At 34.6% G+C, this 143,713-nt stretch overlaps 11 protein-coding genes, 2 long non-coding RNA genes, 3 other non-coding genes and 1 pseudogene across 22 annotated transcripts; 8 read left to right on the top strand and 9 right to left on the bottom strand.

The window, feature by feature from the left end:
- The first annotated feature begins 8,922 nt into the window (after positions 1-8,922).
- LOC132308178 (short-chain dehydrogenase TIC 32 A, chloroplastic) lies at positions 8,923-11,286 on the top strand. Its single transcript, XM_059806198.1, has 8 exons — positions 8,923-9,315; positions 9,450-9,681; positions 9,753-9,832; positions 9,931-10,087; positions 10,208-10,289; positions 10,395-10,482; positions 10,602-10,648; positions 10,796-11,286. The coding sequence occupies exons 1-8, from the start codon at positions 9,192-9,194 to the stop codon at positions 10,994-10,996; spliced, it is 1,011 nt and encodes a 336-aa protein (XP_059662181.1). The 5' UTR covers positions 8,923-9,191; the 3' UTR covers positions 10,997-11,286.
- Positions 11,287-21,126: 9,840 nt separating this feature from the next.
- LOC132308177 (uncharacterized) lies at positions 21,127-33,359 on the top strand. The gene is made up of 12 exons (XM_059806197.1): positions 21,127-21,695; positions 21,818-22,083; positions 22,188-22,261; positions 22,374-22,468; positions 23,885-23,982; positions 26,731-26,814; positions 29,325-29,405; positions 29,553-29,666; positions 29,772-29,867; positions 31,052-31,131; positions 32,588-32,676; positions 32,845-33,359. Exons 1-12 carry the CDS (start codon positions 21,566-21,568, stop codon positions 33,177-33,179), a joined length of 1,542 nt encoding a protein of 513 aa, XP_059662180.1. The 5' UTR covers positions 21,127-21,565; the 3' UTR covers positions 33,180-33,359.
- Positions 33,360-34,605: 1,246 nt separating this feature from the next.
- LOC132308176 (uncharacterized) lies at positions 34,606-39,634 on the bottom strand. Its single transcript, XM_059806196.1, has 8 exons — positions 39,290-39,634; positions 37,693-38,898; positions 37,386-37,476; positions 37,076-37,233; positions 36,926-36,977; positions 35,936-36,015; positions 35,712-35,805; positions 34,606-35,517 (listed from the first exon to the last, which is right to left on the bottom strand). Exons 2-8 carry the CDS (start codon positions 38,872-38,874, stop codon positions 34,940-34,942), a joined length of 2,235 nt encoding a protein of 744 aa, XP_059662179.1. The 5' UTR covers positions 38,875-38,898; positions 39,290-39,634; the 3' UTR covers positions 34,606-34,939.
- An 11,148-nt stretch (positions 39,635-50,782) lies between these two features.
- LOC132308175 (dof zinc finger protein DOF4.6-like) lies at positions 50,783-52,984 on the top strand. The gene is made up of 3 exons (XM_059806195.1): positions 50,783-50,999; positions 51,531-52,420; positions 52,618-52,984. Exons 1-3 carry the CDS (start codon positions 50,976-50,978, stop codon positions 52,646-52,648), a joined length of 945 nt encoding a protein of 314 aa, XP_059662178.1. The 5' UTR covers positions 50,783-50,975; the 3' UTR covers positions 52,649-52,984.
- Positions 52,985-69,978: 16,994 nt separating this feature from the next.
- On the top strand, positions 69,979-76,008 carry LOC132308174 (transcription factor bHLH157). Its single transcript, XM_059806194.1, has 10 exons — positions 69,979-70,618; positions 71,416-71,505; positions 71,643-71,751; positions 72,018-72,059; positions 72,256-72,315; positions 72,792-74,435; positions 74,640-74,741; positions 74,857-75,003; positions 75,165-75,296; positions 75,473-76,008. The coding sequence occupies exons 1-10, from the start codon at positions 70,509-70,511 to the stop codon at positions 75,659-75,661; spliced, it is 2,625 nt and encodes an 874-aa protein (XP_059662177.1). The 5' UTR covers positions 69,979-70,508; the 3' UTR covers positions 75,662-76,008.
- Positions 76,009-77,448: 1,440 nt separating this feature from the next.
- LOC132308173 (uncharacterized) lies at positions 77,449-90,637 on the bottom strand. Its single transcript, XR_009482393.1, has 4 exons — positions 90,374-90,637; positions 78,116-79,245; positions 77,607-77,974; positions 77,449-77,513 (listed from the first exon to the last, which is right to left on the bottom strand). It is a non-coding gene; the product is annotated as an uncharacterized LOC132308173 (long non-coding RNA).
- Positions 90,638-91,208: 571 nt separating this feature from the next.
- Positions 91,209-95,985, bottom strand: LOC132308172 (thioredoxin-like protein YLS8). 2 transcript variants are annotated; one of them, XM_059806191.1, is made up of 3 exons: positions 95,879-95,985; positions 94,537-94,670; positions 91,209-91,678 (listed from the first exon to the last, which is right to left on the bottom strand). In XM_059806191.1, the coding sequence occupies exons 2-3, from the start codon at positions 94,654-94,656 to the stop codon at positions 91,370-91,372; spliced, it is 429 nt and encodes a 142-aa protein (XP_059662174.1). In that variant the 5' UTR covers positions 94,657-94,670; positions 95,879-95,985; the 3' UTR covers positions 91,209-91,369. The 2 variants fall into 2 exon arrangements, with proteins under 2 accessions (XP_059662174.1, XP_059662175.1); XM_059806192.1 differs by having other exon boundaries at positions 95,801-95,945.
- Positions 94,959-95,077, bottom strand: LOC132310940 (U6atac minor spliceosomal RNA). Its single transcript, XR_009482770.1, has one exon. It is a non-coding gene; the product is annotated as a U6atac minor spliceosomal RNA (small nuclear RNA).
- A 135-nt stretch (positions 95,986-96,120) lies between the features above and the next one.
- Positions 96,121-99,450, top strand: LOC132308171 (uncharacterized). 2 transcript variants are annotated; one of them, XM_059806189.1, is made up of 5 exons: positions 96,121-96,277; positions 96,871-96,943; positions 97,179-97,332; positions 98,219-98,260; positions 98,389-99,450. In XM_059806189.1, the coding sequence occupies exons 1-5, from the start codon at positions 96,192-96,194 to the stop codon at positions 99,261-99,263; spliced, it is 1,230 nt and encodes a 409-aa protein (XP_059662172.1). In that variant the 5' UTR covers positions 96,121-96,191; the 3' UTR covers positions 99,264-99,450. The 2 variants fall into 2 exon arrangements, with proteins under 2 accessions (XP_059662172.1, XP_059662173.1); XM_059806190.1 differs by lacking the exon at positions 98,219-98,260.
- A 150-nt stretch (positions 99,451-99,600) lies between these two features.
- Positions 99,601-100,577, bottom strand: LOC132309890 (protein LEAD-SENSITIVE 1-like; annotated as a pseudogene).
- A 2,262-nt stretch (positions 100,578-102,839) lies between these two features.
- Positions 102,840-102,913, bottom strand: TRNAV-AAC (transfer RNA valine (anticodon AAC)). Its single transcript has one exon. It is a non-coding gene; the product is annotated as a tRNA-Val (tRNA).
- Positions 102,914-104,125: 1,212 nt separating this feature from the next.
- On the bottom strand, positions 104,126-109,076 carry LOC132308170 (protein LEAD-SENSITIVE 1-like). Of its 2 annotated transcripts, XM_059806188.1 has the most exons (3): positions 109,025-109,076; positions 108,779-108,910; positions 104,126-105,087 (listed from the first exon to the last, which is right to left on the bottom strand). In XM_059806188.1, exons 2-3 carry the CDS (start codon positions 108,870-108,872, stop codon positions 104,324-104,326), a joined length of 858 nt encoding a protein of 285 aa, XP_059662171.1. In that variant the 5' UTR covers positions 108,873-108,910; positions 109,025-109,076; the 3' UTR covers positions 104,126-104,323. The 2 variants fall into 2 exon arrangements, with proteins under 2 accessions (XP_059662171.1, XP_059662170.1); XM_059806187.1 differs by lacking the exon at positions 109,025-109,076 and having other exon boundaries at positions 108,779-109,004.
- TRNAV-AAC (transfer RNA valine (anticodon AAC)) lies at positions 108,997-109,070 on the bottom strand. The gene has a single exon. It is a non-coding gene; the product is annotated as a tRNA-Val (tRNA).
- Positions 109,077-111,983: 2,907 nt separating the features above from the next.
- Positions 111,984-115,473, top strand: LOC132308168 (serine/threonine-protein kinase WNK8). Its single transcript, XM_059806182.1, has 7 exons — positions 111,984-112,687; positions 112,986-113,023; positions 113,164-113,391; positions 113,483-113,703; positions 113,790-113,947; positions 114,037-114,439; positions 114,528-115,473. Exons 1-7 carry the CDS (start codon positions 112,571-112,573, stop codon positions 115,289-115,291), a joined length of 1,929 nt encoding a protein of 642 aa, XP_059662165.1. The 5' UTR covers positions 111,984-112,570; the 3' UTR covers positions 115,292-115,473.
- A 648-nt stretch (positions 115,474-116,121) lies between these two features.
- LOC132308169 (protein yippee-like At4g27745) lies at positions 116,122-120,311 on the bottom strand. 4 transcript variants are annotated; one of them, XR_009482392.1, is made up of 6 exons: positions 120,137-120,310; positions 119,698-119,760; positions 119,426-119,548; positions 118,345-118,618; positions 118,093-118,153; positions 116,122-116,819 (listed from the first exon to the last, which is right to left on the bottom strand). XR_009482392.1 is itself a non-coding variant. In XM_059806186.1 (5 exons), exons 3-4 carry the CDS (start codon positions 119,516-119,518, stop codon positions 118,391-118,393), a joined length of 321 nt encoding a protein of 106 aa, XP_059662169.1. In that variant the 5' UTR covers positions 119,519-119,548; positions 119,698-119,760; positions 120,137-120,311; the 3' UTR covers positions 116,128-116,819; positions 118,345-118,390. The 4 variants fall into 4 exon arrangements, 3 of the variants coding, with proteins under 3 accessions (XP_059662169.1, XP_059662168.1, XP_059662166.1); XM_059806186.1 differs by lacking the exon at positions 118,093-118,153 and having other exon boundaries at positions 116,128-116,819; positions 120,137-120,311; XM_059806185.1 differs by lacking the exon at positions 116,122-116,819 and having other exon boundaries at positions 118,016-118,153.
- A 2,226-nt stretch (positions 120,312-122,537) lies between these two features.
- On the top strand, positions 122,538-124,632 carry LOC132310441 (uncharacterized). The gene is made up of 2 exons (XR_009482607.1): positions 122,538-124,346; positions 124,444-124,632. It is a non-coding gene; the product is annotated as an uncharacterized LOC132310441 (long non-coding RNA).
- Positions 124,633-128,470: 3,838 nt separating this feature from the next.
- Positions 128,471-129,262, top strand: LOC132309889 (uncharacterized). Its single transcript, XM_059808150.1, has one exon. It carries the CDS (start codon positions 128,471-128,473, stop codon positions 129,260-129,262), a length of 792 nt encoding a protein of 263 aa, XP_059664133.1.
- Positions 129,263-143,713: the final 14,451 nt, after the last annotated feature.

Raw genomic sequence — 143,713 nt, 5'->3', positions numbered from 1 at the left:
AAATCCTTTAAAATGAAATCATTTAACTCCTCTAATATCTATACACACACACACACACACACACACACACACACACACATATATATAACTCCTCCATGATATGTAATTACTACTAATAATAATATCATATATATACCATATATATATATAATGACTTATGTTGATGCCAAAAATCTACACGCTCCGGAGTCTGTGATAATTCCTGCAAGACAAGAGAAGTGATGACCGGCGTGGTGCCGGTCGGGTGCACTCCGACGGTCAAGTTAGTACTCGACGATTCAACATCCGATAAGGATTCAATATGAAATTTATGGCGTACCTTTTTAGGTTGACTGATCCTTTCTTTTTTAGAAACATTAATGGTAGTAGTTTTTCAAGCGAGATTCTCTCTAATCCAAGATGATATCGTTCCCTTCTTATAGGAATGGTAACTCTGGTTACATATGGTATTATGATTCCATGGAGATTTTGGGTAAGATATATCCCTTACCCTTATCTTATTTCTCTTTTGACTTTGAGCTGCCTATTATTTTTATCCTTATCAGTTGCCCCCCATTCTCGTGCTTGCCTGTCAAGTATCGAGAATGTCAAAAGTGTTTTTTTGAGTGACGTCTCTTTGACATAAATCAATCTCTTTTTTAGGTTAACCCTTGTTGGGCAACCTTTTTTGGTTGATCTCTTAAGATTTGTTCGAACTTCATGAGTTGAGGGAGTAGGCTTTCTTTAAGCTGAATGAGCTTACCTTTAAAAAAAAAGAAGTATATTTACGAGCTTTACTCAGCTCGTCGTCCTTTAAAAAGGAAAATATATTTTACGAGCTTCACTCAGCTCGCCCTTTAAAAAGGGAAATATTTTTACAAGTTGATTTCAACCCCTTTTAATACGGAGGACAACAATTACGAGCTTTATTCAGCTCGGACCCTTATAGTACGGGGCACTTTTATATCAATCCCTTATAATACGGGGATGGTAATTACGAGTTTCATTCAACTCGCCTTTTAAAAAGGAAAATATATTTTACAAGCTTCACTCAGCTCGCCCTTTAAAAAGGGAAGTATATTTTACAAGTTGATTTCGACCTCTTTTAATACGGAGGACAACAATTACGAGCTTCATTCAGTTCGAGCCCTTATAGTACGGGGCGCTTTTATATGAATCCCTTATAATACGGGGAATGGCAATTACGAGTTTCATGAACTTATCATTTTAATGTGGGAGGTTCATCCTCATGAATAACTGATTTTTCAGAGTTTCGTGAGCTCGTATCTTTAATAAGAGAGGTTAACTTTCTGCCCCCATTCCCAAGCTTGCCTCTCGCGTACAAGGAACACTAATGTTCTCTTTCTATTTGCAAAGTTAGCAAAGCAAAAATAAAAGAACAGATGTCCAGTTTGAACGGATAATATATATACATATTTATATATATCAGAATAGGTACAATTAAGACAAAAACTTATCATTGAGCATCATAGGACCAAAATCATCAATGGAGCTAACGATTGTTCTCTAGAATAAGAACCTTTTTTTATTTTATTTTATTTTTTTTTTAAACCCTGTGAACAGTACCCGTGGGTACTATTCCCGCAGGTACTATTCATGTGAATAGTACTTACAAAATAATTTTTTTTTCTACACCCTGTGAACAGTACCCGCGGGTACTATTCATGTGAATAGTACTCACAAAATAATTTTTTTTTTTCTACACCCTGTGAACAGTACCCACAAATTTTTTATTTTATTTATTTATTTTATTTTTTGTGAACAATACCCTCAAAGCGTAGTATTTTATCGGAGGGTCTCCAGGTGAACTACATGATTATGTAGGTGAACAATATTTTGCAGACAATTGGAAACACATAAAAAATTGTTTCTCCTTAAATCATGTGAGGAAGTGTGCACATATATTTTGATATACGCGTAATGCATGAAACTTACCCGGTTAACAGCGATGATGAAACAACTGCTAGCGGTCGGGCGGGACTTTCTAGCAATTTTACCGGATTGAGCAACTGTACCCTTACTTTTGGCCATGCAATCCATGAACTGTTCTCTTTCTTTTAGAGAAAGCCAGATTGTAAAGGGACTGAATTACTTTTAAGTTTTGTCGTAGATTTCCCTTGTACGAACCATAATTTGTTGGGACTAATATACGTTCCCACAGACGGCGCCAACTGTTGATGCCAAAAATCTACACGCTCCGGAGTCTGTGACAATTCCTGCAAGACAAGAGAAGTGATGACCGGCGTGGTGCCGGTCGGGTGCACTCCGACGGTCAAGTTAGTACTCGACGATTCAATATCCGATAAGGATTCAATATGAAATTTATGGCGTACCTTTTTAGGTTGACTGATCCTTTCTTTTATAGAAACATTAATGGTAGTAGTTTTTCAAGCAAGATTCTCCCTAATCCAAGATGATATCGTTCCCTTCTTATAGGAATGGTAACTCTGGTTACATATGGTATTATGATTCCATGGAGATTTTGGGTAAGATATATCCCTTACCCTTATCTTATTTCTCTTTTGACTTTGAGCTGCCTATTATTTTTATCCTTATCAACTTATATATACATATCTAATAAAAGCTATCATATATTATTAATAACAATAAATACTAATAATACATACTATAGTAATATACGTATATACATATACATATATACCCATTACTGTATATATATAACCATTCCTTCCATTATTATTAATAATTATTATTATTATACTAATAATAATATTCACATATATATATATATATATATAACCAATGCCCATAAGTCATAATCTTACCCATTTAGGTTCCTATCCAAGCAGTCTATGTAACCCATTTGATTGGTCCATTACTACTATCCAAAACCATTCCTTTTAAAAATAAAATAAAACAAAACAAAATTAGATAATTAAACATTTAACAAATACGTAATGACAAACAAGAACATAATCAAATCACATAGATCACATCACAAAAATACGCATAATAAAATACACAATACACATCAACAATTAAATCATTTAAGCACATAACACATAACACATAGCCACAAAATGAAATTAAAATGCAAATAAAATAAATTAATTAAATCCCAATTATATTCTTTTTAAAATTAGGGATATTATAATTTATAATAGGGTAAAGAACAGAAAACCTTCTTCGACTTGTAACATTTTTCAGTAAATTCTTTGTCTATTTTTTTACCAAAGAACCCCATCCACTTGTAGCATTTTTCCAATGAATCCCCTTATCTACTATTTTACCAAAGAATCCCCTCAACTATCTGAATGGGATAAAATAGTCGATATTTTGACCAAAATGTCATTTTATTTAAATTTTAATTCTCCCGAACTTCAAAATTTCATATCTCACAAGCCGTACATTTTAAAATTGTAAATAATATATGCACGGAAAACTTATGAAATAAGGATTTCAGAAATATAAGATTTGTACAACAAACCTTCATAACCAAAGAAAAATAGGTAATCTAAAAATCTACTCCAACAATCTTATTTTATTTTTAAAAAATAAAATACTCGAGATATATGCAAGAAAATTTTCATAATTATTCATTTACATATAGAGCCAAATATATAAAAAATTTAGCCCTAACAAAGATTGATTTAATGAGATATCATATTTTGCGTCAAAATATTTTCATTCTTTTATAGACTCACTGTTTAAAAAATAAATAAAAATGAATATTCAGTCTCTATTGGGGCTAATTTTTTATATTTATGCTCCATATAAAAATGAATAATTTTGAAAATTTGCTAGCAAATAACCCGAGTATTTTATAAAAAATAAAATAAAATAAGATTGTTGCAGTATATTTTTAGATTGTCTATTTCTCTCTGGTTATGAAGTTTTGTTAAACAAATCTTAAATTTATGGAATTCTTGTTTTATAAGCTTTCCGTGCATATATTATTTGTAATATTTGGATGTACGGTTTGTAAGATATGAATTTTTGAAGTTCGAAAAAATTAAGATTTAAATAAAAGAGCATTTTGGTCCAAATATCAACTCTTTTACCCCTTTAGATAGTTAATGGAGGTTCTTTGGTTAAAAATTAGGCAAGAGATATTTATTGGAAAAGGCTACATGTCGAGGGAAGTTCTTTAGTAAAAATTAGACGTGGTGGTTTACTGGAAATGTTACAAGTCGAGGGGGTTTTCTGTATTTTACCCTTTATAAGATTGTAATTTATAGAGGATATTATTGTAATTTAAAGTGTTCATAATAGCTGTACTTGTCTTCGCTCCTTTTTTCCGCTCATATTTAAAGGAATAAAAATTTGAAAAGAATAAAGGATGACGCATTCCTCCTATTATATTTTCTCTCATTGTCTCCCTTTCGAACGAAAGAAATTTATTCTTTCATTTCTATTTTCCCTTACCCTTTTTCATTCCTTCCTTCCTACCAAACAAAATATTTGTGTTATATTGGTAGTGAATGAATTACCAATCCCCACAGTGGGTCCAGAGTGATATGATATCATTTACTTTTTATAAATTCAATGCAAAAAGGTTAATTAAATTGGTAATGCTACAGAAATAATAATAAAAATAGTACATTGATTGCTCAATTGGCCGGGGTAATTATTTTGGGAGGACTAAAAATGAAAATGTAAACACTTTTTGTGGGATGAAAGGAGTATAATATATGGACAATACTTAGGTTCTCACCAGTAAAGATATACACCGTCTTCATCTTTGATGTGGACTAATAATAAATGAATATGTCTTCTTTAATTACCAAATCAAAGATGGTGGGGTACATACTCACTTACCAAATAAAATATGATGGATACATATACCATCTCTAGTTTGGTAATGAAAGAAGTCATGTTCATTTATTATTATCTACATTAACGATGTACATCCTCACTAGTGAGGACCTAAATATTATTCTATATATAATACGTAACCTCCTAATATTATATATTACTGATCAAATTGCATAAACCTTATTGATTTGGTGGAGGTATTTTAGTAAAAGTAACCCAATTAGTTGGAAGGATTTTTTTGACAAAAAATTAAAAAATAAAAATTATTTTTAAAAAGGTAACTATTGAAAATTGGTATAAAAATTGACATAAGTGGCAATTAATGACTGGTATAAAAAAACTGACTACAATTATTGAGATAATGATGAATATAAACAATGAATTTATGTTACTGAGATAACACCTAAAAAATAATAAGGGATTATTACATATAAATGGTATTAATAATCCATATTTATTATTTAATGGAGTCAAAGTCTCATAGTTTAAAAAAAATAAAGTTGACTAAAATGCTGACGTGGACATTGAAAAATATTGTTTATCCTCACTGAGGTAACACTTTTAGGCACATAGGTACCACTTTTTATATACGGAGGTACCATTTTTGTTTTGGGTGTAGAGGTACCATTTTTGTTTTGGGTGTAGAGGTACTACTTTTATTCACATAATTAGTACCACTTTTTGTTCACATAGGAACTACTTTTTGTGCATCATGCACAAAAAGTGGTAACTCAATGAAGGTAAATAGTATTGTTTCATGTCTTCATTTTTTCAAAATTATGAAACTTTTACTCCATCAAATGGTAAATATGGGTCATTAGCACTATTTATATGTAATAATCCCAAATAATAATAATAATTGGTGTAAAAATTTGACTTATTTAACAATTATGTTATGTTTGGTTGAAAGAAGGATCGAGGAGAGATGGATGAGAGGGGAAACAAATAATTTTTCGTATTTGGTTAGAGGGATGAGAAAATAGGGAGAAAGTAAGGAGGGATGAAACATCCCTATTTACTTTGTATTTGTCTATTTGGCCAAAATTGGGGGAAGAAGAGAGAAAGAAGGGATAATTACCACAAATACTTTATTTTATTTTAACCTTTTCCCAAAAAAAAAAAAAAAATTTAAATGAATATCTATTTTTTATAATTTTATATAATGAGTGAATATTTGTAAAAAGAATATAAAAAAATATTCTTTCTATTCTTTCCATTATAAAAAAAAAAAAATTGTCTCCACATCCATCATTTATGCTATTGATTTCATCCAACCAAACAAAAAGTGAAGAAACACATTTTCTTCACTATGATGCTTCATCCATCCCTTTTCCTCTCACTCTCATCAAATTTTCCATCCCTCGAACCAAATTAAGCATTAATAATTGGTATAAAAAATTCACGAATGGGACTAATTAATGATTGAGATAAACATATAAAGATATGTTTGGTACAATGGAAAAGAAAAAAAAAAAATGATAACATTAGTTAAGAGGAAAAAAGATCGAAAAGAAAGGAAATAAGAGGATACTGTTAATTGCTAGTCGTGTTTGGTTGATTAATAAAGTAAAAAAAAAATATGATAGTAATCATATTTGGGAAAGAAAGTGAAAGAAATTATTGTAATAAATTTACAACCATACCCTTTGTCATAGCCTTTCTTTTATAAAAATAAGGACAAATTTGGTATTAACAAAGTTTAATTAAAAATATTAGCTTTTCATTCCCTTTTTTCCGTTTCCTCCCATTTTTTTTAGGAGAATAACAAAAGTTACTATTCAAGTTTTATTCATTCCTCCAAATCCTTCTTTTTCCCTTCCTTTCCATCTAACATTTCTTACCAAACACACTTTTTTTATTTCTTTCCATTATCATTCTTTTCTTTTCATTTCCATTTTATAAGAGAGATATAATGGATTGGTATAAGAAATTGACTTATGTGACAATTAATGATTGAGATAAACAACTAAAAAAGTAGGGGTGCACAAAAATCCAGTAAAGAAAATTCAAATCGGACCGGACAGTTTGGTTCGATCATGATTCCAAATTTGTGAAACCTTAAAAAAATGGTTTGGTCATGGTTTGAGGTTCTTTACGACCAAATCGAACCATTAAGTTATAAATATATATATAATTCTATAGTGACTTAATGTTGTTGGTTTTATGAATTGTAGTGTTTGTTGTTGAATTGGTAGTTCTATATATGTTAGACTATTAGCAGTTCTTAAAGTATTCACTAATTTCCTTCAGTTTCAGAAGTCACAGAAAATAAAAAATATATTAGTAATTTTGAATGTATTGTCTTATGTTCTAGAAGTCCATGTATTAACATATTCTGAATGTATTGGTTAATTTTGTTTATTGTTGCGTATTTAGATTTTAAAATAAGAATAATTTTTATAATAGTAAAAAATAAAAAAAGAGGAACCGTGAAACCGAACCGGTATTTTACGATTTGGTTTGGTTCTATTTAATTGGTCAAATGGTTCGATTTGGTTTTAGATTTTCTAAAACCATTAAAAATAGTTTGATTCCAAAAAAATATCAGACCAGTCCAAACCGAATCGTGTACACGCTTAACTACAAAAACTATTTAATAGTAGAAGTTTTTAAACGAACATACAATTAATGCATTATTTTTTAAAGAAATTATCAAATTATATTTTTAAATTAAGTTTTTAATAAAGAACTTAGAGTCAATGTAGGAAATCTAAAACCATTAAAAATAGTTCGATTCCAAAAAAATATCGGACCAGTCCAAACCAAATCATGTACAGGCTTAGCTACAAAAACTATTTAATAGTAGAAGTTTTTAAATGAACATACAATTAATGCATTATTTTTAAAAGAAATTATCAAATTATATTTTTAAATTAATTTTTTAATAAAGAACTTAGAGTCAATGAAGGAAAAGATTTTATTGGAGAAATAATTTGACTTAAAAAGAAAAAATTAACTACTACTAACTACGTATTAAATTGGTGGACATTAGAGGGACCTAACCCATACAATGAAAAGAGAGTGAGGGGGGTTTAACGGGGAATGATTGACCAGTAACTTTTTTTTGTGACGGATTCGAGGCCGCAGGATTTTGACCAATTCTCTGCAAGTTTGGAACCCTCACGTGCGATTCCCTTTGACGATGGAACTCTCCGCCTCAACACCTGTGCCTTTTTTACTTTAATTAATTGCCGACTTTCTCCCAACAAACCACACTTCGCCGAGTAAACCAGCACAGAGCAATTTTTATTTTATTTTTTCTTTTCTCCGGTTAAATTACTATTTTATCATTGTCCCTCGGTAAAGTTAGTCATGTTTGTGTATATATATAATATATATTTCATTTTTCTATTATAATCCATTACAATTGAGTTTATCTATTATTTATACTTTTCTTATTTAATCACTAATAGGTGTTAATTTTTTTTTGTTACATTTTAATTAGTAATTTTATATTTTTTTAGTCAATCTTATCAATTGTGATCTATCTCACAATTCTGCTGTATTATTAATATAAGATACAAAAATGGTTACCTAAATTTTTTTTTGTATTGAAGTGTAATCACTATTTTAACTGAATTTTAATTATTATTCTAATAAAAAAGAAAAAGAGTATTTTAAAAATAAATTAATTGCACGAATTATAATGATGACATCCATAAGACTATCACTACCTTATTAAATGCTAGTTAGAATTTATTAAAATAAAATATTTTTATTTATATAATATAATATAATTAATTGATGGAACACAATAAAGGTGGTAAAAGAATTCTTTCTTCGTATTTAGGCACATCAAGAATCCGTTCCAAGGATAAAAAGTAAGGCCGATTAATTCCCGATCTTTGCTATCTTCCCTCGCATGTGCAAATCTTACGTCATTGCTCAGTGCTAACAAAGGTAATTAATCCTCAATTAGAATCGGTAGATTTCTGTTTAAAAATTTAATGTTAATTAAACCGTATAAATAAACAATAATAAACGCAATCATTCAATATTTTTTATCCAATCAATCAATGACAAAGATGTAATCCTATCCTCTTAACATAATTGATTCCCCTCCATTATAAAAATCTCTTTCTTTCCTTTCTTTTCCGTTACATCCTAACCACACCACCAATACACCCCATCACATCTTCCCCAACATTTCTCTCCCCCCCCCCCCCCCCTCTCTCTCTCTCTCTAAAACACCACAGACAGACACACACTCTCTCTCTCTCTAAAACTAAATGCAGTGCGGCCTAAACATCTGCAAACCTGACAAAGGCCACACCTATCTCTAATTCTGCTAGTCTGTGTTACTGAAAAGTGGTTTGGGATATACGTACTTTGCTCCCTATCAACAGTCCACGCAGTCAAGTAAAAGTTCTGAGACACAAAGAACACGAAAGCAGCGGCAAATCAGCAATAGAAAAATGCTTGAAACTGTAAAATACCTGATCGGGGCAATCGGCCCGAGTGGCTATGGCTCCAGGTCCACGGCCGACGATGTCACCCAGAACTGCCCTGATCTGCGCGACATCACCGCCATCATCACAGGTAATTGCACATTCACGAATCACCTCTTCCACCACCACCACCGTTGAAGTAGGGCCACAAGTTTGTTATGTACTGAGTCTACTGACACAGTGATTTGCTTCTCACGTTGTTTCTTCGATCGTGTGGTTCATCAGGCGCCACGTCAGGGATCGGAGCTGAGACGGCTCGTGTGTTGGCTAAGCGCGGCGCCAGGCTCGTCCTCCCGGCTCGGAACCTCAAGGCCGCCGAGGACGCTAAAGCTCGTATCGTATCGGAGTTTCCTGATTCAGAGATTGTCGTCATGCCTCTTGACCTTAGCTCTCTCACCTCCGTTCGAAGCTTCGTTGATGAGTTCGAGTTTCTCAATTTGCCTCTTAATCTCCTCATGTAACTCCAAAATCCTATCCTTTCACATTTACAGACGCACATAAATACACTGACATACATATTTATGACAGAAACAACGCCGGAAAGTTCTCGTACGAGCACGCCATCTCCGAAGATGGAATAGAGATGACTTTTGCAACTAACTATTTGGGTAATTTTGTAATATGACAGCAATATTCATAAATAGATAGAAATATGGATGTATAGTAAGGTGAATTAGGGCTAAGGTTTTTGCGTTTGAAAATTTAGGTCACTTTCTCTTGACGAAGTTGTTGATGAAGAAGATGATCGAGACAGCAAAGATGACCGGAGTTCAAGGACGTATAGTGAATGTGTCTTCGGGCATTCACGGCTGGTTTTCCGGCGATCTAATTCTGTATCTCGGTCAGATAACCAGAAGCAAAAGGTAAGCTTTGAAATTGAAAATTGGAGAACTGTCAAGCGCAGGACTCACTGAGTCACTGTTTCGCAATAAATGAAAGAGTGTTTGACCTTGTTTATGCTATTTTGTCTTGGTCCTCGACAGTCAATACGATGCGACACGTGCTTATGCTCTGTCGAAGCTGGCCAACGTTTTGCATACCAAGGAGCTTGCTCGGAGACTGAAGGTAAATTATTTTAAAAAATGAATGAAAGGCGAAATTTGTTGTGTTCTCGGAAATTTTCTTTTACTTTCTTTCGAACCAAACGTCTTGTTTGTTGTTTAATCGCAGCAAATGGAGGCGAACGTAACTGTGAATTGCGTTCATCCAGGGGTCGTGAGAACTAAACTTACCAGAGACCGGGAAGGTCTCATGACAGGTCACGACGATACTCCACAGTCTCCACCCCCATACATATCACATACACTGTGTGTAACTCTTGTTGAATCTTGATCTCCTTCTACGTTCTAAACTTAATTCAAGTGTTAAAATTTGCAGACCTGGTATTCTTCTTGACTTCGAAGCTTTTGAAAACGATTCCTCAGGTAACCCAACTCATTGTTTAATCGATCTATATATTATATATATATATATATATATATATATATATATATGTATCTGCATATACAAGTGTATATATATGCTATTTGTTTATATATGTATATATATTATGAATGAGATTTGTTATTCAGGCATCGGCAACGACTTGCTACGTGGCTACTCATCCAAGACTGGCAAACGTGTCCGGGAAGTACTTTGCAGACTGCAATGAAGCTTCGACATCGAAAATGGGGTCCAGCACAAGCGAAGCTGCACAGTTATGGTCTTTCTCTGAGATAATGGTTTCCAGAGATTCAAAGGCAGTTTTTGATCCATTCAACGGCTTAGATTAAAACTAGCAGATACAAGTTAAATTAAATTAAAGTAGCAAGAAGAAGAAGAAGATATATAAAGGAATATTTATATTTATATATATAAAAAAAAAGGTGAGATATGTAGTTTTTAGTTCATAAAGTTTGTCTTGGTGGAGAAAGAGGATGGAGGAGAGAGACAGGTAGCGGGAAGAGAGAGAAGGAGAGATGAATAGATATATGGTGGTGTATACAACTTGTTAGTACAGTGTAGTACATAAACAATGCTAGTCTATTTATGTATAATATTATATTTGACTTTCTTTACTTCGGACCTTTGATCGCCCACTTCCCTGTATATTTTTTTGAATAGGTTGGTATGTGCAGAGCCAATTGGTTTTATTGGAATTGCCATATAGATTATACAGTAGTTGTGTTGTGCTATTTGAATGCCGGTGAACTTAATTGGTTAGATACCCCATTTAAAAATTAATAATGATAATTGTTTGCTTGCTAATATATAAGTATATGTTTGTGAATTAATATTGTATTTTTCTCTTGAGAAGGAAAAAAAAACACAGTGGGAATTAAGAACATGGGGTGGCTCACTACCATGTGGTTGATGAATCGTTGGATATTGTTATGGTATGGGGCCTACCAACGTGCGCCAAGTGAGGCCAAGCACGCCGATGAAGCAAACGAAAATCAAGACCAATTTCCTTTCATTCACCACAAAAAATGGTCGTCTACACTAAAATTAGTCTAAAGGATATGATCTTTGTTTGAGTTCTATTCTACACAATATATAAGACAATATCGTCCGTGTATACATTTGATGGAAGTTTCTTTGGTAAATACATGTCCATGATGTGTGTGATATATTGATCTATCATGTATGAAGATGAAAAAGTTAAATTATGTTGTTACATGATTTCAAGTGAGTTCAATTCTTTGTCCAAATCTAGTTGATGACATCATCATCCTCTCAGAATGCCCTACCTATGTTAACAGGCTTGGTGAACATTTCCTTGTGACTGATTGATAGTAAAAGAGGGAAATTAAAAATTACAGTACTGGCTAGAAAGAAAGGGCCCTGTTTTGAGAGATTTGCTTTTAGTAGGCAGAGACATGGCAGACCACAATACCATCCATAGGACCAACAATACGACAACCACTCAAACCCTTGATGGGGAAATAACAATGAGTACAACCCAAAGTGCAGGGCCTTCAAATTGTTTGCCCCATGCACCATCATCTCTATCTCTTTATAGTTGTTCCACCAATGTCTGTCTACCGCATTGGATAATAATAGTTTTGAGGTGGGTTTGGTTCCTCTCAAGTGGATTGCTCTGGCTATCCTTTCTCATACCCACAATAATCCTCCATGTCACCATGCAAATAGCTTATCTACATCAAAAATCAGTGTCGGTATGATGCATTTTTCCAAATATTCGAGAATATCTCAGCCTATCTTATGGAATGAAAACTTATTCAACATATTAAATGGTATTCAATTGAAAATAATCAACTTATTTTTTGGTTTGAGTTATAGTGATATCCCTTATCAAAAAATTCTGTCAATTTTATTCCCAGAAAGCTTGAAAATGCATTTTTTTTCATATATTAGTATGGTAAATAATACTAATAAAGGGACAATGAATATAATTGTCATCTTACACTTTCGGGTTAAAGTCAATACTAACATAAGCATGATAGCGTATTTTTTAAATCATAAAGGAGTTCGTGTTATTTAGACGTTGTACTCTTATACTTTAGACGAAGCTAGAGTATCTGAGGGGGAGCCCAACACAGCTCTCCCCCCAGTAAGGCCCAATTGATATCACCAAAGTCCATTCAAGGGGAAGCCATGTTGGACTCCGCTTTGGATACTCTAGCTCCGGCATCAATTTCCAATACATTAATCTCATGAATTTGATCATTAGGCCCCTAGTATAAATAACTTGGATCCAATGGAGCCCGGTATACATAGGTGGTGATGTCCAATTGTTCAGGTATCAATATGGGCTTCTAAGATATTGGGCTATGTCTTCTTTTGAAAGTTGACTCTCTATCTCAGCCTGGTCCTTAGAAACTCATCAGAGTTTTTGTTTGAATAGAAAATCACCTTCTTAATAAATTTTTTTATTTTTCATTTTTAATACATCGGCATGTCTAAAATTTTATTTTATTTTAATTTTATTTACTATAATGGATGTTACATTATGAGTCTAAATTATAATTAATTTAAATCAAATTTAACTTAGAAAATCTTGGCTTGTATTAGATTCCTTACTTTTCCAAGATTTACCCAAAAAAAAAAAAAAAATTAAAGTCAATAAAGTAAAATATTATTATTTTATAAATAATTAAATAACTATTATACTTTTAAGAAAATAGACCGATTATTTGACAGTTTATTTAAAACATAACATTAAAAAGGGAGCCACGCTCCTATTAGCTTAAGACGCCCTACCTTCTTTCTCTCTTCAAATAAAATTAAAAAAGAGTTCCTACACTACACAATGTTTATTTTTACAATTTTTGATACTAAAATTGTCCTTTGTTAATGTGAAGATTCTTGGTGCTAAAATAAAAATTCCTTCAACGTCTCTTTCACGTTCCCTCCCTCTCCCTTTATCTATATACCCAAATCTAATGGTGATTTAATTTTTTTTGTTTCTACTTTATTCTTCCGAATATATTTTTTGAGTTGGTTTTAAAAATATTAATTTGTTTATTTTTGCCGAACCAATCTATAAATATTATTTTAGCACTAGATTTTTTCCATTGAGGGTTGAGAATAATAGATACAATTCATGTTTAGATAAAAGAGGAGAATTTTTTTTTTCCTTCAAATATAAGTGGAAAAATTTAGGATTCGATATCATCACTTGAGAAAGTAATCGATTAGGATAATAAAATGTTTGTGATTAGAATAGAAAGTATTTGAGATGAAAACAAAGAGAAAAACTTGCCTCTCTGAAATTCCTTTTTAATTGTAAATTGTCATATAAACAGATGAAACTCTACAACAAACACCTAAATTTTAAGTTTTGATGTTAAATTTTAATATTTGAGAGAAAACGTTGATAAATTGAAATTCTAACAAAGGTAAAAAGGAAGTGGAAGCATGGTATTCCTTCCTTCAAAAATTTTTGGAATGTTTGTAGAACCGAGGGTGATCCTATCTGATGCTTCTCTCTTGTTTGGAATTAAAATAGACCAATAATTTTAGTTCAATCAGTTCTCGTCATGCAGAATTCATTCCCTTCATATTAGAATCTCAGAAAGAGAGGTTTCAGTGGTCCTTCCATGTCATAATTGCTTTGGTGCCACTGATACAAGAGATCACATGTTTTGGACTTGTCCATTTGCTAAGCAAGTGTGGTACTGGTTTTCTGATTTCTGTTTCTGGCTTAATCTGCTGGAGATCCCTCAGTTCTCTGATGCCTTGTCTTGGTTCATTGATCACACCTATGAAATCCAAGCTTATAAGATGCAGGTTCACTGCCATTCTTTGGAGAATATGGGCCCAAAGAAACAATAGATGCCATGATGGAAATGCATCGTCTCCACTTCAGATTGCTATGGACTCTTGCCATGAAGGTTTTTCTGTAGGGATGAAAAATCAAGAGAGATATAGAGTACTGCTATGTTATGGGAAATAACAGAGAGTATGAAATAAAAATATACGAAGGACTTAGCTGAGTTGTGTGAATACACTGCCCTTAAAGAGTAAATCCACCCCTCTGAGATGATATCTCGGTGTAGTAGGTTACGGCGTTCCACTCTCCAGTATACAACAGCAAAAGATCCACCGCAAACGTACACTGATAAGGCAAAACAATGATAGGCAAATAATATGAAGCCAGAAATAAAATCAGAGAAGAAAATAGTGAACTATATAACTCTCTGAATATATATATTGTACAAGGCCAAGATGGTTTTGAGTGTTAAAACCTTGAGACTTCTCGACCTATTTATAACCAGATAGTACAATGGTTATCTACACGTTACACGATATAATAGCACAATATCAGCAATGGCAGGATATTACGATGACACGTTAATGTGACGTTGCAGATATTAGGGTAAGTTAATATATGTAGTGACATAATAATAGGCTGACATGGATATAGGAACGTTAGAAAATATATACGTATTTTGAAATACATTAGTATACAACAATCCCCCACATATTTCAAAATACAAAAATAACCAAAAGAGAAACTAGAGGAGTAACCAAAGGACCATGAGAACCCAATACGTCGGAACTGGTGTCTTTTGGACTATGAGCCAGCCCTAAGGAAGTAAGCCATGATTTACAGAAAAATTGGTGAACTATGTTTCTATGAACCAAGATTTATTATTGTATACCAAACAACTAACCCCCCACATTGTTATCTTTATACTGAAGCTATTCATAACGGGTTGGTGCGAATAGGGCTTGCGCCCTACCTGGATTTCATAAGTGCTCTAGAGAGCCTGCCTAAGCTCTCATAGAAGGTGGCCCCACCTCCACACTCATATACGTGAATCTATCAAGTGTGTACTGTAACTACACATACCACCCATAAGGGATATGGAATTCATTAAGAATTTTTAATTCAACTTCTTACGTTACATTTTTGCACTATCTATACCATAGGGAGGGATTCTCAAAAATAAAGTTGATAGTGCACTCTGCCTGATCAACCAGTAACTTGTTTTTACCCATATGAACCTACTTCTTGGGATCTCCATTCGCATAGCTTGGGTTACCATCACTGTTAATCTTTGTCTCAGGCATAAGTCCCATCCCCCTCGATGTATCACTCACTAGTTTTCTGCCTAGTGGTTTTGTCAGAGGATCTGCCAAATTCATCTCTGACCTTACAAAATCCAGGGATATCACCCCAGTCTCAAGTAGCTGCCTCACAATTTTATGTCTTAGGCGTATATGCCTGTTTTTCCCATTATATATTTTATTCTTTACTCTAGCTATTGCAGCCTGGCAAGCACAATGCATAGACACAGATGAAGCCATTCTCATCCATACAGGGATATCTGCTAAGAGATTTATAAGCCACTCAGCCTCAGATTTAGCCTTTTCCAAGGCTATAAACTCAGATTCCATAGTAGACCGAGCTATGCATGTCTGTTTGGAAGATTTCCAAGACACTGCACCCCCACCAAGAATAAATACATATCCACTTGTAGATTTCATCTCATCTGAATTAGAGATCCAGTTAGCATCATTATACCCCTCTAGTACCGCGGGAAATCCACTATACATTAACCCATAGTCATGAGTACCTCTCAAAAATCTTAGTACTCGAATTAGAGCTGTCCAGTGATCCTTGTTAGGATTTTGAGTGTACCTACTCAATCTACAAACTACATATGAAATATCAGGTCTAGAACAATTCATTAAATACATCAAGCTACCAATAATTTGAGCATACTCGGTTTGTGATACACCTTGTCCTTTATTTTTCCTTAATTGGGAATTAGCATCATAAGGTGTGGAAACAGGTTTACAATCAAAGTGACCAAATTTTTATAATATCTTTTCAACAAAGTGCTCTTGAGAGAGCATGATACCATCACATGTTCTAGTTATTTTTATTCCTAAAATTACATCTGCTTCTTCCATATCTTTCATCTCAAAGTGAGAGGCCAAAAACATTTTAGTCTCATTGACTATCTTAATATTAGTTCCCATAATAAGCGTGTCATCCACATATAAACATATAATCACACGTGTTATTCACATATTTATAATATATACATTTATCTGCCTCATTAATCAAAAAATCATTTGATAATAACATGCTATCAAATTTTTCATGCCATTGTTTGGGAGCTTGTTTTAGACCATATAGTGACTTAACTAATTTACATACTTTATGCTCATTACTTAAAACTATATAACCTTTAGGTTGATCCATATAAATTTCTTCTTCTAACTCACCATTTAAAAATGCAGTTTTAACATCCATTTGGTGAATAATAAGGTTATTAATGGCAGTTAGAGCAATCAAAACTCTAATAGAAGAAATTCTAGTTGCAGGAGCAAAAGTGTCAAAAAAATCTATATCTTTTCTTTCTTTATAACATTTAGCAACCAATCGTGCCTTATATTTATCTAACGACCCATCAGATTTTAACTTCCTTTTAAAAATTCATTTACAACCAATGGTTTAGCACTAGGTGGTAAGTCAACTAATTCCCATGTATGGTTAGAAATTATTGACTCCAATTCAATATGAATTGCTTCTTTCCAGAAAGGTGCATCAGGTGAATTTACTGCCTCATTATAAGTTTGAGGGTCATTATCAACTAGGAATGTATAGAAATCATCTCCAAAATTTTTTTTTTTTTTCCTTCCTCTTTTACTTCTTCTGGGTTCTCTGTCAGAGTGCTTAATGATTTCTTTTCCAGTTACGTCATGAGGCACGTTGTCATGTTTTTCCATGTTATGTTTCATTGGAAAAACATTTTAAAAGAAATCAGCATTTTTGGTTTCAACTATTGTATTAACCTCCATTAGGTTACTATCACATTTAGTTACCAAAAATCTATAGGCTGCACTATTTTGAGCATAACCAATAAACACACTATCAAATGTCTTAGGTCCTAATTTTTTTTTTTTAAGTTCTGGTAGTAAAACCTTAGCAAGACACCCCACACTTTTAGGTATGACAAGTTAGGTGCAAAACCTTTCCATAACTTGTATGGTGTTTTACCAGTTTTTTTATACGGTATCCTATTTTGTATATGACAAGCTGAGAGAATGGATTTCCCCCATAAGTTAAAGGGTGCCCCATAACTAACTAACATAGCATTCATCATTTCTTTTAATATTCTATTTTTTCTCTCTGCTATTCTATTAGACTCTAGTGAATAAGGCGGAGTTACCTCATGAATTATGCTGTGTCGTTCACAATATTCACTAAAATGATTTGAATCATATTCACCCCCTCTATTAGTTCTAAGTTTCTTAATTTTTCTATTTAACTGGTTTTCAACCTCTACTTTATATTTTAAAAACATCTCTTTTACTTCATCTTTATGTCTAAGCAAATAAACAGTTGTGAATCTCGAAAAAATCGTCTATAAAGGTTAAACAATTCTTTTTACCGCCTCTAGTCATTGTTGTTTTAAGTCGCCTATGTCACTATGAATGAGGCTTAATAAATCAGATTCTCTTTCTACAAACTTACAGGTTTTTTTGGTTAACTTGGTTTCAACATAGACATCACATTTACTAGAGCGTGTGAAAGAACTACTAGAAATTAAACCAATATCTTTCATTTTCTTAATATATGAAAAATTCACATGACCTAATCTACTATGCCACATGTCAAGAGAATCAATTAAGTAAGCAGAATTAGAAGCATTTTCATTCATGATCTCAAGAACATTCAAAATAAATAGCCCCTGATTACAATACCCTTTCCCACCAAATACTCCATTTTTAGTTGGAACAATTTTGTCAGATTCAAATACAACCTTTACCCCAACCTTACCCAACAGAGAAACAGACACAAGGTTCCAATGGATATCTGAAACATGAAACACATCATTAAGTGATAGGATCTTTTCTAAAGTTAACTTAAGAAGAACTTTCCCTTTCTTTATGACAGGAGAAGGCTTGGAATCACCCATAAACACATGTTCTTCTTCTTTCCCTACTGGAGTGTAGGAGGTAAAAGCACTTCTATTTCCACATATGTGCTTGGTAGCCCCAGAGTCTACCACCCAATCCTTCGCATTAGCAACTCTGTTTACCTCAGAGATAACCGCAACAATAACTTCCGCCTCAGCCAGATTGACTTTGGCAAGTTGATCATTTCTCTTCCTATGCCTGCATTGGCCAGCATGGTGTCCAGGTTTCCCACAAACATAACAGCTCCCTATCCTCTTGAAAGTTGGGTTACTAGACTTGTGAGTTGGGTTATTAGACTTATACTTATTTTTGGAGTTATTCCTAGTACGATTTATTTTGACTATTTTGGTGGTTGATGGATTTAATTATGGTCTCAACCAAGTTGGCCTTGGAAACAATTTCCTTAGCTTTGTTTGCTTTGTCTCTTAAACGGTTGTTTTCTTCTATTTGGATGTGCACAATCACATCTTCTTGGCTTAACTGTTTTCTTTTATGTTTCATACTATTCTTATAGTCCTTCCAAGACCCGGGCAATTTTTTAATTAGGCATCCAGAAATAAATAACTCAGGTACGTCAATATTTTCATTTTTTAGGTCACTGACTAGTTTGTGGTAGTCATGGAATTAAGATAAAACATCTTTATCATCGGTCATTACAAAACTTAAGAAATTGACTATTGCATATTTTTGGGTTCCAGCATCTTCAACAACATATTTTTTATTTAGGTTTACCCAAATTTCACATGCTGTTTTATAAGAATAATAACTATCAAAAAGTTCATTAGACATGGTACTTAATAAAGTATGCCTGCAAATTTTATTTCCCTTTTCCCATTCATCTACATTTTTTTTTTTTTTTTAATCAGTACCCACAACAAGTTTGGGTTTGGTTAAAAATTCAGCAACATTAATTATGTCCAAAGCAGAATAAACTCTTTCTGCCCAACGTTTATAGAAATACCCATTGAAAGAGTCGATCTTAGTAGTGTCTAGGATAAGTTTGGTGGTGGTTAACACAATACTCATTTTTAATATTTACTCTTTAAATTGTAGGATATAAAGGGATGAAAAATCAAGAGAAATATAGAGTACTGCTATGTTATGGGAAATAACAGAGAGTATGAAATAAAAATATACGAAGGACTTAACTGAGGCATGTGAATACACTGCCCTTAAGAGTAAATCCACCCCTCTGAGATGATATTTTGGTGTAACAGGTTACGACATTCCACTTTGCAGGATACAACAACAAAAGATCCACCGCAAACGTACACTCGTAATGTAGTGGAAGTTGAATAGCTTTAATATGGTCCTTTGGTCAGTGGGATTGCAGAACATGAACAACACAGCGAACGTGCATTTAGCAAAACAATGATAGCCAAATAATATGAAGCCAGAAATAAAATCAGAGAAGAAAATAGTGAACTATATAACTCTCTAGATATAATAACCAGAAAGTACAATGATTATCTACACGTTACACGATATAATAGCACAACATCAACAATGGCGGGATATTACAATGACACGTTAATGTGACGTTGCAGATATTAGGGTAAGTTAATATATGTAGTGACATAATAATAGGTTGACGTGGATGTAGGAACATTAGAAAATATATACGTATTTTGAAATACATTAATATACAACATTATGTGCTCTAGGACTGTCCTTATCTAACTTAGTCACCTTATTTTGATCTTAGATTTTTCTTTTATCTATTCTGTGTTCTTGTTGTAGTTTGGGGCATGCCTAGATGTACTCTTCCTTAAGTTCTTGTTTCTTTTGACGATAATCTATCATATTGTTCATATTTATAAAAATTTCCACATTAAAGAAAAAAAAAAAAATGGTTGCAATTGTAAAAGAGATTGAGAAAGGGAATAAAAGTTGAGATAATAATAAGATTAGGAAGAATTGGAAGAATTAATGAGGGCTATTATGATATTGAAAATATAAAAATTAAAGATGGTGTAATATAATGACTCTTTTGTAATTTTATTTTGGGGAGAAAGAGAGTGAAATTACCCTTAAAAAAAATCAGAAAATGTGCAAATTTGTATTTGAACAATGTTTACACTATCTCACTGTTGATGTGAATCAATAATAAATCAATAATTAACAAATTCAATATGGTAGATAAATACAATATGGTAGATAAATACTTACTTACCAAATTAAAAATGATGATTTGATTACCATAATTTGGTAATTAACAAATTCAATATGTTAGATAAATACAATATGGTAGATAAATACTTACTTACCAAATTAAAAATGATGATTTGATTACCATAATATGGTAATTAATGATGAAATGTTACTAAGAAAGATTTAAGTATTGTTGACGTTGTAATTATAAAATTTAACTTTTAATATCGATATAAACAAAAGATTAGTGTTTTACTTGCTGAATTTACTCACCAAATATATATGTTTTTTAAAAAAATAATTTTTTATTTCCATTTTCTGTTAAAGATTTAAAAATATCCACCATTAATAACCACCAACTCTCCCAAAACCCTTCCAAATGCACTGTTGCGAAATTCCCAAAATTGACCTAAAATCCTCCACCAGGGAACTGCATATTTGCGCCCAGCCACAAAAAGCTACTCGTCCTTGGCCTTTTGAGAAGAGGGATCTTTTCCGGCAGCGTGTTTAGGGCTGCACCTTAACCGACTTCTGTCGCTCAGACCTATTATTCTTTTCATTATGTTTTCATAGAAAAGAAAGATCAACCAATATAGGATAGCGGCTCGGAACATAGGGTAACACCGGTGACAAAAGAATCTTCAGAGGGGATATTCGCAAGATTACAACATTACAAAGAGAGCCGAAAGCAAACAAGCTTATCTGAGTCAGACGATTCATATTCAATAACATAGCGTCCACTCTTTGGTCAGTGGCGACCATACCACCACCAACACCAGTTGGTCGGTCTCCAATCAATCCAACCAAAAATGGCGTCCGTAGTATCCGAAACAGTCCCAAAGTTCACCGCCGAAACCCTCCGTTACGCAGCATGGCAATCGGAACGATGCCACCTCATCCCCCTCCGTCTACGTAGAGCCATCAAGAAATACCTTCGAGGTCGGTCGGTCCCCTTCTCTCTCTCACTACATCTACATATGTGTGTATATATGTGTCTTCTCTCTCTTTATATATATATATATGTATATATATTTCATTGTGGTTTAAATTGTGAAGTACAGAGCAAGAGGAACCGCACATGAAGAGGAAGGTGTTGAGTCTGTCTCAATCGTTTAACCAAATCAAGGATATAAATCTCCAGCTCACCTCCTCTACTTCCAAGGAGCTCTTTGAAGATCCTCTAAAGTCAATGGAGTGTTCGAAGCGCTGGAAGATCACCACCTCTTATGGCGACACAGGTCTCAAGTACAGAGACGAGCAGACAACCGCTTACATTGCTTCTCGAATGCCTGCCGTATACTCTGCTTGTTATAGAGTTCTCAGCGAGGTTACACTATACATACACATATAAATACACACACATATGTATTGCTTTGATTAGGGTTTGAAATGTGATGGCTGTGTTTTCAGTTTTTGAAGTTTTCCTTTTAGGTTCGTAGAAGGCTACCTGGTTTTGCTCCAACTAGGGTGTTGGATTTTGGTGCTGGCACTGGTTCCGCAATGTGGTGAGAATCTAATTCAATTGGTTAATTGAATGTTGAGATGCTTATTAGATTATTATTTTGAGTAATTTGTTGATTGTGGTCAATTATATTTGCATTTGAATGGAACATATAGGGCACTGCGAGAAGTCTGGCCCCATGCGATGGAGAGAATAAGGTTGGTAGAGCCATCCCAGTCAATGCAACGTGCAGGGCAGAGACTTATAAAAGGTGATTTTTTATTTTTATTTTTATTCATAGCCAACACGTTTGAGACATAGAGAGGTTGGTATTTCAAGATTCAGTTGTTAGTCTTGGAAACTAAGTTGTCATTGATCAACTAGGTAACCTTTTTGCTCATTCTAGCAGTGGCATTGATAAATTATATTTACCAATTGTGTCCTTGTTAAAGGCCATTACTGCTGTTGGCCTTGGCCACAAGTTCCACTAGGAGGGGACTTCCTATAAACCTAACCATTTCCAATATTTTGTACAAAGTAGCTGCTCTCAGAGTAGAATGTGTGAACTCGCAGTTGCTTGCCATTTCGGGTTCTTACCATTGCACCAAGAAATGCCCCTTGATTGTGTTCTTGTTATAAATAAATCACTGTTAGATCAATTTGATGGTTTTTGCCCTTCTTGTGCTTGTGAATCATTTTGTGATCAATTTGATGGTTTTTGCCCTTCTTGTGCTTGTGAATCATTTTGTGAAGTACAATATACATAAATGTGAAAAATATGAAAAATTCTTTGTATGTAAGTATCTAAAGTCGTTACGCTGGTTAGATGTTGAACTTAACCACTTAATTCCCATGCAATTTAGATTGCTACAATGAATTTATAAGTGGATGTTGACGACGTGCTACTCAGCTCAATTGAATGGGTATTAATTCCATGTGGTTTAGGTTGGCAACACAAATTCATCTCAACATTCTACTTTATCGAGGACACCATATATTTAGTTTAATGATGGGCTGCCATGATATTCAACACAGCCTAGAGTGTTGCTCTATATGGCCGTTGTTGTTTACTTGGAAGAATTTCAACTTAATATAGTTACTTCTTTTTGGTCAGTTAGTATTGCAGTTTCAAATCAGTGTATTTTTAACTCACTACCCAATTTCTTGTCTATAATCAATAAGTATGTGAAAGAAAAAAAATTATATTGAAAAAAAGAAAAGAAAGAATACATCCTTCATTATATTGAAAAGAATATACACGGGGATTTAGTTGGGATAATGGTACTAGTAGGTACGAACAAGAGTCACAATACAAAATTCTTTCATTTAAAGGTCCCCATGCGACACTAACCTGACTGATCTCGTCATTAATTTTCTTACTTTAGGTCAAACATTTCAATATTGGTCTATGTTTTAAATCGGTAATGTAACAGAAGAAAAATAATTATCATTTTTTTTTATTACGAATATTAAAACAATATATGTAAATAATAAATAACTAAAGCATGTTTCTGGACCTAGTAGAATTAGTAGGCAGATACTGAACATATCATGTAAACGTGCCGCTTGATCCTTCACATTGTGTATGAAATGTTCATGCTTTGTTCTCTTTGCTTTTCCATAATTAATGGGGGAGAGAGGTCTAATGTTCAAGTAAAAGTCTAACATGAATCTGATGTATTTTTAGGTCTAAAGAATTTGCCACTTATACAGAGCTATGGTAGCATTCAAGCACTAACTAAGAATATCAATAAATCTGAAAGAGAGCATGATCTTGTCATTGCTGTAAGTTCTATTCTTCTTACTCTTTACGCTCTCTTTTGCCTGCAAGTTTTTCTGTTTTTAGCATAACTCCAGATGGTTACATGTTTTTTACCTGTGAAGCATGGATAGGGATACGGATACAGGGTATAAATAAAACATGACACGAACACAACTTCTTGAAACCAGGATAAGGGTATGGCAAGGACACGCCAATTATATATGTATATATTATTTTTATGCAGATCTTTACTTATAAAAAAAGGGTAAATTATCCAGACCTCTCCGAGGTTTGGATTTATTACCCACAACTGAAACTATTTGAAAAAATGTGGTCGACCTCCCTTGAGGTTTGGCACAATTACTCCGACCTCCCCCAACATTAGTTGTTGTTAAGTTCGTCAGTCAGATATTTTTTAAACGTCTAAATTATTCTTAAGTGAAGTAAAAAGACTTTAATAATCCTATTTATATATTAAATGACTATTTAAACCATTTATATAGACAAAGGTACCCTTACTTATATTTGTATAAGCTAGAGGTGTATGTAGTTTGGCCTTGTATATCAATTGACATGGTCTGCCAATTAGGCGTCCGAATGTTTTATATCACCCAAGAATTGGCATCAATTCAAAGTATAATGTGGGTCATCTACAAAATCATCAAAAATTTATATCAATACTTGATTCTACATGTTAGCTAGAAATCTCATTAAGGGGGTAATGGTTTGGGCTTGTTTTTGGGATGGTGGGTAGTCGTCTGATTAGAGTTTTAGGTCATGGGAGGTGCAGAAACAGGGCGAGGCCGAAGCTTCCATTTCAGTGAACAATTTGATTTCAATTGGAAATTTAAAAGGAAGGAGAAAACATGGCTGAGGAGGTTTGACTGCTAAGTATTGGATTCAGAAGTAATTTGCTAGTCCCTGCTCATGTGGTTGTTACTTCTGTTCTGCGTTCAAAAGGTTTCATTGATATTCAAAACCTTCATTGAGTTGAAGTGCTGGAGTCTCTCTCTCTGTCTAATCCTGCAGATTCTTCAGTACACTCTCTAATCTCTCAATCAATGGCGGTGTAGGGTTTCGAAATGTTGAGGTCTAAATTGGTCAGCCTCTCCAATCCAAATCAGGGCTTCTCTGGAAGCTTACGTGTGTACCTGATTGTCTACCCTAATTAATCGTTTGGTGATTACAGTAGAATTTTTTTTTTTTTTTTTCTATTCTAATCGATCATTTTGTACATCTTAAACCTTCTCTTCATTTGGCTTTAATTTGGGTTTTTATGTACCAAAATTAAAGACCCCACGTTGAAAGACTTCATTGATATTCTAGACCTTCTTTGCTCAGGTTGTGTTCTTCCTAACACTACAAATTACAAGGAATAAGATATTTGGGACGAGAAAGAGCAAACAGATCGTTTCATAAGAGAGAGGGAAACAAAAACCCACTTACTCTTTAGGGTTAGAAGGGTAGCAAGGTAATTTCACTTTTCATTGATGACATCATCCAAGACATAAGCACATTGGAAGATTTTTAGTGAGGACAAAACAGTACTTTCACAGCTGATATTTAATGAATTAACGGAATTAACTCTGACAGGGGGTGTTAGAGTGGTTTTCCAAATAGTTTCATCTGTGGGTAGAATAGCCAAATCTCTTGGGAAGTTTGGGTAATTTACCCAAAAAAATATTATTTTTATGCTGATAGATATATATATATATATATATATATATATATATATATATATAATATGTATGTGTAAAACGATTATTAGGCCAGTTATATTATATAGAACAGTGTGTTGGTCGTTGAAAAAGACACAAGAACAACACATTCACGTAGCAAAAATGAGGATGTTACGTTGGATGCTAGGACTTACTAGGAGAGAGAGCATTAATAATGACTCTGTGAGGGAAGAGGGAACACTAGGTATAGTGCTTATAAATGATAGAATTAGAGAAAGTAGACTTAGGTGGTATCCAATGTAGTCCTGATGACACACTGGTTAAAAGAGGAAGAATTGCTTGCCTAGAAGGTAAGTGACAAAGAGGCCGAACAAAACTCACATGGAATGAAGTAATAAAAAATGACCAAAAAATTAAATCTAGGAGAAGATATAGTATATGATATGAAAGAATGGAAAAAGAAAATTCATGTGGCCGACCCATCCATATGGGATAAAGGGTAAGGATGATGATGTATAATTTTTAATAATAATTGTTCTTCATGTTATGTTTTTTATTACTAACATATTTTATAAATAAAAAATTTAAAAAAAGCAATTTAAGAGTTATGGCACATGGAATAAACTTTGGACTAAATTAGATATGGTGTTTTTCATTGTATCTATATTCTTAGTATTTGAAGAAAGTCTGATTATTTGGAACCCTTATTATATTTTTCTTAACCATTATATTATAATATTATACTTAGAAAAGTTACATTCTAATGTTCAAAACCTACCAAATATGTCTAGGAGTTTCTGAGAGGTATTGGATACATTCTTGAAATAAAAAATAAAAGAAATTGTAAAATAGGAATACATTTAGGAAGTATCACACCCCAGTATCCGTGGTGTATCGGTATCCAATCTGGACATGTTACATGTAAGGGTCCCTTTAAAGTATCCTTTTTTTTTTTTTTTTTGGATAAATTAAAGTATATTTGCTTCATAGGTGCTTATTTGTACTTTTATCTTCCCAACTGCTCTTGATAAGCATTTCATGTGGCTTGTATGATGCTAAATAATGTTTAATGTTTGTTAATATTGGGTGAAGTCCTATGTGCTTGGAGAAATACCGTCATTGAAGGACAGAATTACTGTAGTGAGACAGCTTTGGGATCTTACACAAGATGTTCTGGTAAATTTCAAGGCCCATAGCTAAGTTTTATGTTTATCTTCATTCATATGTGGCATACTTGATTTTATGTTATTAATTCATGTTAATTATAGAAAGATATCTAAATGTTTATACTTGTTAACTTGATACATAGCTTTAGTTTTCTTATCAATATGTACCTATAATATATAGGGTTAATTCCACCTACATCCTCTGACCTTTGACCATATCCCAGTTACACCCCCTCTACGTTTCAATATTCCACCTACACCCCCTGACCTTTTGATTTAGGTAGCAAGTTACCCCCTGCCGTTAAGCAACCAACTGTTAGTGCTGATGTCAGCCCAAAAAAATGGGGAAAAAATCATTTTTGCCCTTCCAATATCTTTAACCTAATTAACCAATGCATAATTATAGAACTATCCTTAACTTATTAACTCAAAAGTACACCAATGGCCTTCTATATTCACTTTCTCTACCAACCAACATCACCATCACTGCCCCAATACCCACCACCATTTTGCATCACCATCACCACCATCGTGCCCACACACACTCTCTGTATCACAAAAGAACTCATCTTCGCCCACACACTCTCTCCAAACCCACTCCTAACAACTCAACAATGAACCAAAAAAGAGAGAGAGAGAGAGAGGGTCTCCAGTTCAGACGAACCCAACTGAGAAGCTCCAATCACGGTGGAGCTTGGGATACGCCGGCGGCACAATTAGCGAGGATGCTAGGATGATTAGCGAGCAAAGAACCACGAAGTGCGGCCACTGGTCCGGAGGTGGATGATGTTCGGTGTTGAAGCAGCAGTGAAGGACTGAAACAACGGCGAGAGATGTGGGCTGATTGCAACGGCGAGCAACTCTGCAATGGCAATTGGGTTGTGTGTTTGGTATTCCAATTTGAACGGCGACTAGTCCGGAGGTGGATGATGTTCGGTGGTGGAGCAGCGGTAAAGGACTGAAACAATGGGGATGGGATGAGATGTGGGCCGATTGCAACGATGAGCAACTCTGCAACGACAATTGGGTTGAGTGAATGGCGATTGGGTTGTGCGTTTGGTATTCCGGGTTGAGTGAATGACGATTGGGTTGTGCGTTTGGCCCGGTGATTGGGTTGTGCGTTTGGTATTCCGATTTGATACGCAAACTTGTCGGATTCTACTAGTCCTCAGCAATTATGCAGATTGGTATTCCGATTTGACCCTGGTCGATGACTACTCATCAATTCTGCAGATCCCATGGTGGAGTATGATGATTGGGCGAGGAGTGGTTAATGGTGACGGAGTTGGATCTTCGTTCGAAGCTCGAAGGCAGTGATGATCTGGTCAGTTTGGGCTTGGAGGTGATTAGGGATTTTGACGCTGATTTTTTTTGGTGTTGTCAATGTTGACCACCGCGGACGTGCAACCGATGATCTCGACTAGGTGGATGGCGACAACGGTGATGGGTGATGGCTGTCGAGGCTGTAATCCGATCGTGCTGATGGCAGCACGCGGAGGAGGGACGCGAGGGAAGAATGGTGCCTGTGTAAAGCTGTGTTTTTTTTTTTTTTTTTATGCATGGTTCATGGCACAGGTGCTTTATGGATCTACATAAGTTGGAGTAAACTATATTTTTTTGATAAATAAGTTGGAGTAAACTATATTTTTTTGATAAATAAGTTGGGGTAAACTATATTACTAATTAGATTTTGTAATTGTGCAATTTCATTTCCTGCGCTTAGACAAAGTGATGATTTTTTGCAGTGAAACGAAAGGGATTGCTAAAAACGATGCTATTCTTGAATATCTAACATGATTTTTTGCTTTATAAACTTGATTTTTTGAATTCCTCCCATTCTTCTACAAGGATTTGTTCTGGGAAAAAACAAAAGATTCCTTGAGAAAATTTCATGTTTCTTTGGATGGTATAATGTGAAATTAGATTGAATAAAGGCTCTTCTTGAGCTTCTCAAAGGTGTGATAAAAGTTGGAAAAAGAAGTATCCAGAATATGTCAGTTATCTCTGCGTCTTATGTATTGTCCAATATGGATGATATATTTTGAGAAATTTAAAGATGGCTTGAAAAATCAGCCTAGCTCATGTGTATTAACTAAGAGGCTGCTACATTTTACCACAACATATTTTTAAATCACTAATTGCTGAAACCTATATTTACGAGTTTAGTATGGTAACTGATTCCATGTCCCATGTATTGGGACAAATTACCAGGTCAAACGACTCCAACATATACATAGTTTAGAGAAGGGCTGGGGGGAGGAAAAGCCTACTGTATAGTAGATTACTTAAACCCTTTGGATTTCATATATGATTGTGTTTTGCCTTCATTATCTGGTCTTTAAAATCAATGATGAAAGTTTTTTCAAAATAAAATTGGATATGAAATTTTTTGCTTATATTTGACATGAGAATTGGTTGTACATTACAATACATGCTGATTTAAAATTGAATTTCTTTTTTTTTTCTTTGGCCTTCTTTCACTTCTTTTATTTACTTTCTAAAAGTTTCAAACATTGTCAGGTTTTGGTTGAACCTGGAACACCACATGGATCTAAGATCATATCTCAAATGCGATCTCATATCTTATGGATGGAAAAAAGGGTAAGGTAACTTACTGGTAAATTATTTAAGTTGGACGCTTGATCAATAATTTTGCAATTCTCTGTTTCTCCCCCCCTCTCTTAATTTTATTTTATAATATTGTGTTTTTTCTCCACCTGATTTGCTTTTATATTCATTACTTCTTAGAAACTCCGCAAATTAGAACGTGCATCTGAGAAACGCCGCAAATTAGTAGATGCATCTGATGCTGCTCCCAAGGACATGATTGATCTCAAAAATGGTGTTCATATAGTAGCTCCTGTGAGTTTTATAGTTTCTCTTTCATAAATATAATGCTCTTTTTATCCTTTTAGATTCTGGTGCTATTCTACCCGCCTTTTTGTTGAATCAATATTCCTGTTGCAGTGTCCTCATGATGGACCTTGCCCTTTGGATAATACTGGAAAATATTGCCATTTTGTTCAGCGCTTGGAGAGGACAACATCACAACGGGCATACAAGGTTCCATTTTAATTCATTTGCATCTATCATAGTATGTATCTGCATGTCATATCTGTTTAGTCTCAATATCTTAGTGCATGAGAGTTGAATTGTCCAGGTGTGCACTTCATTCTTTACCATACCCAACAGTGGTAAGAAATACTCAGATAGTGTCATAAGGAACTTTTAACTGCCATTTCATTCATCTCTTTGTTGGCACACTCACCAACAGAGTGGTCCTATATGTAATGTCATTCCGAGATGGATATAGATCGCCTATGTTAGTTACATGGTCTTAAAGACATATGTTGGGCGTGCATATTTATTTAAGTATCAGCCTTATCAACTCTCAAGCAAGACACGATAGCACTGCTGAATATTCATGTTACTTGAGATTTTTCTTTTTAAGAACAAAATAATGTTTTTACGGAACATAATGTTCACAGATACCTTCTAAAGAAAAAATTGTTCAACATAGACATTTTCTACCCGTTTCGAAGCAAATGATGTAATAAAATTGAATTATTGGACGTGTTTAGATGTATGTCTATCTAAAGATGTCGGACACACAATCCATATCCATGTCCAACTATCTTGTGTCCATCAAGGGTATTTTGTATACTTTTAAAGATTCCATGTAACATAGTTGTGCACTTGTGCACATGTCAGATTGTCCATGTAACATAGGTATTATATTTGTCTATTGGTTGGAAGATAGTGTTCCCATATGACTGTCGGCTGCGTCACTAGTGTGATAGCTTGTGCAATTATTTAGGAGCTTAACCTACATTTATAATAGTAATTATTACTCTTCTATTTTCTAATTTCACTTTTTGTTAATATTTCTATTTGCATTGTGTTGCTACCTTTTATGTTTAGTTATAGGTATCAAAGACCTTTCTTCTAAGCCTCCTAGACTCCTAGTGTTATTGCTGATAATTTTCTTTTTCTATTTTACCGTTTATATTTATCCTCCCTCTGAATAAACGTCCTGTTTCGTTTTTGGCATGTCCCGAAATAAGTGTCCCTTTTAAAATTTCAAAGGGTGGTATGCATCAAATGCATGTCATCTTAAAAATCAGAAATATTCAACATGAACATTTAAGTTGGGATGGAGTTCGTAATTTTTTAAAACCTTTCTCGCTATTCAGGACAAGAAAATGTCATTGTTTTTACCTCTTTTCTTACCCATGATTGTTTTGTAGCGGTCCAAGGGTGAGCCTCTACGTGGCTTTGAAGATGAGAAATTTTGCTTTGTTGCTTTCAGACGAGGACAAAGACCAAGGCAAGTAATCTGTTCAAACATGTAATTATGTTGTTTAAACAAAAACTACCCATTAATATAAACTATAGAAGGTTCTGATTTTAACAATCATAGAAGCATGCATTTAAACCTACTTGCATGATTTTCCTGCATAAATGAATTGTCGCCAGTTAATTTGGTGGGTAAATGTTTTATCCATGCCTCCTTAAACTTAGCGATAACCTACTTACAAGTCGTGCAAAATTATGCTTTCTATTATATTCTCACTGGGGCTATTGTTCGGCAACTTATTGCTGACAAATAATGTTGAGAATCTTGATCCTGGGCACGGGCCCACCGGGGGGTGGGGGTGTGTATGAAGTGGTTGGGTGTTTTGGGAAGGGGGTTGTAAGTGCACAGTACACAGACCACTCATTAGGGAAAAGGTTGTATGGAACATTTTTCTTTGTGTGGTGAAGGTATGTTAATGGAGACTCCAAGGAGGAGATTGCTGGAATGGAGGGAAAGTAAATGAGCTTTCTATGATAAATAATGCTCAACCATTCAACCGAGGGAAAGGTTATATGGTTTTATATTTTTTTTTTCTAACAAATATTTGAAATTGAATAAAACCCAAAACCCCATGGGTTTTCCTTAAATTGATTATAGTAATTGAGTAAGAGGCCTGAACCCCAGGTCATAAATAAGTGTGCTTATGCATGCTAGCTTACTCTTGAATTTGGGCAGTTTTCATTTATTTTTTAATTTTTATCCTCAGTAGGTAAATTGCACGAACACACACACACATTGTTGTTCTTCCTTTGAAGACAAAATCTTCAATCATCCATTTGGGAGGAAGAGGGCACTTGGGCTCTGCGTTTGACAGTTTTCATGTTGTAAATACAGAATATGTATATATATATATATTTTAAAAAGATCTTTTGAGTTTTATGCAAGGAGGGAACAAATACATCGCCAATACTATATCTCATTTCATACTTCAATCTTTTGCGTGCTTTAGCAAGCATATACAGTGGAATATGAATGAATGCTTAACTTTATGTAATATATAAAATGTACTGAATTATCAGAAGAAAAAGACAATTCTCAATTATTCTTTAAGCAGGTTTATACTTTTGTTTTAACTAGTTTTTTGGGGCCCTGATAAGGTAGTTGATCACGTTGAATTCGAAAGTCTTGTTGAATGTTTTAATTACTTGCCATGTGAAGATAACCTAGGAATGTGTTGGATGAGATGTATCTGAGTCTAGTGATGCCACTCTTAAGAAACTAATTTTTGACTATCTTAATTCTTAATCAATTTGCTTGGATTTTTTATTTTATTTTGGAGAGTATTTATGTTACTTTTTAATGTGTATTCTAAGTTTTGTTTTGTAAAATCTGTGTTGAAAATTAGGAGTTTTTCTTAATCTTCTTGGTCATTGAGTTGAAGGTTCTGGATATTATGTGATAATTTCATTTTGTTTATTCTGAGCAGAGAACCTTGGCCACTCGATGGCATGGAGTTTGAAACATTGAAGGAGCAGCATGCTAAAAGAAATCCAGAAGATTTGGAAATTGACTACGGTACGTACCTTGTGCATGTCAATACTTAAATTCCTCTTAAGTAGTATTGTGTGCGACTGCTAGCATGCATGTACTAGCAAGCTTGCTAATTGATGAAAACTCCATATATCATTTTATTTTGTAAACTTTGGATTTCTGAGAATTTTTTTCATTAATGATCTTTGACAGAGGACCAATTTCAGTCAGAAGATGACGAAGATGATGGTTCATATGAAGAGGCTCTAGTTCCCTACCAGTCTGATATTGCAGAAACAGATGCCGTCACTGAGATTGATGACGAGGAAGAAGAAGAAACTGCTAGTGCAGATCTTGGAAGTGGTTGGGGTAGGATTATTTACACTCCTATTCGGAGGGGTAAGCGGATAGAGTTGGATGTGTGCCGAGCAACAAATCGTGAAGGCTCAGAAGGCTCCTTTGACCGTATTGTTGTGACGAAGAGTAAGAACCCTACAATGCATCATCAGGCCCGAAGATCCCAATGGGGTGACTTGTGGCCCTTCTGAATCAAGAAACATTCTTATATGTGAATAATGTTGTTGAATTATAGTATGATAGGATGGATTAAACAAAAACCGTGGAATACGAATATGTATCGTGATTCTGAATGTAATTTTTGAGACGATAGGGATGGCTGAGCTATAATCACTTTAAAATAAAGTATTGTCAACGTGTGTTAAAAATGTCCCATCATGACGGAGATTTTGATTAAAAATTTGTGTCCTAACATATTTCTTACAGCAAATGTTTTATGAATAAACAACAGCATGGTGCCATGTCGCTGCACAATATTACAGTAGGAAAAACAATTGGAAAACAAGCTCAACTATGTGGACTTGTTCTGATAAACTCTCACAGCATTCGTCAGTCAGCTATGCCACAAACCAAAGGCGGACCAGACTTTGGAGACGCTCCTCGTTGTTGTTGTTGTTGTTTTTTTTTTTTTTTTTTTTTTTTCACCCACACCCAGGTTCGAACCCTTTTTTCCTTTTTTAGGATGACGAGGTTATTATAGCGTTGTGTAATAGAGGCTCTTTGGCGACACTCACGAAAAGCAGCCTGGGTCTCGGCAACAATCTTAGGTCTCTCCTGAGATTTACCATGAGCAATTACATATATGTGTGGACAAACTACTTTAAAATCTCAGTTATTTTGCTTTCAAGGTACAATTCTTGTTGCACATTATGATAAGATCGAAGAGACACTAGTTGGTTTTGGGTGATAGAGATAGAGAGAGACCAACGGTGGTCGCAATGGGAGATGTTGCTTTCTTTCTTGACAATTATTTGCTACACAAAAATCAATTTCACGTGACATGCGACCCCTTGCTGACGTATAAGGATCTTGATGGGTCCAAATCAAACCCCACCAGAACCACTCGCTACATGATTCATAGCCCTGCCATCACTTTCACTTCTCTGTCTCAACCTTGGAGGAGTCGTCTGGACCCCCCCTTCTACACAACACCACCTGAAACCTTACATGTGCTCCAGTTTTGTGCTTGTTGAACAACTGACGTTAGCATACTAAAAAAACAAGAGCAGTAGCAGTGCTAAGAATTGCGAAATTCGCCACTGTCCAACCACATTCGTAAGATGAGTGGATCCCTTGGTAGGATTGACATGAATAGTCGATCAAGTGTTAGAAGCTAAGTCACATAATTTGTCTAAAAGGATGCTGCTTCTCCTATTTGTTCTCGCTCCCGTTATGTGTGGCTTAGGTAGTTTTATTGGCACCTATGCATGCATAATAATAATAGATAGTGGTAAAATACAATACAGCAGATAACATCAGCTGAGACTAGCATCATTTCCGGGCACATAAGGTGTTGCATTATCAGACATTTCAATTGTACAAATTATTTTGGAATACACTCTGGACAGTCCAAAAGTAAATGGACCTCTATAATTTTCAAATTAAGTAACTCCAAAATAAAAAATAATAATCAAAGAATTACTATTATAATTAACCTGAATAATATCCAATACAAAATGAATTCCAGACACTCTTTTGACGTCCGGCCGGTTGCAGATGAACCAAAAATATGATGCCACTTCAGCTGGTAGTATGGCATATAAGCTAATTGATTATAGTACACCTTGTCGATAAAGGGCCTAAAACTATACAACCCCCTTTTCTCCCTGTCATCTACATTGCGCTGAGATTATCTATGAAACAACAGTCACTACAATAGTGGGTTGCTGCTCACTTCAAAATGCCCAACAAAAAAATAAAAAAAACAGCTGAAATCCTGAACCCTGGGATTTCAATGACGAATGGGTAACCCATAATTGTAATACGTTCTAATCCGTCCATCCCAGCTTGCTGCTACAATCACTTGACCCCACATATGAGGAGAACCAGATGTGTTCTGGAAAGCACTCTTCAAAAGTTTGTATTCAGATTTACACATTATGGGTGAAACTGGTACTGGACTTGACTCTGTTAGTTTTTCCTCTGGCCAAGTTGCAGATCCCTTTAGTAAAGACTCCGAGAAAAACCCCCGGCTCAAGTGAAAACAATCAGGGGAAGATATAGGCATTCTGTGGGTCGAGTCCTCACCACACTTCCCTTTTCTCAAGATACTTCCTAGCAGATCATCCCCCACAGAGGTTGGGGTTGTAGGTAATTCTGATATGGTTTCCATGCCACCCCAGGGTAAAGCAATCGAAATGTTGCTTGACAAGAAACTCTCATAAGACGAAATGGTCTTTGATCTGGAAGAAGTCCTCTCCTGGCTGATATAGTTCCAAATATAGACATTTGAATCCTCACTTGCACAGATGATGTGTTTACCATCTGAAGTAAATGATGCAGGTACTTGGCTTCCAGAATTTCGAATGCCTATAAATGGGGGAGAGATAAGTTTCTCACTTAACACAATGGCACTTGAATCCCAAAATAAATTTTAAAAATAAACATCTCCTAACATATTAGACGGTCACATGAGGATAGATTGGAGAGCCAACAAAAGGAAGGGAAGCAGACAATCAATTCTTTATTTATATCGAATCAAAGACAAAACAATAAATACCCACCCTTGAATTTGAAGATGACGTTGACCCCACAAAGTATTCGAACTTGAGAATCAGCAGAAGTGACCATTACTTTGCTTGGGTCACTTGGGGAAAACTGTAGAGCAGAAAGATAACATGACTGTAAGTCTATAAAATTCAGTTAAGAAATAAAGTAGGAAAAGTGAAGTCAAATACTTCTTTTCCCCAGAAAAATGAAAGAAAAAAAAAGGACAACGGACAATTACCTGAAAGCCAGTTATGCTCTTGCCTGATAACTTCTTTTTCCCTTGTAAATAAATTTGAGCATCCAGTTGCAGACGTTTATCTGACCCATGCAAAACATTTCAGTAAATGTTAACCGCCTCATCTCAAACTATATTTAGTTAACCAATAAAAAATAAACAGATTAAAGTGAATTACATTTCTGGTATCATTCCAATTACAGTAAAAAGACTTCATCACCAAAAACTAATACAAAAGGTTCATATGCACATAGGCAAGAAAGATATGAGGCCCCATATAGAGGTTAGTAACAGAAAGCAGAGAGATCTTCTCCTTGCAGCACTGAAAATTTTCTCAATCAGAAACAATTTGGCCCCCCAATCTCCCAACTCTCGGCCAAAATTGTTTGAAACGAAATATATCTCTTCCAATTTACTGTGGTGTGCAAATGAAAGTGAAAATCATTAATGAAAGTCTGGTATGTTTCCATTACTTTATTTTTGGGCTATTGGATAAATCTCAGACCACCACTGATACAACACCATAATAAACCTATTTGGAGTAATATCAAATCTAAAGTTTGCACACTAACTGACCCAAGTCTCCAGTGGAAACACTAAAACTACTAAGCTACTTTGACAAGTGTCAATAAATTAAGATAGATACTGGAATATGTTTAATAATATTGGAATCAATATCAGATTCAACATTTACTACTTATCCAGTCCAAATGCGAGGTTATCTGGCCCTGACATGATGACACTTGCCACAATCTTATTAAGAATTAGCATCATATATCCAGGTTGTATTTATACATGTGCGAAACTTATGAATAAGTGGATAAAGGAAGAAAAAAATAAAATCATGATATCAAGTTATTCCAGACACAGCAACAATGAGCAAAATGCGGTATCTGCATTCCCAAACTTCTGAAGTCTTAAAAGTTGACATTCTGTAAAAGATAAAATGTATTATGAAGAAAAAAATTGGCTGTGGCACAAATGTATGCATACCTATGATATCATAAAAACGGCAGAGTCCATCCATGGAGCCTACTATTCCTCCCTGTACCAATCAGGCAAATATCTTCTCAATAAAAAACCAAATAAAAAATTTGAGCTAAATTTCTCTGCAAGAAGCTAAAAGCAAGAAATCTGCCAAACCTTCCCATTAGGGAAATAACACACAGCAGTCACTATTTCTCTTATATCAGTCCAATCAACAACTTGACAACGACGCACTTCCCAGATGCGTACTTTTCCATCTATTGAACCGCTGATGAAATAATTATCATCCAAGGGATTGAATTCTACGCAGGTTACTGCATCAAAAATTTACAAGGTAAACAGAAATGCATCAAGATCTTTATAGAGTTGGCAGAAGAGATTGATTGTGATATATAAACTAAACAACATTATCAAACAAGTCATCAAATACATCCAAAAGGAACAACACAAGCAGCCAGAAACTCACCATAGTTATTATGAGAAAAAACTCTGAGGCATTGGTCACGTCCTACTTGCCACAAGCGAACCGTTTTATCAACAGAGGAAGACAGCAGAAACTGCAGAGGGTATAAAGCTATCAAAAACAATATTAACAAAGCAACATCCAGGAAACTCGCATCATTCTTACTAGTAGTAGTAGTAAAATACAATAACAATTTAGACATATACAATTATTTAATGCCTTCAAAATTCAGGGATATGACAGCAGTTTATCAATAAAGAATGACCGAAGAAAAAAAGAAAAAGAAACGCAAATTTTCAATAATACTAACCCCTTTCTTGGACCAAGAGAGAGCCAAGACCTTGCCACTGTGTCCATGGAACTCATGTAGAGGTTTCTCCAACAACTGGAAGACCTTTGGCGGGAAAATAACACAAGCTGATTCAGATGATTTTCTCAACTTTTTCATCTTTCCAATTTTTTCTTTATCCACATCAAGAGGAGGTAGTTTGGACAGATGATTCACTGAGAAGTATGAACTTGAAGGATCAGTATCTTGAATGTCAAATTTGTTTGGTCCCTCATCCTCGATCACATTCCATATACGCACGACACCATCTTCACCCGCACTTGCCAAGTACTTGCCATCAGGACTGAACTTCATTGTCAAGATTGAGCCCTCATGTGCTCGAAATTCTTGCGCTGCGTAAAGAGAGGACAATTCCTTTGACCTCTTCCTATGTGAATGAACCCGAACTCTTTGAATCTTAGCTCCCACCTCCCTATTGTAACCACTCGGCTTCAAACTAGCTTTCCCTTGCCTGTCCATAATATGTGCTAGAACACCTAATTTCCTAAGCCAACCCCTCTTCACTTTCTTCTTTGAATCTGCCACATTAGCAGCCCCAACTTCTTTCTGCAAAATGTGAGGTGCAAAAGAAGATGAGCCAAGGGTTCTCTGACATTCTCCAACAGTAACCGATCGGTTTGAGCCTGATTCCTGTAATCTGCTAAGAGTTCCATCACGGCTGACTTCATTCGTGGAAAACTCTATCCCATCATCCAAATTGGTAATTCTAGACACAAAATTCTGTTCAGAAGCATCATCTTCTACCAATTCTGTAGCTTCTTTTGGCTGGTAAGATGCAGAAGACAAACTACAAATGAATTGTTCTTCCAAAACTGCATTTCTTAACACCGCACCACTATTTTCAGTAATTCTGTCCATCCCCACTTTGATTTCATCCCACGGCATATCTCTTGAATCCTCTCTTTCAATTGGGTTCCAATCAGAACTTAAACCCATCCATTTCAGGAACCTATCACGACGCTCATGAACACTTTCTGGGTTCTTAGTCCAAAAATCATACCCTAGTTCATCTGAAGCACAATTGATAAGCCCGGAATTAGAACAACCCTCAAAGCAATCTGAGCCAAGATCAGAAACGGAAGTGATCTCACTCCGTGCATCGAAGAATTGACCTTCTTCCGCTTCACGGTAAGTAGTCATCATTCCTAAAGTTCAACCCATAAAAACCTGCCTCCATTAAGAACAAAATATATAAATAAATAAGTTTTTAATCACCAAACAAATTTCTAATCTCTCAATTAAAAGGAACGAAGTTTCAATATTTTAGAAAGGTAAAGGTAAAATCCCAAAAACATTGCTTCCATGACAAGAAAATAAAAACACCCAACCCAGATCACAATCCAAACCTAGAACATATATTTTTATATCATAATTTAAAACTATTTCAGATAAACATGGATCTTATGAAGTCCACATAGATGATCAAACTACAGACAACAAAACAGTTCCTGACTCTCTAACAAAGGTATACCAAAACATTATGAGTATATGTGAAGATAATCAGTAGAGTAATGTACAAATCAGACCATAAAATATAAGAAGAAATGAAATTTCGTACCTGGGTTGTCAGAAAATTGTAGTCAATCACCATAAACACGTTCAAATATAGGGAATTTAGGTTCTGATACTTTATATATATATATATATATATATATATATATATAGACACACACATATAAAATAGAGATTGAAGGCCACAAAGACTGTAAAAATTAATTGAAAGAAACAAATAGTGAGAAGAGAATAAGAAGGCAATAACTGACTCGGAATCGATCAAAAGTGGTCCCCTTAGAAAAGAGGGTTCGAAGAAAAGAGATGGTCGAGAGGTGGAAGATGATGATTTCCCTGAGAACTTTGACTCTCTCTCTCTAAAAGAAAGTTGAGAGAGTAACCACTATGTACAGAGGATTTATTTGACCGTTTTACCCCGCTTGGATGCATCCGTTCAACAACCAACGGTTATTACGATGATGTCAATTCCATTAGTTAATAATTTAGAGGCTCATTCCTATTGCCACACTATGAATTGACGTGGGAAAAAATGACAGGGTGTTTATTTTTTGTTTTTAATGAAATTTCTACCAAGTTCTCCAAATATTAAATAAAAAATAAAAAATTAACAAAGAAAAATAATATGCTTCTTAAAATATATAGCAATACAAGATAATTGTAATATGATATGCTCATGACAAAAAAACCCATCACATTGATAATGTTGACAACTCCTCCTAATTTGATTATTAATAAAATTATTCAATCTGAACAAATTTATGTATTGTAAAATATTTTAACCTTTGTAAAGAACAATTATCTATAATATTTTTTTTCCTTTCATATTTAAAAAACATGTCTCCTGTTATAGTAGAGTCGTGAGAGAATTAGATATGCACACTCTTATTTCATACAAAGAAATTATTTATTTAATAATTCTTAACTAAATTATTCTTCATGCACTTTTTACATCAAATATTAATATTTTTACAATTACTTATAAATAGACTACAAAACTAAAGCATGAATATAAGAAAATTCGATCAAACTTATTTAAACTCTAATTGCTTAAGCAAAATACAACTTAGAGTTCAAGAATTATCAAATGTATTTTTATAAAACTTTAATATAACGCTAATTAAGCTAAATTACAAGTAAGTTTGAAATAAGTTTTATTTTTTCTTTTTTAACAAAGAGGACTTAACTATCAGTTAAAAACTACCACCACTAAACATAAACCGTTATAATATGGACAAGAGTTAAAAGAGAGAAAACCGACCACATATTTAGAGTATTGAACTAAATTAAAAATTTTGTTAATTTTTTAATTAAAAAAAATTACAGTTATTTTTAATCGATATGCTTAATCCTGTTCAAATCTCATTTCATGTACATTATATATAATTCTAAATATTTCTCACCAAATTTTTTTTGGAAACCCAATTACATATTGCCATGTCAAAAGCAGATATAAGTGCTTCAATTGTCTTATTGGTAGGGAGTTTTTAGTAAACTCATCATTTTCGACTAAAACGTGTCAACGCATAAATTTGACTTTGAATTCATCGATTTGTCTACCGACGGCACAGTTGAAGAAACTTCAAATTATCGCCAATTTATCACTTATTCATTTCTCTCTCTATCTCTCCTTAATTAATTATTATCGGTAAAAACATTAAATACCTTTAAATTGTCATATTCGAAATTATAAGAAAACCACCTTTCTTTTTTCTTTTTTCTTTTTTCTTTTTTTTTTTTCAAATTATCAAATGCTGAAAAAGGAAAGTTTTTGCAACTTTAGGGTATATGGAAATTGTGTATTTATTATTATTTTAAATATATATTTTTTTATTGGCAGAATCCATGATCCAAGTAAATAATTATAGTATATTCACTAGTTAGTGAAAAAAAATAATAATAAAAAAATCCAGCGTTTCTCTTGAAGAAGTATAATTAATTTTGGTTTAATACGGCTCATTATTGATGCATAAATTTAAACTATAAATAGGTTGTGTCACATAAAGTATATAAAAATTGTTTTATTTCAATCCATTTCATATTATGCCCTTATATTACCAATTTTTAAGAGGCTTTTGGTAGCATATATGTATCGGGTCCGGATTGTTTATGACAAAAGATCTTGGTCGATTTTGTTTTTTGGGCCTTAATTCAAGATACGTTTTATTTTGGAGAGTACTAATTCTATACCTATATATGATTTTTTTTTTTTTTTTTTTTTTTTTTTTTTTTTTTTGGGCACATTTAGGTAATGTGAGATCGAATATTCTTCCATTCTTTCATAAGATTGACACAATTTATATTGGCATATTGCAATGCACAAGAGGGGTTTGTGGATTGTAAATTACTCTCACTTCAACCAATAAATATATACATACATATATATATGCCGACTAGGACGACCAGAAAAGGGAGGCTTCTTTGAATGGTTTAATACAATAAATATAAGGGTGACATTTTCAATTGTGGTTCACGTGGATTGAATACGACTCAATTTTTGACATTATATATATATAAAAATTAAGAAAACTAGAAATAAACATCAGGGCCTCGATATTTGGGATACACTGAGTGTAAAATTAAGGTTGTATGCGGTGTCAAACACAAGCAAGAAAGTGGTCCTTTCATAGTTACCATCCATCCCCTGAACAAGTGTTTATTTTTCATTAACTCAGGGGCACACTCACCTCTCTCTCTCTCTCTCTCTCTCTCTCTCTCTCTCTACATAGATATGTATATACACACATACATATATGCGTATATATATATGTGTCAACAATGTCAGAAGGCAATGGAGAGGGTAACTAGATTATAATATTTTGAGCCGAAAAGAAAGAGTAATTAAACAAAAATTTGAGTGGGATTTTTAAAGGAATTGAGTTGATAGGACTTAATTGGTTACAAAAAAAGATATTGAGGATAGGGGCATGTGGCAAAAATGGACCACCATGTGAGGGGGTGGGACTGAATCGTTGGATGCTAATATGTGACGGTAGCAATGGTGGAACCACTTTTGGTGGAGTAGCATTTAGCAAAACATAATTTGTGAATACTTCAAACACACAAAGCAACCAATAATACTTCAAATCATACTAAGTTTTAGTGGAAACATGATTCCTATTCTGGAAATACCATAGTTGAGCCTACTTTTTAACACCATCTATTTGAATTTCATCATTGTATGTCACCCCTTTTCCATTGACACGGACGTTGACAATCCCCTCTAACCAATTTTTATTTCTTGACTATTTGTAAGAACAAATGCTAAACACATGATTGCAAAGAGTAGAAAATGGAATCTATGTTATGTACTCAGAGTGATGGGTATTTTGACTTGCTGTAGCCCAATAAATTTATGAGTTTCAAAGTTTGGGTTGAGCCACTGGTTGGGTTGGGTTGGGCTGGGTTGCATTGTCAACAATTGGTTGCAACTGTACTTGGGGTGTTCTTTTTAAAGCCCAATAAAAAATTTGTTTCGGGTGCGTTTTATATGCCTTCCACTGAGGCTCCAAGCTCTGACCTCTTTTTGGAAAGTTGTGACTTGGTACTGCTAGGCCACTGCCCGTAAGCTTCACCTTATTATAAACCTAATGTGCAAATAAGTCTTTGTGTTCATAAAAATTATCATATTTATAATATAGTAAATAAGAACATTTTTGTCAATTTGATTATTGAAATACCTAAAATACCCTTTTAAGTAAATACCTAAAACACCCATACAACAAAATAAAAAATTAAAAAAAAACACTGATTTTAGTTTTTAAGGGTATTTTTGGGTTATAAAAAAAATGTGTCAAAATTGATGGCCAATAGATAATATTAGGGGCAATTTGCACAAATTTTCAAATGTTAGTGATTTACATATGCATGCTAAATAACATGATTGTTTTTACACAATTTTTATAGAATTGATTTTTTTTTTTTTTTACACTTTACCCTTTTATTTAAAAAGAAAAAAGAGAAGAGAGAGTGTTTATCTAATTTGTTTTATTCTTTTTTGTCAAAAGCGCAATAAGCAGATGTTTACATAGCCAGCCATTCAAAGTAAGATCTCATAAAGAAAAATGCTAAACATATTTGATCACCATCTTAAATTTAACTGTTTAAACATGTGTGTACTTGGGCTGGGCCTAAATACATGTTATAACGACATACAGCAGGCCATAGCCCACAGGAGCACCAACCCCATTTTCTTTTTTTTCTTTTTTTTTTTTTTCATGGCAAAGACAAAAAGCCCTGCGGCAGTCCAAATAATTGGAATGCATGGCTAGGCTACGAAGCCTTTATAGTAGGCATCTTTAGGTTTTACTAACTTTTAACCACAGTAAGTTCAGGTGAAGTGGGCCATGCCCACTGTAATGAGTGCTCTTCATTTTAAAATTGTATATTTTAGTTGGGTCTCATGTTCATATTTATTGTGGGTGATTAAAATTGAGATAACCTAACCCTATTTCTTAGACTATTAGGTAGCACCCATTACAATTCCTCATATAGGTTTAGGCTGCTGGATAATGCAATTATGAACCACGTTTTTAGGGTCATTCATTTGAATGTTTGACAATAAATTCATATATCTATATTATTGCCGAGAAGATTCAACACATTTAATTTTATATTTTAAAATGTGAAAAAATACCAGTAAATTACATCTGTAGTGTTTTTACACTAATTGCATAAAATTGCCCATTTGTAGCACAAGTTATCACTAATCATGATCAAACAATTCACATGCTTCTATAACCGACACAACTTACGAATGTTAAAAATGCTAATATTATACTTGAGAACATCAAATTAGTACTTTAAATTTGAATTTTGAGTAAATTTAATTCAAAATTTGTACTAAATTATTTTAATCCAAATTTAAGTTGCCGATTCAAAGAATTCCAAATATAGTAGAAATTCATTTCGTTTTAGAATTTTTAATTATATTGTGATGTTTCGTAGTTATGTTAAGAAAACATTATTTTTAAAAAGTCCTTAGATTTCAAATTCATGTGATAGTAATTCATTATTCCTTAGTTGGATGAAAAGATAAAAAAATGTATGAATGAGACATTTTTAAAGTAAAGATTGTAGGAATAATTATTCTAAAGCGACACACAATCCACGTTTAATTCATCCAATTAAAATCCACATTGATTTGTAGGAGTAATTATTTTGGCTATTGTTAATAATAACACGTGATAAAGTGAAGATGGTGAGAAAATTCTTTGAACTTGGGGAGGTATATGATGACGTGTGAAACGCACTGGGTCTCCTGCGATCCACGTCGTGTGAAACGAAATCACGTGACGTGACATCATCCATCATGGAATAAACCAAAGGCAGTACGCGAGAAATTCTTGCTCGTTTCTAAATCAGACGGTGGTGGTGGTGGGACGATTGATTCTTTACTTGGTTGGGCAGCAAATGCATGCTGCCATAGGATATATATGTTGGGCCCCACCACCACCGCCACTAGCACTAAGCACCGCCCTTCACTTCTCATCACGCCTCTCTCGGGCGTCTCAATGTAGCGTCTAAATCACTGTGGCCCACAGTTTGTTTGATGAGGCTCAAAGAGTGTTCGGGGTTTACATTCCCACCACTGGGGGGTTCCAATAGCCGCCAATCTTTGTTTTGTAACACTGCAATTTGGAGAAGAAGTAATTTTTATATGGCATGGGATTATATGATTTTAATTAATTATATAATTTTGATAGATAAGAAAATTTGGGTGATTGCATACGGTAAAAATGAAGTGGGCTTGTTGGGAGTTAGGAGTGTTTAAAAAATTCGGTAAATTAAAATATTGGATCGGATCGAACTGGACTAATTGTATAACTGTTTGGTTTGATTTTGGACCCAAAATTATGAAACCGTAATTTTAAGGTCCGGTCCTAGTTTGGAGTCCTGCTGGACTGGTCCGATTTGGCCTGAACCGAACCTTTATATAACTTATATATATATATATATATATATATATAATTGATATAACTTATAATTTTGGCTGGACAGCTACTCTCACTTCCCACATTTCTCAATAAAGCTACTCCCAATTTACCCAATTCTCATATTTTTTGAACTTTTCTCAGATTATGATGAAAGCTAGCAAAGAGAGAGATAAAGAAAACGAAATGATGGGTCATAATAAGAAAAATATCATATGAAAATTACCAAATAATAAAAAATTACGCAATTTGAGACCAAATGGTGCAAAAATAAAGTATAACTATTAGTGACCAGAGGAGGTTATTGGTTCTTTAAACACTAAAGTGGAAAAGTAATGTTTGTCAAATTGTATCAGAAATATATATATACCGAATCTGTTTGTTGTTTCACAAATTAAGTCAATATTGTCGGTTCCTGCTGATGTATTATATCAAGGAAAAAATAAGAAATTTTGTTTTTTAAAAATAAAATAAAAAGAAAATGAACTGAAATAGATAAACCGAATCGAATCAAACTGATTTTTCATGGTTTGGTTACATGGGCATTATAGTTTGATCTGGTTTTAAAAATAATACAACCGTTATAAATGGTTTGATACAAAAAAAACTCTCAATTCAATTTAAATCGGGCCATGTACACCCTTACTGGGGACAAGAACTTAATCAGTGTTGATAATTGTAGCAAAAAAATAAAAATATTTAGGCCTAAATCTCTAGCAGAAGGCTTTCGAGCTCTCCTTGCACTAGTTTGGTGCAAATAGAGATCTCTATCAATCAATTTATGATTATCAAAACCAAACTAAAGTCGGGACTGTTTATGTTTAGTCATTTTTGTTAGGGATGTGACTACATAGGTCAGGGGTTGTTGGACATAGCGCACCCCTACCATGTTAACTGAACTCCGAAGCTTTCGTCAAAGTTTAGGCACTTCATGCTTGCATATTTTCAACTTCATGTCCATGTCAATATTAATAATAACCCATTACAGGACCAAACATCAGCATACACAAAGTTTGAAAAATAAATAAATAAATAAATATTAAAAATAATAATAAGATTTTTTTAAAAAAAAAACGAAGAAGAAGAAGAAAGTAAAGTTATTCCATGGTCAAATTGCTAGAGTAATATAAAAATCAATTATGTACAATTGTCCAAATTATTTTTTTGTTTATGTAAGGTGTTACTTTTTCATTCTCTCTATATATATTTTTTACTTTCCAAATCAATCTTATTTCTTTTAAAGTTTTCTTAAGCTGGTTGGGTTTCTCCATTATAACAGCATGTGCAATAGCATAATATAATCATTCATTAATAATTATCAATAACATTATAAGTTTATTTCTTTGTAAATTTTGTGGATTTGAGTTGCAAATTCGTACCCTTTGTTAATATATGTACACTAAAAGCCCAATGTTAGAGTTTTTGACTAGGAAGTACCGATATTCTACAAGGTCGATGTATCGGATATTTATATTCTTCGAATACTTCTCAGTACATGTTTGATACTTTTTAAATGTATCTACAATTAAATAGGCCTAAAATCATAAAATGCCCTTCTTGTTTCAAAAATATGTCATATAACTCATTGAATTATCAAATAACACCCTAAACTAACAAAAATTATCACATTGTCCCCCTTCCGTAACAGAACCGTTAAGTTATTGTGAAATGACAATAATGCCCTTAATAGTAGATTAATATTTTATTAAACTGAAATTGATAGCGTAAGAAGGACAATTTTGGTATTATGAATTTTAAGATTATTTTGGTTAGCAAAATGATGTAACTGTGCACATTTTACAATCCCGTTAGTTTTATATGGGAAACTAATACGAGGGGTGGTATGATAGACTTTTTTAAATATCAAGGGATAATATGATAGTTTCTTTAGCTGAGAGGGTTAGTTGATAATTTTTGAAAACAATAAGGGATTTTATGATTTTAGCCATTTTAAATAATAGTTTTAATTTTTAACACGTATCAGATATTTTTCAGATACTTCCACCATGTGTCAAATACTTCTTAGATACTTCAATTAAAACACATATTTAACAAATTTTGAACTTAAAATGTGTCTTTTTCGATAATAATATTATAATAGTAATTGTTAAGAAAAGTTTAAAATAATACTTGTTTTATATTTTATGAAATGAACTCCTATATTATATTAGTGATTGCATTTAAATTCATAATATATTTTTAAAAATTGATTAAAACTTAATTATATATTATATATATATATATATATATATATATATATAATTTTTTTATTTTTTATTATTGTATCCTACTCGTACTCATATTCTATTTATTAAAAATTTATCATATCGTATTCATATTTTGCATCTGCATTTGTGCTTTCTAAATTTTTGATAAAATTCATTAAAGGATATAATTAATATTTTCGAGTAAATAATATTATTTAAGTGTGTAGCAAGCACCATATCAACTCTTGGTTAGACAAATTTGAACCGTGAGAAGTTGACGACATTCTTGGCATCTTTGATGAGTGTGAAGTGTGAAGTGTGATGGGATGAGTTTACTTGATGGCATATGGATTTGGCCGTCCAACCGTCCACTTAGATGCTAAGATTTTATACAGTAGGCATTCTCAAAATCTTGGCCCACCAAAGATTCACATTCGATTTTCATGTGTATTCTTAATCCTTAATAATTTTAAAAAGACAAGTAAATCGGGAAGGTAAATATATGCTACTACAGTAGTTCAGTACACGAGCATTAAGTGACACTCTGAAAATATTGGCCCACCAAAATCCTTATTACTACGTAATTCGATTTTCATGTAAAGTTTTTTAAGCTTCTGGTTTGGACAAATTATAATATATTAAAATATTAATGTATTACGTCATATAGCGAATCTGTACCATAATTTTGGAATTAAAGAAAATTTTATTCAAATTTTGAATCAGTATTGTGGGGATTCACCTTGGTCGTATGCGGATTTAAACGGCTAATACAACACACTACAAGGTACTGCAACTAATACATGAAATAATAATTATTGTTGCATAAGAAATTTAAATGAAATAAAATGTCACGCAAGATTATATAACATATGAGATCATAATTCATGTAATATAATGAATGCTGAGAATAACAATTGATATATATATATATATATATATATATATGTATATATATATATATATTTTCAATATCTCTCTATTTTTCACCGACTAATGTAAATTAAAGAAGGAGAGTCCGAGACGCAACTATGTGCATGCCCAGGGGAAATTGCCCCCGTTATATACTCATAAAATATTGCTATTGTTGAACTGAAATTATAAAAAAAATTCATTCTTATCCCTTTGACCTAATGTTCTGATATGCCCTTGGGTGTTGATGCCATGATGGTGATACTATAAGTACCATTTTTGTAAAAGAAAATTAGGTATTTCATTTGATTCAGCCTTTCCACGTAAAAATTATATATGGGAAGAAAGGGTTTATTCCGAAAGTTGAAGAGGAGAGAAACTAATGGAGATGTCATTTTAATGAATCCAAACAAAAAAAAAAAATTGTCATTTTATGGTGTAAAAAGCGACAAGGAAACTTGCTACTATTGAAAAGACAAGAATCGAAAGGAAATCAATTTGTAGTTGATCCTATTCCAAACAAAAAAATTTTACTATACTGGTGGGCTTCAAACCTATGATTCTTTTTCTTTTCTTTTTCCCCCGAAAAACTATGATTCAGGTAGCTAAGAATATATATATATATATATATATATATATATATATATATATATGAGGTTCTAGAATCCTCCAAAAAATAATCTATACAAAGTTCTACATTCCCAAACCATTTTGCTCACTTGCCTAATTCTGTTTCTACACACTTAAGCAAGCAAAATGCTTGTTTAGCTAGCCTTAGTCTTTGCTAAGTACGTTAGCACACCTGGATAGACTGATTTAGCAATTCAAGGGGGCTTAAACATGTCTAAGGCCGCACGTGAGGTTGGAAAGGTCTGACAGTTGGACAGTTGGACTATTATGAACAAAATCACGAAAAATAATGTGCATGAAAGATTTCTACGTAGACAATTTATTTGTTTTTGCTTGTTTCTAGCTAGATGGAAAATAATGGGGGACTAAAAAATATTCCTGTGATGGAAAAAAATGTAGTATTACTACCTGTTAAATTTTAATTCATTATTTAGGTGGCAGAAAAATTTCCATTTTAATATGAGATGCCAATCTTGTGGAGTCATGTCCCAGAGTGGTCTCAATCATTTGGCTTCAGATTGATAATGGGCATATTAATTTGGATTTGTGACAGACAAATTAACGATATTAGCCTAAATCAGAAAGGAAACTGAAATTTTATGTGATTTTATGGATTCAAATTAAGAACTGACTGAATATGAGGAAAGTAAATAGAAAAAATAAAATAAAAAATTTGATATCATGTGAATCATAGGTGAATGTGTTCGAGGGATGTGTTTTAATGGATATTTTTTATAGGTGACGCATTTAGTTGGCTTATATATCCTTGCTCAATATAAATTATTATGTGATTGGTTGGACCATACTGGCCATATTATAATTTTTAATATTTATCCGAAAAAAAAAACTTAATATGAAAGAATTAAAATAAGACAAAATATAATACATTTAATTAAGTATTAGTTGATATTTCATGTGTTTAATCTACGGCGTCTAGCTACTGAATTACACGTATGCATATATACGTATAATTTAACCATGTATTTGCTTATTATGTTGTGTTCATTTCTTCTAACAAGTTTAACAAGTCCGATAAACCTGTACACATTCTCCTTTTTGTGATCCGTCGAATAATATAAAATGTTATATTATATACTGTCATCTTGTGATAGAAAGAAATTAACGATTTGCGTAGCAACTTGTAAATTAGTTTATACTGATCCTGTAATTTTCGTACATTAATAAAAAATGTATCCAAAAAATGTTTTGAAATAAAATTACTCTTAATTAATTATAATATTATTAAAATTAAAAAATTGACTCAAATGAGTGCACTTGATGTCTCATAAAGCATCAGCACTCTTCTAAAGTATAAATAATTTAACTAAGAAAATAGAAAAACCATAATGTTATTCCTAAAAGTTATCAGGGTCAGAACTGACATGCACCTAATTTACTATAACTTGCTGGACTATACTTAAATGGTTAAGAGTTAATTTTTATTCTCTGCATTTTTGTTATTTAAAAAAAAAAATTCAAAAAAAACAAAAACTTATACATACGATAAATTATTAAATGATTTTGGTTTATTTAACACTTAGTAGACTAATTCAATATAAATCCTTTGATTATAAAACTTTGTGTTTTACATTCTTGTAAAATTATTTTTTCAATTCAAAAATTTATATTTAACTAATTCACCAAATATTAATGAATTAAAACTATCTAATATTACTCCATATAAAAATAAAATAAATCTGACTTCCCTAGTTCTTCAAGGATATACACAGAGAACTTCAATAGTAGTATTAAATTATTCCACGGACATTTATTCTCTATCTGAGAGGTTAAAATAACATAGTCAATGTTAAAATAAAAAAACATAAGTATATAGGAATCTCTCTCTCTCTCTCACACACACACACACACACACTCACTCACTCACATAGTTACATACATACAGTCAAACACACACATAAAGCACCTAGAACATCCCACACAGACCATCTCAAACATTCCTTTATCTTCTTTCAAGACCAGTTGCACTGAACGAGGCGATCTTCTCTTCTGAGGATTAATTCCGTTTTTCTTTCTCATAATTAGCGTTTCTTCATCCATGGATACTGCTCAATGGCCACAGGTAGAGATCTATATCACCTTGTTCTTGATCTGTTTGCAACTATATATATATATATATATATATATATATATATGTATCTTTACTTTCATCATACGCATATAGACTAAATCTAAAGTTTCCTTGTTTATTGGCTACTTTTTTAAAGGATATTAATTAGTGTTCATAGTGAAAACTCTTTTGATTTTATTTCACTGCCAGTTTCTTCAATATGATGGAAGCAATTTACTTTCTCGTTCTCTTTTTTCTTGGTGTAATAAAGGGTTGGAAAAAAGATTTAATTTGGAACATATTATAAATTATATTTTCTCTCTTTTTTTTCTTGTTTGCTTGTATGATTTTTGAAAAGTGAGCTGACTTGTTTTTGTTTGTTTGTCTGCTATGCCTTTCTTTTAAATCTGCAGTTCTTTTTAGATAGATAGATCAGGCTGATGTTTCTTTTGTTTGATATTATCTTGAAGTTGAATATGGTTCTTTTTTTATGTCTATTTTGATTTTCTCTGCTTTCCCTTTTTGTTGTTTTTGGCTTTTTAGGAGATAGTGGTGAAACCAATGGAAGAGATAGTACCAAATACATGCCCAAAGCCATCCTCTTCCTTAGAGAGGAAGGTTAGGCCTCAAAAAGAACAAGCCTTGAACTGTCCAAGGTGCAATTCAACCAACACCAAGTTTTGCTACTACAACAACTACAGTCTCACACAGCCAAGATATTTTTGCAAGACTTGTAGAAGGTATTGGACTGAAGGTGGTTCTCTTAGAAACATCCCTGTTGGTGGTGGTTCAAGGAAGAACAAGAGATCTTCTTCATCTAATAATAATTCTTCATCAACAACATCAACATCCTCAGCTTCAGCTTCATTAAAGAAGCTACCTGATCTGGTCCCACCAACAACTTGTTCACAATCTTCTAATTCCCTTCAAAACCCTAAGATCCATGAAGCCCATGACCTCAACCTGTCTTTCCCATCCACTCATCATGATTTCAAAACCATCTCTGAACTCATCCAAGTCCCCAACTTTGATCACAACAACAACAACAAGAACCACAATATGCCTTCTTCTACTTCTTCAAATTCATCTCATCACCTTTCAGCTCTAGAGCTTCTCACTGGGATCAGTTCAAGGGGATTTACTTCCTTCATGCCGATGCCGGTTTCGGATCCAAACTCAATCTACTCATCTGGATTTTCCCTGCAGGAATTCAAACCAACCCTTAATTTTTCACTGGATCATGGGCTTGGAAGCAATGGTACTGCTGGCTATGGAAATCATCTCCAAGCGGTGCAAGAGACTAGTACTGGGAAGCTTTTGTTTCCATTTGAGGATTTGAAACAAGTGTCAAACACAAATGGTATTGATCAGCAAAATAGAGAGCAAGCAGATTCAAATGGGTATTGGAATGGAATGTTTAGTGGTGGATCATGGTAAAGATGAACAAAACTACATATGAGTCAGTCCTCCTTTTTTTTTTCTTAATTTATGGATTTTAATTTGTTTGTGTCTCATGGTGATGAGTGACTTGTTTGGATTTCTTGATCAGAACTAGCTAACAGGTTGGTTACATTGGTGTCTTTCTCCCTTGTGCCTTCATTATTTTACTTAAAATTTTATTTTCTTTTAGTTTGGATCATCATGGTTGGTGGGAAATTTGAAGCTCATTTTAGGTTGGCTTCAGAGAAAAGATGACTTGGGATACTATATAATGCATCATACAAAGCAGAGAGACCAAGAAAAAGCCCAGATTTTGAAGGGAAACTACAAGAGCCCGGGGCTAGCTTGCACCATGCCTGCACCATGCCCTAGACTGCTATTTATCAAACTAGTGTATGTCAATGGTTGGTCTTGGTGGTACAAAGAATAATGTATAATGAGGAATATTTATGTGGATGACACATTAGTGTAATTAATTATCTTCTTTTTGTTTGACAAACAAATATGTTATTGTTAATTTTATCAAATTAAATCAAAATGAGTGGGGGGGTATTCAATGGTGGCTTTGGATGGTTGTTTTCCTCTCTTTCAAATTTTCAGGTTTCATCTGCTGCTTAGTGAGTGAGCAAAGCCATTAAATTAAAGCATATATGTTGTTGATGATGGAGCAAGTAGGAGGTGGAGAGAAATAAGCCAGGTATGAGTAGTCCATGATCTGTTCACATGGCATTGTTCACTAAAGTAGTAGTACTCAATTCATAACATGGCAGAAAAAAGTTGTGTTAATTAGAACCACTTCACCTGCCTCAACCAAAAGGCTTTCTCACCTACCATAGTTTCTAAAACCAGACTAGTAGTAGTACACTCTTTTCAAGAATCAACAAGACTCTCTCTCTCTCTCTCTCTCTCTCATATTTTCAATGAATTGTATCATTGCTTCCTTCCCATGCCATGTTCCCTTGTTCTTTTTTAATATTTGAAAGATTGAGAAAGTTCTGACAAACCCCTCCATTCTTTGGTCTTATTATTGGGGGACCCACAAACATTCCCCTCGGCAAGTGTGATAAGGAATAATCGCCCCCCACTTACTCTCGCTATCCAACTAGATCTACACCCTCCGTTTATTTATTTCTTCTTCTTTGCTGTAAGCCACTTGGCTTACATAATCACCGCCAAATCAATGTTGGTGTACCACCCTATCACGGGGCTCTCTCTATCACGCACTCTCACTATAAGTTATTATTAGGTTACAAATTGACGAATCATTGTCCCTTCCCTTGAGCATTAAGGATGGAACATAGATTCGAAATTTCGTCCCCACGGCCACCAGAGCTTTCGGTTGGAAAGAGATAGAGATGGAAACAGTAATAATAAATCGCACGGTTCTTGTTTACGCGGATCAATTATGATTTTAAATTTATTTGTCTTGACGTACTCTTGAAATGCTATGTCTTCCAAACTAGCTAGGGGAGCACACAAAACCTGTTAAATTGGTAAATCAAATTAGATTATAACTGGATCGATTGATTTAGTTCCATTTTTTTTTTTTTTTTAATGGTTCAATTTGATTTTGTTTTTTAAAATTATCGAATCGTTATATACATATTTATATATTTTATATAATGTATAATATTATATAAAACAATAAATTAGTCTTTTAAAGCAACTCAATTATATAATATAATATTATATTATATTGTTGAGGCAAAAATCTGCGGGATCTGAATATTACAAGACAAAAAAATGACTACGGACACTACCAAGATAAAATACAAAAGAAGTGACGACTGGCATGGTGTCGTTCGAGTGCACTCCAACGACTAAGTTAATATCATTGGTTTTATTTTTCGGTTTTATTTTAATTCTATGACCAACTGATGGTTGGATTCGAGCAGTGTGCGTCGTGTTCTAAACAATGTAAAGAAGGTTCAAAGTTACTAAATATATAACACTAATTTATGAAAAAAATCTTTGAATTTTTGTCTTTTTGCTATTTTTTCTTAATTATTTTGGTGTTTTACACATGTTGGTAGGTAGGGATGGCAACGGGGCAGTGGTGTACCCTCCCCTGCTCCCGTAATCGTTTAGAAACTCTCGTCCCGTCCCCGCGTAAAATCGATTAAACGAGGCCTTTCCATCCCATTCTCGTCACCGTTTAACTTTTTCACTCTCGTGGGCACCGGCTCCGTCCCGTTTAGTTCTAGAATTTTTCTTTCTTTTTAATTTTTTTTTCTTAAGTACAATTATATAACTATTGAAAAAATTCATAAAAAATGGGCAATTAATAATTTAATACAAAATTCAAGGGTATGAGCGTTTTTTAGTTCGCAGAGTTCTGCCGTTCTCTAGAACGAGTGAGAAAGTGAGTGAATGGTGACCTAGAGTTTTTAGAACTAACTATATATACTAATAAAATAAGGATAATTTAGTAATTTATTTATCTAAACAGGACGGGACGGGACTGTGCGGGGCGGGGGTAGGCCCTAAACCTGTGTGTGTTTTCATTAATAAAAATCGTCCGTAACCAAATAAGTTAAATGGTCCCCCAAAATCACTATAAACGGGGTGGGTACCCATCTTTGTTGGGCAAATTGCCATCCTACTAGTGGACCGTATAATTTTCTAATGCTAAATTTGTCAACCAGCTTATAAATATGTGGATGACAAATTTAGCCTCACCGTGCATTTCAAAATTTTATTTGATTTTTTTCTGGGCAAGAACCACGTATTTGTTCCTATTCTAATGAGAGGCGAACCCTTTGCTATATTCTTTGGTGGTTTTTTCATTCCAAACACGTGCATCATTTTCCAGTACCACACACAACTTCTATCTTTTTTGGGATTGAGCTTTTTAGATATTCTTCAAATAATAATGATTTTGTGTTTGAAAACTTTGCACTGAATGGAAGAGCTTGCATGGGCTCCTCCACCATGTGTTGTGAAGTCATATTATTTACAGTTCAGAAATTACACGAACTTCTAGCAGAGCCCACTTATGCTAGAATCGACCATTACTTAGGAGTTGCAAGGATGCTCTTAACCTGCATTTCAATGTTGTTACCCTTTGGCTGGATTGGAATATATAATATTGAGCAAGTCACTAGAATCTGTTGAGGTGGGAGGTAAATGCAAAGGAAAGATGATTTATGACCTTGAGCCGTGTAGTCACTTTTCTTAAGGTATTATTTGACCTCATTTTAATTGAGATTACTATCGGTCCATAACAAAAACACTTCCAACATACAACAAAGCCAAAATATGCAGTGAGCAATGCTAAGTTGTATATAATTTATGAACCAAATACCCTATTTATAGAGTATGAATGTGACTATTCATAAATATGTACAACTCTTAATGAATAGTTGTGTGACTTGTGTCCGTTCAAAATACGTGAAAGGACATAACTTTTACCAACAAGTATTTAAACCATATACAAATTTTCATTCATCTCACTCTTTATATTCTTATATTAGAATATATGTAACAGAATCTCAACAAGCATCTCAATAGATCATTCCAAGATCACATTTTTTTTCTTACAAATCTGCATTCAGAATATTTGAAAATCAAAATCAATATAACCATCATTTTGGCTCCGATTGTTTCACCTTAATATATTTTTCTGAAATCATTTTCCTCATTTTTCGATATTTGGGAGACTCCAAGGTTAGAAAATTATTTTTCGCGTAAATCATTTTACCCACAAATGACTGAAAATGATTTGCCAAAAAAAATTTTGGTAAGTAATTGTCCATAAGTTATCTCATATTCTTATTGAACCCTATATCCCTATAACAACTAAATTTTTTTCAATTTTTCCACTCTAAAAATCTAATCTTGGTTCTTTTCTCTATATATATACATAGAGTGAGATGAGAGAGAGAGAGAGAGGAGAATCATAAAGGTGACACAAATTTGAGTTGGTCGAAGAACAGATTTAGATCGAAAGCATGTTCTGGTATAGAAAGAGGGTGGAGAGAAGTAATGAGAATTAGAAGCAGGGATAATTTAGCTTAAAGAGTGAGATAAAGTAAATAGTTTAGGGGTACCATTCTCTATTACCGAGGAACACTAAAAAAAAAATGAGTTAATTGTGCATAAAAACTAATCTAAAAAATCAACCGATCAAATGGCCCAAGAGGCATGGGTGTGTAGGTAATAGCACCATGTTTCTATATCCATGTCTCAACACAATATTGACATGAAAATTTAATCAAATGCTAATTTATATGTAAATTGCCTAAACAAGTAAAAAAAAATGTTGAAAATAACATATATAATAACACATCGCTACGCACTCAACAGTGTCAGTCTCCTAGCACGCTCTTATCATCAACAAACAGGGTAAAAAGAATTTTTCTAAATTTATTTGTTTGCATAAACCCTTATTACTGCTCTAACATTTAGCGGATTCGAAACCTGCTCCATAGATTTGAATAAATGTTGCTAAAGCTTCCGACGATACCTCTATTACTATTAAAATGACAGATTTTATTAGAAAGTGAGCGCAACTACTCTGGATGTATAACTAGTGCCGTTGAAGAGAACCAAACTGGGCTGTTTGGTAAGAAGAACATGAGCTCCGATCCCTATTTATAGGGAATTTAAGATATGTCCATGTGTCATCAATCAAAGGAGGAATTCTAGATTGGGTTATACTAAGATAATACTAGAGAATTAGGTGAAACTGGTACAAGTCAATCCAACTCTAGATAAAGCTACACAACTCAAAGTGAATTTCATACAAACTCGTACTTTTGTAGAGAAGTTGAGAATGTCTACTCATGGCATCATCTACTCTGAACCTGCATGGTAGTCTGTCATGCACGGCTGGACATTACACCAAGGACAACTTATAGTATTTACCTAAAAAGGAAAAAAGAAAAAGAAAACTTAGTATTAATTCCTTTAAAAAGAGAGTGAAACCCATTATATTATATTGTTGACCCAAATAATGACCATTAGGTTTTGCTGCCCTAAAAATAAATAAATAAAGTCATGAAAGTTATAATTGGTATTTATAAATTACTTCAAGATTCTTCTACTGAAAATTTTAGTAACTTTAGCATCTTACTATCTGAAAAATCACATAAGATAGGTAATGGTTTGATATACCAACTGGTCACCATATCTACATTGGTTAGACATCACAACTGAAGACCATAAAAAATATATATATAAAAAAAAAGGTCTAACCATCCCTCTAATCTTTAGAATATTATCTTTATCTTTATTCTACTGTGGGTTGGGCTTTTGCTTCCCTGTTTTGGGTTGGACTTTATGTTAAGTCCTTTGTATTGTTCACTGTTATTGGTCTTGGCCTTTGTATACTTATAATTCAATATATATACCTTACTTTCCGAAAAAAAAAAAATATTACCTTGTTCTCGATCAATTAATTAAACCTTGACTCAATGAGTCCAAATGCAGCTTGTGGGACTGTTAATATATTCCAAATTTGCCTTAATGTAGCGGCTTTGACTTTGTTCCATAGCTCAATATCAGGAATTTTAAGATCATAAACAACTTTTGACTTGCAAACAGAATTCTATTCAATTTTAGGTCGAGAATTCTAAGGCTAGCTCAGAATCAGTCCAGTGGAATGTTTAGAGAATTTAATTGGTTGACCTAGTTGATTATCTTTTTTAGAAGAATAAAAAGATTGGACCAATAGGCAATTGTATGCTGAATAGGGTATGAGTTTATAATTAAGTTGGACTTTGCCGGCATGGGATAATGCCCCTATTAGACCAGCATCTAATTCTCCTAGTGCTAGCCATCTTCTCCACAATGTTTTAGGTCAAAGAGATTTATATATATATATATATATATATATATATATATATATATATATATATATATTTCTAGTTGGTACTCACACACACTTGTTATCGAAATTCGAACTCCTTACATATTTTTAGAAAGTAGGATTCTGATATCGCTAGGCCACGGATCCGTTGATAGGTCGAAGAGATTAAATGAGCTGATTTTATATATTTGACTGGTGGAAGCCATTGTTGTTGCCTTAAAAAGCCCAAAACAGAAAAGCACCAGTGTTAGGAATCAAATAGTCATCTAGTGGGAAAGCTATGAATCAATAATATGAAATTTTGGATTAGAATTTATGAAATGAGCTCATGAAAGAGTTTTATACTTTGACTGTTAATCAAATTATTTTATGCATTTATGAATATCCTTCTGAACAAATTCTTGGCTCCGTCCATGCCTGCAGGCATTTTTTTTTTTTATAATTCTTTAATGCATGGATGACGGGAGGGCTGTATGTACTCGGTAGTAGATTATCTAGTGCCGTTGACCAAAAAAGAGGAGTGATGGATGATGTTATTAATAAAAATTTGTGGGCCTTGTTGGGCTTCTGAGCAGCTGCCCGTTTGGACCTTCAAAATTCTCTCAGGTTTCTCTAATGGAGTGGCAAACATCTGTGGTCATAATTTGGGCCAGAAGTGTATTCATAGTCCATCCTCTTTGAGTAATTCTTGATGTGTCCCACAAGCCTCTTTTCACTGCTTTTATTCTGGCCTAATTTATTTTCCTGTATGTTGTGAAATGTGTAAAAGGTGTTGCTAAAACTTTTGTAGATGATATAGGCCATGGGTCCACTTACAACAGTGGGTTTGGGCCAAAAATCTAGCAACTTGGTGATCCAATGAACAACCCAATCTGACCATTCAAGCGTGCGGACCACAAGAGCCCCATAGTCGTAGGCACGTGCCTGTGGATCACCGGACACGAGGCTAGCCTACTGAAGCAGACAGAAGTGGACAAAAAAATGACATTACCCCTTTATAAAAAGCCAAATTGATCACGTCTCATCCCATCATCAACCTCCCTGACATGGCTATGATTTTGCCCAACATCATAAAATGACGTGGCAGAAGGGGACACCATGGGGACCACATCATCTCCGTGGGTCCCCACCACAGCGAGCCCCTCAACCAACGGCTGTCAGTAAAAGCTTCTGAACCGGTTCCTGCTATTTGCTGCCTTTGTGACCGACAACAAGCCTCGTAATAGCTGCCGTCCGATTGACGACTCAATCAACATTTGACCATCCAACACCTGTTCTATATCAAATGTATATTTACACTATATGTCCCTCTTGCTCGAATCTGATCCTCATCGATACGGTTTCTGTGTTCTGCTGTCGCTAATCTGTGTTCCACCTCAATTCAATGTATTTTTATCCGGAAATTGTTCAGGAAAAAATAAAATGGAATTGTAACTTCATTATTTTGAAACTCAAAATAATAGTTTCAAACATGTAATAAATTTAATTGAAGTGTAACATTGTTAATAATTTCTTTTTCAATTTATTATTTTGTACATGTATACAACACCAAAAACTATATATAATTTTATAATAATTGAAACAAAAATAATAAACATTTGGTTTCAAAATATGTCCTACTTCTCTTTATCTTTTATACTGATGCTTACAAGTTAAAAGAAGGATATCTCATCTATTTATTTTTTAATTTCCTTTACTATTTATATTTTGTAAAGATGTAAATTTCTAAATTACGAATAAAAATAATATTTGACATGCTTCATTTAACACACGAAATTATGTATTAAAAGTACATGAGATTTAAAAATTAAAATTATTGGAAGAAATGGTTGGCAATCTCATTTGCTCATATATTAATAGCTGCAATTCTATCTGGTGTTCAATTTTAGTTCGTATTGAAAATAGCGATTTATGTCTGAAGCTGAAAAACGTGAAAACCGAAGAAAACGAAAAAAATAAATACATAGAGAAATGGATATTATCCAGTGGACGTAGGAGGATCCGGCCCACTAGGTTGTGGTGTAAACGAGGTAGACATTCTCTGGTGCCAGTTCTATAATGCATGCTTTTTCCTGTTTCCATGGTGGGGCCCATTTACTCGAGGACGTGATGGGCCCAAGTTTGTGGAGGTGACGTCGTGGAATATAGCAGTTCATGATTGGCTATTACCTTAAAAATATTTCGGTTTTGCTATTAAACGCTGGTTATTTTATTATTTTTATTTTTTGTTGTTGGCAAAAAAAAAATCACACCCGCACTATAATCCTTTAAAGATTTGTAGCCTTTCATCGTCTACTTTAAAAAATAAAAGAAATATTATTAAATTACAAGACTCTTAATAATAAATACTAAAAAGACTGAAATAATATGGTACAATTCATTTACAGTGAATCTTTCAATATATTAGTATATTGAGATGTAATATTTCAATATTAAATCGATAATCCATCCACTGCAATTTTATCATTATTACAAGTTAAATATAATATTAGTATTGGGTTGTATTAAATCTTTTATTTAATTGTATTAAAAATATAATAACTTTAGATTTCTAAAAGAGTAATTCATAAATAATTCAAACTTACCGAGTTTATAAAGGTCGTGTCATCTTCAAGCTTATTATAAAAACAAATCAATTCAAATAATTGTGGACTTGACTCGTCAAGTTCACGAGTATTTTTATGAATAAATGTTTACGAATAAATTTCTTTTGGATTTATAAAGTAACCTACAACTTCAATTTTGATCTCAAATTCAAGATTGAGCTCGAAATTGTCCAAACAAATTAAACTTAAATACTTTAATTTCGTGTCGCCTTGATTTACATAAAATGGAAGTGAATAGAGATAAAGGGGAATAAATAAAAGGTAAAGTTTAGTATCGGGTTGTATTAAATCTTCAATATTTTAATTGTAATAAGTTTAGATTTATAGAAGAGTTATTCTTAAATAATTTGAATTTGTCGAGTTTATAAAGGTCATGTCATCCTCATGTTTATTATATAAACAAACTAATTCACATAATTTTGCACTTGACTCGTTAAGTTCACAAGTATTTTTATAAATAAATGTTTACGAATAAATTTTGTTTGGATTCATAAAGTAACCTACAATTTCAATTTTGGTCTCAGATTCAAGATTGAGCTTGAAATTGTCCAAACAAATCAAACTTAAACACTTTAATTTTGCGTCGCCTTGATTTACATAAAATGGAAGTGAATAGAGATAAAAGGGGAATAAAAGGTAAATTTTGGTACGAGAATTACTTTGTGCAAATATATTATATATTTATTTTAACTAATTATTATCGATTTAGATTGGACCATATTGATTGGTTTTGTAAAACATATTATCAGATCAAAATTCTATCCATTATTTACCAAAATAGCCAACTAGATATTTCTAAGATAGTTGAATTCTGTTGTATTGCATTACTAGATTGATCATAACATGCACTAAATGCAACAACGTCACATTTTTTGGTCCCGTTGCTTTGGCAAGTGTTCACATTTTGGTCCCGTAACTGTTAGTCTGTTACTACCTTCCAAGTTTTTGCGTACTTTAAACGACTCTATAGAGGGACAACATTTTTTTCTCAGAAGTTATATATATATATATAAATGCCAAATATATGCATCAATAGTAGTTGCTATTACAACCGTTGGATCACTAGCAAAAAAAGTTAATTCGCGTCATATTCCCATTTGTCTTTGTTTTCTTTTTCTTTTTATTTTTGGTTAAAAGAAAAATTTCTATGTTGTTCATTTAATTAAAAACACACAGAATATATATATGTGTGTGTGTGTGTATTACTACATTAAATGATCCATAACTATTTGTGAGGCGCGTGCAGAAATGAAGATGCTGGTATAATCATGATGGCTGTGAAAATTAAGCATTTAGTTCAAAAAAATTAATTTGTTTACAAAAATATTTACTAACAAAAAGCTAGAGATTAGCAAAATTGTTTATGAAAGATTTACAAGAATTTGGCAAAACACTAAATTAAATATACTATGCATAAATAAAGAAGTTGGACCCTCCATTTATATGTACTATGTATAAATAACTAATGAGAAACGGTGCAACAAATCGGTGCAAGTATCATTACTCAATTATGAAACTAATCAATCACTATAAATTAGCATGTACTTCCTCTATCCCAAAAAAGATATCATGTTTTCCTTTTTGGTCTGTCCCAAAATAATTGTCCACTTTCTCTTTTTCAAATAATATATTTTACATCTTTCCATATATGTCCTTGGAGTTTAAAATTTCAAACTTAAATGTAAGGGCAAATTAGTAACTTTTTAAGGAGACAAGACATGTCCCACATGTTTCCTTAAAAATTCCTATTCCCCAAAAGCGACATCTAAACTACTGGGACAAAAGGAATAATTAATATCTTAATTAATAATAATAAAATCTCTGAAACCTTAATTGGGGTTAAACAGATTGTTAGTTAATAGTAGGTCAATTCTCTGCCATTTTAGATCGATGAATTTGAAATAGTTGATATGAATTTTAATTTTAAATAAGTAACTGATAAAAGGCTTGGTAAATCAATTTTAACCATTTTTTTTTTTTTTTGAAGTAAATAAATTTGGCATGCTGGAGATTGGGGAAGGTTTTCCCACACTGATCATTTGAAATGAATATCTTTTTCCGCTGAGAATTGGTGTTGAAATATTATATATCATCATCGTTATCATTATTGTTGTTGTTATTACGACATTGTTTCCGAGGCGCGATTTAATACAAAGTTGATTTTACTTTTACCACAAATCAAAATGTGTAAAGCTGTACTACACACACACACACACACACACACACAATCTCATGTGCCACTGCTGGTAGGAAGTAACCATTACTCAATAACTCTGAATGACAGGTTCATGGCATTATTATTATTATTCCCACCCTTTTCCTCTAAATCGGTCCCAAACCTCTTTTCATTGTCTGTATATGTTTCCTTACGAATTTTTTTTTTAATGAAATCTTGATTAATGTTTGTTTCAATCATCATATGGAGGACCTGTCCATTAATGTTTTGACTTTTAGTTCTTAATAATCTCTGACATTTTGTGTTTTATTATAGGAAAAAAGGGAAATGATCGAAAAAGGAAAAGATAGTAGTAATGAAGAAGATGGATGGATGATTAATCTTTTAGGATTTAATTATTTTATTCTAATCACCGGAGAAAAATAAAAAGGTGAAAACACAGAAGCTTTTGATGCCGTTGACTTCGTTCTCAACGGCCATGATGAAGGCTGTGCTGTTCGGAGGGGACAAAATAATAAGCTTTTGCGAGCTGAAAATGAAGGGTTTGTGATGGTAAAGAATAATGGAGCTAACTTTCTCTCCCCACCCAACTACCCACTAGGTGAAGGTCTGGTAAAGCCATAAAGTGACAACTTATTATTGCCAATATATATTTACCAGCAGAGAGCAAACGACAAAATTAAAGTGTCTAAAAACATCTGATATCAATCATTTATTACATATAAGTATGTTTTAATTAATTAAGTTGTAAAAACTGGTTGTATAATTATTATAGAACAGGTGGTCCCTTCAGAATGTGAATTTTTATGAAGTAGAAGTAGATGGGGGACTAGGATTGGAAGATATATGTGGAAAAAGAAATTAAAGGAGGGTTTATATATGTCATGTAGACCAGGGCAGGCCTGCCAATTATCAGTAATTTATGTCCTAAAGAGGAAAAAGAGTGAAGAAGATGGCTAGGTGGGTAAGTTGGTCATGACAAAGTCAGGATTCTCAAGCTAGGGTGGAGATTGTGTGTTAAAGGGGCCCATATCTATATCTATATATATATATATATATGTATATGTATATGTATATCATGCATGTTTATATATATGTGCTGTGAACAGCATTCCTTTCCATCTATTATGATCAATAATGGATGTTCCCTAAGCTTTAGGATATTGGACCTTGGATACCCAGTCTGTTGTAACTCTATAGATAGAGAGAGAGAGATCTAGAGAGAGAGAGAATTGCATGAATGGTGGAAGCTGTCATATATTGAGCTGTGGTAGACATTGAATCCTGATTGAACCCATAGAGTAAAACAAATAGTGCAGCTGGCCAACGACATTATATAACATCGGTGTAGTTATATCATCATAATATGGGCTACATGAATGACTCAACGAGGATGACCATAACTTAAAATTTTAGGATTTGTTTGGTTTAGTTTTTTAAAATATTTTTTTTTATTTTCAGATAATTAAATATTAAAAAATAATTTTCTGTTTTGTTTTCAAATAACCGTTTTTTATTTTTTCTTGGTCAATTAACGTCATTGATTACAAAAGAAAAAACAGTACTATGACTCGGTTTTTATTTTTTTAAAAAAAGGGTTGATGAGCTGAAAGGTAAAGCTGTTAATAATACCTAATACCTAAGCGTTTTTTATTCAAATGTCGGTTCCAAAAGATATGTAATACTATTATGAGTTCCAAAATTAACGTTATCTATTTATGTAACGACAAAATTGAATGGTCCTAACTTCAATATATAGGCACTCTTAACTTGAGTCACACGGTTCATTCACTTTTTGTCACCCTACCCACCAGTGTCTATAGAGCAGGGCCGTGTGTAATCAGATAGCGAGAAATTTTTCCCTGTTTCAGTTCTCCATCACTTAGTTGTACTGGATTTATATAATAGGCCAAAAGAAATCAGGAATCCACAGGCATGCATGATGCATGGAGAATTGTTTAGTCGGCACCAATCACAATTCTTAGCATGTCAGCTTGTAATTAGTTAGGATATGTAGTCCGTTAATATTGGGTACATCCGGCGTATTTTGTATCGAGCTCATTTAAGTATACGAATAAATTTTTAATACGCTCAGCATACCGTACATCAAGTTCATCCAAATATACTAATAAATATTGAATGCGCCTAATGTACCGTACATCGAGTCCATCTAAATAATACATGTCATGCGATACCTTCTCCTCTCATACATGAGTCTCATGAGGTCTTGAAATAAGTACTATTTTAGATTAAAGTCCTTCCTTTGTGTGATTTCCCCTTGATTTTCTAATAAATTATCTTACTTACCAAAAAAAAAAATACCTTTATTAAAAATGTGTGTAATATCATAGTGACGTCGTTTTATACTTCAAGTTTCACCGGTTTTAGTAGTGAAATTTCACTATTGTGGTGGTTAAAATTTACCAACGTGATGGTGAAATTTCAAAATATGAAAATATGGTCAAGTTTTTTAAAGCAGAAAAAATTGTATGTCCTAATTTAATTAGTTTTTTTTTTTTATAAAAAAATTCTTTTAAAATAAATATACATTTAATGTATTTTCTCTCGTCAAAAATTTCAACTTAATATGCAGTTAATGGAAAATGTGTTTATATATATGGTGCTCCCAATTTTCACGAACACTTCGGTTTTTTTTTTTTTTTTTTTTTCAAAAGTTAATTTTTATGAAGAGTATTTTTTTTTAGTTAATTCAAAGTGTGAGACAAAAACCTTTAAAATCTTTCAATAACTCGACTAAATTTTAAATACTTAGAAGTACGTCTTCCCAACCAAACCGAACAAGAAACAACAAAAACTAACCACAAAACGTACCCAACAAAACTCAAACTCGAGACCTGAACTTACTTAAGCTCTACAAACTGCTTTGATTGATTCCAAGTGTGGCAAAATATTGATTGGGATAGAGTACCGAGGCTGGAGGGTAGGGTGCAAGGGCAGGAGGAGGTATCAGAAAATGATACCTATAGACCCTACAGTCTTTCTGAGGTATGGACCAAGATATATATATATATGTATATATATGTATATATATAGGGTCAGTATATATATATATATATATATATATGTATATATACATGAATGTTATGGAATACCAAGAACAGTGTAAATGATATCTCACTTCCCAAGGTGGGGGACCTTCCAACTGACAGACCTCGTCTTTGCCCCCGGAATATTCTCCGGCCCACCTTCCCGGAGACATTATTCCCCAGCTGTAGTAGTAGTCCCTAACAATTTATACCCACCTCCCATCTTAGGAGCGTGCATGTAAATCAGTCCTAAAATGCCTGAATGCATGTTTCAACTCCCAACTGTGTCCAACACTAACTACTCCGTCTTATATTAAATGGTTTTTTATGGGGAATAAATTTTTTTAAGAAAACATGTAATTATTACATTATTTTTATTTTAAATTATAAATTATCCTTTTAAGTTTAAATATATATATAATCAAGTTTGAAATTTTTTAAAATTTTAAAAATATTTTATGGAAAGATGTGAAATATGTTGTTTAAATTTGGTAAGTGGACAAGTATTCTGATAACTCAAAAAGTAAAGATGAATAATTATTATGGGACAGAGGGAGTATATCAAAAAATTAATAAAAAAATAAAATAAGAAATCTAATTAATAAAAACTAGTGAATCTAAAAAATCAGCACAATTCGAGTTTCAACCTCCAACAAAAACAAAAATTTTAAAATATTCTGCAATTTTCTAAAAACGTGATTTTAGCGTCCTATATCATGATATTTTTGAATTAGTCCATTTGAGTTCAAGTAACATTGTAGGTCTGTTACTTGTCAAATAAAAATAATAATAATAATAAATATGTAAAATTCTCTCGTTCAATAACTTCAACCAGTTTTACCGAAAAATATATAAATGGCCGGAATTTTTTTTTTTTTTTTTTAAGCTCATTCGGTGTGTATGTCAGATTGATGGATTAGTCGAAAGGTCTTGATTAAGCAATATTTTAGTATCAATTTTTAATGATAATGATCATATCAATCACACTCGAATGCACTTAATTCATATCCAACACCTCTTTTCAAGTTCAGCTTGAATTGAGGTTAAGTTAATTCATGGAAGTTTTATATTCAAATTCATCCTTAAAATAAAAATGGGTGTGAAAATCTGTTTAAATATTGAATTGGACTGTGATTGAATTGAAATAGGTATAACCAAATTTTATCCTTCTAAACCTAGCATGTTGCACCGTCCAACCATTTATATTAATATAGTTTGCCAACTTGCTTCCGCAGGCCACCATTCTACTCAAGTTGGGCACTTGGGGCAGACCCGAAGTTAGACCTTTCCGTATTCAATGTATGTATATATACATACATATATATACACTGTTGTAATAATTACCAATGGAGATTATCATAATGTTTTGCCACTACAAAAATTCTTTGCAAGCAACTTGTTAGAGAGCTTGTGAGAGGGACGTTGAATTTCATATATTTTTGTTATTGGATGGTGACGATGATCCAGTGATATTGAGTTTTTTTACTAGTATTACATTACGGAACATTTCAAATGGTTGTTTCTGACCCAAGATAACATTCTTTTTATTCTTTTTAAACACAAAAATCAAAGTTAAAATAAATCTCATAAATTTTTATGCATACAGAAATAACAAATTTGTTGCTTAAAATTAAAAAAAAAAAAAAAAAGAAGCAAATTTCCAATGTTAGATTGGAGAAAACAAATACAACTACCTGTCTCCAATTGATGTTAGCAGGGAATATAGAAACTTATTTTGTTAATCTGTGTAGTTTGTGATTTTATCTTTGCAAAAAAGAAGAATAACCCACAAGTACAACTGCAATGAAACTTAGAATTGCATCTCGAGTAGGAGTGCAAGAAAAAGACGCAGAACTAATTATAAAAATAAAAGAAATTAAACTTGCAAGAGTGGCCCACTAATTAAGGAACATCATATCAGATGAGCGAGCAGTAAATTTGAACATTTTGAATTTGACTCTCGTTACTTCACAAGGCACAAAAACACAAAGTTTGAATTATATGTATAGTGTATACGTAATTACACATATTCGAGGTTTACCTTACAAGTCCAAAGAGAGAATTGCTAAAAGGATTCTTTATTTCAAAAAAATTAAAAAAAAAATAAATAACAATAAAATAAAAGAAACAAAAATAAAGGGATAATATAAAATTTACTTCATGTAACTAGGGAAGGAAAAAACCGGCCCTGAATATTTTAACTCACTACAAACAATTTGAACCCCATACTTTTGTGGTAAAATATTTACTATTTAATCTTTTTGTAAAACAAAATAGATGAAACCAAAAAATTTCTAGAATATATAAATAAACAGAAACTAATATTTTATTACAAGGGATTCCATAGCCCAAGAACTCCACCACAATCGGCCCCACTCATTCCAATTGCACTTTTTATATACGAGTAAATTCTGTCATCATGATTCATTAATGCATTAATTAGGGGAGAATATATGAAATTTTGCAAAGAGGTATACCTTATTTAATTTAATTTAATTTAAGAAATTCTTCACTTTATTTTGGTTTAATAACTCATTTATTTCTTAAACAAATTATTCTGTTTATTAAGTTATTAAACAAATGACTTAATTCTAATAAAACAATATAATTTGAGATGATTTACCGATGCAATTCGACAGTCCCATTAAAGTGCAGGGATCCAGCTGATCTTGTTTGAACAATATTTGTTTTTCAATCTCTGTGGTCCACATACTTTTGCCTTTTTCTCTTTTTACTACAATTTGCCACAACAATTGAATCACAAATATTATATACCAATATACACCCACAAACGTATACATGATATACACACACAGACACGTAAAGATAATTAACTCCTCAAGCTAATGGAAGGCACTTGTGTATAATATTTATAAAGACAAAGTGCAAAAAAAAAAAAAAAAAAAAAAAAAAAAAAAAAAAAATTCCTTGCTATATAAAAATATGTGTAAGAAAGTCATTAGCATGTTTGTATAAATCTCTATAATTTAAAATTTTGTAGCGAATTGTTCCCTTAGTTATCAATTTTATTTATTATTTATTATTTTTTGTAAAAACCCAAAAAATACTCTTAATAAATTTTGTACATGTAAGAGCTTTTATTATTATTTTTTATTATTTTACTTTAAGGACATTTTATATATTTCAATCTTCAAATTGAAAGAATGTCCTTATTTGATTAATTTTAAAATGTAAGAATTTTTTATTTAACGCTGGAAGAATTTTTACACATTCTGTATTTTTTGTAATTTACCTACATGATTAAATGGCTGATTGTAAAGTAAGTACTCTGGCACATAATATGTGCAATTAATCATTTATGAGCTAAATGGGTGGATTAAGTTGAAGGATGATGCTAATGGGGAACTTTAATTTTATGGTTAATTGATTTTTGACATGTGCCATAAATATATATATATAAAAAATAATATTCTAGAGAATTTTAAATTCTAAACTTCTACTTTGTAAAGTAAAAAAATACTTTAGGTCAATTTTTGTTACCAACTTATATGAAAATTATTGAGATAAAAATTGTAAGACAAACACCATATTATGCGACTAAATATAATCAATTTTAAATTTATTGTTTTAATTTTTTTTTTTTTTAAATGAGCAATACAAATTGTATATGGTGCATTACTTCAGGTTTTTTCTCTGTTAGTTAATGTTATAATGTCGTCAATTATAATCACTTCTTTTATAAATTGACCTTATTTAAATGGTGTGTATATATATATATATATATTATGCAGAAAATGGAAATGATGTTAATAAAAATAATAATCGTTGTAATAAAAGTGAGTAAAGAACAAAAACAAGAAGTATTAGAATTAGGTCTGCATAAATGCACATATGAATACCAAAGATCTCTGTTCCCTTCCAACTCGGAAGCATTTCTTGTTTGGTGGTGCAAAGACAAAAGCTTTCTCTCTCCAACTATATATATATATTCTGTATCTATATATTAAAACCACTTTAAATCCCCTCTATTCTCTTTCACCTGACCACTTTATATTGCTATATGTTCCTGTTTCCTTACAAATATTGTTCTACTATTAAAACTGCTTTTGGGTCCTTCCTTTACTGTACCTAAGATTAAGAAGAGCTCTGAACCGTTCATTCTTTTTGGAACCAAAACAACTACTACTACTACTTTTCTGTTTTGATCACTGAAGCTTCTTTAACTTAAGCCAAACCAAACCCACTTTTGGTTCCACTTCAAACCAACTCTGTGTGTTGTTTATCTTCAAATCAAACACTTTTTCCAACTACCTTCACTTCACTCGAATCAGTGAAACTTGTCCCGATCGTGATTTCTCAGCAGCTCGATCTTAAAGCCCACAAATTTTGTTTTCAGAAAGCGTTTTTGGGTTGACTTGTACTCGATTTGATTTTTGTATATGAGAAGACAAGAGGGCATTCTTCTTCCATTTGATTTGTAAAATGTGTAGCCAACAGGGCGATCCCATGATTAAAAACAAGCTTAAGAGACTCTGTTGCAATTACGGGTGGTCTTATGGTGTCTTTTGGAGATTTAATCAGCGAAATTCCTTGTAAGCTTTGCTTCACTCTCTCTCTCTCACACACAGAATTATGTTCCAATACATGATTTTTCGTCTTCTGGTATGGTTTGATGAGGTTTTATTATGAACATCGACTTTAAATGGCTTGTTTGTTTTGTTGCGTCACATAGATGCTTATAACAACTAAGAACTGATACATATATACATAAGCACACACAGTGTCTTCTATTGATCTTTGTATGTTACCAATACTAATGCTTAATCTCATTGGTTACTGTTATATTTACTAGTAACATATTTTCCTATTTAATTTCCCTTTTCTTTGACCATTAAAAATTATATTTTTGGGTATTGTTTCTCTTCGTTTTTACGTTGTTTGGATGTCCAAACTAAATTAAAACCCTTCTCTCTCTCTCTCTATATATATATATTTTTTCTCTCCTGGTTCTAAGGGTTGCCTGGATTCCACAAGTGGATTTAGTGTAAAAGGAGAAAAGCATTTTTTTTGGTTTTCTTCAGTTCTTTTAGAATGAAATCTATGCAGATTCGCTAATTAGTGTGGTTAAATTATCAAATTCTGCCAATTAAATGCATCTGTACTCTAAGATTACAGGTTTGATTAGTATAGATTATTAGATTCTGTGTGAAACCAAGTTTCTCCGAAGTTCAGTACTACTATTTTTGCCTTTTTATAGAATGAAGTGTTCTAATTGTCTCGAGCTTCGCATTGTAGATGTTGCATTAGCCTATGAAATTTTCATATATATATATATATATTCGTTATTCCTGCTCATTCTTAACGGTTCCATGAAATGTTATGCACACAGATTGTTGACAATGGAAGATGCCTACTATGAAAAACAAATGGGGGCTGCAATTGACGACATGCTTCTGCAAGTCCACATGCTGGGCGACGGGTATGCCTTCATACAGATTTTAACTATTGTAATTTCAAGCTTCTATAAAGATTTGCACTGAGAGATAGAAATTAACAGAGTAAAATCATTAGCCAGGACTTGGATGAGGCTAATCTTGTTATAATTGTCTTGTTTAGAATCATTGGCCAAGCTGCTTTCACTAAGAAGAACCGATGGATGTTCTCGGATGCTCACTGTGGAGGACAGAATCCTGTAGGTTCTAATGGGATTCAAGATGTATTCCAGGTATGTATTGTTTTTGACTGGTTTATTTTTTCAATCCAAATCTTGTTCATCAGTTTTTTTCCCCTGATGAAAATCCATTTTCTCTCATGTTTGGGAATTTTCCTCAAAAGTTCCCTTTTTCTTTTCAATTGACTGCATTTGTTAAGTTGAAATTCATCATCAATTCGTGTTGAACTGCTTAATTTGTTATATTTTGGGGAATCAGTTAGTTAAACAGGATGTGAGTTTGCTTTGGTTCACTCATTTGAGAATTGTTGTTTTCACAGGATGATTCTGAAATTCGTCGCCAATTTTGCTCTGGAATACAGGTGCCTTTTTACTCCTTTTAGTTTCATTGAGCTTGGGAAATTCTAAAAATGCTAGCTTATTTAAAACAGAGTTGACATTGAGATTTATTATGTGCCTTTGAGCTGTTTTCCCCGATAACCTTATGCATCTCTGTTTGTATTGTCCTTTTTTCAATCCCGAAGCTTTACCTATTGATGATGTAAATTTATTTTGCAGACCATTGCGGTAATCTCTGTTGAACCACGAGGTGTAGTACAGTTTGGTTCTACCCAGAAGGTTAGTACTGTGATTATATATGCAAAAATGCAGCACACAGACTTCTTTCTCATTATTAGCTTGTTCAAGTCCTTCAGTCTCATTTGTTTGTATTTTCCATTTATCCTAAGCTTACTTTGTATTTGGTAACATTCCAAGTGAGACTATTAATAATGTTGGCTTTTTGTGCATGCAAGTGCATTGCCTTGTATACATTTAAAGATCTTAATATAGAACTTGTAGTGATCTGTCCAAACTCATATTGCTAACGTTCCAAGTGAGACCGTGTGCATGCAACTGCTTTGCTCTTTATACATTGTGATTTTGTTAATATAGAACTGCAAACTCATACTCTCCCAATTCCTACTTGAGCTTATCTTCCCTTTTTCATATTTATTACAAAATTTAAAATGGGACCTATAAATCATTTCAAGAAGTTAACATCTACTGTCTACCATTACATACTTGAATTAATTCCTTTAATGGTACTGCTGCAGATGCTGGAGAGTATGGAATTTGTGGATCAAACAAAAAGACTATTCCGGGAGATGGAAAGCTGTGATGGGCTTACACTGTCAGAAAATGCACCTTCATCGTCAACCAGTGAAGTTTATAGTCCGTATGGGTTGTTTACTTCGTCGGTATCATCAGGAAATTCCAATTTTGGCAATATGAAACCCATGCATGGTATCAACTCTAATTTTTTTATGGGAACACCTTGTTCTTCTACAAATCTTTCGCAGCCAGCCCTTTTCAGTTCCAACCACATAAAGATGTCCCCCCTCATTAGGAACTCATCCCATCTTGGAAACCAATTGCAAACGGTTCACACAGATGCCCAAGTTAGATTACCTAACAAGTCTGGTACACAGTTAGGACAACCATTTTTTCAGTCGACCGCTTGCGTTAATCACTCAGCTGTCCAAACCCCTTGTATGAGTAGTGGAGATTCTATTCTAACGTCATTCGAGCAAAAACTGCCATCTGAAATGGGGGTTCAGGGTTCTCATGATATGTTTCCTGCTAAGCCAAATGGTACTGCATCCTGCAGAAATACATTTCAGATATCCCCGGACTCAACGTTCACTTCATTACACAGCACAGGAGGATTACTTGATGTAGAGAAAACATCTCAATACAGCTCAGGAGAATTGATGAACCACCAGTGTTCTGCTATGTTATTCCATGGAACCAAAAGTGGACTTGCTGAAATATCAACTAGCCCATATGCATACCAAGACTTGTTCCCGGCAAGTGATTTTATGTCAGATCTCTCTAATTCATGCCCACTGGACGATTTTTCCCAGTTGTTTGTCCCCTCAATAGAGCAGAGCAATAACACAATGGCTTCGGCACTAAACGACAACCTGTCACAAGAAGCGAGACTTGCCTCAGTTTTATCTAATTTGAACGGAGCTGATGGTCTGAGCGAAATTCCAAGCAACCATCTAGCTAGTTCTGTGCAAAGTTCCATTACAAGCACATTTACTTCTGATGGACAAGAGAAATGTTCAAATATTTCTGGTATTGAAAATGACCTGTTTGATAGTTTGGGTGTAGATTTTGGGTGCGGACAGGCAGGGGATCTTTTAGATGACATTCTAATGCCAGTAATGAGTGGTGGTCAATTGGATTTTACTGCTAGTACTTCAGGGTGCATCTCAGAGCAACATGTTGATCACAAGGTCCCCCAGAAAGGGTTATTCTCCAAATTAGGAATTGAACAGCTTTTGGTTGGTGTTCCTGGGAATTCTAATTCTGTTGCGAGATCAAGTTTTGAGGATGAACTATCCTTCACAGCTAAAAGAAGAAGAATAGGGAGCAGTGATCAAGTGCAGTTTTCAGGGCTTTCATGCTTTGGTGAGAACAAGAACTTATTGCAGCCTGTATGTAACATGGACAGGAAAAACAATTTTGAACCTAAGAAAGAGGTCATCCTGAAATCGGAGATAGAGTCATGGATTCGTGACAGCTATAGCATGAATGGTAGAAGCACTGTTGTATCACAACCTAAAAGGGAAGAACCTGCAAAGGTGACCAAGAAGAAGGCCAAACCTGGGGCTCGACCAAGGCCTAGAGACCGCCAGCAAATCCAAGACCGTATCAATGAGTTGAAAGAACTTATTCCTAATGGTGTAAAGGTACTTTCTTTTTCTTCAGTTCAGTGGAAATTAAATTGGAAAAGGATGTGTTTTGTGCCTGAGAAAAAAAAAAATTTTTAATTCAAAAACATTTCTCAAATATATTTTACTCTATCACACAGTTATACTAGATGCAGCTTTTAATGCTATATTGTTTAAACTAACTGCATCTATAACTTATGTCTTAATCTATGGATGTAACAGATGAGCATTGATTCCCTGCTAGCTCAAACCATCAAACACATGCTTTTTCTGCAAAGTGTCACAAAACATGCTGACGAACTTAAACAAGCAGATGAGCCGAAGGTAATGAGTTGGTCTCTTCGTATCTGTCACTTATATCTTGGACAGTTATTTAAAGGAAAGAATAAGATTTCATACATTGCTTGTCACATAACAACAAACTTGCTTGATTCTACAGATGATCGGCCAGGAGAATAAAGTGGTTATGAAAGTCAACTCCAGTGGTGGTGGTGGCATTACGTGGGCATATGAATTTGGTACTCAAACAATGGTGTGTCCACTGGTGGTTGAAGACCTTAGTCCCGCCGGGAAAATGCTTATAGAGGTACAGAAAGGAATTAAAAAAATAAATAAATATTATTTAAAAAAAAAAAAAATAATTATGTGCCATCCACCCTGATCATCTATTGCCTATTTCTCGTGGAGAACTTTGATTATCCATATATTTTGAACCACTTTCAATGTATGTTCTCTTTTCTTCTGCAGATGCTTTGTGAAGAACAAGGATTCTTTCTTGAGATAGTAGATATTATTAGAGGTTTTGGCTTGACGATCTTAAAGGGAGTGATGCAAGTTCGGGAAAATAAGCTATGGGCACGCTTTATTGTTGAGCCTGAGGTAAACATTGAATTTATAGATGGAAGAAAGGATTTTTTTTTTTTGATCAAGTATAGATGGAAGTAAGAAATATGACCAGATCTCTTGTTTTATTTTTCTCTTAATAAGATAAGAATCCATTTGCCTTATTTCTTCTTCTGTAACTCATCATTAATGTGTTTATTAATGTGTTTCAGGCAAGCAGGCATGTAGCGAGAGTGGAGATATTTATGGCCCTTGTTCAGCTTCTACAACCAACAGCCGCCAGTGAGATCGAAGCTAGTGATCAGCCTAGTAATGTCATCGATGGAGGGACTACTCTGTTCAACAATTATCATCAAACTGTGGTTCCACTTCCCATCAGCTTGGCCGACACACTTTGCTGATTGAGTTTATAATGGAGCTAGAAATGCCTTGAGCGTGCATTCACCTATAGGGTGCCTGCCATGATTGGTATTAGGAAATCGAACCTGAAGGCCGGGCTACAACAATAGATGAAAAATGAGGATAGGATGAGGAAAATGGAATGTCTACACTTGTTTATAGCTAGGAAATACTTCTAAAAGAAAGGCTTTTTGAGTTACTTTTGTAAAGAGTTCCCGGTGGAAATGTTGAATGAAGTATTCTACAGGAGGACACGTCCAGTGCAATAGGCAAACCCATACAATTGATGGGGTCTGTGTTTGGTGAGAATTAAGGGAACAGAAATTGAGAATAGTGGTGCTTTTATTTCTCTGTTTTTGTTTTTTCTTTGTTATTTGTTCCTCTTTAGTCTTGCCGTTGCTTGTTCATATTTCAAAGCTGATAAACTATTTAGTTATAGGCTAACTGCTAACCTCTGGTTTGCTCTTTGGTCATCCTGTTGTTTCACTAATATGCATGCTCTATGCTGTGTGTGTGTGTGTGTTGAGTAACCATTTGTTCATGATTGTCCTTCCCTTCCCTTTAATCATATAAATGAAATTTACTTAACGCATGGATTAATTGCAAATTCTCTATAACTTGAGGTGGAGCTTCCTCTATTTGTGTTTAATTGATAAAGATTCTCCCTGTAAGGTTCAATTTTTTGCCCTATATAAAGACCTAATTGAGACTTTAATAAAGGTTAGAATTAGCTTTTGATATAGTCTAATGCTACTAACTATGAATGTGATAAAAGCATTGTTGAAAAAAGGGAGAATGTGTAAAGAAGGCGGCTACTTTTGACAGTTTTGTGGCTTCCAAACTAGTGCAGCTATTGAAGGCTCCAACAAAGGGAGATGAGTGCTGCTATTCCCATTTTAGTAAATTATGCACAAACCGATTGAGACATGTTAAAAAAAGAACCCAATGCTATCTGCATACAATTGGGTTAAAAAAGCACAAGGGCATATTTGTAATTGAAGATCCTCACCTTTGGACAACTAGGGCTTTGGTAAATTAAGAACTTTAGTGCCTCCATTGTAAAAGACCAAATACTAGAAACTTAAGAGTGTTCATCTCAAGATGATGCACTTCAATAATTTTCTTATCAAGCATCACCTTTTAACACCTGTATAATTTGTATTTTCCAGCCCTAAATGCTCAAATAAGTGCACATTGTAACATCTATATTGCATTTCGAATTTTTAGACCTTTAGCAAGTTGTTCAATTAGTCATCTTTAAGGCTCTAACCTCTAAGGTTTACTTGGTTTGTAACTAGGGAAACAATTTTCTGAGAATAATTTTATATTTTCTGAATTCTTAAGAACTATTTTCAGAGTTACAAACCAAATAGCCAATGTTAATTTTTCTTCTTTAACCCCGGCCAATGTTAATTTTTCTTCTTTAACCCCGTGGCAAGTTTCTGTGCCCATCCTTTTAGGTGATTGAATCTAGAAAAAATGCTGGCTAGGCTATTAGTTATTCTTAGGCAATTCTATTTATTTATTTATTCATTTTATTATTATTTATTTTATTTTTTTGGAGAAAAGACTTCCTGCATAACCTATATCCACTCTATGAAAACTGACTTGGTTATACAAACAACATAGGAATACAAAAGTATCTAACTAGAAAATGAGCCAGAAGACGGCCCCAAGAGTTGGGGGACTGTACATGAAAAACTCAGCCCGAACACACAGCCAGCAAACTCCAGATCCAGACAATTCTTTTAGGTAATGGCATCCACTACAAGGTTGCAGCACCAATGATTTCAAAATTCAAACTACAATAACGTCCATAATCAGATGCTGCTGGAATTAGGGCATAAGCAGATCCTGCAACAAAAACGCTACAAAGTGAAACTCTTTTGCTTTCAGCACAACATTGATACTTTGTAGAAGTTTTCTTCCAGAGTTCAAGAAGATAACCTTCATCTTTAAACGGTTTACTTTGTTCGATCCAGCTTCCTGAGATGGATACTTACTATGCATTATGAAAACATTTTTCTAACATGCTAAAGTTTGATTGTTGGACAAAGGAAAAGTAGCCTTTGGTTAAAGCACACGAGTCTCCATCATGCCTCTCAGTTCCATACAAATTTTGCAGCTTCCAACAATCTACAAAGAGAAACAGAGACCCATCAAGCATCTAAATTGTTGTTCGCATTATAATGCTCCGTCAACCGGTTGACAGTTCCATCAACTAACACACGCTCAATCAGGTCATACTTCTTATAATTTGCTTTAAGGGGCTTTCCCTGCTTATCTGCCAGATTCTCTTCCTCTGCTAGTAGTTGCTATAAATGAAAAGGAGAAGAACAGCATTACATGACAGCCTCCCGTAAAATCAAATAAAAATAAAATATAAAATAAGAAAACACACAGAGTCATAGCAAAAAATGAAATGCAATAGATATTCAAGGAACAACAGAGTTAACCTAGTGCAGAAATGAAGCTTCAGCAGCATGTTTTCTAGTCAGATGCTTAAGTTTCTTTGCCCCCTCATAGTCAGGATCATTCGAGTCCAACCAACAACAATGTATGTTTCTACCAGGCTTTCTTGGGCGATCGTCTAGGAAGCACGGACACTCCAAAATGGGCGAAGAATCCGTGTCCGACGCGTGTCGGACACGGACACGCGTCGGACATGCCCCGACACGTGTCGGACACGCCAAAAAACGTGTCTGGAAATTTTTTTTTTTTTTTTTAATTTTCGGACACGGCTGGGACACGCCACGGACACGGCTCAGACAGCTCAGACACGGCTCGGACACGGCTCAGACAGCTCGGACACGGCTCAGACACGGCTCGGACACACTTTTCTGGAATTTTTTTTTTTTTTTTTAAATTTTTAATTCTGATATGTTAATTTTTTTTTTTTTTTTTTTTTTTTTTTTTTTTTTTAATGCTGATATGTTCTATTTTTTGTTTTGTACTACCCTAAAGATGTTGATATATATATATATACTAACCTAAAGATGCCACAATTCGCCGTGTCCGTGTCCTAAAGATGCTGATATATATATATACTAACATATCAGTGATATATATATATATTCCAACCTAAACATATCATTTTTTTTTTAAATTATTAATGCTGATATATATATATATATATACACTATTCGCCGTGTCCGTGTCCTAATTTTTTTGGATTTGCCGTGTCGCCGTGTCTGTGTCGTGTCGTATCCGTGTCCCGTATCCGTGTCCGTGCTTCTTAGGCGATCGTCAAACATCTCCACTTCAGCAGCACGTACCCCCACAGGCCTTGGCATCCCAGACACCATGAATGAGAAATTGGCCATCTCTAGGACAATTTCTCTGGCCTGCTTTGCATTTTCCAACTCTACCAGAGCACAACATGGCATATTCGGTGTTTTCATGTAGTTTGGGATGAACTGAACATTTGTCACGTTTCCAAACTGATTTAAAGCAGTTTTAATAACAGCTTCAGTGACCTGTGGTGAGAGGCTGTCAATATAAACAGTCCACTTCACCTTCTTTTCAAACGCAGCATATTCTGCTTCGGGTGAAGAATCCATTACAGAATGATAAATTCAAACTTTCCCTGTACAGCAAAAGGGAACAAGATTTTTTAGAATAACTAGCTTCAGGAGTCAACCAAAATTCCAATCCATATGATCATATATATCTATGTATATACTATATATACAAAGATGCTTTCCAATTAATGACTATGGATGCCCATCACTTGGATAACCAAACCATCACCCTCACATCTAGAAAATTTGTTTAATGCTATAAAGTCTGACTATTTTGCAACCATAGCCCTCCTTTTACAGCATGAGATTTTTAAATGAACGTGACCACAAATATCATTCACCTAACTTCTTGACAACCAAACCACTTACAGAACAGAGAACTCCATTGTTTGAATAAATCACAACAATTGATGACTATCTTGCCATCTTTATTGTAAACATCATGTCGAGCGTTCTTTTATTCCCCAAATAATTATTGGACGCCTCCTTTTCCTGGTTCATTACTTACCATAAACAACAAAGGGTTGGATGAAACACCGACAAGCAACTTTTTTGCACAACAGCAATTGAACCCTAAAAATGACTCAGATTTGATGTCTTTTAAAGCTCAGATTTGGTACTCACACACACATGCCTCCACTGAGGCTTGAACCCTTGACCCCCCTTTGGGAAGTAAGGGCCTGATACCGCTAGACCACCGACCCGTTGGTTAGGCTCAGATCATCTCATAGATTTGGTAGTAATCTAAAAGCATTTCTTTTCTCTTTCTTTCTTTTTTTATTTTTTTATCCCATCTCTCAAAAAGTACTCACCTAACAGACGACTCCAAGGCATGTCACCACAACTCCAACTACACTAGGTAATGGCATTTTAAATTTGCTACTGAGTTATACTGTTCCTTCCAAGACATTTCCGCAGCATTTTGGCTGCATCCACACTCCTCCACTCACTGCATACATGAGCCAAAGGAGACGGATGCACATCGTTATTTACCAAAAAAAAAAGAAAAAAAAATGAAAAGAAAAGAAAAGAGTAATGCATATTGTCTGAAAATAATAGAGTAATAGAATCATCAGTGCTAGCCAGTGTTGGTTCCGTTCACACAGGGTGCTGAGAAGAGTAGACTAGGGACATACATAACCTTGGGGACTGACTTGCACAAAGTGACCATTCTCAGGCTCCAAATGCATTTTCACGGTTAGCTTGAATTTTTAACAAAGCACCAAAAATGGACCCATTAATAAAATCATAAACACCACCTAGATCACAACAAGGAATCCATATGCATTTATTGAATTCCTGAATCTGGTCGGCCACAAAGGAAACAAACCAAACCAAACCAAACAAAAATAACCAACCAGATATATTTGCAAACAAATCATATAGACACTTGTTAGTTCTACTTAATTTAGCTACGATACTAATTATTTTAGAATTCCTTAAAATAATCCTCTCATGGATGAGAATCTAAACAATATCTCTTTACAAATCTATAAAAAAAAAAAAAAAAAAAAAAATTAAAATAGGTGGGACCCACCATTAACACACAAAAAGGCTAAGAGACCTATTTTTGGTCTCATTTCCTCCTCACCTTCTCTCATGTCGCTGAAAATAACACACTTAGGCTTCGTTTGGATACGGAGGAGAGAAAAGAAAAGAAAGGATTAGAAAAGAAAAGAAAAGAAAGGAAAAGAAAGGAAAGGATAACTATAATGTTTGGATAGATGGGAGAGAAAAGAAAGGAAAACATAATATTCTTGTTTGAATAAAATAGAGGAGAGAAAAGAAAGGAAAGGATAATAATGAAATTACTGTATTACCCTTTTGTAGATTTTGATAAATAATATATGTATGTATGTAAGATTTTTATACCACATTTTCTATCTCTTCATAAACAGCAGCCTCTTGATACAAGAAACCTATTCGCGTGTGGACATAAAAAATTAAAAAATTGAAAAAACCTGCATTGCAAAGCTCTGAAGAGCTTGGAAGGCAAGTCAATTAATGAGATACAAAGCTCGGATAAATAAATTGATTGCAGCAAGAAGGATGTAATAACCATACCAGCAATATTATATATATATAATAAATTGATTGTACACACATACTTTGCAATATTATATATATAATACTGAGCATGAACTTGAAATGAAATAAAGAGCAGCAGATCAAGTCCAAGAGGATCACAGAGCATCTAATATGAAATTTTGGGTCTTCGAAAGGAAAATAGATATAGATAAACAAAAGCAGATTAATTTGTTTGTAGGATTAAAAAAAAAAAAAAAAAAAATTACTAATTTCTTCCAAAATTTTCTCATTTTGTGGTGAAAAAAAAAAAAAAAAAAAAAAAAAAAATGAATGAAGAAGAAGAAGAAGTTAATACAATACCAAGCAAGAACATCAAAGCACGTTATGGCAAATCCTAGAAAACCCATCTCTGATTGCAATCTTATCTCTTTTCTTGGCCTTTCAATGGATTAATTCTTTAGTAGTAGTAACATGAAGAAGAGACTTAAACAGAAAACGCAAGCGAAGAGGAGCGGCGCAAGAGAAGAGGAGCAGCGCTTGCAGATGCGAGAGAAGAGGACTAGAGAAGCTGCTGCCCTATTGTATATAGAAATTGGAAGGTTAATTCTGTCTTTGTCATCCTTTCCCCTCAAATCCTCTCAAATCTTCTCAACTTTGAGAGGATTTGTTTTTATTGTGCTAAAGAGATTTGGAGGGATAGCCTATCCCTCCAAATCCTTCCCAATCATTTCTTTTCTTCTCAATTCCCTCCAACCAAACACACTTAATCCTATCCTTCCCTTTCTTTTCTCTCCAATTCCCTCAATCCAAACGAGGCCTTAGTGTTTTTAAGTGCCGTTTAAGGCAAATTGAAGCCCACGACGAGATCTTTAAGTTGATCAAAGCAATTTGGTGTTTAGTGCACTCTAGGAGAATTGGGATCTAGGGCACAAATTGGGGGTTTTGTAGAAAATTGAGGTAGGGGTCTCTAACCCACATTTTCTGGTTCCTTTGTGAGTTAATTTCATGTAATTGTTGTTAATTTGTCTAATTGATGATAATTGTCCTAGAATGATCTTGCAGTAATAGATAAAGTTCATGATTCTATATATACATGTTGATTTGTATGAAAAGCATGCTTAAATGTTGATTTCCTATGTCTATCATGTTGTGAATTGTGCTAAAAATGATGTATGTAACTATATGTGTTTTCTTTGAAAATTTTGGCAAAGAATGATTAATTATGTTACTTGAAAATATCATGTTTCCATGGTATTGAAGGCATGAGACATACATGCATGTCATGGGGCATGAAGGACGAGAAATGTTTTGAAAATAAAAAATAAAAAATAAAAAAAGGGGATTTTTGGGAAGAAATATTGATTAAATGGTTTTGAGAAAACCCGGTCGCCGCGGAGTCAACAAAGGGCCGGTGTGTTAATGTAACCTAGAGGGAACTAGGGAAAACACCCTAGCGTGGTTGAGCTATCAGGGCCCCAAATGACGCCGCAGGGGTACCAAGGGTCAGGCACAGTAACCAATCCTTCTCTCGTGTCGCTGCGGAGTCACCAACGGACGGGTTATATTGATAGTTTGAAAAGTGATGAATTTAGATTTTGAAAGTGGGGAGCGACATATATGGCATCGCATATCATGGCACGGCATTGTTTATTTGAAAATTGGAATTAATGTTATTATTTCCCGGCATAGCATGACCCCCATCCTTTATTCCTATTTATTGTTTGGATTCACGGGGTCACAAGAGGTGTGTCTTAGGCACCACCTACTGAGCAATTTTGTTCACCCCTTATTATTAATATTTTTCAGGACACGAAAATGAGGTGACGAATGACCATCCACCACAAGTTTAGATAGGATTGGAAATTTATATTTTGCTATTTTTGTTTTACAACTTTAATATTTTATAAATGTAAATTTTGACTATTCTGTAAAACTTTAGTATAATTTGTATAATGTTGTAAATTATGGACTTTTGATTTCAGCTGTATTTCATAGACTGTAAATTGATGTAATTAGATTTTGTTCCTTGTAAAGAAGTATGAGACTAAGTAGTGGACTAGTACTTCCACATTTTTTTATTGAAGGAATTGGAGGGAAGGGACTCTGATTATATGTATATAGTTATTTTGGGAATTGGTATATTGTTTGCATTGTGCGTTGCGACATGATAGATTAGTTTATGGCCAAGTGAGGCCATTACATTTTTTTTATCCATTTCAACAGGTTGTGGTAGGATCCTTCTTAGTAGAGGTCATGCCGAATTTTTTTTTGAATTGGTATCATTTTAAGGTCGTGACAAATTTGGTATCAGAGCTATGGTTCGAATACCAATAGGACGACGGGTAAAGGCCTACTTGGGATTGCATGGGGAAGTTGAATTGCATGATTATGTGCTATGTGTTAAAGTGTTTAAATGTTTGAAAAGCATGCCTACTTGTTTACTTGCTTACCTGTTCATTTGCTTACGTGATCACATGCTTATATGTTTTCAGTTTTGAGGGCATGCCTAATTGCTAAATGCTTACGTGTTTAAATGCTAAAATTTGTGTTACATAGCCATGTATGAGAAATAGTTAGATGATCTAACCATGTAAATGAAATGTGAAAGGAAAGAAAAGCATGTTGATTATGTATGAGGAGTATGGTAACGAGAAGTGGTAGGCACGGTGTGTGCAGTTCTAATTTAAATGCTAATGTGACAAGTAATGAGCCTGGTATATGCCAACGTGTTTCGTGTAGTATTATAGGTTTCATTCATTTTGTATACGTATATGGCTTTATTCTTATGTGGTTATACGGTTAACCATTGGGATGGTTGCTAAGTATGGTGGGGTACTTGTCACGGCATTGAGGGTTGTGTAAGTTTTGACTTGAGTAGGCGAGGAGCTCGGTTACTCCAGGGTTGTTTGGGTGCTGGTTCTTGTCGAACTAATGGCGTGGGCTCCTAGCTCGTGGATTGAGCTATTTGGCATATAGTCATCATGATCTTCTTAGTTGCATTTTGTGCGGTGCTTAGAGCACGACTTTAGAACGGGTCCATTTTTCATGGCAAGGTGCCCTTGTTGTGTGTGAGTTTCATGTATTGATGTATGGTTCTGGTGACCGTAGAGGTCAAGTGTACGAGTGAGGGTTTCGGCATAACTTTAGGAGGTCGGTGTTTGCGACTCAAGTCACAGTTTGGTGTGGAGGTTCTTTTCGAACCGGTCGTAGTAGGTGTGACGAGGGTTGTTTGAGTCACAAATGTAGTCTAAGGATTGTAAATGTGTATTTGAGCATTTTGGAACGGCTTAAGGAAGTGTGTTGGTTTTGATTTTCATGAGAACTTGTTGGATCTTGCAAGTCTATGGTGATTTAGGACCGGTTGTCGGATGTAGATCATTTCGTGGTCTTAAAGGAATCTGTTTTAGGGGCTGGTTTGTCGATGAGTGATTCTCATTTAGGATAGTTACAGGAGCATGTTACGGGTAATCGATTCTCGGTGAGTCGGTTGCATGGCTCAGTCGATGAGTGGGGTTTTGGGTTGGCACGGCTGTCTAGAAGGTCTCGAGGTGAGGTATAGTGGTCATTTTTAGCTGTATAGTGCAGGGTTGCACGATAAAGCAGGTAGTATGGGGTCATCGGAGTGCTTGGTTGTTTATGGATGAAGTGATAAGTAGTGAGTATTGTGTTATATAGTTGTTTAAGGATTCGAAGAGATAAACTAATGATTGGAGTGATTGGGACGAGGTTGATTTTGTAGGTGAGTTGATAGCTCCATTTGATTTTTTGTCGAGGCCAAGAGTGTTCGAAGGAACAGTGAAGAAGGGGGGTAGCGAAGTTAAACCTGGAGTATAAGGTTTTCTCATTTAGGCACGTAGATCGCCTTAGAAGGAGTAGATTAAGTTGTCGGTTAAGCGTTAATGATTGATGGCATCATTGATGGTATTGAGGTGACAGTTGGGTGTTGAGCATTCTGGGCTTTATGCTCATTTTTGTTTTGAGGATTTATCAGCATGGTATTGTCATATTGAGGTTCTTTTCTAGTAGTATGCAGTGATCATTATGGGGAGTATCGAGAGTAATGCTTGTTCTTTTGTTACGATGATATTGTCTTAAGGATATTCGAGGAAAAATTCTTTAATAGTGGTTTGACGGTCCGGTGGGACGATAGGATAGAACTGGGGTTGGAATGAGTGGCAGTAGAGGTGTTATGGTGTTATAGTGTGATGCTTAGTTCTGATGAGCAGAATGGTTTAAGGTATGATCCAAATGCAGTTTGGAAATTACGAGTTGTTTGTTGTGTGTTGTCAAGTAGGTGATGGATGGCGTGCCAGTTGAAGCAATTGTGGGCGGTGTAGTCACTAGAGTTAGTGAGGACGATGTTGCCAGATAGGCACCCTTTTCTTTTGGCGAGTCAGTGGGTCGTTGTGATTGAGATCACGGGTTTTGTGCGCACGGTGATCGAGGCAGTGTCGCCTTCAAAGGGTAGAGGTGGAACGGGTGACCATGTATCGTTGTATTTCATAGAGTTTCTCATTGGGAGATTATTGGGTAGGATGGGACGCGGTGTCCAACGTGTAGTAATGGTTCCTAGTGTTAGTATGTTGAGGGTGTTGGTGCTTTTATCTACTTGGCTTCGGTTAGCATAGTGTTGCGGAGAAGTGTGTGTGAGGTTTCTGTGATGATTGTGTAGGACGGTCTGTTAATGGTGAGGTCGCTTAGATTGGTGTTCGTGGTCTCGTATGTGATTCCAAGTTGGTTATTCTCCTTGTGTATAAGGAGTTCATTTCATCTCAAGAGAGATTGGGTGTCCATGGTTGGACGAACGATGAGTAATGTGTGATAGATTCTCAGGTTCATTTAGGTGCGAGTCATCAGTCTCTTGTAAGAGCTGGGTTCGTTATCCTTTTTGTTTGTTCTGGTCAGGGCGTCGTTTGTCGTGAGTTTTGTCCTCCATTTAGGAGTTGTGCACGTCCGTGGTTGGACGGATCTGTGTCGGATTTGTTGCATTGTTAAAGTTTATCGGTGGAGGTCCTGATTGAATGGGTTGACTCACTTCCACGGAGGGAGGTGGAGTCTTGGGTTCTTGTAGTGCTTATTATGAGAGTGATTTTAACTGGTAGAATGCGAGGCACAAGTCACCGAATAGGAGTTGTGTTTCCGATGTTTAGTACTAGCAATGGTGGCTAGGGGATATGTCGTGAACTGTACATTAGAGGATGATTAGGTGATGTAATATGAGTCATGTACTCGGGTGTTTTTATTGATGTTGATTTGAGCAGTGTCTTGAGTATGCAATTAGAAAGTTAATGTGGGATTTTATTGAAGAATAATGGGAATGATTGACTTTAGTTTTGAGGTTTCGGACATGAGATAGTCGTATTGTGTGTTTTGATGAAGTCAGAATTAAATCGAATGATGTTACGGAATTGTTTACCTGGTATGGGTACGGTGAGAAGATTAGGAAGCTTTGATGCTAATCGATGATTGAGACATTTGGTGCCTTATCGTTTTGTTTGTTATGGTTATATGATTGAGGTATGATTGAGATTATAAGAATATGTATATGACTGTATAGTTGTTGAAGTTATATAGAGTAATGGATTGATAGCGAGTGGATCTCATTGTTGTTTTGTGAACTGTGTGAGATTATATTTGAGGTGTGGGCCTGAGGATAAGAATGACATTTGTGCTGAGACCGGATCGAGGATGAGGATGGCCTGGCCAACCATTTCTCTTGAATCAATTCCTCTTTAGCACAATGTCGGGTTAAAGGTCAATGATTGCTTTAAATTGTCACGAATAGTGAGTGTACAGTATTGGGCGTGTGTCAGTATGGTGGAGTGGATTCAGATGGTTTGTCTCGGGTGACGAGGTGTGTTAGGTGGGACCAAGTGTCCAATCCATTTGATAATTAAATATCTTGTTTTGAGGATTTGTGCCCTGGGTGCAGCATAGTGCGCTTTACTGATTTGGTGACTAATGTTTATGCAGTTATTGGGGGATTCATTGTTTAATCGTCTTGAAGTTGTGGGTGTAATGGTTGTCGTATAGTGCGATTAGTAGATGTTGGTGCGGTTATGTGATGATGTAGCTACGTGTTAGATACCGAGTGCTTGGTCTGATGGGGATGTATAAAATTGGGATTTTGTGTGTCCTTTGAAGAATGAGTTGAGGTTGGATGTTGTATTATTCGGTGGTCTGATGACTGTTCTTTTCTCGGGCCTTGGAGCCTTTTGTGAATGTGTCGAGTAGGCTGATGTCCGTTTTGAGCCAGACGCAAAGTCTAATTGGTCTTCTGTTATGATAAAGGGAGAGATGGGTATCCGCTTTGGGTTTTAGTAGTAGTGGTGTGTGATTGCCTGGTGACATCCGGTGTCGAAGGCAATAATGTCGGTAGGTTCATAGTCTCAGGGTTTTGTGAGGTGTTCTTGAAGAGTGTGGCTGTGGGCCTTTTTCTTAAGGAAGGTAGATTTCGAGGAAGAAATCTCTATAAGGAGGGTAGATTGTGATATTTCCATTTTTCGCCATTTTTCATTTTTTCGAAAATTTTTGTCGTTGCAAGGGCAATTTTGTCTTTTACCTTCTTGCGTACCAGACACTGCGGAGTGTGCCAGTTGTGTCCTAGAGTTGTTTAGGACATTGCATTGAGTCCAGGACTCTTTGAAATGCCAGGGTGACCATTTCTACATTTTTTCTGTTTTTCGGGCCGGACGGCTCAGTGTGGGATCCGTTACCGGAATTGTTGCATACGGGTATTTTGGTTGGGTTCATTTTCATCATATTTATCTTGTTTAATGTGTTGTATAAGGTTGTACATTATTTAATGTGTACAAGTATTTATGTGGTGTAGAAAGAAACCAAAAATAAAAGGGAAATAAAATTAAAATAGGCGGGACCCACCATTACCACACAAAAAGGCTAAGAGACCTATTTTTGGTCTCATTTCCTCCTTCACCTTCTCTCTCCTGTTGGTCTCTCCCTCACCTCACTGTTCTTGCTTTTTTTTCTTTTTCATTTTCTATCAAAACTTCAAGTTTAGATTTCTCCTTCAATACTTATGTTTTTAAGTGCCGTTTGCGGCAAATTGAAGCCCACGACGAGATCTTTAAGTTAATCGGAGCAATTTGGTGTTTGGTGCACTCTAGGAGAATTGGGATCTAGGGCACAAATTGAGGGTTTTGTATAAAATTGAGGTATGGGTCTCTAACCCACATTTTCTTGTTCCTTTGTGAGTTAATTTCATGTAATTGTTGTGAATTTGTCTAATTGATGATAATTATCCTAGAATGATCTTGCAATAATAGATAAAGTTCATGATTCTATATATACATGTTGATTTGTATGAAAAGCATGCTTAAATGTTGATTTCCTATGTCTATCATGTTATGAATTGTGCTAAAAATGATGTATATAACTATATGTGTTTTCTTTGAAAATTTTGGCAAAGAATGATTAATTATGTTACTCGAAAATATCTTGTTTCCATGGTATTGAAGGCATGAGACATACATGCATGTCATGGGGCATGAAGGATGGGAAATGTTTTGAGAAAAGAAGGGAAGGGGGGGGGGGGGGGGGGGGGGGGGGGGGATTTTTGGGAAGAAATATTGATTAAATGGTTTTGAGAAAACTCGGTCGCCACGGAGTCACCAAAGGGCCGGTGTGTTAATGTAACCTAGAGGGAACAAGGGAAAACACCTTAGCGTGGTTGAGCTATCTGGGCCCCAAATGACGCCGCGGGGGTACCAAGGGTTAGGGACAGTAGCTAATCCTTCTCTCATGTCGCTGCGGAGTCACTAACGGACGGGTTATATTAACAGTTTGAAAAGTGATGGATTTGGATTTTGAAAGTGAGGAGCGACATATATGGCATCGCATATCATGGCACGGCATTGTTTTTTTTTGAAAATTGGAATTAATGTTGTATTCTTTCCCGGCATAGCATGACCCCCATCCTTTATTCCTATTCATTGTTTGGATTCACGGGGTCACAAGAGGTGTCTTAGGCACCACCTACTGAGCAATTTTGTTCACCCCTTATTATTAATATTTTTCAGGACACGAAAAGGAGGTGGCGAATGACCATCCACCACAAGTTTAGACGGGATTGGAAATTTATATTTTGCTATTTTTTTTTTACAACTTTAATATTTTGTAAATGTAAATTTTGACTATTCTGTAAAACTTTAGTATAATTTTTATAATGTTGTAAATTATGGACTTTTGATTTCAGTTGTATTTCATAGACTGTAAATTGATGTAATTAGATTTTGTTCCTTGTAAAGGAGTATGGGACTAAGTAGTGGACTGGCACTTCCATATTTTTTTTATTGAAGGAATTGGAGGGAAGGGACTCTGATTATATGTATATAGTTATTTTGGGAATTGGTATATTGTTTGCATTGTGTGTTGGGACAGGATAGATTAGTTTATGGCCAAGTGAGGCCATTACATTTTTTTTATCCATTTCAACAGGTTGTGGTAGGATCCTTCTTAGTAGAGGTCATGCCGAATTTTATTTTGAATTGGTATCACTTTAGGGTCGTGATACTTTCACCCTATAGTATGATCACTTGAAAGTCAACTGAAAATAATTCCATTATAGTTGTATAATTCCACACCCTCCTCCAACTCTATCCAACTTTTTAACATACTTCCAAAGAGGGGTGTTGTCATCAAGGTTTACCCCGTTGTCATCAAGGTTCAACCCCAACCCTAGAACAGACATTACTGATTTTCCTAATAACAAACAAATAAAAGTAAATACTAAATACCAAACAAAAACCGCAACATAGTACAATAAAAGATAGTTCAGGCAACAAGAAAACAAATAGCAGATAGACTAATTCAATTCAAGTATCCAGCAGAAAATTTCCAACAGCAAATACAGAGCTATGATAATCATATTAGACTATTTAAACAATCAGATGCGATGACGAACAACATAGAAAAATTTCCAATCCATGTGTGCGTTTTCAAGAACTCCTAGTTGATTTGACAATAATGAAATGAGAAAAAGAAGGGATGAGAGACCTACAGGACATGGGATTGATGTCCTCATACTACTACGTAAATTAATTTCACAACACATGCATTAACGTTCAAATAAATGAAGTTGTTCTACTGTAATAACGAGGAAAGGGTTGAAGGAGAGGAGAGAGGAAGTGAGAGTAGAAAATGGACCTGAATGAGCCGCCGGTAGAAGAGCAACCGCCGGTGGGCTAGGGCCAATCACACCGAATAAGGGGTCAAATTTATGTTTCTCAACTGTATGTCATTCTTGTTTGGTGGCCGAGGCACTTTACTCTCTCCTTGGAAAAAAAATTGAACCCACTAATTGTTTTTATTTTTAGCTTTTTTAGAATGAAGAATATTTTTAGTTATTTGGTATTTCTGAAGACCGATACACACAAAAGGTACGAAAAATTCTGATGTCCCGATACACGATACAGAAGACACATCAAATATTTTTTGATTCTTAACAATTCATGTATGGATGTCTTATGATTTTCACTCACTCTTTCGAGAATATATAATGTTTTCTATTCTCTCTTAAAATAGTAACAGATGATCGTGTAAAAGGTTATAGCATCATCCCATACGCAAAAACCTAGCATTTAATACTTAGGTATCGAATTAAACCAGTCATGGTCAAATGATCCTAACGGTAGTTTAGTTGCGTTTAGTCCCCACAAATCTTTAGTTATGTTTAGCCCCCACAAATGTTGACCTGGTTTAACTGTCGTTTGTTGTATTTATGTGCGTGTGCTTAGAAGGCAACACGAATTGCCACTCTCGGCGGCTCGGGCGATCTGCTCTTTACTGTTTTTGTTGTGCGTTGCAGTCTTGGAGTACAGGATTGTAGACGATTGACAATGTACCTTTAAAACCCCTCTTATAGACACACCATAACCTTCATCTATAATAATGACATGGCAATAACATTGTTATTATTGAGAAATCATATCACCCCCTAAATCAACAAAACCATCTAGGGTTATCTTAAACACCACAATCATCATCAACAGTGACGATAACATGATTGTATTAGAAATATAATAACAAGCCAATTCATCAAAGTCAGTTATGAGTCATAAAGTTCCAAACTGCAGGTGCTTAGCACACAAGTTGCATAATGGGTTGTTTAGAAATCAAGTCCACAAATCGTCCTGAGAGGGCTCAGTAACGGTACTTGGTGGAATAGTCTTTGGGGGCAATTACCAGCCCACGACCCTTCCTAGCCCCTCGATAGATTGTTTCAACAATGTCAATAAACTCCTGCTTGTCCTTCATTGCCCAGTTGATCTTATTGTTGTTTCCGGTGCCAAGATCGATCATTATGTGTTTGTTCCTGAAAAAGAACATGACGGTAGATGGGTCGTACAGCTCATACATTGTATTGAAGTCGGGCACCTCTGTGATGTCCACCAGGTATATCACAGCAAAGTTCTTTATGGTCTCAGCAACCGAAGCCAGCACTTCATCCATCTATAAACCACAAAACAAATAAATTAGATTCACAAAATCACAGCAAATACCTATCAACATCAATTGTATGCTTTTCAGATAGATTTCATATGCATATACATATAATATGACACAGGTAAGTTGCAAATTGTCAAGGCAGCAAATAGCAATTACAGCATCTACTATCCAAAAGTCCATCTTCCAGTAAATTTCAAAAAAATAATAATGAAAAAAACCCTCCTAAATGAATCTATTTTTATCAGTAACCTATCCCAGTATTGAGGCCTGGTAATGCTACTTCCCCAATCACACCTCCTAGTGTCGTGCTAATATTCTGACATAGAAGACCATGAAAGAAGAATCATGACACATATGCATCCTATTTATAAGAATCAAAAAGATTTAATCATTACACACTCAATTCTAATCCAATAAGGGAGAGTATAGATGGATTTTAGGAGGGGGAAACACCTTTTAACCTTATTTATGCCATTTGCATACTTTTTAAAAATGTTTCCCAGTATCATTATAATCAAATGAGCTTGCCATTTTTTCATCTAAAAAATACTGTCAACAAAACCAGCTATACCACTTTTATAAAGCAAAGAAAAACAGACACAAATTCAAAATGACATGAATATAGAGATGCGAGAAATCCTAAAAACTAAGACAGACATGACGAGGGCACGGTAAATAAGGGACTTTACCCACTTCTTGGTACCGTCACAAGAAGTTCTTGGAGGAGGAGGACTTGAGACAAGCCTAACTTTTGGTATTTCACAATGTGACTGCTCTGAGGCTCGAATTCGAGCTGACACCGAACCTTTAACAACACTGTATATGATATATATCCTAAGACTAATATTATTTTCATCAACCTTAGATTCAAAATCCACAAATCTAAATAACTAGAGTGATAACAATAATTCTCTCATTTAAGAAGAGAGAGAGAGAGAGAGAGGACTAGAGTAGAATTTCTAAACTCCCTTTACAAAGTTTTTGTAATCAAAATCCTAAACAAAGAAAAAGGAGAGAGAGAGAGAGAGATGACGTAAAATTTCTAAAACCCTTTGTAAATATTTTTTTTTTTTTGAAAAAAAAAAGGGAGAGAGAAATTTATCAAAAGATAGAATTAGAGGGGGAAAAACACAGAGAAATAAAAAAGAAGAATTACGGCTTTGTTGACACATTCTAGAACTAAAGTACTGATATTATTAATTCCGTCCCAAAAATAAAAGTCCCTTTCATTTTTCAAGTGTTCCATAATAAATGTCCCTATTTAAAAGAACATGTAGTAATTTACATTGTTTTTGGAAGCATATAATCAACGTCTTAAAATTAGAACTGACCAACGGGTCGATGGCCTAGCGGTATAAGGCCCTTACTTTCTAAAGGGAGGTTAAAGGTTCAAGCCTTAGTGGAGGCATGTTTGTGTGAGTACCAATTATGAAAAAAATAAATAAATAAAAATAAAAATTAATTATTTAAAATTAGAACTGAATAAAAAAAATAAAAAAAATAAAATAAAAATAAATAAAAATAAAATAAAGAGTCAAACTTTAAACTTATTTTTCTCCAATTTCTAATTCAAAGGCACTAATTTTATGCCGACGAATATGGTTTGAGAGCATTCCAAAACAATCCTTAAGAGTATAAAAAATCTCTCATTAGAGCATTCCTAAACCATCCTTAGATTACTGAAATTTTCAGACAAAAAGGAAGTAATGGTTATTAAATAGTAAATACTAATCCCCTAAAGCAGGGTGTTGGGATGGATTTAAGAAAATATCATTTGTTGAATTTATTTCAGCCATTCACATACTCATTATATAAAATAGATCATGAAAATTTCCTCCAGAAAGAAGAATAATCATATTACGTTTCTAAGTGTCATTATAATCAAATGAGCTTACCAATTTTACTTGAATAAATAATATGCTTGTCAAAACTACAAGACCACTTCTATAAAGTATTGACATCGCATCTAAAGGGAATAAGTATGGTTAACGATGCAAATCATATCATCTTGAAGAGGGGGAAAAAAGTTATAAAGCAATCACATCAACTAGCAAGCTGTTATATTTCAGTCTTCTTTCCTGCTAACCATATTTTTGAGACACCATCCTAATGCGCATTAAGGTAAATACAAGTTGTGGCAAATATGAGTTTGATAACCTTTTCTTTTCCCAAAGGTTTGATTACCTAATTAAGTATTAAGATTTGTAGAATAACATTAATTCTAATATTAAATATGTTCAATAACACTAAATTAACTTACTATTTCAAGTTCAACACGAATCTGTCACACAATGTGCAATACATTGTCAATAATCCACTGAGCCAGAATCAACCTAAGCAGCCAAAATTATTCAAAGATGTTTTACATGGCGCATCTACCATCTAAGAGGAGGACACTTTATCGGATACTAACATTTCTTGGACATAATCATGATTTTCTGGACAGCTATTAACATTTTCAGTATTTATTTCTCAATTTTATCAAACAATAACAAAATGGCATATAGAATAAGACAAGCCAAATTTTGATTAAGCGAACCCAGAAACAAATTATAATTTTTATTTTTTATTTTTTTTAAAACAAAAAAAAGAAAAAAGAAAAAAGAAAAGACAGAACTTAAAAGCAGAACACGAGAAATTGAGAGAATCATGTTTCAGTAAATAACAATAACATATACAACAAGAAAAAACAAGTTAATGCAGGAAAAGCAAAATATAATAAAATAATAATAAATCAGAATCATAATAAAGAGATCAATTCTGGCAAAGAATAAAGATATATATATATATATATATATATATATATATATATATATATATATATTTATTTATACTATATTTATTTATTTATATGAGTATACCTGCATGCATGTTTCGTCCCAATCATGGCCAAATCGAATGACAACTAGACGCTCTTCTTCAGCGAGGATGGCCTGATCTACAGCCCATCCTGAGTGCAGATGTGGCAGCAAGTACGACATTCCCCCTCTTTCTTCTATGTATACAGGAAAAAAAAAAAAAAAACAAAACAAAACAAAACAAGAAGAAACAAAAAAATGATTCAGAAAGCAATCATTGCAAGGAGGCTCCTTATATAATATTTTTCTCAAGACTATCATAGATGATATTCTAAATTAGTGAAAGGCAAAAGAAAATAAATCATAATATTTTTTCAGTTAAGTTACTAAATAAGGGAGAGACATCTAAATTACATGATGCAATAATTATTAGTCGAAAATTTCACTGGCATGAGTGGATACCTTATGCACCTTTTCGATAAGTTTTAAATTGGGATAGAGATCCACCAAAATGGTTAGCCTTAACCGGATGTGTTAACAGGTAAGTCCGAAATCTGTTCCCATCACTGTCAGAGGAGATAACAACCATCTCTCCTTCCTACACAAGAAAGTAAACAATACCCAGAGGTATTATGTGTTACCCCCAACCAATGGACAAACATACTTTTTTCTTGAAAACTCCCTGTTTCTCTCTTATCAAGGCAAATTGATGACCATCCATTGGTTGAGGTACCATTTGTAAGTACCCAAGGGTATTGTATACTCTATCCTTCTACATCTTGTGCATATGAATGCAAAACTAGTATAGATTTCTAGCATGGTTGCTCTTGCTAGTCGAAGGACCTCTTCGTGATTTTTCTACAAAAAAAAGACACCCATCATTTTTGTTATCCAACTTTTGACACTTCTCATCTATGGATCCACTTATCAATTTATCCAAAATACCATTGATGATGTTGCTGATTCGTATATAAATAAAAAAGGAAATTACTCATTCGATCAATCCACCATTTTTCATTTCGTATGTACACTTTCTTGAGTATGATGTTGGTAATTTTATCTTATTTGATAATATATTGATAAAAGAATTTTGGTTTATATAGGTTTTATACTTGCAATTTGAAGGGTTGTAATTGCAAAATTCGTGAAAAAAACATTTAAAAGTCTCCAGATGATGTACCACAGAGATGAAGCTTTCGTTCATGGAGATGGAAATTTGTTCAAAAACCATCGAATTACATACGTATATACATGGATGCAAATTCACAGCCAATAAATAATAATCAGATTAAAGAGAGAATAAAGAGTATAGATAGAACAATCATACCCTAGCTTAAGCAGAGAGGAAATCAGAAAGAGAAAGGAGAAAAACCCTAACCCTAAAAACTCAGAAGATGAAAAATACCTGAACAATAGTCTAGGTGTAACAGTGCCTTCTTCCCCTTAGGATTGCGTGCGTTTGTATCGCCAAGACGGCACTGTCTGGCTGAAAAAGACGGACTTTTAAGCCCTTTCCATTGATTTTCTCTTTTGGCCCATTAGTTTTGAAAATTACATATTTGCCCATTATTTTAAATAATTACATATTTGCCCATTATTTTAAATAATTACATATTTGCCCATTATTTTAAATAACTACATATCTGCATTCCCTAATACGAACCCTAGCAACCGTTTGATTCACTCATGTGTATCTGAATTTTTTTTTTTTTTTGGTGATGGCGGAGACAATCATTACCTCTGAGACACCATCTTCTTCGTCCCAAATGAATCCATCGTCGTCGTCGCATATAATCTGCCGGGTGTATGTCCTTCGCTTCTTAATAATAATAATAATTTTTTTATTTTTTTATCATCGATCTGTTCAATCAAAACCAATATAATTGTGTTTAATTCATTTCATTAAAATAGTTTAATTTCTATAATTGTTACTAAATTTTCATGTCTATAATTAGCTGCCAGTTAATTGTTGTATTTTAGTTTTATTGTTTTAGCTTAAAAAACTGTGACTATAGTTGTAGAACGCTTCTGCTGAAGGTTTGATTTTTGTTGTTCTCTTGTGAAATTTCAATAACGAAGAATTGACGAAAAGATCAATGATTACCACCCAGAAGGAAAAGAGTATCCTGAAGTAGAAATTATAGGTTGTTTAGTTAACCATGCTTGAACTGTGTATATATAAATATAAAGATATTTAAATACATTTGTTAAATCCTGTATATTTTCTAGGTTCTTAGAACTCATTTGTCATGTATTTAGCATGCTCTCACTATATTAATGAGGTTTAAAATTTTGATTTTCTGTACAGTTTTTCTCTGGCTTGTTTCATTAATATTCTCACTCTACAGAAGGAACCTCTCTGTTCTGTTTCTTAAATTTGCTGAATTTTTTATGCAGATGTCAAAAGCAATTTTCACAATATACTTGCCCTAGATGTAACAGCCGGTATTGTTCCCTTAACTGTTACAAGGTAATCACAAATTCAGGCGAAACTCATTGCAAGGATTCTAAATAAATGACTTTCTCAAGGATCTTATGCTGCCGAGAAGGCATATATCATCATATGTCATACGTGCTTCATAGTTCTTACCTTTTTTGCTTTATCAGTCATGAATGAAGCTTTCCCTTCTGTGACAGTGTATTCAGATTCAGTGGATATTGATATATGTTCTGCTTTCTGACTTTCTATTGGTATGTTGTTGCAGTCTCATAGCCTTTACTGCACTGAATCCTTCATGAGAGAGAATGTAGTGGAGGAGCTGCAGCGGTTGCAACCTGATGACGGAACTAAACAAAAAATGCTGGACATACTCAAAAGATTTCATTCAGAAGAGGAAATGGATATCATGAATGAGGATGGTATGTTATTACTATTTGTCCTTACTTTACTTCTCTAAAATATATGTTGCTGAAGCTTGTTATGTCTTAACTTAGGTATCGTAAATGATTTCTAGAAAAATAGAATAAATAGAAAGGTGTATACAAACATAAACTCATCAGGTGTGCACCCATTTCTAGGATATCTAGTTCACAAAGACCAACTCTAGGACACATAAGGAAAGTGAAATAGTTGAGTAGTTTCTTTAAGTGCAGAAGGAAAATCTAATCACATGAGTTTAATTTAATTTTTTTATATTACAGAAGACTGGGCAAATTGACAGGCAACAGACACTTGTCTGGGAGATGAGGAGAAGATGCTAGATAGCTTAGTTGGAAATACTTGTTAGTAATACTATATTCTTTGATTCGAGATCTGGTGGGAGGTTGAATAAAGTCTTCACCCTACCTCCACCTGCCTGTCTAAAGAAACCGAGTGCAGTATAGACAAGGATATATGGATGAGTGCTAGGAAATTATAACAAAGAAATGTAGGTTCCACAAGAAGTCAGAAGAGCTGTCTATTGAAAGAATGGTCCCTAATGAAACTTGATGAATCTTGTGCTCATTATAAAATTGTAGAGCAACATTAGTGGTAACACTTTTGGTTAGTTATCATTCTATTATTTGCTTTATTAGAGAACAAGTGTTTACGAAGCTTTCATTTAAACTCTCTTTTTCAACAAGCTTTTATATCAAAGTTGTGCTCTAGTATTTGCTTTTGATTGATATATTTTTTTGATAATCATGTTATGAGGTTGTACTAGCTATAATGTGATTCGTAGAATTCCATTTTCTGCTAATCTTGTCAATTTTTTCCATCAAAAAGTTTGCTTAGCTGTGTATTTTTTTAAAAAAAAATTGTCAGATGCAACTTTGTCAGAGGAGACTATCCAAAAGTTTTTGTCTGGTATATTCTGTCCCCCTTTCTTTAATTTTGAGGTACTACTACAGAACTGGTGTCTGGGACAAGTGTTCTCTGGTCTCCATTTTATTGCTCTGGCTAATCTAAGTTGATTTGCTCATCCCTTCTTTCAGGAGATCAACTCAATTATGATGATTTATCTGCTGAACAAAAGAAACGTCTCCAAAGAGCTCTGATTTCCGGGGAGCTGAGTAAGTTTATAGAGCCGTGGGATCCATGGTGGTTGAAACCCTCTGCTAGAACAATCTCTCTCAGCCTGGATGGAACCCAACTCGTCCAACCACTTATCAAACAAGAAACAGTGATATCAAAGCAAGATGATACAGGAAGTCAATCACGCGACATTCCACCTGGCCCTGAAATCCCACTACCCCCAGTTAGCAAGCTTAGCTCAACTGAGCCATCCCCGCTATTAGCCATTCACCTAGTTGACATGATATATAGTTACTGTTTCACCCTTCGCCTCTACAATGGGGATTGGTTGTCAGATGCCATAGGCTCAGCCATGGTCATTTTGAGTATATCGACTGTCTTGGGACTAGGTGGGCAGCCAGAAACTGTGATGGAAGCTATGTCTTATTGCTTGGAGCAAACTTGCTCTCCTGATTACAGACACATGGGTGGCTTGCAGTTTGGCCTTGGTCTTCTCGATGATGTCGTAAGCCTGCTCTACCTTGGGGGCTGTGCTTTAGTTTGCTTGCTCTGTGATCTGCAGAGGCTGATTCAGGCTGCAGAGAGGGAACTGAAGTTGGAGAAACCAAGAAAGTCAAAAAGAGTGGAAATAAGGAGTAAGCTCAAACTTGCTGAGAGGAAGACATTTTTTATGATGTGTTGGGTCCATGAGCAGCCAGCGGCAGCTTGGGCTTCCTTGGGAGCTATAATAAAGGCAGAGAAGGGTTCAGCAATGGATTATGGAGGCAATAAGGGTGGTGCTTTGAAAATGGAGAACAAAACAAGTATGAGCAAGGTTATGATTGAGGAGATTTAGTGAGCTGCCATATCTTGTGATTTTGTATCCATTTCCCTGCTTTTTCTTTTTTTCAAGTTAACAAAATGAAAATCCACTTTCTGCCATTGCTTCTGGTTAAATATACCCATTTTGGATGCAAACAAAAATGCAAAGGAATCATTTCCATTTACATGTGATGAATGCCAAGTAATGTAATATTTCTTTAGTTGAAATATATAACTTCTATGTCATCTTTGGCCCCCATCTTTCCTGAAGATCATAGGCTATATAACGTCTACTACCCTGACAGATTTATATAGTTTGGTACGATTAAGATAGCAATGGAATGGTAACATATACATTCTAAAACCACAATCATAATAACAGAGTACTAACCCAATTGCTCTATGTTTTCTGAGCCTTACAAAAAGAATTAGAGTGAGAAATCTTGTCAATTCTTATATTTACCGTGTACAGAATTCAATAGCAAACATAAGACACTCCAGAGGTAATGGAACATTGTTCAGGTTCTGTAAATGAATTGACATCAGTGACCAGAGAGAATACATCCTAGTTGGAATAACAGTTGGAATAATCGCAACCTGTTATTCACAGCTTTCACCGTCTTCAGCAAATTCCTTTGGTCCCTTCTGACCACGGAACAAACCTATGCCTTCCACTGAAACCTTAATAACACCAGTTCGAACCCCAACATCTGCAGCATATCTGTTCATACAACACATAAAGGCTGTTGCTGTACCCAGACCAACAGGACTACTCGACATAAACTTCTTCAGGAGATAAGAAAGAAGGGCAGCCGATGGTGCTCCATGCTGCTTGACCACTTCTTCCGGGAGCTGTTTGCTCAAGAATCAGTAGACCTGTTTTGCAGTACAAAGCAAAATCCTCGCAGTTATTATTAAATGTGTCTTAGTTTCCAAATCCATTTCGAAGCGGGTACATGGCCCTATAGACCACTTCCTTTGGTGGGTCAGATTTGGCAGTGGTGCAAGTGCCACCTCAGAATATGAGAAGGAACATTGTTGGGGTGACTCCATATTCAAAGCGATACAAGGATCCATAACCAAGGAAACAATCCAAGCAAGAGAGCCTTACCCCACTCTTAGGTTGCTGAAAACCACAGTCGGGAAAAGTTGGACAAGTTGCTAGGACCTTTGAACCTGAAGCAGAGAAGTCAAAAGCAGACTCTGAACTGGAATCGGAGGAGCTGAGAGATGAGCCCCAACTTGAACTGATATTTTGCTCGCAAGTAAAATGAACAACTTTGTTTCCACCCACATAGATGCCTGCATGAGTGTTCCCAAGTGTCAAAAGGGTGAATGAAGGAATCATTAACAATGTATGATATATACAGGTCTTGGATGTCAATGAGATTAGCAAGTATAGTTATATAACAGCAACCTAGACTTCAATGGTTACAGAATAGAATTTAGTGCACAAAAGCAACCTCAAAAGTGACAAATTGACAATGTATCTAAAATTTCTTTGCTAGAAAAGCCAAGTCCCTTCTTCCAATATTTCAAAATCCCAACTGCTTTTCAAAGCCCTTCTTTGGAATTTCTTCCCATCTCACACAGTGAGACCTGTCATCACCTTTGCTGTTGCACAACCAGAATTTGCAACTTTAGTACAATCAGCATTACTTGATGCCACCGGAATGAAAACAATGGTGTAGTTATGTGACATCAGTCCTTGAAAACATCCAATTTGCTTTTGGAAAAATATTTACTGTAGATGATTGTTAGGAGCAATGCATATCGTTACAAGATTAATTAGTAAGTTTAGCCAGTGTCTTTAAATATCACGCGTCTCTAAACTTTCATATTCCAAAGTCTTGAGTGAGGAGGTAGAGAGAGAGACACACACACACAGAGATGGGTCTGCTCTCCCACAGAGTTAAAAAAAAAAGCGAGATCGTAGCAGGCGACCATATCTACACTTGGCGAGCTGCTTTCACTTACTCTCATCACGGTCTCTATGTAATCAACTACGTAGTATTTTTTCTCTCTACCCATTTTATGAATCCCTAATTTGAATGTTGTAATGAACAAAAACAACACTACTATCTTCATTTGGCCTCTGTTTTTCACTCTACTTAGGTGGATTCAAGATTTGCTATTTCTTATCTATACACCTAGAATTGGAATGTTCAATGTGTTTTTTCACTTCTTTTTTTTTTTTTTTTTTTTTTTTTTTAATCTATTACCTGATTTCCGTTTTCCCTTACTTATTTTGCATTATGTTGATAGATTTATACTAAAAAAAAAATCATGAAAAAAAGTTACTAGTTGTGATTGAGATCTCTGACTTGCAATGATGGGCATCAAAATCACATAGAACACCACATTTGTTGGAGGGATAGCGTTATTCATCCATTTGAGTTCGTTACCGCAGCAATGTGTAACTATTAAAACCTTAAAAAGTAGGGTAAAGACACAATAATATGTAGATATAAACTTTTATTTATATACACCCATAATATAAGAAAACTACAGAATTTTGGTTAATTTCTTAATATTTAGATGCTAAAAGTTACATATAGTTTTAGATGTATCAATACTAATATAACACCAAGTTTTAGTTATATAATCCTATTATACCTTTGTCATGACATTTTTTTTTCCTCCATTACAAAGAGTTCATTGTATGCTTGATTTGTGATTTCCATGTGTATATGGCAATCTTTTCTAAAGAAAGAAAGGTAAGGCACTTTGTGGTATGTTCATGTTTTCAAGATTGTTGGATACTGTTGTTGTTTTTAAGATTTGTTTTTTTCTACACAATACTTTGTTAGGAAGTGTTTAGAATGTCTCAATAATGTGCCCTAAAATAATAGATTTTTGCCATGTCAGTCACTTGTTTGGTGAAATGTTGGTATCTCATGCATGTCCGACACAGGCACAGCACCACATTGTAGAAGTGTCTGTGCTTCTTAAATTCTGGTACCGAGTTTTCTGATACTGAGCACACTTGTATCTATTAATGATATCCGCGATGACCACTGGTTGAACTGAAACTTTGTGTCCAACGGCATCTACGTCTGACATTTGAATAGTGGTACACTAGTTTCCATTTTTTATTTTATTTATTTCCTTATTTGATATACTTTTGCTTCAGAAGATTAAAGGGAAAAAAGAAAAACAAAAAATGTCGTCGTAGCTTATTAAGTTGTTCGTTTCCTTTTTCATTCTTCTTGGTTTTTCCAAATTCATGCATGCCAAAAGAGGTAACAACATATGTTTAACATATACAAAATTATACACTTAACAAAATCACCCTAAATGGAACTCAGACACACAAACGGACCCATGTCTAGATTTTTGGTTGGGGGCGCAGTGACTGGAAACTTGCAAGTTGCCACTGATCCTGCAATTTATGTGAACTTGTAGCAGACACATCTCTGTGTGTGTCTCTCTCTACCTCCTCACTCAAGAGTCAAGACTTTGGAATACGAAAGTTTAGAGACGCGTGATATTTAAAGTGAAAGCTCAAAATGGCGAGGAAAAGGAGGAGAAGAGCAAAATGTAGGCGTCGCGGTCCCTCCGTCTGCCTCGTCGTTAAACACTTGCTTTGGGTGAGGAAACGCAAAATGGCTGGCGTCGCCCGGACTCGAATCGGAGACCTTCAGTGTGTTAGACTGAAGTGATAACCAACCACACCACGACACCTTGATGGACGATGATGTCAGTTCAATGGCAGCGAAGACATTATATAGAAAAATTTATAGTTAGAAGTTTTGGGCTATTGAAATTGGAAAAATGTTACAATGGCGAATCTGGTACAGTTATCCATGGACCTGATCATTAATGAGAATTTGATAAATTTATAAAATTGTAATTTGAATAAAACGAAGAATAAATGGAGTTGTAATTTTTTATATTTAATTGAGTCTCCATTTCGAAAGTAAAAAACTCAAGTGAAGTTACTCTTGACAATTTTGGTTTGATATTGAACAATAATTAGTCAAGGTAGGTGTGTGTGAGGATGATTTAGAGTAAGTTTGAAGTTAGAATAGAGTATAACCGGTTGCATTTCATTTTAGAATCGATTGCATTCTTTGATTGAAAACATTATTCAGAATAAGTCCAACCGGTTACATTTTCACGTAGAATGATTATATTTTCCTGAATAAAAAAGAAAAGTTTTATTTTTTTGTCAACTTCTAATACTTTTTAAATTTTAAATTAGATGGATGTTTTATATATTTAAGTGCTTAGCTGTGTAATTTTGGCTTGTATATTGTGTGCCCCTTTTCTTTAATTTTAAAACCCTCTACCCCGAGTCAGCAAGCTTAGCTCAACTGAACCATCCCCACCATTACCCAGCCGGAAACTGTATTGGAATCTGCGTCTAATTGCTTGGAGAAAACTTGCTCTCCTGATTACGGATACATGGGGATGTCATAAGCCTGCTCTACCTTGGGGGCTCTGCTTTAGTTTGCTTGCTCTGTGATTTGCAGAAGCTGATTCAGGCTGCAAAGAGGGAGAAACCAAGAAAGTCGAAAAGATTGGAAATAAGGAGTAAGCTCAAGCTTGCTGGGAGGAAGATATTTTTTATGATGTGTTGTTGGGTCCATGAGCAGCCAGCGGAAGCTTGGGCTTCCTTGGGAGCTAGAGAAGGGTTCAGCAATGGATTATAGAGGCAATACGGGTGCTGCTTCGAAAATGGAGAACAAAACAAGTATGAACAAGGTTATGATTGAGGAGATTTAGTTAGCTGCCATACCATGTAATATTTCTCTACTTAAAATACTTCACTTCTATGTCATCTTTGGCTGAACATTTATTGCCCTGACTGATTTTTGAAGTTTGGTACCATTAAGATAGCAGTTGAATGGTAACATTTACATCCCAAAACCACAATCACAAAAAACAGACCACTAAACCCAATTGCTCTATGTTTTTGGAGCCCTGCGAAAGGAATTAGACTCAGAAATCTTGCCAATTCTTATATTTACCATGTATACAAAATTCTAAAGCAAACATGAAGACAATCCAGAACTTGAGTACACATTGTTTGGGTTCTGTAAATGATATGTTTATCAGTGACATGCGAGAAATAATACATGCTGATTCACATCATCTATATCTATGCCGCTTAGAAGCTGGAGTATCAGTTGGAATAATCGCAACCTGTGCTTCACAGCTTTCGGTGTCTTCAGCAAGTTCCTTTGATCTCTTCCGACCACGAAACAAACCAATGTCCTCCACTGACACCTTAATAACATCAGTTCGAACCCCAACATCTGTAGCATACCTGCTCATACAATACATTACGGCTGTTGCTGTGACCAGACCAACAGGACTCGACATAAACAACTTCAGAGGAGAAGAAAGAAGGGCTGCCAATGGAGCACCAACAACACATGCTGCTTGACCACTCCTTCCCAGAGCTGTTTGGTCAAGACTCAGAAGACCTGTTTTGCAGTACAAAGCAAAATCCTCGCAGTTATTCTTAAACACGTCATAGTTTCCAAATCCATTTTGAAGCAGATACATGGCCCTATGGATCACTGTTTCTGGTGGGTCAGACTCGGCAGTGGTGCACGTGCCACCTCGGAATTTGGCAAGGAATATTGACGGGGTGGCTCCATATTCAAAGCGATACAAGGATCCATCACCAAGGAAGCAATCCAAGCAAGAGAGCCCTACCCCACTCTTAGGTTGCCGAAAACCACAGTCGGGAAAAGTTGGACAGGTTGCTAGGACCTTTGAACTTGAAGCAGAGAAGTCGGGAGCAGACTCTGAACTGGGATCAAAGGAGCTGAGAGATGAAAACCAACTTGGACCGATATTTTGTTCGCGATTAAAATGAACAACCTTGTTTCCACCCACATAGATGCCTGCACGAGTGTTCCCAAGTGTCAAAAGGGTGAACGAAGGAGTCATGAACAATGAATGATATGTACAAGTCTTGAATGTCAATGAGATTAGCAAGTATAGTTACATAACTGCACCCTAGACCTCAATGGAATAGAATTTAGAGCACAAAAGCAACCTCTTAAGTGACAATGTTTCTCTAGAAAGCATGACAAAATGTCATCCCTACAAAAGAAACCCTGTTTAACAAAAAAATCTGCAAGGGTCCAACGCTGCCCAATCTGCAATTCAAGGCCTTTGTCTCTGAAACGAATAGGTACTGATGATTGTCTTCGTGATCTAATGAAGATCTAATTAAGATGAGGCCCCAACACTTTTGCCTGGGTTTAATGTGGTCCTCCAGCTGTTCTGAGAAAGAAGGGTAACAACCAAGAGGATCTTGGGACTGAATCTATCTATCTATCATCCCGTATAATTAATAATTTCTTCCATTACCTACCTGCCAGAGAACAACTCTCTCGAGCAGATCCCTCTCATCAAGAAGGCTTCTCCAGCACCAAGATGGCGTCCAACCTACCTTAGCCTTTAAAATTCTAGTTTTGGGGAAGAAACCTCCAAAACTTGAGCCCATAGAGGGTTGGACCTTTGTAAGCCTCCAGAATTTCTTCTCTAGAAAAGCCACGTCCATTCTTCCAAATTCAAAATCCAAGCCCCCTTTCAAGGCTTTTCTTAGGAATTTCCTCAAGGCCTTTTGTCTCTGAAATTAATTGGTACTGATGATTGTCTTTGCGATCTCATGAAAGATCTAATTAAGATGAGGTCCCAAACCTTGTGCCTGGGGTTAATGAGGTCCTCCATCTGTTATGAGAAAGTAGGGTTACCAACAAGAGGATCTTGGGACTGAATCTATCTATCATCCTGTATAACTAATCATTTCTTCCACTACCTAGCTGCCGGAGAACTTTTCTCTCGAGCAGATTTCTCTCATCAACCAGGCTTCTCCAGCACCAAGATGGCTTCCAACTTCCAAAAACTAGTTTTTAGAAAGATTTTTTCAAAACTTGAGCCCAGAGAGAAGGTTGAATTTATTTAAGCCTCCAAAATTTCTTTGCAAACAAATACATGTCCTTTCTTCCAAAATTTTAAAATCCCAGACCCCTTTCAAGGCTTTTCTTAGGAATTTGCTCCCATGCTGTTGCTCAACCAGAATTTGCAACTTTAGTACAAACAGCATTACATGATGTCACCAGAAATTTGATACAACTATAAATGAGAACATATCCAGTCCCATACTTCAATGCAAATCATGGAGTACTAATGTCACATTAGTCCTTGAAAACATCTAATTTGCTTTCGGAAAAATATTTATTTCAGATAATTGTTAGTAGCAATGCATATAATTACAAGATAAATTAGTAAGTTTAGCAATCCAGGTAGAATATAGCCTCTTTGCTAGTCCAGTCATAGGTTCCAAAAGAACCTTTTTGCATACAAGTTCACATAAATTGCAGGATCAGTGACAACTTGCAAGTTTCCTGACAACTATGAAATCTCCTATCAACTCTCGTATTTGATAGGTTCTTTCATCTCCATTCACTGCATCCCCAACCAAAAGTCTACACACGTGTCCGTTTGTGGGTCTGAGTTCCTTTTACAGTGATTGTGTGTTACAACAACAACAACCACCAAGCCTTTTCCCAATTACTTGGGGTTGGCTGCATGAATCCCATGTTTCCATTCCCAATTACGGTGATTGCGAATTATATGTAGAACTTTGTATATACTAAACATATATAGTTATCTCTGTTGACATGCATGAATATGGAAAAACTGAAAAGAATGAAAAAGGAACCAAACACCTTAATAAGCTAAAAGGACCTTTTATGTTTATCTTTTTGTTCCCGCCTTTTGGCTCTTCTTTTCAACCACTAATGCACGAGCAGCTGGCGAGTTTTGGTCAAACTCGACCTCTTCCCTCTCTATCAAGCAATCTAGAGGTCTCTCCCTTTCAGGTTCGCCTTTCCCTATTGATCTATCGGCCCCTCCCTTGCTAATGGAAGGGGATATGGTCATAGGGAAAAGGAAGGGTCGTGTACCCCTATCCTAATCTCTGGGCGAAGGATTTGAGAGAGTGGGCAATGTTGAAGACAGTTGGCCACCAGCTTTAATAGCAGACCTACCTGATATTGGAACCCAATCGAAGGGTACAGAACAGCCCGGAGAATTAACAGAGAGAGAAGGAGATGGTTTTCCTGTTTTGGGTTTTACGAAATGATATTGTACACATTGGGATTGGGTAATAAGCTAAAAGGACCTTTTATGTTTATCTTTTTTGTTCCCTTGAATCTTCTTAAGCAAAAGTATATACAAACAGGGCAAACAAGTGGATACAAGTGTACACTTTTTCAAATGTCTGAAGTAGATGTAGATGCAGTTGGACACAAGTGTCAGTTCAACCAGTGTTCAGAACGGATATCATTGATGGATACAAGTGTTCCAAGGATCAGAAAATTCAGTTCCAGAATTTTTGTGCCCATGTCAGACGTGCATCAGACACTCCTAGACACATGACTTACACCCCATGAACATATTTATAATTGAAAAATAAATGTATTATTTTACTGAGACATTCTAAACACTTCCTTACACAAGTCTTATGCAGAAAAAACCTCTTAAAAACAACAGCAGTTTTCTTTAGAAAAGATTGGTATATACACATGGAAATCACAAATCAAGTATGCAATGAACTCTTTTAAAAATAAGAAAAAAACAATCGTGGTGACAAAAGTATAACAGGAGGGTAGTAATATCATCACCATCATCAATCTTGTCTTAAATTCTCAATCCCATATGCATGGGATCCGCCACATGAATTCTTTTTTTCCATTCTTTTCTATTACAAGCCATCTCTTCTCTAAAATTTAACTTTTTAAATTCATTTCTAATGATTTCATCCCAAGTTAATTTCTGGCCCCCTCTTTGCCTCCTGCCCTCTATGCAAATTATCCTTCCTGTTCTCACCATTGCATAGGTCTCTCTAATCTTATCACTTATTAGTGTCACTCCTATCATCCATCTTAATCTGTGCCATATAAAAGAATGATAATATTATGTAAAATAAAATTTGTTGTTATATTAGTATAGATTCATCTTCAATATCATGCAACTTTTAGCATATAAATATTAGGAAATAAACCAAAATTTTGTAGTTCTCCTATATCATTGATGTATAAAACTAGAAGTTTATACCTATATATATTTGTGTCCTCATTCTACTTTTTAAGTACCAGCCTATTTTTGTCCATGCTACTTAGACCAGAATCTTTTGCTGAAATGTCAAGCACCGGAATGCAGAAAAGGGGCCAGGCACAATTTTGGTGAATAGGGTTTCAATAATAGTCACATAGCCATGGCAATGAACTCCCATGGATGAAAACGTGATGTTCTAGTGCATCACAACTAGCAACTTTTGTTCATGATAATTTTTCATTAATCTGTCAACATAATGCAAATTAAGTAAGCGAATAAGGAAATTAGGTAAAAGAAAAAAAAAAATCACATTGACAGTCAGTCCGATTCAGCAAGATTCAAAAGAGACTTGTATATCGAGGAATCAACCCAATTAAACATCCATATACTCTATGAAGAAAAATAAACCCAAAATCTATGATCAAACAAAGATTCATAAATCCAGATAGAGATTTGATTACAGACCGTGATGGGAGTAAGTGAAAGCAACTCGCCAAGTGTAGATATGGTCGCCTGCTACGATCTCGCTTTTTTCAACTCTGTGGGAGAGCAGACCCATCTCTGTGTGTGTCTCTCTCTCTACCTCCTCACTAACCACTGCCATACGAAATTTAAAAGTGAGAGTCCAAAAGACAAGAAGGACCAAAAAGAGAAGAAAGTTCGAAAAAAGAGAGGAGTAAATATGGCGTCGCCCGGACTCGAACCGGAGACCTTCAGTGTGTTAGACTGACGTGATAACCAACTACACCACGACACCCCGATGTCTTCAGAAGTGCAACTTCAATTGATTACGACAACGACGAGAGTGTGTATAACTATATTTAATGTTTTAAATGTGGGAACCTCGTGTCGATATCCATGGACCTGATCGTGATGATATAATAATTATTTATATCACAAGTTCCAGTGAAACCATTATTTTATCTTTTCTCGAAACTATATATGAAGAAACAGACTCTCATTTTGGCCTGCCATTGTGATCTTATTATGTTTAGTTATTTTAATATGATTGTTTTTTTATAATTAAATGATGTTATATGGGGTTTTAAGCATGTTATATATATATATATATATATGTATGTATTTATATTTTGATTCGTGAGGAAAAAAAAGTCATAACAAAAATTATGGGCTGAACGAATAAAATACATTCATGTTTTGTTTGAGAGTATTGAATAGATTAACTAGATTTTAAATTAAAAAAAATTAATTAAAATTAAAAATACTCCAAACATGATATCTCTCGTACAACTGGAAGTATAAGCTCTAATTATATTAACTCTAGGTTTTTATATCACATATAAGTTCTAGTAATGTTACTTGGTTTATTTATTGTTGATAGTTGTTACATTACAACTTATTTTTTCAATTATTATAAACTATTATTGTTATTGCATTTCTAGCCGGTCTTTTTTAGTGCAGCAAAAATTGGAGAAATGGTTTGTGAACCAGCTACATTTAAGTCCAGTTAAATTTATTGTTTTTGCATCCCTCTTACTATTGAATTATAGGCTCTGACGGCACTTCTTTACCTTCCAACATAAAAGGTTAAGGATTCAAGTCCCGTATGAATATTACATGTGCGTCATTGTATTTTTTTCCATATTTAAAAAATAAAATAAAAAAATATTTAAAGATAATTGAGTATTGCTTCACCAAAGTCGAATATTTTGTTTGTAATGTATTTCTAATAATTCTTTAGCCTATTAATACTATTGGGTTATTAACTGGAAAAACATTCGAAATGCTTTTGTTTCTTGTTGCCTCCATCAATTTGGTGCATTGATTTACTAAATTGTCCCTTATCATCTACAAATATGGTAATTGAAACAATTAGAATGGTTCTAGACAAACATCAATACATTAGCCCGCCATTAGTGATAACTCAGAAAATTGTGTATTAGAGGGGCGGCATTGAATAATAATAAGATACCATTAAAAATTGTATGGAGATATTTTTAAATTTTTTAGAAATAAAAATAGGAACATTTTTAAAAATTTTACAAAATTTATAAATAATTTTATAAATAAAAAAAATTCAATGAAGACGAATGCCTCCACAGAGCTCTTAATGAATCGGTGTCTTTTACCATATCATTATAGTTGTCAAATCCTTCCTTGCCTAATGACTCTATCCCCCTCAATGTCAACAACGAAAACACATTCACTTGCATGAATGTACATCATCTTCTGCTATGTAGAGTATAATTAAGTTCACTGTGTCTTAATTTTGTGATACAACTTTTGTAAGTTATCGTAAGCAAGCAGAAATTTTGTTATAATCGCGCTCATGTTTAGATTTGTGATTGTGAGAGTGTTTAGATGTGTGGTTGTGAGAGTGTGAGTAATCGTGGACGTCCAAAAATTCGTAATTATGAAAAGTGAAGAAACAATACTCAATTATCTTTGAATAGTTTTATTTTTTTTATAAAAAAAAAATGGGTAAAAAATACACTCACACACTTGCTCACAGGGAACTTGAATTCTCAACTTTTTTTGTCAAAAGATGAAGAAATCCCATTAGAGTTAAGATTGCCTAGAAATACAATAACAATAATTTAGCTGATTCACAAACTAATATAGGCTCTGATGGTACTTTTTCACTTTCCAAAAAAAAAAAAGTTGATTATTCAAGATGTGTGAGTATATTTTTTGTCATTTAAAAAAAAAAAAAAAAAAATCTATTCAAAGATAATTGAATATTGCTTCCCCAAAGTCAAATATTTTATTTGTAATGTCTTTCGAATGCTATTGGCCTTTTCACCTGAAAAATGTTCCAAAAGCTTTTGGTTCTTGATGCCTCCAACAATTTGGTGCATTGATTTACTAAATTGTCCCTTATTATCTACAAATATGGTAATTGAAACAATTATAATGGTTCTAAACAAACATCAATATATTAGCAAGCCATTAGTAACTCAGAAGGGTGACCTTGAACAATAATAATATATATAGTGAGATATCATTAAAAATTAAGTGAAATTATTTTTTAAAATATTACAAGTAAAAGTAAAGACATTTTATAAATAAAAAAATTCAATGGAGACAAATATCTCCACGAAGCCCCCTCCTACCCATATCATTATAGTTGTCAAATCCTTCCTTGCCTAATGACTCTCTCTCTCTCTCCCCCTCAATGTCTACCACGAAAACACATTCACTTGCATTGAATGTACATCATCTTTTGCTATGCAGAGGAGTAAATTAAGTTCGCTAAGTGTCTTATTTTTGTGATACAACTTTTGTAGGTTATTGTGAGCCTAGATATTTTGTCATAATTGTGCTTCCATTCAGATGTGAGAGTGTAAGTGATTTTGGACGTCTAAAAATTCATACTTATAAAGAATGATTGTTGAATGATGGAGCAATCAATTCATATGTATCATTTGATTGGAAGAACGTAAAAAAAAAAAAAAAAAATTTAAAATTATATATATATATAATTTTTTTTTTTTATGGAGTAAATTAAAAGCATATCATTAAAAGGTATAATAATAAAATAAATAGATAATATTAATTTCCTTCCACACGACCCCGGGATGTCTTTTTTTATTTTATTTCTTTGTTCTATTTTTTATATTCGTTTTTTTTTTTATCCCTTCAACCAAACAATACTCTACGCCAGGCTGTAGTATAAAACGTGGTCTTTTACGTGTACATTATGCTCTATGCGTAATCACAGGCGTACAAGTTATCTCCCCATTCATCGCATCCATTCCTCATTTTAATTGATTAGGGTTTTCAATTTCACTCCTCGCTGTCTTTTGGTCTTTAGAAAAAGATTTCAGGGTTTTATATATTCTCTCTGTATATCTCTGTTCCTCCTTGATAGGGGGTTAGATTTTTAGGGCTCAAGCCCTAAATCTTACCCCTTAGTTTGTTCTTCTATTTGTCGATTTATCTATATACATATATAAAATGTGTGTGTATATATACATATATTTTTAGCAATTAGATTACTCTCATTAATCCATTGATTCTATAGATATCGTGATGAGTTTAATTGGAAAACAAAGTGGTGGAGGCATGCATCTGAATCCAAATTCGGGGATGAACTTGGTGGTGGGATGTGGGTTTCGGTTCCGATCGGCAATTGATTCGTATTCGGTTGCCTGCGAGGCATTCTCTGAACAGCTTCTCGTTTGATTCCGTAATGGAGTCAAGTTCCGAACGGCTTTGTTAGGTCTTATAGTTATTCGCTTCTTCTGTCCTTTTTTTTAATCTCTATTTCGGATCGAAATTGTTTTTGTTGTTGTTATGAATTCCAAAGCAGGTTTGATGTTGCCCAAGAATGAATCGTTTGGGAAGGCAAAATCAAATTTAGAACCTGATGTAGCTGAGGTTGAAAAATCCCCCAACGGTCGATACATTCGGGTATGACATGAATTCTTACAATCAGATTTCATAAATGTTGTTCTTTGTTAGGGTGAAGAATAGTTTGTTGTTTGTAGATATCATTCAATAAACATTGATGAACTGTACAACATACTATTAGTGATTTGTTTTGGGATCAGCTATGTTGCTTAAAAAAAAAAAGTGTGGGTTGAAGACCCATACTTCCATTGTTCAGTGTCAATTAACAATCATGTGTTGATCGATGCTATTGTCTTATTTTACTTAATTGGGATTAGTGATACCATCACCATTTGTTTTCTGTGTTTTCTTCCTTCAGTGTAATGAAACTTTGGGGAGAGGAGCATTCAAGATTGTGTATGGTTCCTAGTCCCATCTTTTGTTTCTTTGTGTGCAGATTGCGTATTCTACTTATAAATTCAGTATCTGCTTTCATTAGTAGAAACATCCACTGGCTTCAAAAATAATTTGTCTTTGGCTCATTTAACCCTGTGTAGATACAAGGGGTTTGATGAAGTTGATGGAATAGAAATTGCTTGGAACCAAGTGAGTGTCGACGATGCATTACAGTCACCTGAGCATCTGGAAAGGTTATATTCAGAGGTTCACTTGCTGAAGTCCTTGAAACATGAAAATATCATAAAGTCCTATAGCTCTTGGGTGGATGATGAGAACAAAACTATCAACATGATTACTGAGTTATTCACCTCAGGGAGCTTGAGACAGTGCGTTACTTTCATTATTTCTCATCCTTATTCCTCCTTTTCCTTGGTTTTACATGAATTTCAATGTATTCGTGGTTGTTTTTTGATTTAGATACCGTAAGAAGCATAAGAACGTTGATATGAAGGCCATAAAGAACTGGGCTAGGCAGATCCTCCGAGGTTTACACTATCTCCACAGTCACAACCCTCCTATCATTCATAGGGATTTAAAATGTGATAACATTTTTGTTAATGGAAATAATGGAGAAGTTAAAATTGGAGATCTAGGGCTGGCGACTATCATGCAGAAGCCTACTGCTAGAAGTGTTATTGGTAATAGCTTCAATTTCATTGTAAATGTTACCATTTTGTTTGAGCCATGTTAAATAAAATTTATGATCAGTTTGTTTCTCTCACAGGTACTCCTGAATTCATGGCTCCAGAACTTTACGAAGAGGAATACAATGAGCTCATTGACATATATTCATTTGGCATGTGCATGTTAGAGTTGGTTACTTGTGAATACCCATATAGTGAATGCAAAAATCAAGCACAAATATATAAGAAGGTTTCATCTGTAAGTTCACAATCTACCAGCATATCATCCAACCTTCATTTTTCATATAGTGCTCAGTCAAATTTCCTTTCTATTTTTAATTATTGCAGGGTATAAGGCCAGCTGCACTTGGTAGGGTTAATGACCCCCAAGTAAAGCAGTTTATAGAGAAGTGCCTGGGTCCAGCATCTCAGAGGTTGCCTGCATGGGAGCTCTTGAAAGATCCTTTCATTTCATCTGAAAATTTGAAGGGCCCCATACGTGATCCTCTGCAGATGCCCAATTTTGTGCACAAACCAGTAGACGTGCCCAACTCTGATTCTTCTTTCATGGATATAGACCCGAACTACAATAAGCTTTCAGTTGGCACGTTTACGGGAAGTATCATTGAAACTCCTCCTATTTCATCCATAGAGTTTCAGAGGTCCAATAAGAATAATGAATTCAGATTAAGGGGTGAGAAAAACGATGATAACTCAATTTCACTAATCTTGCGCATTGCTGACTTGATTGGTATGTAGTTCTTCTGTACAGAAAAGGCATTGTTTTATTTTGTTATGTTTTCTCAATGACAGTCTTAGTGGTGTTTTGTTTCTAACAGGTCGAGTGAGGAATGTCCATTTTATGTTTTATCTTGATTCTGATACTGCACTTACAATTGCCAGTGAGATGGTTGAACAACTCGAATTGTCAAATGAAGATGTTGCTTTAATAGCTGAGTTAATCGACAGCATGATCATTGTATTTTTTCCCAACTGGAAACCTTCATTTGGTAATTCTAATGGAGTAAAAAGTTATAATGAGGATTCTCGTTTAATTCAGAATGATCAGAACCCACTGAGGTGTTCTCTGGAATCTGGATCAGTTTGTGGCATGGCCGTTGTTGAGCAGCATGTTCTCTCTGAGTTTGATAAAATGGAAAATCATGATGGTGAAGAGTCAGCTGGTTCAGAAATATCAGCCAAAGAGAAGGCCGCATCTGCATTGGATGCTGATCATGACGATGCTTTAAGATCTACTGGTTACGTAACGTGTGAAAGCAACAAGGGTTCGAATGAGTATGGTTCTGGAAGATCCGAAGGCAGTGTTGGTGGGTCTATCATAATGAGTGAGATGACGAAGAACTCAGATATCTCCTTTGTTGATTCGTGCAGTGCAATATCCAATGATTTGAGCTTGTTGAGCATGTCTTCTCAATTTCCAACAGACAAGGATGAGTGCAAAGAGTTGAAATTTGAGCTTGGTGCCATTGATTCACAATATCACGAATGTTTTCGCCAACTCATAAGGATGAGGGAGGAGGCAATAGAAAACGCCAGAAAGAAATGGATCATGAAGAAAAAAGACATCCATTATTTGATGTAGATAGATTTTCTTTTGCTGCAAAATGTGTTTATACTCTTATTCGATTGCTGCCCTTTTCCTTGACCCATTATTTTGACTGAAGAGTAAGTCATTTCATTATTAAGAACTCGTTTCGCTTGGATATTGTTTAAATACCATTTGGTTTTTATATGTTTCCAGTGAAAGTCTGTTTCATGATTCCACTCCTCATTATTTAGCCACGGCTCTTCCAGATACCACTTCTCTTGCAAAGGTGAACATTCAGGAACTCAATATCCAAGTGTTGAAATTTCAAGTGGTAATTATGAATTGTGAATTTTTCTGATTTATACATGAGTGTTATTTTTTTGAATTTTAAATATTTTATGAAAAGTGAAGTCTCAGTTACTTCAAATTTCTCTCTATTTTTTGGGTGGTATTTATATCACTTCAGTCTTGAAGGCTGGGATGAAATTTCTATATTCTGTTCTTTTTAGATATCCATTTTGAATTGCCATACAGCTCACTTCAATTGCCTGTATGGTGCATTTTTCTACTAGTTTTACAGTTTTACAAAAAAAAAAAAAAAAAAATTAAATAAATAAATAAATAATAATAATTAATAATTTGCTTCTCCACAAACTTATATAACTGGATTTAGTACTCACCTTTCCTATTTTCTATGGGATTTTAAGCATGTTTGTTGCTTTTGCTTCTGATTTTCTTTGTGGTTGCACCATGCATTTCCTGACAACCAAATCCAACCTTAAAATGCTACTAGTACGTTATCTGCACAGATTCACATTAATATGATGATATTGAATGCAACTGAAATGAATGGATTTTAATCAATTGAAGAGAAGTGATGTATATCCCATTTGGTTTTGTTTACCAATCCGGTAAATTCACACTGGTCGCTAACAATATGACTTCATATCCAGAGGGCATCATTCAGATTGTTTACTAATCTTATAGCGACATCCATCCACCTCAGTTGGGTTGTCAAAAGCAAGCAATCATGCGGATTAAAACATCAAGCATTTCAATTCTATCTGGCACATTTGTTGCTGTACAGTAGTAACACTCTTGAATTCTTCCCGAGATTTCCAATTATGAGCGCTTTTCTAACATCAACCCACCATATTTTATCTCAAAGTCTTTGATTATCGTACATCCCGTGTCCACAGTAGTCATACAACATAAAATTATTGGATGCATGCCGAGAACCACCTATCTCGGCGCGCGCGCGCGCACACACATGGACAAGAAGAGCAGAACAAGAGCAAATCAGCTGTACAGATGCTTTATCTAGACAAGATCTTAAATCAGAGCACTCAATTTTACTAAGGCGTGTCGAACCAACCATGAACAAAATCAACCAACAACTAAGCACTTGCGGGTACATATGCAATTCAAGTAGAAGCAGCAGAAATTGTGAGGGAGTACAGTTGCTATGTTCCAACTGCTTGATGAGAAGTACATCCCCATGACTGGTAATATTAGCATGCTATATATTACGCTTGTAATATTGGGATGCTATAACTGAAAGTACACGTGCGATGAAGAGCACCTGATAAGAACAAGAGAAAAAAGGCAATCTTAATTTGTTCGGCTTCTTTTGCAACTTAGAGAGGTGACTCAACAGTGAGTGTTGCATGGCACATGGAATGTTTTACATGGATGAGGGGAGGGCCAAAACCGAAGGAATACAGTAGACAAGATTTGTTCGGTTTGAATAAGCTAAATATTTGGCACAATTCACAAAGAAAATACAAGTATACAAAACTTGGTCCAAATTGTCCTTAAAAGAATTCTATCTTCATCATGTATTGCAGCTCAACATATTTCACACCAACATTAATCTAACAGGGCAGTTCAACAAGAAGGAGAATACAAGTAAAGCAAGTACCCAGTGGTTTACCGAGGGAATAAAGCAATACTGTACTCCGAAGTAAATAACCGGGTCCGGCAGGAACCATGGTCAAACAACAACCCCATATAGCCATTATGGGGCATTTCAAGTTCTATACACATCGGCAAACCATCTTGTTTGGCTTTCCTTTATTCTCATACAAATTTTATTTTAGCCTTGCCATTTATCTAGACTTCCCCTTTCTCCTAGAGAACAGCACTACTTCGGCAACCAGCTCATTGTTCTGTGAGCAAAGTTAACCTTTACAACTAATTCGGAATAACCAGAAACAGAAGATAAAGACATCAAAATGTCAAGGTGCATCCAAGTCATTGAAGTACACATGGAATGACTTAAAAAGTAATAGACAATAAGTATTGAGCGGCATTGGCTAAAATGTTTGTAACTTTGCCAATTATTCAAATCATTTACAGCTACATTATTACATGCTCTCAACTAATTTTCGGCTCTCATCATGATCAACTTAAAGCAAAGCCATTTGCAAAACGTTTTATAAGATCGTAATAGCCAATTCAAGCCAATCAAAGCCAAAAAACCGGGATAGGAACCTATCATGGTAATTGTACAAATGATCCAAAGAATTATACATGCCATCTGCACCATCTTCATAGACGCAAAAGCTAAACAATTTTGTTGCTATGACCACTTCAACCTATTAAAGTTCAAACATAACAAAACAAAGAATGTTGGCACAAATAGGATTGACCATACAATTGACCATCAATGTTGATAGTAGCCATGCAATTTCGTAAAGCAACAAGATGCTAATTATTCAACCACAATAGACAAGATATCTCATGAACAGTTTTCCAAGTTTTCATTATTATTGAAAGAGACCATATCAAGTTTGACAAGTAATCATCCAAAAAAAAGTAATACTACAGGAACAACATTCTTAAATCCCACTTACCACAAACACAAACATTCTTGAATCTAAATCCACAATAGAGAAATGTAACACTGATGAGATTCTGTAAACAAAATTACATAAAAGAATCATAAGCATGAGCCAGAGATATATCCACAGATTTATTCACAACGTCAATAGTGTTCGATACAGTTTCCACACAGAAGACAGCGAGAATGCACAGAAAGGAACAATGAGTGAACATGAATCAAGAAGAATGTTTTGAACAAAATAGGCATGTGGGAGCATACATACACTTTTACCAACATAAGGCCAGATGAACCAGGGATATTTTGGTGGACTACCAGTTTTCCTTGACGATTTTTGACTTCTCTAGTATGAACTTCCCTTCCTTGTACTTCTGTGATTCCTCATAAGCTCGTTCATACTTCCAACCCAGCACTTCGCGGCAGTCACAGCAGTAAACATCACCAACTGTGTGGAGACCAGTCATGAGATGCCTGTCCTCTTTGGGCCCCACAACAATATTCATTGCATGGGAGAACAAAAATGCACGACCATGTCTTCCCTAAGAACCAGATGATATAATAAAAAATTGGGGATATGTATTGAAATACAAAGCTTCTAACAGAGCCACAACAGAACAAGTAAAGTACAATTTTTCCCCCCAGTTTTTCTAACAATTGACAACAATCAAAATACTAATTCCACTAATCCCTTTTAGATACAATGTTGGGACTTCTATGACTGTGCCACAATGGTTTTTCATAGAACGATATAATTATCAGTATAAATCAAACATTTTATATAAAAATAAGTGCCTTGCATAATTGAAATTTAATTTCCCCAACTTCATCAATAAAGTAAAAAATCTTATATTTTTCTTTTACTGATTATTATTAATTTCTTCTTCTTCTTTCATCAGTAATTATTGTCTCCACATTTACTTGACAAGTCACTCTTTCCAACAGTATCCAAAGGGGTTTCAACACCACTACTTCGAGATAATGATACCCGTGTTTCAAAGGTGCAATACGGTTAGATTAAATGCATAACACCCCTTATTTCGAAGATTTGAAGGTGTAGCATCATTAATTCGAGTGGTAATTAACGCCTTTATTTCGAAGATGCAACACCTCAAAGTGACGATGCAACACCTCAAAGTGACGGTGATGCACCTTCAAAATAAAGGGTGTTGCGCCCACTCAATCCAAAGGTGCTGCATCTAGAAAAGAACTTTTTATGCTAATTGAATCCATTTAACAAATAAAACACCATGATCACAACAGCTATAAGATAACAGCACTTACCATATCTATCTATCTATCTATATGCATCTATGACGTATTAAAAAAAACCAGTATAACATCTTCACCTGAAAAGCTTTAGAAATGACATCATCGTGAAGGGCAACATTGTTTCGACAATTACAACAACTGTACAACCTTGGTCCCAAGAGTTCCGCCATCAATGATCCAAATGACCACCAATTGGTTAACTGCAGTTTCCAATCAAGATCGTTTCGAAACAAAAGGGTAATAAATTAAATATATTGATAATGAAAAAAAATAAATAAATAAATAAATAAATAAAATAAAATAAAATAAAAGACCCTGACACAGCAAAGGGGGATAAGGAAATTTTTACCTGAATTAGCAACAAGTTTTGTGAAACATGTATCTCATCAACCGTTCTTTGACCAAATATGAACTGTTAAATAAATGTAACTATCAGATTGTAAACAAACGAAAGGTAATGATTATAAAATTGAAAAAATGATTTCAAACAAGATAATTAATGAAGAAAGAGACTGGTAACAGGATTAGTATGCAGCGTAAATAACAAGAATATACCCAAATTAATTTAACCAAAAAAAAGAAGAAAAGAATATACCCAAATTAAAAAACCAAGATCAGAGTCTTAAAGGCAAGAAAGAAGTGAACCCAGTAATCCAAATGTTTTTTTAAAAGTGAAGTAGAGGAGGATCTAAGCTGCGATTGGATTGTGTGTTTTAATATGCATGTACGTATAATTGTATCTATATATAATTGTTCAATTGATAAATCTGAAATGATTTTAGACGAACCTGGCCACTGCATCATGGTGAGATGATTGATTGAGAGAGAGGGTTTTCAGTTCTCTGAACAGTCGAGTCGTGTCGGAGTTTGGTGAGTTCTGATTAGAAGATGACAACTTGCTCAGCAACTTATCAGGTAAAAAAATTGGCATCTGTCTAAAATAAAATTACAAATTTGCCTTTGATTTTGTACGGAAATGGATCACATGTGAGCTAAATGATGTAGCTTTGGAGAATGTAAGATTATATTGGATTATATTTAAATAAATAAACATATATACGCGCACAAATACTCTCATTTATTTTGAGAGAATGCAACTTACTATTTTGAGTACTTAAAACAAATAACCCCAAGGTTTGGATAAAATACACACACTTATAAAAATTATTTTTTGGTCCAAAATTATTAAAAAAACACTAGTACAAATACTCTCATTTATTTTGAGAGAATGCAACTTACTATTTTGAGTACTTAAAACAAATAACCCCAAGGTTTGGATAAAATACACACGCTTATAAAAATTATTTTTTGGTCCAAAATTATTAAAAAAACACTAGTACGGAAAGATAAAGGAGAAAATATTAAATACCCGAAATATGGTATCCAAGGTTATCTCAATCCCACCACCTCTATTATCCAAGGACTGCCATTGTCCTGGAGTACTATAACCTAGGAATATTTAATACTTTCTCCAAAGGAAGGATAACATGGTCATTTTATAAATAAAAAAATGAGAAGGAAAAGTGTCATTAAGAACACAGACCAAAACTTAAGAGAGATCAAAGTAATAAACCTTAAATACTATATCCTGCATAACTTGACAAAATCTCATAGGAGAACACAACTCTCATTTATGAGAAATTACTACATGGTCTTAGACCAATCATCATTTGCCAATTCTCATTTATGCAGAGTACAAATTTACTTAGGTGTCAAATGATAATTGATCGAAACGAATAATGCAAGACCATCAAATAATTTTTCCTTATTTATTTTGAAAAGTGTAACATTTAGTACAAAGTAAATAGTGTCGTATTATTCAAGTGAAAGGTGCTTTCATTGTCCCCATTAACTATTAAATAACAATGAAATTTGGGTTTTTTAAAATTTAGTTTAAAAAATACATGATTTAATATATTACATTTTATAATTTTTTTTAAAATAGTTGTTTGTTTAAAGAATTCTTAAAAATTATTTTTAAAAAATTGAACCAATTAGGTTGGTTTTTGATAATGCAATTCGAGAACATCATTATTTCGAGAATATAACTCCAATCTATCTTGAGAGCGCAACAATGATTTTACTCCAATTAGGTTGGTTTTTGATAATGCAATTCGAGAACATCATTATTTCGAGAATATAACTCCAATCTATCTTGAGAGCGCAACAATGATTTTACTCTTGAAATCTTCAATTCGAAAATGTACCATTTATTACCAAATAATGGTGTTATATTATGGAAGTAAAAAGTGCCTTTGTGACTCTGGCTATGCCAAAAACAAGTATATGAGTAGGACAATACTTAGACCTACATTATTCTGACGGGTGATGTGGACCAATAATATATGAGTACGTCCTCTTTTAATTACAAAATTAGATTAAGTAATTAACCACCATATCTGATTTGATAAGTGAATATATATTCTATCATTTTTTATTTGATGATTAAAGATGACGTGCTCATGTTTTATTGGTCCAAATCAATAATTAAAATAGTGTATACCCTCACTGAAGATCTAAGTATACCTCAAATAAATAACTGTTCCACACTTTCGTCCTACAATTTATGAAACAAACAAACTGTCCCCATACAATATGCATGGAATCAAGCCTTCAAAATTAAACTTACGCGCCAAAGTAATTCAGAGTTAAGTCAAAAGGCAGTTAATGTATTTTTACCATCAATATTATAGTATAAAAATTATACAAATAAAATTACAGACTTTATCCCCTTTCTTCTGCTCCCTGAAGGTGGGTGTAGAGTTTGAATATTCTTATCACTGTCAACGAGGAGAAAAAAGAAGCAGAAAAAAAAAAAAAAAAAAGGGAAATCAAATTGCAATAATTGATGGACTTCAAATCTGGTGATTCTAGAATCTAGCTTGATCCATAATGCCGAAACACTGCTTTTACACTGCTTCTTGGTACCTGTTGCAAAAAACACTTGGGCCTGTTTTGGCATCTATTTTGTTTTGTTTTAGGCCTGTTACAGTAATCTTTTTAAAGCTCAAGACATGTTTGACTAGACTTGTTGTGTTTTAAACAGTTGTAAAACAATTTTTAAAAAGGCCCAAAATCTGAAACATCATTTTGGTGTTTTTTGTTATTTCGGTATTATTTGGACTAAAAATCACTATAGCGGAGGAAACAAAAACCATCATTTTACTGTAGCGGAGACAACAACTGAAGGAGGTATAAAAAGAAAATTTTGTTTTTGCTAGGGTTGGCATTTGCTCTCTTGTTTGTGGCGATTCTTGGCGTCTGCTGTCAACAACTCGAAGGACATATAAATCCAAGGTTCCACTGCTGTTTTTGGCCGAAACCTTCTACGATCTGCATTTCTTTGCTGTTATCTTCGACGATCTCGACAGGTTTGATGACTTTGTTTGAATATCTGAGTTTTTTTTTTTTTTTTAGTTTGGAGTTTGATTGCAAGTTCGAAGTTTCTTTTGCTGTTTTTTTTTTTTTTTTTTTTTTTTTGCTTGGTATTGATTTGGGAAATCCATTAAATTTTAGAGTCGTTAAATGGTTTGCTAAAAAGTTCAAATTTTTTTGAGAGTTTTGCGTTTGATGGGTCGCAAGGTTTGGTCATTGATGTCTATTACCCAACCTCTATTTGTTTAGATTTCATAATTTTTTTATTTTTATTTTTATATCTAATTAACAATGGGTTTTGCTTTAGGAAGATTTCTTAGCATTACAATGGTTTCACTTTGAATAGACAATGGAAAGGCCAATCTAATAATGGGTTTTGGTTAAATTTTCAGTTCTTGTTATCTAAAATTTTCGAAGTTTAAGTTGAATTTTCTCAATAATTAGCATGTAAGTTAAGAGCTGATGTGTTCTTTTTTAGGTGGAGTGTCTTCTATTTATTTGATTCAAGTGTCTTTTTATTTTATTAATCCTGATGGTCCCAATTAACAAGGACTTCCATTCCCTATGTATGATTGATTTTCATTCGATATGAAAATCAAATAAATAGAAGAATTCAGGGCCCGAATTAGCTTGAAAACTCCATCCCTTTTTTGATATATATTTATTACTAATTGATTCTTTAGTTATAAGTAACAATTAATTCCTAACAATGACGCACCCAATATACCTGTCATTACTTTTCTTCTCTTTTATCACTACCAGGCATCTATGGAGACTCCATTAGAATCAGGATTTTTGTAAACAATGGCAAAGAAAATTTGTAGAAAAGTTTAGAGAATAAAATAGAAGGCTACAATACAATATCTTTAACAGGGAAAGAAAAATATCAAAGGAGTGCAACCAGCAAGAAGACAACCCAAAAGGCACTGTTTTTCTGTCAGTTCCTTTTTCTCTCTCACATTTTTTTTAAAAATACCCAACATGTTGCCCAAAAGAAAGTCGAATATGAAGGCAATTGAAACTGCCAGGTGTTAAGCCTTTTTGGCTTCAGCATATGATAAGGATTTCCACAATATGAGATTTCTTCAAATCTAGAACATGGTGAACACCTATTAAAAGTTTTTATTAGACCATTATGTATTCTATTCCTTGATGTGCCTATTAAAGGACTCGTCCTTTCTTGTCTTCCTTATCATTAAACTTAGGACACTTTCTCCACATGGCCAATCTTTCCACGTTAATAACATGCATTCTTCTTTTTAGTCCTAGACATGTGCGTTATTGAATTCATCAAATGGCCTCCAATCTACAAAGTAAAGAGGCCATATTTCACTTACAACTGGTTTTTTAATCACAGAGATCACAGGGTAATTGCCTCCTTTTTTACCAAATTAATTATATTTACATACTTTTGAGTATCTAATTTGTATCTTGGTTTTCATAATAACTTTTTGGAAATGCAAAAATGACTATTGCTTCATTGTTTACTGTCATATGCTGTGGACAATTGGCTAATATTTGACTTATATTTTCTGCATGTGCTTCCTGCTGTTATGTAAATGCTATGATGGGATTCAATTTGAGGTCATCTTCAAAAATTTGGAACTAAGCTTGAAAAAAAAGGTGTGCTTACTTTGATGGCTCATTGAATTTTAATGATTGATTATTATATGTATGTGACCAGTGGAGATATACTCACTTTATTTTTTCATTTTCCAAGTCGCTATATATTACAAACAAGAAAAGCTGGACTAGTATTTTTGAGATGTGTTGGGCAGTTAGAAGAAAATTGTAATATTTGCTACCATGTATTATTTACATTTTATCTCTTGTAATAAATAATACAATTAACTTAGTTGTGTATAGAGATTCAAAACAGATTTATTTATGTCAACTTTTAATAAAGGTTCCATTGTTTGTTCAATATACGTAGGTTGGTATATTGTCATTTACTTCCAATGTTATACATTTGATTTTACCACTTGAGTAAATTTTATTTGAATAGGTTGTGGGGATTATGAAATTGAAGACTCACTAGGATGTATTGAAATTATTGTTTTTATACCCAAAAAATTAGTTATCGGAGATTGGAGAGGTTAATGTAAACTTGACTTTTGGGCTTCAATTAAACTACAAATTAGGTGGATGATGTCTGACAGGTACCAGGATCTCAAGCACTTCCAAAACCTCCTCTCATTTTTGCAATTTTAATACATTGAATTAGAAAATGTGGTAAACACTCACTTGAATCATTCTTAATTATGTTCCTTAAACATAATTGAGTAATTGATGTTGAATGTTGCTTATATGAATCCATTGAACTCCTATACTTCAAAAATTTTCATATAAATTGATGTAAACTATTAATCTCAACTAATTCAATTTTTAAACATGTTTTGTTTTCAAAATTCTTAAAACGCATGACTTACCAAACATATTTTGTATATTTTTATTTTCGACATTTTCACAGCAAAACATTGTTCCCAAACGTGCTTCTGATTTTTTTTTTTTCCAAAACACTCGTACAACAAAAACACTGTTTCTGTTTTAGCAAAAAATAAAACGCCTAAAACAAAACGCATGCCAAACGGGCCCTTAGTATTTACAAAATTCTTTTACACACACACACACATATGGGTCAAGTGCATAAAACACTCCGAAAGTATGCTTATACTGCATATCACACCCCTCACATGCAAAAAATATCCCTAAAGTTTTAATTTGGTACAAATAGGTTCATTTGACAAATTTAAATTTTAAGTTAACTAAATTACTCATATTGAACCATTTTATAAAATATATAAAAATAAATAATTTTGTAAAATGACCAAAATGACATTATTAGAGGACGTCCCTCACGTGCAAAAAACACCCCTAAAGTTTCAATTTGGAGGCCCCTCTGAGAAATTTAAACCCTAAGTTGACTAAATTACCCTTGTTGAACCATTAAAAAAAAAAATTATAAAATGACTGAAAATGACACTATTGGAGGACGCCGGTAATGGATAAGCAAAAATAAAAATAAAAAATAAAAAATAAAAATAAAAGTATAAAAGAAAAGTAAAAATAAAAATAAAAAAACAAAAACAAAAATAAAGTGCAAACTAAAGAAAATAAATCTACTCCAAACTTCGAAAACCAGTGTACACATTAATCGGGATTTTTTTTTTTTTTTTAACAGTGTTGGTATGAAAAAAAAAAAGTTTAGAGATATTCATAGAGAATAAAGTTTTTTTTTTTTTTTTTTAAATAAAAAGGTAATATACACATAACATCCATATATTATGAGATTAATAGCATATATACCTCATTGGGTATTTTCGGAAGAGTAAAAAGACAAAACAGGTATTATATTGCTAATTTATGTCAGGAGGGATATTTTTGTACAATGTTAAAAGATTATGGACGTTTTTGTATACTTTTTCAAATAGTGGTAAAAATGTTACGCAGAGCATACTTTAAAGGTGTTTTCTGCACTTGTCCCATATATACACACCGGGGCGGAGCAAGAATTTGGTTTAGGGGGGCATATTAAGCCTGGATAAATTTTTTTTTTCCAACTAACTATAAGCAAGAAAACAGGCTGAAAATATATTAGTGTAACAACACTGCATTAGAATAAGTGAATAAAAAATGAATAAGAAAAGAAAAAAAGAAGGTTATTGCATATAAATTATGCATGAGTGCAAGAAAAAAAAAAATTTTAAGAAGAAAAAGGAAATTTTTAAGGAGTTAAAATAATATATATATATATATATATATATATATATATATATATATATATATGAGAGAGAACTTTGAAGGAAAAAATAGGTTTTAATTGTAGAAAGAGAATACCTAAGTTTTTGAAGACAACAAAAAGAAATTCGAAGAATAAGAAGGAAAAGAAATAAAGAATTAAGGGTTAATTACACTGACACCCCCTCAAGTTTGGCCAAATATTACACTGAAACATCTTTCGAAAATAATTGTCACTCATATTACAAATGTTTGATCTTTTTTTCACTGACATTCCAAAAGTTACTTTTCAGATGTGTCAGACTACTTTTTACATATAGAAAGACAATGATACCCCATTTGACTTTGATTTGATTGAGTGAAGTGTTGTTTGATGATACAAATAACATTTTTGCCCTTCATTGTTTCAGATGTGATACTGTTTCATATCACGCACATTTCATATTTTCCAACTACATGCTTCATCATAATACTTAATATATCTTACACCGGCACATAGAGTAACATGTTTCATCATAATACATAACATATTTAATTTGGGTAACTTTTTCTAATTTATATATACATATATATAATACATAAAATTTATATAAAATTTATTAATTTAATTTTTAAATATATTTAATATTGACTTGCATTATTATTTATGTAGATAAATAAATTTGAATTTAAATCTATAATTAAATTTAAAAACATGAAATTGAATATTATAATTAAAAAAAATTCTTAACATATATATTTAAATAAAAATTTATATATATTTAAAAATTAAATTAAATTTTATTTAATGTTAACATTATCTGATGCAATTCAGGTTTGAATACTACATTATCAACAGAGAACAAAAAACTCATTAAACACCAATAAACAATTTAATTCAAGCAAGAACTAACAAATCTGAGTTAAATCAAACAAGAAATCTCATTTTATATGGCATGAACAGAACAAAGTAAAGTAAATTAAATTATATTTACTGAAAAAAGAGTAAACTAAATTATAGAATTAGTAACGTATTATATATTCGAACCCATGATCATGAATGATATTAATATCATCAATTAATTAAGGAACTATGTAAATATGATGATATTTATTGAGTACATAGATATCCGGTGTACTATCTGCTTCTTCTTTTTTCTTTTTTTTTTGTTAGTAAGAAACCCATTTTATGAGGAAGTGAAGGCATCTTGAGTATATATTTTTGATTTGTAAAATAGCCTAAGTCTATTACATTTGTAAATGTATATAATTGAAACCTTGTTTTTTTTAGAAGAGAGATGGAGAGAAGAGGAAAATGGTAAAGGCCTTTGTGGAGGGAAAAATCTCCCTCCAATAAGAATTGAACACGTCATCACTATATACATCTACATTTGGTAGATTTCAGAAGCCCATCCGGATCAAGCCCAAATTACATTATTCTTTAACCCAATATCATTTATATTGGACCTCCAAGGCCAGGTAAAAACATTAATCATCCTAACGTCACCACTGTTGAAGTTCCGGCCCATTGGTCAAGTCATTCAAACCAAGTTGCATCTAGCCCAAGTACAATTAAATATTGTCCAGTCTTATTAAGCAAATGATTCAACACAGAAGGAAAGTTCTATACAAAGCAAGTTCTACGTAGGAAATATCATACGATAGAAAGAACTCTATTTGTAAAGAAAGTCATGTATGGGAAGAATTGGAGGACAAGTAACCCGAGTCCTACTTTAATTCTACCAATTTTGTGTATAAATAAAGGCCCAGACTTCCAATAAAAGGATCCAAGTAATTCTATACTTCTTTATACATTGTTCTTGTTTATTTTCACTATTCTTAAGTGTGTTGTATTATTTTTCTCAATCGTTATTGGTTGAGCGGAATTTTGCATCTACACTTTGGCGCCGTTTGTGGGAACGTGTGCAAATATATTCCCACTCTTGTTTCACAAGTGAATCATGTAACTACCATCCGGAATGTCGAACGGAGGATCTTCAACAGATCAACAGACGTAGTTGATGCAGAAGATGCGTGAAGAGTTTCTACATCAGTTTGACGTACTTCGTCAAGCAAACGAAGTTAGCGTGGCTCAGATCGCCTTGCTTCAACAGCAAAATAACACTCTGCAAACGGCGATGGCTCAGTTGGCACCACCGCCACCACTAGGTGACATAGCAGCACCCCATAATCAGAATATTCCTCCAGTTAACGGGCTTCCGCCTAATGGGGCACAACCCAACGAGGCTCAGCCAAACGAGGTTCAGCAACAACAGAGGGCAAGGTCCGAGGCTGTTGCCTCAGACAACGTCCCTCGTCGCACGCAGGACGAGCAAGTCGAGTCTGGCCATAAGCTCACGGTATGGTCCAATGGAATTCCAGATCGTATAGATGTTCAGGATACCTTTGATGAAAAAAGACTCCTGAAGATTCAGACACCTGTTGAGATGGCTAGAGAGCACAAAAACTCCCTGGTCAAAACTCCTTTCACTGACGATGTGTATATAGTCGAGTGGCCCAAGAAATTTACCATGCCTTCTTTTACTCAGTTTGATGGTACGGGAGATCCTTCTCGGCACCTAGATCATTACGCCCAAAAGATGGCTTTGGATGACCGTAATAACCCTTGGATGTGTAAAGTTTTTCCTACCAGTTTGACAGGAGCAGCACTAGAGTGGTTCAGGAATAGGCCACATAAGTCTATCCTGGATTACGTAACACTGTGCACTATGTTCCTAGCACAATACTGCGGAAATAAGAAGCAAAAGAAGAGTATTGCTAGCCTCTTTACCGTAAGGCAAAAGAAGGGGGAAACACTATAGGATTTCTTATCTAGATTTAACATGGAAGCCTTGGAAATAGCAGACTGTCATCCCGCAACTGCTATAGAAACATTTAAGCTTGCAATGATTCAGGGGATGAAGTTTCACACTTCCTTGGTCAAATATTCTCCTCCCGACATGCAGACTCTCAATGCCAGGGCCCAGATTTATATTCGGCTCGAGGAAAATTGTGATACCCCTGGATTTCCTGATGCGGGTTGGCCAGACCCACGCTCGATTACCCGAGGACATCAAACCAATTAGCAATTAACGAACACAGAATACAATTAATATAATAGGAACGAATAAAAATTTTGCTGAAAAGAAACTAAAACGAATATCCTTTATTGAAAATCCTCAGAAATAAAAATTTTATAAATAAGAAATAGTTTGATACATCCAACTTCTTCTCCACTTCTAATACAACTCGGGAATCTAACTTGTGGACCCCTACTAAAAATCCAATACTGAAAAATGAACAACTGAAAAGAAATCCAATGTTAAACCATGAGGAATACTCCTACGTCGTCGGTAAAGTGAGTGACCGTTTCTGCTCAGCACGAACAAGTCTAAGTCTAGAACTGATGAGTACCTGAAAAATAGTAGTGGTTCAGGCCCACGAACAAGTTCTAACCTACTACAATCCAAGCAGAGACTCAATACGCATATACATTCTAACCAACTCAACCATAGCTAATAATCCGTACGTATGTATATTCACACTACAGGACTCTCACTGGGCTACGAAGAGGGTCTCAACCTGAATAGAAGGCAATATGCGAAAAACGCACCCATAGGTGGGTATGAGTACCTAAACCTAAACAGGGTATACCTCAACCCTCACAGCCAGCTACCCATCCTATTACATATATGCACCATAACCATCGACGCTGAGACTCAAGCTCACATCGCGGTATCATAAAAATATATTTAAACTCCGTTCCTAACCATCCACAATAAATCCAGTAAGTCGTTCGGCGTATTCAACCGCACCGACTCATAAATATAAGGAGGATTTTATTTAATAACCCGTGCCCTTATTCCAAAATAGGTTGGACTGAGTATTTTGAATCAGTCGGTCCCTAGTATGCCACCGTCCCATACCGGCGCATACAATCCACAAAATCCATATAATTAATAGAATAGGTAAAACTGTTCACCAATTAACATCCATAAGGTAGGAATTAGCGCTTTGAGCTAAACCATATCTAGTATGTCACCGTCTCATACCGGTGCATACAATCCTCCATATCCGTGTAAATTACAATAAATAATAAGCCAGTAATTTACAGTCCAAAACCAAATATTCCTACCATTGCAGAAGAGTACTTAGTATTTCAGCAATTTAAATCCAAAACCATGTAAATTACAACCGATACATAACAGTTTAGCAATTTACAATCCAAAACCAAAATCCAAATAATTGCAGAAAGAAGATTAAAAATCTCGCAATTAAAATCCAATATTAATCCATGTAATTACATCAAAGAATTTAATATTCTAACAATTAACATCCAGAACATGCATAGTTCCAATTTAATATAACAATGACTCTATCATGTATTTAAAATAAGTTCTATAATCATATTATAGTCCAATAAATCGCTAAATTAATTTAAGCAATTTAATTCTTTCCATCCGGTAACAGCGTACTAAGTTGTATACTTATCTTCTGTTTTATCTTTTAGCAGAGAACCACACCCTATGCCACAAGTCCAATTTATTAATTAAAAGACTTCACAGTGCTTTTAAAATAAATTTAGAATCATTTTATAGCACCCTAAACTGTCAGATTAAAACTAATCAGTAAATCTCCTTCCAGCTGTTAATCGCACGCAAAGTTGTCAAATAACGTACTGTTAATTCTATTAATACAAAGAGGGTATTTTATGCAATATAATACCTTAATTTTATCCTAAAATAATCATTTAAAACCCCATTAAAGTTTCAAAACTGTTCAGAAACCCCAAGTGCCCAAACAGTAGCTAAAAACCTACCGTACGTATTAAAATGGAAAGAGCCTACTCTAAAAAAAAATAGAGCAAGCTTAAACCAACATTGAGCAGGCTCCAAAAACTTTTGGAGTAGGCTCAAAGTGCTTGGAGCCGCCTCCAAAATATTTTGGAGCCGCCTCCAAGAGGGGGAAGCCCACTGGTCCGCTTCCATATTTTGGAGCCGGCTCCAAGAGGGGGAAGCCCACTGGTCCGCTTCCTTTTTCGTTTCCGATGATCTGCTTCGACCCCGGCCACTTTCTACCCTTCAGTTGGTTTCTAAAACTGATCCTAAGGGTCTTATTAATACCAAATAGCATCCCAATGATTTAAAAACAACAATTGGAATTAAATACGACATCAAAACAACAATCAACTTAACATGTCTTTATGCTCAAAAACTGAAACGAGTTAAATTCTATATGTCAGTTAATCCGTAGCTAGCAGTAATTTAAAACTTAAACATACTTGTTCCTACCACTGTTCCATGATTAACATATTGTAACCATCCATAGTAATCTGCTAAATTAGTTTTTTAAGCGATTAAACTCTTCATCTCCAATGACAGTATCCGGATTTTCATATTCCGACTTATGTTATGTATCACCCTGAACAATGGTGTTTTAATACTTAGTAATCAACTCTTAAAAGTTATACTATGAACTTATATCATCTCAAAACACCTCAATATAGTTCCTGCCAGAACTTAAAAAGCCCAAAATCTGAGCACCACAGCCTAAACAGTCGCCCAAAAACTCAGGAAACTGAAGAACTGAAAAGAGGCTGCTCTAAACAAGTTGGAGCCGCCTCCAACCTAGATGGAGCCAGCTCCAAAACCACTTGGAGCCGCCTCTAAGTTACTTTGAGCCGGCTCCAAAACCTTTTGGAGCCTCCTCCAACTTCTCCCCTCCTCTCTACTTCATCTCGTCAACTATATCTTCTCCGGTGACGTCTTGTTTGATCAGTCCTTAACTCTAATGATTTCTACTGATTAAAATTAAGTTTCAATGCCCCAGATATGTTAAAACCTTTAATCTTAAATCCATCCTAATTAGGACAGAAAAACTCAAGAACAAAGTAAAACAAGCCAATACGAAACATAAAAAATGTATACAGTTGCAAACGATCCTAAACATGCAACCAGTTTAAAATTAATACATTTCAGTGTTACAAGCTAATTTAATTCCTTGTATATTAATTCAGATGCATCATACATCCCGTTTCGTGAATTATTTTATGTGTTGAAATACGTAAAACCATAAAACAAGTAGTATAACTCATGGCTACCTTCAGTGAAATATAACAGAGACATGTAATCCAGTTTAAGTTTGATTCTTATTTAATCCTGGAGTTGAATTAGACATGCAAAGAACACAAGTCTAAGGAATAGAGATAGGATTAGAACTTGCCTTACACTGACATTGTCTTAAAGTATCCGGCCAACCCTCTTTGTTTCTTCCCTCTCTGTTGCTTCCCAGACTTCTCCCAAATTACTTCTGCCTTTTCTATATCGTGAATATAACCCTCAACCCTAGGCAGAACATCACTGGTATATTTATAGACCACCAATTCTAGGTTCCATTAAACCCTAAATGATTTATCCGACCCATAGACCAACCTATATTATACCAATGTCGGTTGCATAATTAAGGGTGATAATAACACTAAAGCCCTAACCTAATCTTACCATAGTGGAAAAAGAAATAGAACAATACAATTAACAATTTAAATAATTCAAATAATTCACATAAAGCAATTAAATCCATCTAACTAATTCAAATCGCAAATAATAAATGCAAATCAATAATTAATTAAATTAAATAAACACATCAACACATAGCCACGTAAGCTCCCAAAATAATAATAATAATAATAATAATAAAATAATAAAATAAATAGTAAAATTCCAATTATATCCCTTTTAAAATTAAGTGTATTACAAAAATGTAGCCCACCGAGCGTAGCACGCCACCCTCGTGACAGTGGAAAACAAGCCTCGAGAGAGAATTCCAAATTCAAAGATTTAGAAAAGCCAACGTGCTTCAACGCCGATCAACCAAGCACCCGAGAAGAGGCAAAGGATAAAGGAAGGGTTTACACCTCTCCGAACTACCTTGGCTCGGCTCTTCCAAGAGAATAAGATGAAGTTCACAGCCCCGCAGCCAATGAAGTAACCCTTGGAGCAGAGGGACAAAAGTAAACATTGCACTTATCACCGAGGTTATGGGCATTCAACCAATGATTGCAGATCCCTTAGGCGACAAGTGGAAAATATGATATCCAGTGGTGAGCTGGCAGACTACCTCATGACAAAGGAGTATATGAAGCCCCGCGAGGTCTATCTTCACAAGGTAGAAGGAACTCAGGTAAAGGTCATTCATACAATACATGGCAGATCTGAAGATGATCAAAAGTCCGAGGTGATATACAGATCCAGATTGAGGGCAGCCCATAAGCTCAGGAAGATATCCTCAGTCAATGCTATCGCTTCGGGTAGCATCAGTATTGGATTCGGTGATAGCGACCTATCCAGAGTTTAGCTCCCCCATGAGGATTCATTGGTCACCAGTCTTTTAGTGGCAAATTGCATGATTAAGAGGGTTTTGATAGACCCAGGGAGTAGCGCCAACATCATCACAAAGATAGTTTTTGAGCAGCTAGAGACCCCGTCATCATCTATTCGACCTACCTCTAGCCCATTGATGGGGTTCGATGACACAAGAGTAGATCCCCTTGGAGTAATAGACTTATCCGTAACTGCGGCGAAGAGGACTCTGAATGAGAACTTTGTCTTAACAGAGATCCATCCTTCTTATAATCTCATCATGGGAAGAGACTGGATACACCGGATGAGAGGAGTTCCGTCCACCCTTCATCAGGTGATGCGGTGCTTGTCTCTGGACGAAAAAGAGGTGATTAACCTATGGGGCGATCAAGTTGCTGCGAAGGAATGCTATATGCTGACACAGGCTGAAGCAAAGAAGGTGTCTAGACAGCCTCAACTAGGTGTGACTTCCAGAAATATACTCAAATAGCAATTACAGAGCCCTCTGCCCAAGTATTTTAAGGTAGAGGAGGAAGAGGAAATTGCGAAGCCTACCGAGGAGACCCTCGAAGCCGTAAAAGTTATCCTCGGCGACCCTCAGAAGGTCACTTATTTAGGCTCTTCTTCCACGTCCAAAGAAAAGAAAGCATTAATTGATGTCATTCGGAGCAATACGGATGCTTTTGCATGGGATCACTCGGACATGGTAAGAATCAATCCTTTAGTCTCCTGCCATAGCCTGAAGGTGGATCCGGAATTTAAACCGGTTAAGCAGAAATACCAAAGGTTTGCCCCTGAATGTAATACCCCGATAATTTTAAAAGATTTATTAATTAAGATTAATTATTTTATTTTATTTTTCAATGATTTATTTTATTTTATTGAGTGCTAGATTAATTATCTTATTTTAATTAAGTTATATTTCGTGATTATGTATGATGATTGATTGTTTGTGTGGTTGATTATTGATTGAATTATTGGTGTGTTGATTTTATTGGTATTATATGACTTAGTTGTAAATTCTTGTTTGTTTATGTGCTTCATGTAATTAGTTATTTTAATTTCTGTATTTAATTAATTATCTTATTTATTTAAATTAATTGGATTGGGCTTAAGGAAAGTTGGACCAAAAGATGTGGTCTTGGGCTTGTATGAAACCTTATTGGGTTAATTAATGAAGGTCCGTGGTTATTTAATTATTTAAATGATCACTTTTGTATCAATTATATATATATATATATATATATATATATATATAATTATATATAAATATAATTAATTAATAATTGTTATGGAAAGATATATATATAGATATATATTTATTGATATTTATAAGTATATATGATTTAATTAACTAATGAGTTAATTATGGAAGGAATATATATTTATATATATATATGTTTTATAGATATAAATTATTTAAAGATTATTATTTTAATTCATAATACTAGTTGGAATAGGATTTGGAATTTAAGGTGTATAAAAATACATATAAGGCTTTAGGGTTAAAGGTTTTACACGTTAGAAAAATAAAACAGACAGAGAGAGAGGAAGAAGAAGGGCTGACAAGGAGGAGGTCGGATCTGAAAAGAAGGACGTCGGAATTGGAAGAGATAATTAAAGCTTAAAGCGTCGGTTTCGTTTCGAAACCTTCAGGCGAGTTTTCTCTATTTTTCCTCTTAGAACCTATAAGGATTTCATCTTAAGTATTAAGGCTCTAATTAAATTATTAATTTGGATTAATTAAAAGCATCAAGTTAATTTATTTTATTAAATCGTGTTTAGATATGATTATTTAAAAGTATGAATTATTATATATTTTTAATTTTGGATTATTGGATTTTATTTGTATATGTAGATGTTGGATATATATATATTAAAATCAATGTATAGGTGGAACTGTGACCTAAGGGGATTAATTTTGGTTTTTATATTTTCTGGAATTTTTCTGTACTTTTCAGAATATTTTTAGAATTTGTTTTGTAATTTTTTTTATATTCTGGAGTTTATTTTAGAATTATTTTTATTAAATTTTAAATTAATTCTATGCACTCTGTGTGAATCGGCGCATAAATCAGGGGATGGGTGATTCGAGGTATGATCTAGTGTGGTAGAATGCATAGTAAAAGGTTACATCACTGATCTAGGCCATTGGAATAGTTTAAATATAAGTGGAATGATTCGGTGCATTACGGTGTACATAAAAGAGTGCGCATGTGAATCTGGATCATGGATTAAGTTTGGTCAACAGAAGATTGATCTGGTGTGGGTGCATACATGTGAGCTCAAGTGAGCTAATCTGGTGTGGGTGCGTTTGTGTGAGCTCAAGTGAGCTAATTAAGTGTGGGCGCGCTCACAGTAGTGTTTGAGCTTAGCCAATTATTTTGTCTGTTTGTGACATAAAATTAAAACGGTTATAACTTAGTCATCTTAAATCGAAATTGGGTCATTCTTGAGCTCAAATTCAAGAATTTTTCGTCCTCTTTCCAATGGTACCAATTTCATTATCAGATTCTTATCCTAATAAGAGATATTTACGTTTTAGTGAGACGGTGTCGGAAAACTATTTAAACCGGTATGGAGTATTTAAAGGAAACTATTTCTGACATATTTAGTTGCACTAATTTGTGTAAATATAATAAATTAATAATTTGTTATGGAAGGAAGTGTATATATATATATATATATATATATATATATATATATATATATATATGTATATTGATTTTAAATAATTAAGGATTATTAAAGAAGGTGTTAAACACACATATACATTAAATAACATATGTGTAGGTATATATATATATAAATCATTTAAGATGATTAATATTATCATTCTTATTTGGCATATCTTAATAGGCTGGTTGTTAAATTAATGATATGCGTATAATATGCATGTGATGGCTATGTATGATTTAGCGTATTGTTAATTTTAAAGTTAATTCATGGTTAAAGTGTGGGCATGGATGAATTGTCAAATGATTAAATATATTACCTAAATATTTGTATGAATAGAATACATATATGGAAAGCATGGATGAATTGCTAATTAAATGTATGAATAAATATACCTGTGGAGGCATGGTTGAATTGCCAATGTATAAATATACATACACGGAGGCATGGTTGAATTGCCAATGTATAAATAAATATACTTATGGAGGCATGGTTGAATTGCCAATATATAAATAAAAATATTTACAATGGCATGGTTGATTTGCCAAAGCATAATTACGTTGTTATGTGTTAGATGATTAAAATATCATCTATGGTTGTTGTATGTATGGATTGGATTAGGGTTAGATATTCTTAAATGAGAATAGTTTAGTACTTACTGGTTAGTGTATTATTTTACATTAATAAAATAATATTGGGGAAGACGTGGATGATTTGTCAAAACTTGGATTTTGGATATGTGATTTAAACAATTTAAATCATTATCGGGTTGGGATTAAATAGAGTATTTCTTTTATTATAATTTGTTGTTTAAATGATTAGACAACTGACTAGGATGGGATTAAGGTCAAAGGAGTTTTTATAAAATGAAATGGTAGATTGGTCTAGGTATGAATATTATTTTAATAATTATTTAATAGGTATGGAAATTTAATAAACCTATTAATGGATGTGATTAGTATAGTATATATAATTATATATAGACATGTATATCGTGCTTTATTAAAGTTAAAACTTTATTAGGTTTGGTTTTGATCAGAGATGATCTGTTTATTGGTTTTCAGAGGCCTGGTAGAGTGAACTTGCTCGTAGGGTTTAACCCACGATTTATTTTTCAGGTTATTAGAGGTTCCAGTCTCGAGGTTGAGGATCCGCAGCTGGGAGAGTGTCATTCGTCTATTCATCTTGTGTACTTTTAAATAGTATTGGATTATTGGATAATGTTTTAAGGGGTCCTTGAGTTATGGGATTTCCGAATTGTAATTGTTGGAGAATCATTAAGTAATATTTATTTATTAGTTTTCTTCAGCGGTTTATTTATTCTTTATTATTCATCTTTGTATTCTGTGCTTGTTAAATACTTAAATTGTTTTGATATCCCTTGATTTTGTGCGCGGACTTCATCAATCCGTGTTCCAAAATTAGGGGGTATCACACTGAACGCAATCATATTATAGCTGAAGAAGTGAACAAGTTGTTGCAAGCAGGTTTCATTCGAGAAGTGCAATATCCACAATGGCTGTCAAACGTGGTGGTCGTACAAAAGAAGAATGGAAAGTGAAGGGTATGTGTAGACTATACCAACCTTAACAAAGCCTACCCTAAAGATAGATTCCCTCTGCCAAAGATAGATCAGATGGTTGATGTTACTACTGGTTACGAGAGGCTGACATTCCTTGATACGTATTCGGGATACAATCAGATTCCTATAAACCCAGAAGATGAAGAGAAAACGGCTTTCATTACAGAAAAGGGGACTTATTGTTACAGGGTCATGCTCTTCGGGCTAAAGAACGCCGGGGCCACTTATCAACGCCTTGTTAACAAGATCTTTGATAATTTGTTAGGAAAGATGGTTGAAGCATACATAGATGACATGGTGGTCAAAAGTGTGAAGAAGGAAGACCATCTGAAGCACCTCCAGGAAGTTTTTAATACTCTGAAGAAGTACAACATGAAGCTGAATCCATCCAAGTGCTCCTTTGCAGTATCATCAGGTCAATTCCTCGGCCATATAGTGAATAAAAGAGGGATAGAGGTAAGCCCGACTCAGGCTAAGGCCCTCATGCAGAATTAGGAACCAAAAAATCGTAGGGAGGTGCAAGTTCTTATCAGTCGGATCGCAGCCCTCAGCCGGTTTATATCCCGATTATCCGATAAGTGCAAACCATTCTTCGATGCCATAAGATCTAAGACTAAGGATATATGGGGACCTCAGCAGCAAGAGGCCCTCAATCAGTTGAAACGTTATATGGCCGAACCTCTAATTCTATCCGCTCCAAAACCCGGAGAGGTTCTAATTATGTACTTAGCAATTTCTAGCATAGCGACAAGTGCAGCAGTGATTAGAGAGGAAGGAAAGAGTCAACATCCAGTCTTCTACACAAGTAAGATAATGACAGATGCGGAGACACGGTATAGCAAAGCAGAGAAAATCATCCTAGCCTTGGTTTATGCCAAGAGGAAGCTTCGGCATTATTTTGAATCTCATAGCATTGTGGAACTCACCAACTATCCTATACGGGGTATACTCTCTAAGCCAGATCTATCTGAGAGAATTACCAAATGGGCTATCGAGCTCAGTTCCTTCGACATAACTTATGAGCCGAAGGTGTCGCACAAAGGACAAGCCTTAGCAGACTTTCTTTTAGAATATGAGGACACTCCCGAAGAGCCAGAACTCCCTGAACCACAGTGGGAGCTTCAGGTCGATGGCTCCTCGAACCAAACAAGTGCAATAGTTAGGGTTGTTATATCAACACCCGAATGCACCAAGTTACAGCAGTCCATTTGCTTGAATTTCCCTACTACAAACAATGAGGCTGAATACGAGGCGTTACTTGTTGGTCTTTGATTGGCCAGCAGCCTTCAGGTACATTGTTTAAAAGTATTTAGTGACTCATAGCTTGTTATAAATCAAGTGACAGGTCAGTATCATCCCAAAGAGGAAAGGATGAAAGCATATAAAGAAGCTGTGGAGAATGTTACATGAGGATTCGATCAAATCGAATTCCACTAGGTACCTCGTGTTGAGAATGCTGAAGCAGATCAATTGGCCACAGCAACGTCATCCTCAAATGAAGATCTAACTTGGATTGTGCCAATTGACGTCCTAGACGAACCCAACATCAACCCTCAGCAAGAAGTAATGGTGATTCCAGTCATTCCGTGAGAACCATACAAGATTGATCCATTGGAAGCCTACCTCAAGCATGGGACTCTTCCAAACTAGAAAAATGAGGCGCGGAAGCTCAGGCTCACGGCAACTAAATATGCCATCATCAACAACCAGTAATACCGAAAATCATTTATAGGTCCTTACCTGAAATGTTTAAGCCCTACTGAGGCTCTTGTGGTATTGAAACAGATTCATGATGGAGATTGCGGCAACCATTCTGGGGGCAAATCCCTTGCACATAAAGTTCTAACTCAAGGCTACTTCTGGCCGTACTTGACCCGGAATGCTAAAGAGTACGCCCGGAGATGTGATAAGTGTCAACGCCACGGTCCAATGAAGCATCAACCTGCTGAAGATTTACATGCAATGGCAAATCCATGGCCATTCGCACAGTGGGGGATTGATATGGTGGGCCCGTTACCCAAGACCGTGGAACAAAAGGAATACGTGCTGCTGGCTACAGACTATTTCACAAAATGGGTGGAAGCCGAGGCTTACTCAAGTGTGTCTCATGAGCAGGTAAAAAGTTTCCTTTGGAACAACATCATTTGCCGATATGGGGTACCAAAAGTCATTACGATGGACAATGGTAAGAACCTCGACAATAAGAATACAAGAAAATTCTTCGCCGAGCATGGAATTATACAAAAGCTAGCTGCAGTCAGTCATCCACAAGGGAATGAACAGGCTGAAATAACTAACCGAACCATTTTCAGTTGTTTAAAGAAGAAGCTGGAGAAACTCAAAACAAAATGGTACCAGAATCTCCCTCAGGTGCTTTGGGTGTACCAAACCACTCCACGGAGGCCCACTGGGGAGAGTCCATTTGCCATGGCTTATGGATCAGAAGCTGTGATCCCAACCGAGGTGGCAGTTCCAACCCTTCGAACATTCTTGTTACTTGAAGGAAACAATGGTCAGCAGCTCATACACAGCCTTGATCTCCTGGACGAGAAGAGGGATGCTACAGCAATTAGGTTTGTTTTATATCAGCAACAGTTGCACAGCAGTTATAACAAACGCGTCAGGTTCAAGAGCTTTGTGGTAGGCGACTGGGTTTTGAAGTAAGAGACAGCTCATGTAAAGAAACTAGAACCTAATTGGACCGGACCTTATAGGGTTACCGAAGTAGTGGGGAAGGGAGCATATCGTTTGGCCAAAGCTGACGGACGTCCCATTGCGCGTCCTTGGAATGCAATACACCTTAAAAGGTATTACCATTAGACAAGTTTGTCAATTTTGCTAGAAATTCTTCACAAATAAGGCTGCTTATGCCCACAGTCAGTCAAGTTTTTTCTTTATGTTGCTTTTATCGTATTCGGTACAATTCTACTTCATTTATTTCTTTCCATAAAAATGGGGGCCATACTAGTACCCTATAATTATGCGATTTTTATGCATATTTGTGTGCCAAAACGCATTATGCAATTTTTATGCAAAGCAATGCTGAAATCAAGTTATTAAGAAGCATTCTTCATAATGATTCTGTTTTTTAAAAAAGCATTCTTCATAATGATTCTTTTCTAAAACCCAAGTTATGGCCTATTTAAAGCTCTCTATCCCACATCGATAAAAAAGTTTGTAATACATTCTGTTATATATGGGAATATTCAAATAATTGACTGCAGTGTAAGGAGGGTCCACTAGTATTAAAGGCCGCCAAGCCCAGTACCAGAGGCATTCCTTACATTGACTTTTTTGACAAAGTTTAATCTATGTCCCACATCGGATAGAAGTAGAAAAGAAATGCGGTTGATATATGCGTAATCCACTATATTTGGTCGCCAAGAAGGGAGTCTCAGTGGAAAAAAGTCTCCAAAATAAACAAATAGGAAACTTCCCTGCCACTGTTACTCGCTTTCTTGGCCTCCTATCATTTTTGAGTCTTTGGCCTCATGACAAGTTATTTGAATATATATATATATGAAATGATGATACGATAGCTCAGCAAATCTCCCCTTAGGCTCAGCGCCGGGGAACAATCTATTCGCTTCGGACCCTAAGTGTCCAGCTCAGCAAATCTCTCCTCAGGCTCAGGGCCGGGGAGTAATTTATTCGCTTTGAACCCTAAGTGTCCAGCTTAGCAAACCTCCCTTCAGGCTCAACGCCGAGGAGTAATTCATTCGCTTCGAACCCTAAGTGTCCAGCTCGACAAACCTTTCTTCAGGCTCAGCGCTGAGGAGTAATCTATTCGCTTCGGACCCTAAGTGTCCGGCTCAGCAAATCTCCCCTCAGGCTCAGCGTCGGGGAGTAATCTATTCCCGTCGGACCCTAAGTGTCTAGCTCAGCAAATCTCCCCTCAGGTTCAGCGCCGGGGAGTAATCTATTCACATCGGACCCTAAGTGTCCAGCTCAGCAAATCTCCCCTCAGGCTCAGCGCCGGGGAGTAATCTATTCGCGTCGGACCCTAAGTGTCCAGCTTAGCAAATCTCCCCTCAGGTTCAGCACCGGGGAGTAATCTATTCGCTTCGGACCCTAAGTGTCTAGCTCAGCAAATCTCCCCTCAGGCTCAGCGCCGGGGAGTAATTCAGTCACTTCGGACCCTAAGTGTCCGGTTCAGCAAAGCTTACTCTTACACTCAATACCAAGGTATTGTGGAGGTCATACTCACTGGCTCTAAGTTCGGTAACATGAGCCACGAGATTGTCCCACATCGAAAAAATACAAGAAGAAACAAGTATAAACATACTTACTTCACACAAATCCATTTCAAGAAGGGTTCCCTTGATGGTTAAATCACCAAAGGAAAAAACAATCCTTTGTTATCAGGTAAACCGTCAGAGGAGATCCCTTCTTCACATCTTATTTAGTTTTGCTTCGGACTAAAACAAATATGGAACCCTCAGGCAGGGTACTTTCCTTAAAATTATCACATCCAACAAAGTATGTGCAATATTAAAAGCATTCAAACATACTCAGTCGAAGCAAAATAAAGGCGTCACAGCTTAAGAAACATGGTTACATCATTCATAACTATCATTCCAAATATTGTTTCATTACAAAAAGAACAAGATTACTTGATCCTACTTCCTCTTCGGATCAAACGGGGTGGATTCAAAAGCATCCACCACAGCTGGACTTGCAGGTGGAGGATTTGATGGTCCAGGAGTAACTGCAGGAGTTAAGACACTTGGAGCTGAAGGGACTTCAGGATGAGCCTTCACCATCTCGGCGAAGAGAACTTCAGCTTCCTGAGCCTTCGGACCCTCGTCATAAGGGAAAGACACCCGCATATGAGTATTAAAAGCCTCGGGATCTGTTGTTTTCTCGCCTGAATCTTGATTGAAGCCGGACCTGTAGGCCTTGGCGCTAGACAAACGCACTAAACTGGAGTAACGCCCCTGCATCTGCCTCCCTGCAATGATGCAGGTGTTAAGAGCATCATTCAAACGCTGGACCTCAGCTTCCAATGACTCCACTTTTGCATCAGAAGCAGCCAGATGTTTCTTATAAACATCCCTAGCTTCTTATGCAATTTGTGCATTTGCAATGGCATAGGATGCCTTCTTCTCAGAATTGCTGAGGTCTTTCTCCAACTTCTGAATGGAGAGAGACTGAGCCTCAGCAATAGCACAAAGAGCCATGGTATGGTACAGGCCCTGCATTGTCAAATGGAAACAATAACAATATAAGAAAATTGGTGAGATGATTACAACAATGGAGAAAGAAAGGAGGAGCAAACCTCTATGGCTCGAACGGGGGCAGAAGGGAGCAGCTGTTCCAATCCCATCCTGCCAATAATCTCTTCATCCTTGGGGAGCCACATTCCCCGAGCAGCAGCCAGCGTCGCAGATGGATCAGTGATCATAGAATCATCGGTATAGAGGACTGATTTGTCAACCCTCGAGAAAGAAGGAGTGCAAGGTGTTCCAGTCTCAGCAAGGACGTAAGCTCTGACCTCCTCTTCAGGATTAGTCTCTTCAGCCTTCTTCCCTTTACTTTTTGAGTTGGAAGCACCCTTGAATTTCGTGGTTAAAGAAGAAGTCAACCTCGTCTTCTTGTTCAAAGGAATTTTATCAATCTCCTTCTCCTGTTCGTTTGAGCGCAGTATAGTTAATGGG

This window comes from Cornus florida, unplaced genomic scaffold, assembly GCF_030987335.1.
Source record: "Cornus florida cultivar Cherokee Brave unplaced genomic scaffold, ASM3098733v1 CherokeeBrave_3.0.0_Hap2_Chr05, whole genome shotgun sequence".
NCBI lineage: Eukaryota > Viridiplantae > Streptophyta > Magnoliopsida > Cornales > Cornaceae > Cornus > Cornus florida.
The sequence above is the reverse complement of the archived record's forward strand: the minus strand, read 5'-3'. Positions and strand labels throughout refer to the sequence as shown.

What these genes read in the sequence shown, in the direction of transcription:
- LOC132308176 (XM_059806196.1), bottom strand. Translation starts at nt 38,874, where the DNA reads ATGATGACTACTTACCGTGAAGCGGAAGAAGGTCAATTCTTCGATGCA. An exon ending in CCGTTTTTATGATATCATAG is followed by an intron (nt 36,016 to 36,925) that starts GTATGCATACAT and finishes TGCATGGGTCAG; the next exon opens with ATAAACGTCTGCAACTGGAT. An exon ending in AGAGCATAACTGGCTTTCAG is followed by an intron (nt 35,806 to 35,935) that starts GTAATTGTCCGT and finishes TCTGCTCTACAG; the next exon opens with TTTTCCCCAAGTGACCCAAG.
- LOC132308177 (XM_059806197.1), top strand. Translation starts at nt 21,566, where the DNA reads ATGGCGTCCGTAGTATCCGAAACAGTCCCAAAGTTCACCGCCGAAACC. An exon ending in CATCAAGAAATACCTTCGAG is followed by an intron (nt 21,696 to 21,817) that starts GTCGGTCGGTCC and finishes TGTGAAGTACAG; the next exon opens with AGCAAGAGGAACCGCACATG. An exon ending in GTGTTCATATAGTAGCTCCT is followed by an intron (nt 29,667 to 29,771) that starts GTGAGTTTTATA and finishes TTCCTGTTGCAG; the next exon opens with TGTCCTCATGATGGACCTTG.
- LOC132308175 (XM_059806195.1), top strand. Translation starts at nt 50,976, where the DNA reads ATGGATACTGCTCAATGGCCACAG. An exon ending in ATACTGCTCAATGGCCACAG is followed by an intron (nt 51,000 to 51,530) that starts GTAGAGATCTAT and finishes TTGGCTTTTTAG; the next exon opens with GAGATAGTGGTGAAACCAAT. An exon ending in ATGTTTAGTGGTGGATCATG is followed by an intron (nt 52,421 to 52,617) that starts GTAAAGATGAAC and finishes ATTTTCTTTTAG; the next exon opens with TTTGGATCATCATGGTTGGT.
- LOC132308169 (XM_059806186.1), bottom strand. Translation starts at nt 119,518, where the DNA reads ATGGCGGAACTCTTGGGACCAAGGTTGTACAGTTGTTGTAATTGTCGA. An exon ending in TCATTTCTAAAGCTTTTCAG is followed by an intron (nt 118,619 to 119,425) that starts GTGAAGATGTTA and finishes TCTGGTTCTTAG; the next exon opens with GGAAGACATGGTCGTGCATT.
- LOC132308168 (XM_059806182.1), top strand. Translation starts at nt 112,571, where the DNA reads ATGAATTCCAAAGCAGGTTTGATGTTGCCCAAGAATGAATCGTTTGGG. An exon ending in TATATAAGAAGGTTTCATCT is followed by an intron (nt 113,948 to 114,036) that starts GTAAGTTCACAA and finishes TAATTATTGCAG; the next exon opens with GGTATAAGGCCAGCTGCACT. An exon ending in GCGCATTGCTGACTTGATTG is followed by an intron (nt 114,440 to 114,527) that starts GTATGTAGTTCT and finishes TGTTTCTAACAG; the next exon opens with GTCGAGTGAGGAATGTCCAT.
- LOC132309889 (XM_059808150.1), top strand. Translation starts at nt 128,471, where the DNA reads ATGCGTGAAGAGTTTCTACATCAGTTTGACGTACTTCGTCAAGCAAAC.
- LOC132308174 (XM_059806194.1), top strand. Translation starts at nt 70,509, where the DNA reads ATGTGTAGCCAACAGGGCGATCCCATGATTAAAAACAAGCTTAAGAGA. An exon ending in AGTTTGGTTCTACCCAGAAG is followed by an intron (nt 72,316 to 72,791) that starts GTTAGTACTGTG and finishes GTACTGCTGCAG; the next exon opens with ATGCTGGAGAGTATGGAATT. An exon ending in CCGGGAAAATGCTTATAGAG is followed by an intron (nt 75,004 to 75,164) that starts GTACAGAAAGGA and finishes TTTCTTCTGCAG; the next exon opens with ATGCTTTGTGAAGAACAAGG.
- LOC132308171 (XM_059806189.1), top strand. Translation starts at nt 96,192, where the DNA reads ATGGCGGAGACAATCATTACCTCTGAGACACCATCTTCTTCGTCCCAA. An exon ending in TCGCATATAATCTGCCGGGT is followed by an intron (nt 96,278 to 96,870) that starts GTATGTCCTTCG and finishes TTTTTTATGCAG; the next exon opens with ATGTCAAAAGCAATTTTCAC. An exon ending in TATCCAAAAGTTTTTGTCTG is followed by an intron (nt 98,261 to 98,388) that starts GTATATTCTGTC and finishes CCCTTCTTTCAG; the next exon opens with GAGATCAACTCAATTATGAT.
- LOC132308178 (XM_059806198.1), top strand. Translation starts at nt 9,192, where the DNA reads ATGCTTGAAACTGTAAAATACCTGATCGGGGCAATCGGCCCGAGTGGC. An exon ending in CATCACCGCCATCATCACAG is followed by an intron (nt 9,316 to 9,449) that starts GTAATTGCACAT and finishes GTGGTTCATCAG; the next exon opens with GCGCCACGTCAGGGATCGGA. An exon ending in CAGATAACCAGAAGCAAAAG is followed by an intron (nt 10,088 to 10,207) that starts GTAAGCTTTGAA and finishes GGTCCTCGACAG; the next exon opens with TCAATACGATGCGACACGTG.
- LOC132308170 (XM_059806187.1), bottom strand. Translation starts at nt 108,917, where the DNA reads ATGGCAGTGGTTAGTGAGGAGGTAGAGAGAGAGACACACACAGAGATG. An exon ending in TTTCACTTACTCCCATCACG is followed by an intron (nt 105,088 to 108,778) that starts GTCTGTAATCAA and finishes ACACTCGTGCAG; the next exon opens with GCATCTATGTGGGTGGAAAC.
- LOC132308172 (XM_059806191.1), bottom strand. Translation starts at nt 94,656, where the DNA reads ATGTCGTACTTGCTGCCACATCTGCACTCAGGATGGGCTGTAGATCAG. An exon ending in GGGACGAAACATGCATGCAG is followed by an intron (nt 91,679 to 94,536) that starts GTATACTCATAT and finishes TGTGGTTTATAG; the next exon opens with ATGGATGAAGTGCTGGCTTC.